General features: G+C 39.1%; 3 protein-coding genes across 6 annotated transcripts; 2 read left to right on the forward strand and 1 right to left on the reverse strand.

Moving 5' to 3' along the window:
* Positions 1-26,364: 26,364 nt before the first annotated feature.
* Positions 26,365-27,922, reverse strand: IL5 (interleukin 5). Its single transcript, XM_058548740.1, has 4 exons — positions 27,779-27,922; positions 27,546-27,578; positions 26,577-26,705; positions 26,365-26,469 (listed from the first exon to the last, which is right to left on the reverse strand). Exons 1-4 carry the CDS (start codon positions 27,920-27,922, stop codon positions 26,365-26,367), a joined length of 411 nt encoding a protein of 136 aa, XP_058404723.1.
* An 8,777-nt stretch (positions 27,923-36,699) lies between these two features.
* On the forward strand, positions 36,700-105,667 carry RAD50 (RAD50 double strand break repair protein). 4 transcript variants are annotated; one of them, XM_058540271.1, is made up of 25 exons: positions 36,700-37,118; positions 39,000-39,083; positions 48,240-48,391; positions 51,408-51,593; positions 51,941-52,145; positions 58,828-58,956; positions 59,196-59,361; positions 60,795-60,988; positions 61,386-61,592; positions 62,677-62,859; positions 63,328-63,485; positions 64,602-64,777; positions 65,287-65,524; positions 70,298-70,487; positions 71,224-71,350; positions 71,811-72,004; positions 73,876-73,986; positions 74,419-74,511; positions 74,582-74,695; positions 80,709-80,836; positions 82,769-82,993; positions 100,644-100,729; positions 101,277-101,419; positions 103,732-103,865; positions 105,317-105,667. In XM_058540271.1, the coding sequence occupies exons 1-25, from the start codon at positions 36,990-36,992 to the stop codon at positions 105,501-105,503; spliced, it is 3,939 nt and encodes a 1,312-aa protein (XP_058396254.1). In that variant the 5' UTR covers positions 36,700-36,989; the 3' UTR covers positions 105,504-105,667. The 4 variants fall into 4 exon arrangements, 3 of the variants coding, with proteins under 3 accessions (XP_058396254.1, XP_058396264.1, XP_058396277.1); XR_009219886.1 differs by lacking the exon at positions 101,277-101,419 and having other exon boundaries at positions 105,317-105,403; XM_058540281.1 differs by lacking the exon at positions 51,408-51,593.
* A 17,411-nt stretch (positions 105,668-123,078) lies between these two features.
* On the forward strand, positions 123,079-127,258 carry IL13 (interleukin 13). The gene is made up of 5 exons (XM_058548857.1): positions 123,079-123,313; positions 125,149-125,294; positions 126,367-126,420; positions 126,694-126,798; positions 127,151-127,258. Exons 1-5 carry the CDS (start codon positions 123,079-123,081, stop codon positions 127,256-127,258), a joined length of 648 nt encoding a protein of 215 aa, XP_058404840.1.
* The last annotated feature ends 34 nt before the right edge of the window (positions 127,259-127,292 follow it).

Raw genomic sequence — 127,292 nt, forward strand, 5'->3', positions numbered from 1 at the left:
GAAAATGAAAACTAGTCTGTAGTGACAGAAAATCGATCAGTGATTGCCTAGGGGTGGGGAGGTGAGGAGGAGTGGAGGAAGGGATTGTTAAGTGGTACGAGGAAACTTTTGGGGGTGATTGATCACCACTATCTGGATTGTGGTGGTGGTTTTGCAGGTGCATACAAATTCCAAACCTATTGAATTGTACACTTTATCTAAGTCCAGTTTCTCCTATGTTAATTATACCTCAGTAAAGCTGTAAAATAAAATACAGGGGCCAGCCCAGTGGTGCAAGTGGTTAGGTGCACGAGCTCCACTTCGGCAGCCCAGGGTTCACGGGTTCGGATCCCGGGCGCGCACCGATGCACTGCTTGTCACGCCATGCTGTGGCGGCGTCCCATATAAAGAGGAAGATGGGCACGGATGTTGGCTCAGGGCCAATGTTCCTCAGCAAAAAAGAGGAAGATCAGCATGGGATGTTAGCTTAGGGCTGATCTTCCTCACAAAAAAATAAAATAAAATAAAATACAGTGGCTGCCCTCAAGGAGCAGAAGATCCAGTGACAAAGAAATTGACAGTTTTGTAACCCAGAGTTACAGGAACAGAAGCTGTGGGAACCCAAAGCTGGAACAGTACCCACCCAGCCCCCACCCCCACCCAACTCAGAAATCGGCCTGTGGCTGGTTACAGCTAGCATTGTTTAACTTTGCATCCACAGCCTGAGTGACAGAAAACACAGGGCCAGCTCATGATAAAGCTGAGCATTTGAGGACCTTTTTGCTCTTTTCAGAATGTTCTCCTAGCACTTAGTCTTTTGTCCTCATTGCTGTATCCCAACCAACCATTCATAAGCTGTGTTACCTTGAGCAATTACTTGGCCTCTCTAATCCTCTCTAACCCTCACTTTCCTCATCTATGAAACATGGATAATCAAAGTGCCCACCTGGCAGGGTTGGCGTGAGGAGTGAATGACATCAAGGCTATAAAGTAACAACATATCCCCAACTGACAGGATCCTTCTGGAGGATTTTGTTTTATACCTCTAAGAATGTGTATGTGTGTATATATATACATACACATTGTATATAATGTATAAATATATATATACACATAATGGTAAATATATATATATTTACCGTTATGTATGTAACACTTTAGATGCTGAAAAGAGAGAGCAAGAGAACTGCAACTCTGTGTCAGGACACCACAGTCCTAAGCAAATGGTTGGGTACCTTCCTATCCACTTACTTCCTAAGGCCAAGATAGAGCCCATTCCAGTTTACAGATGGGGCCATGAGACTCAAAGAGCTCATTGGTGGCAGCGCTGGGACTCCTGACTCCTAGCCCAGAGCTCTGACAACAAGGGCATATTTTTGGGACCAAGGCCAGAGGGGAATCAGAAAAATTGTCACCTAGAGGCTAGAGGTGGGAGAGTAGGGGGGTAGCTGAATGGGAAACTATTTTAAGAGCCATAGCATGCAGCACTCTAGGGGCAGGATGAGAAGGCAAGAGGGAGTGAACTCTGCCATCTGATAGTTATGGATTGCCAGTACTGTGTAGATCTGGTGGATGAGTAAGACAGGCCCCTTCCCTCGACAGAGCTAACACTGATATGGGCCTAAGGGATGAGGAGATAAAACGTGATGTTTTGACACAATTCTAATTCTGTCAGTACATTTGGTCCCAACCCATTGGCCAGAGTCACCCTTGTCCCCTGGGTTTGTTTTTGCTGCCCACTGGGCCAGCGTTTGGGGTGGGGGAGCAAGAAGCTGTGAGGCGTGAAGTGGTGGAGAGAAGGACTTGAGACCAAGGGTGGGTGATCTCTAGATCCTCTAGGCCTTCCAAGCCCAGGGTCCCATCTGACTTCTCTCGTTGACTGGACTCAGGCCACTGCTGAGAGTCAACTGAGTAGACCCCCAGAAATCTAAGGGCTCTTGTGCAGAAGACGGAACTTGGTCCAAGGACTTGGCTCTGTCCGCGCTTGATGGTTGGACGGTTGTGGGGATGAGACTGGGAAGGCTGGTGCTTCGCCTCTGAGGTGGGGGCAGTCGGTTCTGGAATTAACATCTGTCAGCCACCAGAGGGCGATGTTGGGGCGTGTCAATGCCCCAGAAAACTGTGCGCCTCAGCCAGGGGAACAGTAAACAGAGTTTGGCCTCCTTCAGCCCAGGCTTGTGTGTCAGACAGGCTTCATTTGTTTTTCCCATATGTCTTAAGTACCCTAAACTCTTAGAACCACTGTGTGCAGGGGCTTCAATGGCAGCCTTGCAGCCAGTCCCGAATCCCACTTTAGTAGAAATTCTTGGGGAAATACCTGGATCAGCCAGTAGAGGGGGGTGGGGAGCTGAGGTCTTGGGTCCATGAGTGCGCAATGAGCCGAGGTCACAAAAGGGCTACAGAAATTGCTCTGTATTAGAAACGAACTGGAATTGGGTGAGGAGGGAAGGGATGAGGAGCTGGCAAGATGGCACAAGGTTGGAGACAAGGGGAATGAAGAAGGAGATGGAGAAGAAGAAAATCCACCATAGTGGGATGGCCACAGAACTTTGAAGAACAGGAACACTAGCACTCAGTTTGAGATTGCTTTCTGCCGCAGAGAGATCTGGGTGGTGGTCAGCTTTGCTGTGTGAACGGGATTCAATGAAAAGGGCTGCATTCTGTCGGGCTGCAGAACAGGAGCAGCACTCATAGAATGTCTGGATGAACCACACAGGAGCAGGGACCCAGTAGTGGTCATGAAAGCACAAGCCCCTGGGGCCTTATAGACACCTTGGCAAAAGCTTTGGACGTCCACGTGGGCAGATGGGAGTTTGTGCCCGAGAATCCAGGTCTCAGGAGCCGGGGAGAGCCCAGCATACATCTGAGTTACACAAGAGGGCTCCAGGGCCATGAGGCAGCAGGTCGGGGGGAAAAGAGCCTCCACCACTTGCAGAGAGAATAGAATTCAAAGAGGAGAGGGCTTTTCCAGCAGAAAATGGAATTCAAATCTGGATCCTGAAGGGAGAGAAGAACCTACAGAGGTAGGAGAAGATAGAGATCAGGCACCCACTACAAGCCCTGCACGATGGGATCCTGCCTCCTCCAGCCCATCCCACACCATTCACCCCCTATCGTACACAGACCTGAGTTCAAGCCACCAACTCGAGAGCAATAGCCTCCTATCTTATTTCCCTGATTAAACATTAACACTCTTGTCTGTTTCCACACAGACACAAGAGATATTTTAAGAACATAAGTCTGATAATGTCCATTCTCTGCTTTAAACCTTCAGTGACTTCCCATTACTAGAAGAAACACAAAGTCCTGTCTGGGGCCTGCATGGGCCCTCCCTTCCCCTTCCCAGCCTCATCTCCTACACTGAAACTAATGTGCTCCAGGCATCTCTGTCTTCCTGCTGTTCCTCAGCCACACCAAGTTCATTCCCACTTCAGGACTTGCACACTTGTTATTCCTTCTGTTTAACTATCTCTTCCCCCAAACTTTCACATAGCTGGCTCCTTTTCATCACTTAGCTCTCAAATGTCACCTCCTCAGAGAGGCCTTCACTGACATATAAGGTGGCCCTCGCTCCCAGCACCTCCCTAACCTCCCTCTGTCACATCAGTCCCTAGCCCTTGTCACTGTCTGAAATGGCCTTTGCTTATCCAGTGACTCTTCCTCCACTGTGGTGTGAGCACCTTGAGGGCAAGGCCTTGCCTGTCGTCTCCATTACTAATCCTGAGTGCCTGGCACATAGAGGTGCTCAATAAAAATTTTTGAAGGAATAAATGTTCCATCAACTCTATTCAGTAGGTTTGATTATCACTTCCAATTTCTAGAAAGGGAAACTGAGGCCTAGAAAGGTTGACTTGCTCAGTGTATAGGATGTAGAAGCAGAATTTGAACTCAGGCACCTGACTTGCGTACTTAACACTTGACATTGGGTTGTTTGACCTCTACCTTTGTTCTTTCCCGGACAGCGCTTACCACAATTCATGGTTGTTTTGTTTGTTTGTTGTCTGACCCCTCTGCTGGTGTAATGCTGCTAGAGCAGGGCTGTGTCCCACTCCCTGCCGTGTCGCCAATGCTTAGAACAGTGCCTGGCACATCTTAGGTGCTCGGTGTTGTCTGAATGGATGAATAGACAAGTGAACAGACAAGTGAGGGATGAGTGTGAAGGAATTTGAGTGCACCAGTGGTGCAGAGTTTCCCAGGCCCCGCCTGGGCAAAATACTCTGCTAAGAAATTGCCTCTCGCTGTTGAGGAAGGCATCTTTTGGAGCAGATGGCGGTGGCCTTGCTTGCTCTTACAGCAAGAGTCACCTGCTCCATGAATCTTCAAACTTGTCATTTCCTGACTAGGGGCCTGGGTTTGGCCTTTGCTCCCGACCATAGCTGAGAGTCCAGCCTGTCCACTGGGATGATACCCAGAGTTCTGTGTAGATCTGTGTAACAGCCTCACTTCCACTCATTACAGTATGTCAGCACCTTTTTCAGCTTCTGAGAAACAGGAAGCACCATGATGTGTGGTGGGGTTTGAAAGGATGATAAGAGACATAATCACATTTCTTTGGTTTGGGCATGGACAGCGGGGTTCCTGTTTGCTCTGGCTCTAACGCATCACCTTTTCCCTTAAGCCAGAATTCTGGAGGATGAGGACTATGTGGAAAATATGCTTTAGGGAGGAAAAAAAGACAAAGAGGATAGGAGCTTTTAAAATTATTATTATGAAACGTATCATACATACAAAAGAAAATATAACTACATGTACAGTTTAAAATATAACAAAATAAAAATCCATGTGCCCACCACCCCATCCCCAGGAACGTGTCTCTTCCATAGTAGCCCACTCCCTCCCCACCAGAGGTAGCCATTATCTTGATTTTTGTGGTTAATCATTTCTGTGCTATTCCTTATAGTTTTATCACATATGTAAATGTCCTCAAATTAGACATGAGTGTATTTTGCCTATTTTTGAGCCTTTTATAAATGGAATCCTATAGAATGTATTTAAGACCCGCCTTTTCTGCTCAACAAAATGTTTTCAGACTCACTCATGTTGACCCATATAGCTTTACATTCATTTACTCTACTGTATTTAGTTTACTGTAATTTGGTGAATGAAAAAACCATAATTTATTTATGTTATACTGATAGATATTTCAGTTTTTTCCAGTTTTACTTATTAAAAACAATGATGCAAAAAGGATGTTAGGTAAATACTAAGGAAATCTGAATAAGGTATAGATTTTAGTTACTAATAATGTATCAGTATTGGTTCCTTAATGTGACAAATGTAACATACTAATGTAAAGATGTTAATTAAAGGGGAAATTGGATGTGGAATACATGGGAACTTTCTGTACTCTGTTCATAATTTTTCTGTAAATCTAAAATTATGCTAAAATAAAAAGTTTATTTAAAAAGACCCAATGCTGTTATGAACATACTTGCTTATATCTCCTGATGCACATGTGCAAGAATTTCTTTGGAATATACACCGCATTGAAATTCTAGGTCATAGAGTATGTGCATCTTCAATTTTACTAGGCACTACATTTCAAAGTAACCAATTTACTGTCGCACAAACAATGTATAAGAATTCCTTTTACTTCACATCCTGGGCAAGACTTGTAATATCTGACTTTTTAATTTTTGTCAGTCTGGTGGGTGTGAAACGTTATCTCACTGTGGTTTAATTTTGCATTTCCCTGACTACTAACAAGGTTGAACATCTCTTTATATGTTTATTGCCCATCTGTGTTTCCTGTTCTGAGAAATGCTTATTCATGTCATTTACCTTTTTTTTTCCTAGTGGGTTATTCATCTTTTTCTTATTGATTAAGGGGACTTTGTTACACATTCTGGAAACTATTCCTTTTTCATTTATACGTGATACAAATATCTGTCCTAGCTTGTGGCTTGTCTTTTTTTTTTTTTTTGAGGAAGATTAGCCCTGAGCTAACATCTGTTGCCAATCCTCCTCTTTTTTGCTGAGGAAGATTGGCCCTGGGCTTACATCTGTGCCCATCTTCCTCTACTTTATATGGGATGCCGCCATAGCGTGGCCTGATAAACGATGCGTAGGTCCGCACCTGGGATCCTTGTGGCTTGTCTTTTTCATTCTCCTTATAGTAAATTTGATGAATGTTGAAAGTGTCAACCTTTTCCTTAATGATCTGTGCTTCGGGGATTTTATTTATGAAATCTTCCACTCGTGCTGGAGAGCTCCGTTTGCTCCTTCAGATGCACTCTCAACCCTTCTTAAGCCTTCTCTGTGTCCTGGGAGGCAGACCTATTTGGACTATATTCGTGACTTCTTTGCTCACGGCTCCCTATTGGGTTTGGCCACGAGGAGCATTGACGGCGATCAAGGGGTGGGAGCTAAGTAAAGTCATAGTATTTGTCCTCTCACTTCTCTCCTTGCAAGGTTGCTGCAGGCTGGCTTGTCCCTTGCCTGAAGGTCCCAGCTTCTACCAGTGGCCCTCTCCACACAGCCATCTGTATCTCTGAGTTTCAGTAACAATTCCCTCTCCTGTTACAGCTCCTGTTATTAGCCCCAGAGAACTTCGTTTTCCCTCATGGTTTTCCCACACCCTGTTCTCACTTTTATAATAGTCCCTTTGTTAAATAAACTCTCCTCAAGTTACCCGATATGAATATTCCAGCTGTTTCCTGCTGGATATGCCCACCCAAAGGTCATATTTTCTTTTTTTTTTAAATTAGTTATTTATCTCTATCCCAGGATTTCTCAACCTTGGCACTATTGACATGTTAAATGGGATAAGTCTTTGTTGCAGAAGCTGTCTTGTGCTTATTGTAGGATGTTTAGTAGCATCCCTGGCTTCTACCTATTATATGACGGTAGCATCCCCTCTGGCCTCTCCAGTTGTGAAAACCAAAAATTGCCAAATGTTTCCTAGGGTAAAAACTGCCCTCTGTAGAGAGCCACTTTTCTATGCCATGTCAATACCACACTGACCTAATTATTACAGCTTAATATCTCGTGGGGCAAGTTCCCCCATTTTGATCTCCTTCTTTAGGATTGTATTGGCTATTCTTGGACCCTTATTCTTCCACGTACATTTTAGAATCAGCTTAGTAAGTACCATGAAAAAAATGGTTGGGATTTTGATAGGAGTTGCATTGAATTTATAGATCAGGTTCCAAATTATGGTATCCATAGTAGGTCTTTGCATTTGTTAAGTTCCTTTTAAAATGTCTTTCAATAAAGTTTTAAATTTTTTTCCCAGATTTTGTTAGATTTATTTTTTGGCACCTTATATTTTTGTAAGTGTTATAAATGGTATCTTCTTTAAAATTACATTTCTATTTGTTGGTGATGTGTAACGATGTAATTGATTTTGTATATTGATCCAGCAATTTGTTAAACTCGTATTCCTTATAATCATTTGACTGACTCTACATTCTTTTGGGTTTTATTTTTGTCATATTGCATTATCTGCATATATATGCATATATATACATAATATATACACATACATATGTGTATATGTATATACACATATGTATGAATATATACGCATGTATGTATATATACACGTGTTTTGTTTCTTCTGTTACAATCTTCATGTTTATTAGTACTGTTTATAATCTTATTGTAAAGGCCAGGTCCTTCTATCACAATTTTTAATAGAAATGGAGTTAACATTATCTGGGGCCCATGTAAAAACTTTGTGCAAATTGGAAAAAGAAGCCTCTTCCTCAAGACACTTTACTTTCATCTGGTAGGAAATTGTCATGATACATATTCAAATCTGCAATGTCTATGATGTAAATGATAGTCCCTGGGATTGTACAATGCACATACAGTGGTCCTGAAGGTGTTCTTACATTGTTCCTATTTTTAAAAGTATACTTTCAACATATCACCATTGAGCACAGTATTTGCTGTAAGCTTATCAGGTTAAAGAAGTTCCCTTCTATTTCAACTTTGCTAAAAGTAGTTATAATAAGTGGATATTAAATTTCAGTAATGCTTTTTGTGCGTTGATATAATGTGATTTATCTCTTTAATAGGTTAATGTGGTAAATTACATTAATAGATTTTCTAATGTTGAGTCATGAATTCCTGGAATAAACTCAACTTTATTATGTAATATCTTTTTATACATGCTGGATTTAGATTGATAACGTTTTGTTTACAATTTTTGCATCCATGTACATGAGTGAGTATAGGATCATAATTTTCTTTTCTTATACTGTCCACCTCTGATTCTACTATAATATATATTAGCTTCACAAAATAAGCTGGGAAATATTTAGTTTTGTTTATTTTCTGTAAGAGTTTTTATGTGTTTGGAAATAGATGTGACTTGAAAATTTGGGAGGACTCACCTGTAAAACTGTCTGGCTTTTGTGTATTCTTCGTGGGAAGATTTTAAGTCATTAATTCAATTTCTTTAATGGTTATAGACCCCTTCAGATTTTCTTTGTCTTCTTGCAACAGCTTTTGGAATTTATATTTGTATTGGACACATTTTTGTGTGCCTTCTCCAATTTCCTCCACTTCCTCCTTTCTCACTCTTGGTCAGCACCCCACCCACACCAAGTCACCCCTTCACTTCCTGACATGGATGAAATGCCACACTCTGTAGAATGAGGTCTGGCTGCTTAAGTGGCTGCCAGTGACCAGACGATGCAGTTTGGAAGTCAGAGATGTAAGCTCCCATGGAGTAAACCTTGACCAATGGGATGTGAGAGACAAAAGGGAGCTGGGTATATACATTCCCCTCTCCTTTGCCCTTTCTCTGCCCTGTTCTAAGGTATGCTTTCTCCCTTAGACACTTCTGGAGGAATTCCATGGGATGAGCAAACATACCTGCTAAGAGACTTGCTTTGTTTCTTCATGCCTCAGTGTGAAGCTGTGGCCAGTTTGGTAATGCATCACATCACATTCTTGCACATCTTTCTTGCCTCACTTCCCTTTTTTTCCTCAACCTCACCAATCTAGGCTTAAACTCCCAAATGACATGTCAGCACTTTAATCTTTGCCTCAGGCTCTACTTTCTGAGGACACCTGGGCTATGACGGTTGTTATCAGATATAACAAACCCTTGGAATGAAATTTCGAAGTTGGATTGCTCACATCTTAAAATTATAGAAAGCTATTGCTGAGAATACGTGGGTTGGCAATACTTTCTCGCGTGTAGTGGCTTTTCAATTTCTTAAGCTTTTAACTCTGGTTAACTTGGATGAAAGACAGATGGAGAGCAAGGCAATGGAAGATAAAGTGGCTGAGATATATGGGAATCATGTTAATTACAAAGATTGCAGAGTACAATGACTCTTCTGACAGCACTGGAAACCTTACCAAAAGAGAATGATAGGCTCAGGGCAATCTAATTCCAATTTAAGGTATGCTCTGAATGCTAGAAGACTTCTATGGCAGCTTAAAAGGAGACCCTTATCTCTTGCATCCACAGGGCCAACTAAGCTGAAAATTAGGCTCAGGACCTGATTATTTGCAGGTCTTTGTAGAGCTTCAAAGGAGAATCGTTATGCACCGTTGGCGTTCTTCTATGTCAAAGTTGGGGCCCTCATAGGGAAATGGTGAGACCATGAGACCTGGGATAGAAACGTTTGAGTGGGAAAACCCCAGACTCTTGAAACCCAAAATTCTTCTGAGCCCTCCTTAACTAGCAGAAGCAGCCCTTTTGCCCTTGCCAGAGTAGAGTAGCTTCTCCTTACTTGGAGACAGAATAACTGTTTCTTTTGAAACATGTGCTTCACAAGATGACATTGTTCTCCTCATGACCCTCCCTCAACACCCCTCAATCCCTCCAGGCCAATAATCAGAGTCAGATTTTAGAACAGCCTGTATCAATTAGGGCCCAATCAGGAGATAGAAACTATACCAGTTACCTTAATAGAGAGAATTGAATATAAATAATTGTTAAGCAGGTATTGGAAAACTGGAAAGGCAACAATAAGGTATTATGAAGGTGGCAACTGTGGGGAGCAGCTACCACCCCTTAACTGGGGATCAAAGGGAAGAGGTTAGAATTATTAAAACTCAGAAACTTGGAGGAAGGAACTTGTGGACCTGGAACTCAAATCTCTGTGGAGGGAGCACCGCTCTGCTGGTGGTGGTGTTTCTGAGCTCAGAAAAGGGATTCTGTGGGAATGGAATCCAGACCTCTGAGAGGGTGCTAGTTGGCTGGGTGCTGGGGTCTCAGAGGGAAGTGAAGTGTGCTAAGGTTGGTTCTATGAATGTTGGAAAAACTGCAAACTGTAATCAATTGCTGCTACTGGAACAAACTGCTGCTGCCAGATTAACGTTAGGATTAGGAATAGGAATGCAAAAGAGAGGACTAGGAAACAAAAACAAGGAATGGGAAGAAAACAGGAAGGAGCAAGTCCCTTCTTCTTCCTCCAGCCTCCTGGTCTAGCACCCCTTATCAAGAGATCCTAATAGAGAATCAGCTGGCAAAGGAGAAATTGGTTTGCAGAGTCCCAGTTCCAGCAGAGTATAGAAGGTGAGTTTGAAGCTGAGACGCAGAAGCTTCACAACTGACACACAGTCTTGCAGGGAAGTATAAGGCCTGCAAGAGCACACTAATACATCCTGTCAGAATCCAGGGCAGAGTGAATCCTGAGGCTGTTAGTCCAGAAGAATACAGAGTTGGGTAGTCAATACATATTCATTGGTATGAGGGCTACTCACTATGACTCAGGATTTAATATTTTGGCAAGAACACCTAGAGCTGATTCTAACAATTTGCTGGAATGGCTCTTTGAAGCCTGACCTTGATGATGGCCTACAGAATATGAAATGGAGATGCCAGATATTCCTTTCCATAATGTTGAAGAAGAGAGCAGATAGCTCAGGGAAGTCGGAACACTAAATGTGTCTTGGAGGGCACAGAGAGTGCTCTTTCACTAACACAGCGAGGGATGCACTAGTGGAGAGGAACAGGCATCATTGCAAAGCTTGGTAGTGGATGTTCTTTGTAAGCTGTGTTGAAGGTGGGTGGGGGATGCTGCCACTGAGGCACTGATGCTCCCTAATATCAATGGGCAGGATGAGATCCCTAGGATGACAGAGGCCAGGTTGGGAGCACTTAACCATCAGAGGCAAGGTGGACATAATTACTACAATGAGCAGCAAGGCTATAGCGACAATCAGAGTGCCTTGATCTTTGACCCTCAGGGATTTATAGTGGTGGCTAATAAATTAAACTGTTCCTACAGGCAAGAGAGGTGGATAATCAATCAACCTTCTATTCAATGTATATGTAGTCAGATAAAATTAAGAGCTTGTGGGTAGAGGCCTGACATTAGCCACCACAATAGAAAATCAGGCTTTTCATCCATTTCACAGATCTAAGGCAGTTCATAAATCCAGTGTCCATTCATTAAACAGGAGGACACTGCAATCCCACTGCATGAATATGCAATAAACTTTCTTCAATCCTTTACCACAGAGACCTAGAGCCATTTGTCAGAATAACCGTACACTGGTAAAGGAAATACTCAGACTTTTCAAAGATTGATACATATGAGGTCTGAGCTGATACTGACACCTGGTAAACCAAATGCCATCATGATTTTCTGGTTAGAATGGAAGTTACATAGGACAAGTGATAAATGGAGCTTTGGCGTGAGTCTTTTTTACACCATGTTATTTTTTTGTCTAGTTCTTTACTGTATAAATTTGGGATAAATATTCTGAGCACCTGGGAGAACCTTCATATTGCTTTTCTGACCCGTGAAGTAATGCTCAAGTGGAAGGCCTTGGAACTATCCCGACCCTGATCAAGATAGTAAATCAAAGGCCATATTCCTGGATGATTGCCACCATGAAAGACTTGAAACATGCAAGTTGTGGTCCCTATCACATTCCCATTCAATTTGCTTTTCTGGCCTCTGCAAACACCAGAAGGACAGTTTCAATTCAGGATATGGCATACTAGCTGGTACAGACTAGCCCTCTAGCTAAGAACAATTAGGAAAGCTGCCCAGAGAGTTTTTAAAATCTGTTTAAAACAGAAAGCTAACAGGGCAATGAAGGCTTAAGAGACTAAAGTGCTAAAGAGAAGGAAGGCTTGGAAGTGAGCCTGACATTTGGCATAGAGTTTTGCCTTGAGGCATTTAGTGATTAGTAAGCAGTGGTCTAGAGGTCCAGAAGCTGAGCAACAGAGAAGCTGAGAGAAAAGCTGTGGCTGAAGGACTGAGGATAAAGCAGAATTTTAGGCAATCTCATGGATATGGAGGAACAAAAATTGGAGTTCAAGGGCCGCCAAATAAGAGGGGTTCCTGTAAATACTTCCAGGCTTTCCATTGAGACCCTTGAAGAATTATGCTTTAAGAATAAGAACTAACTTAAAATAGGCCAGTCTTTTAAAACCAAAACCCAGCTTTCAATCAGCTGTATTTCAAACTAAATTAAGATGATCTGTCCTTACCCTAATTGCTTGCTGGAAGTAAGGCAAATCATTTCTGGAAGAAGATAACATCATCCTGTGTAAAACAGTTATTGTGTAATTCCTTCTTGCGTTTCAGACCTTCCTTCCGAGATGATTTTTCTCCTTCCAGAGTATAATCTATCAAAGTCCTTCTAGTGAGAGTTTATTGGTAACACATTATCTTGGATTTTATTCCTCTTGAAATGTTTTTAGCTGATTTAAAAGTAGGCAAAAGACATGAACAGGCACCTCACCAAAGAGGATATACAAATAGCAAATGAGTGTATGAAAATGTTACTGCACAAAATTGGGGTTCTCCTACCTGATGCACATTAAAAAAGCCAATTTTTATGGCATCAGCTTTTGGAAAAAGAAAATAGCTTTATTGGTAGATTAATCTGCAAGGAGATAGGAGGCATATGCTCTCAAATCTGTCTCCCTGATCCAAGGCTTAGGGCAAAATTTGTGGGATGAAGGGCAGAGCAGTCTGTAGTGTGGAGATAGATGATGGGATGTAAGGAGAAGTGAGGTAATTGATGATCTGCACAAGCATAGTCAAGCTTCATGGCTCTTCATAGGACACATGTTCACAAAATGGTGGTGTTAGCATGATCTGAGGGTGGAGTTTTCAGCCCTCTGATGTCAAAAGGGTCACTTATCAGGCATTTGTGCAGGCCTAGTTGATGGGTTGGCAGTCTCAACTGACCTGAACTGGAGAAGAGAGGGACTCTCAGATCCTGAAAAACAACTCTTAATTACTCTATTGATAAGATGGGGTCATTTGAACTGACCCTAGTAGGCCCATGGTTACAAATCCCCCCTTTTGGTTGTTCATTCTTCAGTCTTGAAGGATGTAGGGTGATGACTGCTCTAGATTCTTCCTGCTGATAAGGGCCGTAGGTTGTTCCATCTCATTGAGCCAGTCTCTTAGTAAGGTGATGATGCATGTGGGCTCCCAAAGTTAGGCCTATATAGTGTAAGCAAGTAACAAGGTATTTAGTAAGAAGCATTTCTAGAGAAACAAAAAGAAAAACAAGGCTAATTGTTGGAACAAATTATAAACCAGTTCCTGAGCCCAGGAGATAGCCAGTCAAGATTTTTAGATGTCAGGATCGAAGCAACTTTTGCAGTTTGAAATATCTCTAATGATGACATCGGGCATTCAATTATCTTTCTGAGTGGCTTACACAACAACAGGCGTGAATCTTTCTTAAATTTCTATCAAGTTGTCCAGCTTCAGTTTGCAGGGCTTCAGGAAAAAAGGTAGTTTCAGTTCTCAATGATTCCAAATGGAAAAAATTCAAAATGTTAGTTTGGAGATTTGTAGCCAGAAATTTGAGGAGAACTAGAAGAATTCAGGATCCAGTCCAGTTTACAGATCGAAAACAAAAACCTCAAAGATAATTAGGAGAACTAGAATTTAATATCCGCAAATGTGTATTATAGTTTCTCTTGAAACATAATTTTTCTCTCTAAAGTCACCCTCATTTTTACCAAAGGCAGGCAAATTAAGACTAATTGGTTTGCAGAATAAGTCTAGCTTCAATAAACTTGGCCCAAATATTTACCTAAGTACAGTAAGAATAGCAATTGATTACATAGGCTCTTTCAAATCTGCTTTGCTGGAACTTTTTATAAGGAATCTCAGATTGAACTTTAAAGGCCTCTTGAAGCCGGGAAAGCCAAGCCAAGGACTTGTCATCAGACTCAGCCTGCAATACCTATAGATTTGGGTGAATTACTCTTTCCTCTTGAGGTTCCTCAAAATATTCTGAGGGAGTTGGCCCCGTGGCTTAGCGGTTAAGTGCACGCACTCCACTACTGGCAGCCCGGGTTCGGATCCTGGGCATGCACTGATGAACCGCTTGTCCTGCCATGCTGAGGCAGCGTCCCACATACAGCAACTAGCAGGATGTGCAACTATGACATACAACTATCTACTGGGGCTTTGGGGAGAAAAAGAGGAAAAAAGGAGGAGGATTGCCAATAGATGTTAGCTCAGGGCCGGTCTTCCTCAGCAAAAAAGAGGAGGATTGGCTTGGATGTTAGCTCAGGGCTGATCTTCCTCACAAAACAAACAAAAAAATATCCTGAGGGATATTTTGCACCTGCCAGGGAAGTGACCTTCTTTATTCACCTGATAAGGTTGATGAGAACCCTGTAAGCAAGGTACCAGGCACAGCTTTGTTTCATAAGGTCAATCTTTGTTCCTCAAAGCTGTCTGAGTCTATGCACGTTTTTCTCAAATATGACATTCCACTCAAAGCTTTGGTAATATAACCAATGTTTCCAATTGTGTCTTGTTATAAGATCAGACTCTTATTGAACTATGCAAATAACTGTATTGCCATGAAAATAAGAATACTCACTCATCAAGAGTTTCCAAATTGTGGAGGGATCAGGTAGGGAGAAAAAGATAGATGTTTCAATTCTGCTTACAAAGATGTAATTTACCAAATTGCTATAAGTCATAGTTAGCTTAAGAGAAAAGAGAAAAGCTTTCCTTAAGTCTGGAAAAACAAAACATTAAAAATCAGCAATATCTTGGGCTGGCCCTGTGGCTCAGCGGTTAAGTGCATGCACTCCGCTACTGGTGGCCCGGGTTCGGATCCCGGGTGTGCACCGACGCACCACTTCTCCGGCCATGCTGAGGCTGCGTCCCACATACAGCAACTAGAAGGATGTGCAACTATGACATACAACTATCTACTGGGGCTTTGGGGAAAAAAAAGGAGGAGGATTGGCAATAGATGTTAGCTCAGAGCCAGTCTTCCTCAGCAAAAAGAGGAGGATTATCATGGATGTTAGCTCAGGGCTGATCTTCCTCACAAAAAAAATAAATCGGCAATATCTCAAATGAAAAGTCATAAAAATTATAATCATCTTCATCAGCTCATTCAGTTCCATGTAATTGATTAAAAATTTACCAAATATATTATGTTAGCTTGAAAAACATTTGAGTTAGTTTCTATTACATTTAGAAATAATTCATATAAGCACTTACTTAAAGCCAGTTGAATAGAGCTCTTTTAGAAATTATATCATCCAGAGGTAAAATAATATACATATATAGCATACATATAGGCACACGTACACAAAGACTCCACAGCTCTTGTTTTAAAATTAACGCCATGAATCAGGTACAGTGATATAAGGCTCGCTAGTTATGAAAGAATAATTGAATCCAAATTTTGTTTTAAGCTTTTTCTACTAGTATTTGTGGAGAAGACACTCAAGATGCTAGATTTTGGGTGAGGGTACTCTTATGGCTGTTTTTCTTTGCTTTTTTTGTTTTGTTGCAAAAAGAAAAAATTAAGTTATAAAAGGTACGCAAAAGAAAAGCCTATTAGGTCACGGCTTTACAGACACCCCAGTAATCTACCTTTGAAGGAGGGCCCCAAATGAGCTCTTCCTAGAGTTAACGAGACTCAGAGATTTTCTGGAAAACTGCTACGTTAAAGATTACTGGAATTGTTCAATACTGCCAGGTATAATAACTGTTTGTCCCAGCTGAAACCTGACAAGATATTTGAAAGGTTTTAGCAACTTAAAATCAGAAATTTGGCCAAAATGGAAGCTGATATTCAGAGCCTTATAGGATTTTTTCCCAGGCTTTCTTCCCTAAGTTAAAATAAAACTAAGTGCCTAGAGGGAAAGAAGCAAATTAGGGATGATGTAGTTGGACAGGTAGATCAACCTATAATGTCATTTAAGTTACAACCCAATTTTTGAGGAATTAAGAGCAACTGTCCTTAGAAAAATCCTTGCAAGACTGGAAATGCAGCACTAGAGGCAGTTCAGATTCCACCCACTTCCCTTTTTTCAAAAAGCTTGTAACCTCTCTGGGAACTGTTATCTAGCTCATCATCAATTCCTAAGACTGAAGAAAAAAAAGAAACATCATATGTCATTATGTAATTGCAAAATAAAACACTGAGACCACACTACACACTTGTTAGAATAGCCCAAATCCAAAACACTGACAACACTAAATGCAAGGATGTAGAGCAACAGGAACTCTCATTCATTGCTGATGGGAATACAAAATAGTACAGCCACTATGGAAGACAGTTTGGCAATTTCTAATAAAAGCTAAACGTGCTCTTACCATTCAATCCATTCAGTTCAATCAATCCCACTCCTAGGTATTTACACAAATGAGTTGAAAACATGTCCACACAAAAACCTGCACACAGATGTTTATAGCAGCTTTATTCATAATTGCCAAAACTTGGAAACAACCAAGATGCCCTTCAGTAGGTGAATGGATAAATAAATTGTGGTACATCCAGACAATGGAATACAGTTGTCCCTCAGTATCCTTGGGGGATTGGTTCCAGGACCCCCTGTGGATACCAAAATCCATGGATGCTCAAGTCCCTTATATAAAATAGGGTAGTATTTGCATTTAACCTATGCACTTCCTCCTGTATACTTTAAGTCATCGCTAGGTTACTTATAATACCTAATACAATGCAAATGCTATGTAAATAGTTGTTATACTGCACTGTTTAGGGAATAATGACAAGAAAAAGGTCTGTACATGTTCAGGCCTTTTAATCCACGGTTGGTTGAATCCACAGATATGGAGGGCTGATTGTTTTATTCAGTGCTAAAAAGAAATGAGCTATCAAGCCGTGAAAAGACATGGAAGAACCTTAAATGGATATTACTAAGTGAAAGAAGCCAATCTAAAAAGGCTATATGCTAAATGATTCCAACGATATGACATTTGGAAAAGCAAAACTATGGAAACAATAAAGACATTAGTGGTTGCCGGGGGTGGGATGAGAGGGAGGGATGAAAAGGTGGAAAACAGAGGATTTTTAGGGCAGTGTAACTATTCTATACGATACTATAATGGTGGACACATGTCATTATACATTTGCCAAAACTCATAGAATGTACAACACAAAGAGTGAACCCTAATGTAAGCTACGGACTTTGGGTGATAATGACATGTCAATGTAGGTTCACAGATTATAACAAATGTACCACTCTGGTGGGAGATGTGGATAGTCAGTGGAGGCTGTGCATGTGTGGGGTCAGAGGGTGTATGGGAACCCTCTGTACTTTCTGCTCAATTTTGCTGTGAACCTAAACCTGCTCTAAAAAATAAAGTCTATTTTAGAAAGATGCTTTTAGTTCATCTTTATTTTTGAAGGAAATTTTCACTGATCATAGAATTCTAGGTTAACAGTTTTTTTCTGGCATTTTGAAAATACCATTCTGCTGTCACCAGGCTTCCATTTTTTGCTGTTGAGAAATCAGCTCTCAGTCTAATTGTATTTCCTTTGTAGGTAATCTATCTTTTCTCTCTGGCTACTCTTAAGATTTTTTTCTTTTTTGGTGTCCTAGGTTTCTACTAGGATGTATCCAGGTATGGGTTTTTTTAATTTATCCTACTTGGAATTACTAGATGTCCTGAATCCATGAATTGGTGTTTTCATCCATACCAGACAATTCTCAGCCCTTATCTCCTCAGATATTGCTTCTTCCCCATTCTCTTTGCTCTCTCTTTCTAGAACTCTGATTAGATACATGTTGGATGTTCTCGTTTTATCCTCCATATCTCCTATGGCTTCCTCATATGGGTATGGGGGAATCCAGGAAAGATTTTTGAGCAGAGGAATGGCCTGCTCAGCTCTGTTTTAGTAAGATCACACTGACAATAGCGTTGAGAATGGATTGGAGAGTAGAGGAATGGGAAGACCCATCAGGAAGCTGTCTGGCATTTCCCTTGGCCTTTGTATGGGGTCACCCAAAACAGGGAGATTTCTCAGTGAGATATATTCACCCAGGACTTGGGCCCTCCTCACAGGGCCCACAGAGGAGTGAAGCTGCTGGCTCTAGGGTTGGGCACACATCAGGGTGCCACAAGGTTCGCCAGAGGCTGTTTTGTGTGAATGTCCATGCTTCACTGTGTCAGGAAGGCGCCAGGGCCTCCTGAGTTGGTTTTTCTACACGTGTCAGCACTTTGTCAGATGTGCAGACTGCTGTTGCCATCTTCTGTGGGTTCCTAAAATAGAGGGGACATGTGATCTCTCTGCTCCTCATGGAGGTGCACCTCTGCATCAACCCAGATACCAAAGGAAAATATTTCCTTTCAGTGTGTATTATGGACTGAATTCTATTTTCCAAAAATTTGTATTTTGAAGCCTTAACCCCTAGTACCTCAGAATGTGACAGTATTTGGAGATAGGGCTTTAAAGAGGTAAGTTAAAAGGAGGCCATTAGCGTGAGCTTTAATCCAATATGCCTGGTGTCCTTATAAGAAGAGGAGATTAGTCCATATGGAGAGATACCAGGGATGCACACACACAAAGGGAGAGGACACAACAAGAAGGCAGCCGTCTGCAAGCCAAGGAGAGAGGCTTCAGAGGAAAGCAACCCTGCCGGTGCCTTGACCTTGGACATCCAGCCTCCAGAATTGTGAGAAAATAAATTTCTGTTGTTTAAGCCACCCAATCTGTGGTATTTTTGTCATGGCAGCCTTAGCAAATTAAAGGTGTACTTTGTTTCATTGCACTTCACAGATATTGAGTTTTTTACATGATGCTCCACCAGCAACAAGATTACGACTCACTGAAGGCTCAGATGATGGTTAACATTTTTTAGAAATATTTTTTAATTAAGGTATGTACATTGTTTTTTTAGACATAATGCTATTGCACACTTAATAGACTACAATATAGTGTAAACATAACTTTTATATGCACTGGAAAACTGAAAAAATTTGTGTGGCTCACTTTATTGCAATATTTGCTTATTGCAGTGGTATGGAAAAGAACACATAATATCTGCGAGGTATGACTGTAATACAGTGTGCACCTTACTTCAACTGTGTTACCACCTGGCTAGTTCATCAGCAGGACTGGACTGGGCTTGGGGAAATTGCTCTTTGAAGGCCCTGCAGGAAGTTTTGCAGTTATACAATAGTGGTGAGGGATGGGGTCTTCTCCGTGTGCAAGTGGCCAGATCAGATGGCTCCATCTCAGTGCTTTCTTTAGATTTCAGAGGCATCTAAGCCATTTCCTCCTGGTGCTCTGAGCATTGATTTCTCTGCTCAGAAGTGGCTAATCACATGGAAATTTTTGGCTTCGGTACTTGACTCTGTGCAAAAGTGTTTGAAGGAAGATTGCTTAACAAGCACCTGCCCAGGTTGCCTGAGTATCTGTGGTGTATCACTTGGTTCCTGGTTTGGGATGACTGAGATTTATGGGATGATATAAGAGTGGTCCAGTTTATTAGGGACCAGTTGTCAGTTTGCTGGCCACAGCCCTGAGCATTTCGCATTGAAGCTGTTGATTATGTTGGCTCTCACAGGCTTATTTCAGAAAGGGGCCGGGTCTGTTCTCAAGGAAAGCAAGTTTTCTTGGTTTCTGGTAACAACCATAGCACTGGCTACAGAGATAAGTAAAATATGGGTGCAGTGACTATGAGTGAATTGAATGAGTTTCCTGTCTCTGCATATCTAGTCTTATGGACCTGGATTAGCCTCCTCTACTTACTCACTGGGTCAGGTGGACAGATTGGAAGAAAACAGACCTCATGATCTAGTAAACTGATAGACAAGGTCAAAACCAAAGAAACATGCCTGTACCTCCTCTAACCCACAATGAAATGCAAAGACAGGCAGCAAAGATAGAATTCTATAAAGAAGTACATTCTGTCTTTACCATGCTTGCTTTCCACCCTTGCTCTCCCTCCTTTCTTCCTCTTGCAGACACTTAAGGGTGCCACTAACTGTGCTGAGCACCACAAATAGCCTGGTCAACCATCTTATCTACTTCATTTATTTCTTTTCTTTCTTTCTTTTGTGTGTGTATGTGTGTGTGTGAGAAGAAGATTGGCCCTGAGCTAATATCTGTTGCCAATCTTCCTCTTTTTGCTTGAGGAAGATTGTCCCTGAGCTAACATCTGTGCCAATCTTCCTCTACTTTGTATGTGGGTTGCCACCACAGCATGGCCTGATGGGTGGCACATAGGTCCATGCCTGGGATCCAAACCCATGAACCCCGGGCCACCAAAGCAGAGTGTGCAAACTTAACCACGTGACACCAGGCTGGCCCCTCACTGATTTCTTAAAGCAAAAAGAATAAGACTTCCTCAGAAATTATGGGAGGTTCTGGAATGAGACATACCAGGGTTTGAATTCCAGCTGTATCACGTTTTAGCTGTGTGACTTTGGTCAAAAATTTCAACTCTGAGCCTTTGATTCCATATCATAAAAAAGGAATAATACTATCTCACATTGGCTTGTGATGAGAATTAATTGAGATAGTGATATAAAGTGTCTAGGAAAGTCCTAGCCCATAGTAGGGAGTCAGTAAACAGTAGTTTGGTCCCCTCCCTCAGCAAAACACTGGAACATTGTGAACATTTGTTGAGGGCCTATTGTGTTAGATATTAGTGGTATTCTCCAATGTTTCTGATTCTCCTCTCTTTCTGGCTACATGGGAGAATTGTATTTCCTCTGCCTCTTGAAGTTATTCATGGCAGTATGACTTGCTCTAACCAATGTGATGTGAGAGGAAATATTTAAGAATTCATGTGTGACTGTCCATGACTCTTGTTCTCTGCCAAGGGAATTACAAAAGCAGTTGTTGACATGGAGGCACCATAAGACGGAAGCATCCTGGAATGCTGAGCCAACACATGGAGGACAGCTTCTCTGAAGGTTGCCCAGAATCACATCCACAGTAGACTCTATGTGATTAAGAAACAAACTCTTTTTTATGTCCTGCCACTGGGATTCAAGGATTATTTGTTACTGCAGCATCACCTAGACTATTCTGAGTAATACATATACAGAGATATATAAGATGGATCTGAAAACACGGCAATTTAAGAACAAGAGCTCTACATGAAAACATGTTCAACATCACTAGTTATTAGGGAAATGCAAATCAAAACTACAGTGAGATATCACCTCACACCTGTCAGAATGGTTCTAATTAACAAGACAAGAAATAACAAGTGTTGGAGAGGATGTGGAGAGAAGAGAACCCTCATACACTGCTGGTGGGAATATAAACTGGTGCAACCACTCTGGTAAACAGTATGATATTCCTCAAAAAATTAAAAATGGAAATACCATATGATCCAGCTATTCTACTACTGACTATTTATCCGAAGAACATGAAATCAATAATTTAAAAAGATATTTGCACCTCTTTGTTCATCGCAGCATTATTCACAATAGCCAAGACTTGGAAGCAACTCAAGTGCCCATCAACGGATGAATAGATAAAGAAGATGTGGTATATACAGTGGAAAACTACTCAGCCATAAAAAAGACAAAATTGTGCCCTTTGTGACAACATGGATGGACCTTGAGAGTATTGTGCTATGCAAAATAAGTCAGACAGAGAAAGACAAGCACCGTATGATTTCGCTCATATGTGGAAGATAAACAAACAAGCAAACACATAGGTAAGGAGAACAGATTGGTGGTTACCAGAGGGGAAGGGGGACGGGAGGAGGTGAAAGGTGTAAAGGGGCACATATGTATGGTGATGGATAAAAACTAGGCTATTCGTGGTGAATGCTATGCAGTCTACACAGAAACTGAAATATAATAATGTACACCTGAAATTTACACAACGTTATAAGCCAATATGACCTCAATAAAATAAAATGAAAATATAAACAAGAGCTCTGATAGAGGAATGTTCAAAGTAATGCAGGACACTGAGAATAGAGCAATTAATACTGCTGGGCTAGGCAGGGAAAGAATAAAGAGGAGATAGCATTTGAGCTGGACTGTGAGAGCCAAGAGAGAGGGATGAATGAAAACATCTCAAGGGTAGTTACATGTTCCCTGTCTGGGAAAAGACAGATGTACTGAGATAGGGTGGGCAAAGGCACAGAGGTGTGAATATTCATGTCGTATTCTGGGAGTAATAACAGCTAGCATTCCCTACAGAACATCTCTCTAGTTAATGTTTTCCAGGTAGAACATTTCTTCATAGAGCATATGTGTCTTTCAATACAATGCTTTTCTACCAATATTTACATAGGAAAAATATTATATTTATGTCTTTCAAACTCGATGCATTTTTTGTGCGTGTGTGAGGAAGATCAGCCTTGAGCTAATATCCATACCAATCCTCCTCTTTTTGCTGAGGAAGATTGGCCCTGGGCTAACATCCGTGCCCATCTTCCTCCACTTTATATGAGACGCTGCCACAGCATGGCCTGACAAGCAGTGCCTCGGTGCACGCCCAGGATCCGAATCCAGGCCGCCAACAGCAGAGTGTGCGCACTTAACCGCTATGCCATGGGGCCGGCGCCTCCATGCATTTTTAACACAGTGATGAGGGGAGCTCGACAGAGAAAGTCTAGATTCGCTCCGAATGTAATTAGTAGCAATCAAAGTCCACAAAAGACAATTGGAAAGGCTGTGAATGTCAACCAAGGGGACATGTAGCATGTTATACAGACAAAGCAGACATATTAATTGTTTATTGATCAAGAAGTACTGTTTTAAATATTTTACATCTTTATTTTACCACAATTTATTAAATAAATAAATACCAAAAAAAATTAAAAAATATTTTACAACCTAACATGTTAGCTTGTTGCTTATATACAGGCATTTTACTGTGTTTTATGTCTTGGAAAATTGGTTGAGGATTTTAGATTGAGATGTAATGCACTAAAAATTTTCACATTTAAAATAATGGGAATGAGGCTCCTGGTTAGTGTTTTCTTCCAAACAATGTTAAGTGAGAGGTGCTTGTATTTCTCTATGGCAGGGCTTGGAGGGGGCAGAGATATGACCTGTGAAAGAGACTGGACCTGAGATGGTAGTGAGCTAGAGGTTTTTATGCTCAGTAGTGACATGTGGACATGACTGTATTTTATGAGCAGTCCTGACTTGACAGGCAAAGGGAGGAGTCTGAAGTAGGGAGCTGGTGATGACTGAGTCTAGTTGAGAGGCAAGAGCCTCAACTGAGGCAGTGGGGATGGAGAGGGAGAATTGGAGAGACATTTCAGAGGCTAAATGGTGGATGGAAGGGCACAGAGGGTACAAATCAGGGAGTTGTCCCAAAAGGTGTTGCGGAGGTAGTCATGGTTATATTAGCCAAGATAGGGAACCTCAAAGGAAGAGGAGAAAGCAGGAGCAGCAGCAGCAGGTTTTGGGGGATACGGAGGGCTGACAGTGACTCTGGGTTTGGATGCATTATGTTGAGGTGTTCTCTTGGAAGGTTCCTCTGTGTTCCTCCAAAAACCAGCCTAATAGCTCACACTGGCTCCTTCCACTGGACAATAACAATGACATCACTAAGGTAGAGTGGAAATAGGTGCTCTGTTATCGGGATAAGATTTTGAGAGGAAAAGCAAGAGTCATGAAAGTATTCCTATGACCTGGAGCCTGCCAAATCTCTCTCTTCTGGTGCCCTGAGTTCTGGAGCCCCACAGTAGTCAGGTGTGGGTGAGGGGGCAGTTGATGTGACTTGCAGGAATCCCACTCCCTTTGGCCAGGGGCCATCAGGATGGCTTTGCTTCTATAGGGAAAGTAGAATCAGCTGCAGAATCATAGTTTCTGCCTTAAAAATCCTTGGTATGTCTAAGAAGTCCCATTTCAGTTAGTTGCATACAGCCCTGATTGCTTTTAGCTCCTCTGAGACTTGGTGGATTGGTAAGAGTTCATTAGAGGAACTTTAGATAGGATGTCCCAGTCTTTGGTTTGTTTTTGTTTGTTTGTTTTGTGGTGAGGAAGGTCAGCCCTGAGCTAACATCTGTTGCCAATCTTCCTCTATTTTGTATATGGGACGCCGCCACGACAGGGCTTGATGAGCAGTGCATACGTCCACGCCTGGGATCCGAACCTGCAAACTCTGGGCCGCCAAAGCGGAGTGCGCGATCTTAAGCACTACACCACTGGGCCAGCACCAGGATGTTCCAGTCTTAAATCCACATTAACTATATTGGAACTTGATAACGAAGTGGGAAAATGACCTTTTTTGAGAGAGAATATAAGTCTACATGGGCAGGGAATTTTGTCTGTTTTATTCACTGATGGATCCTAGTCCCTAAAATAGTCCTGGAACATATGAGAGCTCAATAAATATTTGCTGAACTGAGTTAAATTGATATTCAGCCTCTTCGCGGATTCAGTTTCCTGTTTACTGTCAGTTTCTAGAGCAGTCAGCATGGTGGTGTGCTGACCTATTTTCTTCTTCATTCGCTCAGCTCCAGCTCTTGGGGCATGGTGGGTGCCCTCATTAGGGGCCTGGGCCACGGCAGAGTGCTCACCACCATGCTGGGGTTTGTGCTGGAAGGAAAACACATCTTCTTACACAGAAGAAATTGCATTCTCCCACCTGGGATCCTGTGTCTGACTGCTCTGGCCCCACTCCTCTGCCCAGAAACAGTAGGAGCGGTTGCTTCACGCAAGCGGTTGAGCGCGATGCATGCAATCCATACAGACAATGCCCAGGGTAATGGCACCCATTTGTAAGGACTTCCAGCTCACACCCACGGCTGTATCCCAGCACACAGTGTAGGGCCTGTGATCAGTAAATGAAGGAAGGAATCAGTGGCATTGCTGAATAGTGTTACTAGGTCTCTCCTCCAGGTCTCAGTTTTTTGTTTCTGTGTTTTTTTGTGAGGAGATCAGCCCTGTGCTAACATCTGCCAATCCTCCTCTTTTTTTTGCCGAGGAAGACTGGCCCTGGGCTAACATCCGTGCCCATCTTCCTCCACTTTATATGGGACGCTGCCACAGCATGGCTTGCCAAGCAGTGCGTCGGTGCGCACCCGGGATCCGAACCAGTGAACCCTGGGCCGCCGCAGCAGAGCGCGCACACTTAACTGCTTGCGCAACCGAGCCGGCCCCAGGTCTCAGTTTTAAAATATAAAGAACATGTTTTATGGATCCTTGAAAATTTTTCTCTAGCAGAAGAACCTCCAATTGCGGTACTGAGAGTCATAAGCAGGCCTGATGCTGCTCTGCCCCTGGAAATACAGGATGGTGGGCACGTCTAGGACTCAGCCTTCCCAATACAACTGCCTACTAGCACTTCTCTGCTCCTTTTGTTATGCCACAATGTCCCGTGAGGTGAGAACTCCCCCAAATCACAGTGCTCTGGGCTCCGCAAAGAGGGTTCCTGGCTCCTTCCCTGAACTAACAGTGGGATTAGTCTGCCAAATTCTTCTCATAGGCTGTGAAGAGACTTAGTGACAGATACCTACACTGCCCTCCTCCGAGGGGAAGCCTTGAAATTCATTTTAATTCTATGATCAGTCCTAGAAGGCCCTTTCATTCATTCATACATTCATTCATTGATTTACTCATGCATTCATCACCTACCATTTAACTTGCACCATCCTAGGTTCTGGATATATCGTGGAGAGGAAACCAGGCTCAGCCCCTGCCCGTGTCCCTGCTGCCCACTAAGTCCGGCTGCATCACTTCCACCCATGGTATGCCAGGCAACCCTGTGACATCTGCCACCAGGGAGATGGCCATGCTCAGCTGGCACACATGCAGACCCTCCCTCCAAACTCGGCATGTTCTCACACAGCCTGTGCTCACTTCAAGAGTAAGAGACAAAGGTCAGCAACAAATTGAACCAGAATTGTCTATTTTAATTTTATTGTAACATAGCCTAACATGAAATAAATATTAAATTTCCAAATTCTTAATCATTTCATAAATAATAAGTTAACAGACATTTTACAGAATGTTACATTAAATAAGATAAAAGCATATATCTGTTTTGCCTTGAGCGAGCCGGAAGAAAATACTTAAAAATGATTCTGCTATCTGAAATATATCTCAAATATTTTATTTCTATGCTTTCTGCCTGTGTGAAGCGGGAAAGTAGCAGTATCCCTAAAATATTTACTTTGCCTCTGAAGTTTAATTACACTGAACATTAAGACTGCACCCTTGATTGGCCCTCATTCTCATTGCAATAAAACATCCTCTCCTCCTCCAACATCTTTGACTACAATAAGCCAGTTTAGTCTGAACTTTCCGTGGTCCACTCAGTGTTTATTACGCCAAGAAACACTTGCAGGTAGTCTAGGAATTGTTTTACTCTCCATCTTTCTCCTCCACACTTTTTCTGTGAAAAGAACAAAGAAAAGGTGCTATAGGAAACTGTCAATTCCTGTAAAAATACGGACAGCCAGACAAATATACTTAAGTTTCTGCTAAATGTTTTTAACTTACTTTTTGGAGGTCTATGTATTCTTTTATTAAAGACAAATTTTGGAATAGTTTTTCCACACCATCCGCTTGTGCAGTTTGATTCTTCAATGTGTCTATCCCCTGAAAGATTTCTTCAATGCATAGCTGGTGCTAAATGAGGAAGATTTTTAAAAATGTGAATAGTCAAAACAGGGCATAAAAATTTGGTCGAAAAAGTTAGACTTTGTTTTGTGGTATTTACATGAGTTCCCTTCTCCAAAGAGTATTTTGACTTGTTACTTTTCCAGGTGGTAAACCACCTCATGCTGAGATATAATTTCCAAAAGTAAATGAAGTTTATATAATTACTGAGGAGTTTTATAAATGATACAAATTAAGTACTTAACCAAAAATAAAATGTTTAGGAAGTGTAATGCAACTACGTTACTGATTGACCTCACATCAGAGTTTCCTTTTCTAGTTTTAGCTGGTATAATCTATTTAGGCTAATTAACTCATATGTTTTACATTTTAATATGACCATGACATACTACAAATGTATATAATTCCATTACATAGCCATAGTCATTTAAATATGTGGAAATGACTATTATGATAGGGCATTCATTGTATATTTTAATGTCTACTGACCATGATTCTAAAAATATCACTGTAAGTTGCTAATACTTTAAGAAAGACACTCAGGTGAGGAAAGCCATAGACAGAGTTGAATGGAGACTAGGAGGCATCTCTCACTCAGTGTGGAATTCTTCTGGAAAGAATGCCTGACACGAGATTCTTTGAGACGGAAAACTCACAACATCAACAAAGGGCATGATCTACTTGTTGTATAGTCATTCCTAATATTTATAAGTACATATATTCACATCCACACACATAAAAAGAAAATAGAGAAAATTAAATAGTTCCAATGATAACTAATGATTTGTAGTTTAAGTATGAAATTTAATTGTTCATGCAATCACTTTATTGAATCATAATTTAACTTACATTTTTATGTTCAGGAGTAGGAATCATCAGGTTCTGAAAAGGAAAGGAAATACATTCATTTTTAAAGCACTCTAGCACTCATAACTTTTAATAAAAAGCTTGCTAGTGATATGGTTATCAATTATATATACTAACATTCTTACAATTACATTAATAACAGATCTTTAAAAATTAATCACCACAAATGATTACCTATTCATTTTAAAGACTGTAGGAATCAAAAAGAAAATTACCCCATCGCCTATCAGCAGAGTTCGATGAGTGGAGAGCAGTGTCAAGGTCTCTGCCACCAGTCTATTCATGGGACTTTCTACAGCAATGACACAAACGTAGGCAGCTCCAAAAGCTAGCACACTCAAATGCAGAAGCATTCTCATGGTTCTGCAATGTTCAGCGTTTGCCTTGGGCAAAGTGCATAGTATGAGATTGCATCCCCAGACAATTTATTCTCTCTTTGAGGAAATGAATAATTTCTAACAATCAGATAGAGAATGCTTAATAATGGCATATCAGGAAAGTAAATGTTTCCAATGCCTTGTATCTTAACAAATAATTTTACTTTTATCTTTTAATAATAATAAAAATCTCTATTTTTCCCCCTTTAAAAACATTTCCTATTACAAAAGAAAATCTTAGGCTGACACATCATTGCCCCACATTTACATTTCTTAAAGTTCAGAAGATTGAATTTCCTCTTAAAAGATGTGTATAAAAAGGAGAAGTATAATATAAACCACTAAATAGGATTTTATGTTAAAATACGTAAATATTGGGAATGGTTTTTCTTTTCAGGTCGGTTAAATTCTATCATGGTTGTAGCTGGATTGATCTGTCTTTAAAGGAATTAAAAGTACTGGTGGGAAGATGGTGATTAGAGCAGAGACCATCAAAACTTAGCAGGGTCAAGTTGTGTTCATTGGGATCTCGATTAGGATCCTTTCTGTTGCCAGTGACCAAAAACCTAACCCAAACTGGTTGAAGCCAGACAGGGAATTTATTAGCTCATATAACCAAATGGTTGAGGGTGGAGGCTCCTTTATATCTTGCTTGCCTCAGTGACTCTTCCTTGGCTGCATTCTCAGGCAGCTCTCCCACTGTGGTCTCAAGGTGATGTCAAAACTCCTGGATCCATATGTATTCTGTTCATGAGCAGCAGGAGAAAGCAAATTGTGCTTTTCTGGTTGCTCAATCAGAAGTCCTAGAATTTGGCCTCCTTGTGACAAGGGATCACATGTTCATCCTTGAACTGTGGCCAGAGGTATGAGATATATTGATTGGCTCTCCCTGGAGCTGGAGGTGGGCTTCATCTCATCCAAACTGCATACCTGAAAAATTAGGAGTCCTAGGTAGTACTAAGAGGGACGTGGATGCTGGGAAGGCAACCAATAAATATCCATCACAGCCACATAACATATGTGCACGGCCTCTCCTTCACATCCCACAAAGGTGGAGGTGTCCTTTCGCACCCTGGGTGAACCACCTATGAATATGTGTAATCAGGGGAATCAGTATTCCTTAGGCTCAGACCTGTAATCCCAGAAGGGAGCAAATGAGACCCTCTTCTAGACCACACACTTCATTCTTCCCTGGCCTGAGCACACATAATAGAGATGTAAGCCATTGTTTTTGATGGAGGGTTTCAGTGAGCATCCCAAAGTGGTTCTGTGTTGGTGACCTGGAAGCCCAACTTTAGGATTATCTTGAGCATCTAGGACAGATGGTACCAAACACAAATTACTATCTAGAACCCCTTTCCAAAGCTGGATAGAGTTCTGTGTGAGAAGCAGAGGCAGCAGGGAAGTAGACATGCCCTTTACATGCATGTAATCACAGCTCTGCATGGGTAGGATAAAAATAGTGGCAGCCTTCCTGTTCCATGTCTGGTTTTGTTTGTGCTAAAGTTTTGGACTCTTGGTTAGACATGTCTGATTTGAACACTTGAAAGACCTTTTCCTTGAGACTGCAGGAGAGATACTGGCTCACTTCAGTAGTGAGGTAGGAATCACAATAGACTTGGATCAAGGTGATCTTAAAATGGTGCTCTCAGAACCAAAGCTGAGTTCTGGCAGGAGCCTTCTCTCCCAAGAGGATTTCATATGAGAGTTTGCTCTGGTTCTCCTTGGACTCCTTTGGGCTATACTGAGAAAGCGGGGGCTTAGATGAAAGTTTTAGAGAAATTGCCAAGTGACTTATTATTTTAGTACCTTAAATACACAATGTTCTGACTTTTTAACTTCTATTATAGGGCTGCACAGGCAATCTAGGTGGTGGAGAATTGAGATACCACTGTATTAGCTTTCATTAAGGAGGAGAAAACTCACCAACCACTTGCTGTTTTTAGGGGAGTCATACTGCCTGGCTATGAAAATGAGTGAAATGGGCGAGGCGTAACACAACGAAGATGGTGGGGCTACTGTAAACTGCATTAGGCACGACCTGTCTAAAGCTGGCAGGTGCTACTCAGTTCCAGCTGATTGTTGCCATGTGACACCCTGGGGCTTATGTTGCCAGATCATCCAATTTTTCAAAGAAGCCAGAAATCCTGATTATTATGTATAATCTCCTGATTTTTAAATGTTGGCAATTCATATTTTTAAAAACTGGTATAGGGTACCATTTTGCAGCCTTTGAGTTATAGTATAACTGTGGGTCCGTACTGGAGGGCTAGTTATTAAAAAAAGACCTCGTATTCAAAGTTACATTTCTTTTTAAAAATTTTAATGTGGTAAAATACACATAACATAAAATTTAACATCTTAACCATTTTTAAGTATACAGTTCAGTAGTGTTAAGTACATACACAATGTTGTGTAACCCATCTCCAGAATTCTTTTCATCTTGTAAAACTGAAACTCTATACCTATTAACAACTCCCCGTTGCCCCCCTTCCCCCAGCCCCTGGCAACCATACTTCTACTTTCTGTCTGTATGAATTTGACTACTCTAGGTAACTCATACAGTATTTGTATTTTTGTGACTAGTTTATTTCACTTAGCATAATATCTTCAAGTTTCTTCCATGTTGTAGCATGTGACAGAATTTCCTGTAATATTCCATTGTATGAATATACCACATTTTGTTTATCCATTCATCCATCATTGGACATTTGGGTTGCTTCCATCTTTTGGCTATTGTGAATAATGCTGCTATGAACACGGGTGTACAAAATTATATTTCTTGTAATATTATCATAAGTCATTAACTTTTCTTCTATGAGTCTGATCTCCCCAACCTGATTGCAAACTCTCTCAGAGCAGGGACCATAAAATAACGTATTTGAAAGAACTTTATTAATGTTAAACTCCAAACAAAAGTTAATGATTTTAATCTCCTGGGCAGGAGAATTCCAAGTAAGTATGTAGATATTCCACCCTCAAGGAAGTGGAGCATAATCCCACTTATGTGTGGGATACACAGTGAGAGTACAGTACAGTATAGAAAAGAGTACATTATAGAAAGGAGATTATAAGAGGAGTAACTTTGCAATGGAGAAACCTGCCAAACCTCAGCCAGGTGATCAAGGTCAGCATCTATCATGATGTCATGTTAATAGCATGTACCCTTAATATGATGTGATGAGAATGGCATTTTATCTCTGTCATCCTACTCCCCCAAATCCATAACCTCTATCCAACCATGAGGAAAACATCCCATATACCCCAATTAAGGATAAAATACCTGACTAGTACTCCTTAAAACTGTCAAGGCCATCAAAACCAGGCAAAGTCTGAGAAACTGTCACAACCCAGAGGAGTCTAAGGAGACATGATGACTAAATGGAATGTGGTATCCTGGATAAGATCCAGGACAGAAAAAGGACAGTAGGTAAAACTAAGGAATCCCCCTTCCCCAAAACGTGGAGTCTAGTAATATGCCAATGTTGGTTCCTCAGCTATGACAAATGTAACACAGTAACGTGAACAATAGAGGAAACTGGGTACAGGGTACACAGGAACTCTCTATAATATTCTTGTAACTTTTCTGCAAATCTAAAATTATTTAAAATAAAAAGTTTATTAAAAATAACATTACAAGTTGAAAAAAATAGTTTTTACTATTATTATTAAAAAGACTTGGTATCCCATAAATATCATGCACTTGGGACCTTTTTTGTTTCACACTAGATGGTGAGCTCCTTGAGAATAAGGATTTTATTTAACTGATCTCTTTATCCTTGAGGACCAGACTATTGTAGGCACTCAATTAATGTTTGCTAGAAAAAATAACTGAGTGAATAAGCAGGCACTTGGTTAGTTGAACAAATTAATGCTTATACTGTGGAAACTCAGGGAGTCTCTTCCTTGGGGCTGGGAGCCTGAAGTACATAATAGAAACAACTTTGGCAGGACTCCTGGAAAAAAAGATGGAGAAAAACTTTAAGGCTCAGCTACGGAGACCAAGCCAATGTAAACCACTATGGCATTTTTAAAAACCCACATTATTTTAGGAGAATAGAACAAAATTAGCAATCAGTATTCAGAATTTTTAAGAATTATTAGTAATTATATAATTTAGAAAAAGGACTTTGAATAGTGTTGAAAAGTTATATTAGTGGGTAACATCCATCCTTTTGCCCTAAAACCTTTATCTCTATAGTGGCTTCCAAATTGGCAACAAGTTTTTAAAAACTGATAACTGTGGTTTTTACTGTGTAGTCGTTCAAGGTCCAATGACTTTTCTATGAACTGATTCTAATCAATCAACTGGGCATGATGCCACAAATTTGTCACAGTGACCTAATGTAAAATGATAGCATCTCTTTCTTTTCTTGATCCTATTCTAACCTCTATCCTTTCAATTCCCAAGCACATCTTTAAAATATTGGTTTTTATTGAATAAATAACATTATAGGAAAATAAATACAGAACTTCTCCTCAGCATAGCACCTATCAGTTTTTTGATGACCTCTTCCAATCTTTACTAACACAGAGACAGCTTTACCGAATTATAATCAATGAATATATCCAATTTGTGTTTATCTTTTCACTTATTAATACTTCTCTTTTATATATCTACTTATTATTTTAAAGGTTACCTGCTACTAGATGCAATTGATGTGCCACAGTTTACTTTCCCATTTGGATTGTTTCTAGTATCCCACAGTTATAAACAATGCTACTAGAAAGCTCTTTGTATAATTTTTAAAAATATTTCCTTATGGTAAGGAACTCGTGTGGTCATTTTACCAGATCACCCCTCTGAAAATATTCAATGCACAAAAAAATAAATCTCATGTTTTTACAGTGTTTTATAACTTATAAAGCACTTTCACAAAAATAACTTTGTTTAATCCTGGCATGTGGGATAGATTTCTTTCCCTGAAGGTTCTTTAGCACTCAGGTTTAATGTTTTTGCTAATGTAATGAGTGAAATGAACCCCAAAGGAAGGCGTGATGCAAAAGGCAGCAGTAATCAAAGAGATTGATAAATATGATAATAAACCTAAATAAATAATGCTGGCTAAAAAAATATTTAGGGGATTTCAAAACAATGAGGAACAAAAATACTAAATAATAATGTGGGAGATGGAAGCGGGGATCAGAGTTGGTTGGTGATTTTACGGTTTTTATACTGTTTGGAAGGATGCTAAACATACTAACTTGAGACCTCAAAATAGGCATGTGAAAAAACTAAGAGTAACCATTAAAATAACAGAAATAGAATGTATAACTTCCAAACCAGTAGATAAAACAAGAGAATAAAGGAAGCTCAATCAATCCAGAACCAGGAAAGGAGAAAAAGAAGCAAAGAAAAAGCACAGAAAAAGATATGAGAAATACGTCAAAGTTTATCAGGAATCACAGTATAATTGAAAACATTAAACTCATCTATCAAAAGGAAGATATTATAAAATTGTATCAAAAATCATCTATTAGCTATTTTCAAGAATACACTTCATGCAAAATGACATGAAAGGGTTTAAAATCAAGGGATAGAAAGATATAGTGGACAAATACTATCAAAAGAAAGCTGATATACCAATATCAGTATCAGAAAAAGACAGAATTTATGTCAGAAAGTATTATAAGAATAAAGAGATTTACTAATAGGTATAAGATAGTATCTCATAGTAGTTTTATTTTCCATTTCATTAATTATGATATAAGCAAAAGCAAACATTTTTCAGTAGTAGTTTACTGAAAACTGGGAACTTGACTGATTTGCCTTTTTCGTTCTTTTTATTTTAGGAATTAATCATTTTTATTGCAAGTCTTTTCCACCCCCCTCCTAGAGTTGTTATCTTAGTTTTATAGTTTCCTATCGTTACAAAGTTGAAAATTTTTGTAATAGAATCTGGCTACCTTGTCATGTCCGTTTTTTCCCTTCAACTCGCTATTTTTTCCTGAAGTATTTTAAAGTAAATTGCAGAAAACATGACGTTCTATCACTAACACTTCTATATGCATCTCAAAAAAAGGATCATTTTCTTACAAATCAAAATATTATCTCACTCAATATAATGAAATTAACAATAATTTTTTTTTTTAGCATTTAATTTCCAGTCTACATTCAAATTTCCCCATGCATCCCCAAAATTCTCTTCACATCTCTATGTCCAAACCAGGATCCAATCCAGGACTATGTGTTGCATCTAGGTGACATGAAACTCAAATCTCTTTTAATTTGCAGCAGTCCTTTTCTAAAAAAAAAGTCTTTTAGAATCTACAACAGTCCTTGTTTTATATATATATATATTTTAGGAAGATTGGCCCTGAGCTAACATCTGTTGCCAATCTTCCTCTTTTTTTTTTTTCTTTTTTCTCCCCAAAGCCCCAGTACACAGTTGTATATCCTAGTTGTATGTCCTTCCAGTTCTTCTATGTGAGAGCCACCTCAGCATGGCTTCATGAGTGGTGAATAGGGCTGTGCCCAGGATCTGGACCAGAGAACCCCCGGCCACCCAAGGGGAGCACAAACTTAAATGCTCCGCCACCAGGCCAGCCCCTACAACAGTCCTTGTTTCAATGACACTGATCTGAGCGCTTTGGCCAGTGTCTTGTAACACATCCCACCTTCCAGATTTGCCTTTTCCATCCTTGTGGTATTATTAGCTTAATCCTTAATGCCTGTGAACTGGAAGTTAAATCTAAAGGTGTGATTAGATTCAAATTAAACTTTTTTCTTTTTTAAACCAAACTGCATAACAGATAATGTTGGGTATTCATAGTAAGATCACAGCAGGAGATATATAATGTCTGGTTGTCCCAGTCATTGGTAATTTCTTGTGTTACTTTGAGTCATAAAATTCTCCTTTAGAAGTGGGAGTAATTACATTTCTGGACTTTTCTTTTATTGCTTTCAGAAATATCTAGATCTTCCTCTACCCAGAACTTAGAATGATAAGTAAAATAGTGTATAGATTTGCATTTTTTTTCTACTGATATCAAGTATCCAAGCATTTATTTAAATGGTGGGGGATGGTCTTGGTGGTTACACAACTGTTTACATTTGTCAAAACTCATGGAACTGTACCCTGGAAAAGGGTGAATTTTACAGTATGCAAATTAAATAAACCTGACTTTACAAAATGGGCTTTAATCTTTTTCCATTGTTTTATTACATTTCATTTGTCACATAAAGCATTACTGTGTAAATTCAATGTTTTGCTCCATTGGTGATTTAAAATATGTATTGTAATAACTGACGCTTTCATGTTTTCATACTTGGTACAGCAAGAGACTACTCACTGGCCTTCCCTACTTGCATCTTTTGACATATAAAATTTTTTAGTTTATGTATTAAGTTCGGTAAATGATTGTCTTAGGATTGTATGATTGGAGAGCATTTCCTACATTTTTCTGTCTCAGTAACCCAAAGTTTTTGTTTGTTTTTATCTTAACGTCTTCCACTACTGTTTTGTAATTTTTCCTATAGGTATGTGATATCCCTCCATTAAGATGGCTTCCAAAAAGCAATATTCTCGGTCATTTTTGAGAAAGGTAATTTCTCTTTCCCTTATTTTACTTTTTTTTGACATGGAAAAGATGTACATAATGTACACAACTTGATGACTTTGGAGATGAGTATACACCAGTGAAACCATCATCACAATCAGTGCCATTGGCACATCCATCACCTCCAAAATTTTCCTCTCACCCTCTTTTTTGTACTTTTTTGTGATAAGAACAGTTAACACAAGATCTACTCTCAGCAGATTTTTTTTTTCCCCCCAAAGCCCCAGTAGATAGTTGTATGTCATAGCTGCACATCCTTCTAGTTGCTATATGTGGGACGCGGCCTCAGCATGGCCTGAGAAGCGGTGCATGGGTGCACGCCGGGGATCGGAACCCAGGCCGCCAGTAGCGGAGCGCGTGCACTTAACCGCTAAGCCACAGGGCCGGCCCTCTTAGCAGATTTTTAAGTACCCGATACCATATAGTATTGTTAACTATAGGCACTATGGTGTAGAGTGGACCTCTTATTATTCATTTTGCATAACCGAATCTTTCTCTTATTTTAAAGGTGTCTATTCCTATCTCGTGGCGGTACTTAAAGGAGTGGATTTTCTTCACATCATATTTGCATAACATTTTATAGTTTTATAACAGTATTTGGCTTTTGGTCTACAACAGCAGTTCCCAAACTTTTGGTCTTAAACATCTCTCTACTCTTAAAAATCACCGAGGACTCCAAAGAGCTTTTATATGAGTTATAACTATCAATACTTACTCAACTAGAAATTAAAATTGAGCTTTTTTTAAACCACTGGAATATACAAGCACACATTCCATTAGCCATCATTGCAATGGCGTCAACACACGTCATGCGATCACTGGAAAACACTACATTAGGGAGCGAATGAGTGAAAGGGGCAAGTAATTTCTTAGTATGGTTAGAAAAACAGTTTTGATATTAGTGGACACCGCACCCCCTTTCCATTCCAGAAGTCCCAGGATCACACTTTGAGAACTGCTGTCCGTCCCAAGTCTTTGTCCTTACAGTTAGTGCCTCTCGGTGCTGCCCGGCCCCCCAGCAAGGAGCCGGGAATCGGCACCCAACAACAAAAAGACCTGACAGCCGACTCTACAGGCACACTGCTCCCGGAAGCCAGAGCTGCGCGCGCACCGCGGGCCTCCGACTTCCCGGCGTGCCCCGGGCTTGCGGCGTAAATGCACGTAGGCCGTAGCGACCCATGTGACCTGCGGGGCAGCCGAGGCGGGAATCTGTGAGTGGGCAGGGTCGCGGGGTCCTTCGGCCTGTGTTCTCTGTTTCCCCGGGGCAGCCCCGGCTCACTCCCCGCCCCCACTCTCGCCCACCAGCCGGGAAGGAAGCCAGTGTGGGAGGAAGGGTTCCAGCCCGAGCCTTCGCTCCCACCGGGAGCCTCCCGACCCGGAACTCGCGAGTCTTCAGGCCCCGCGCTTGCCGTGCTCCGTCCTAACTGCTAAACCTTGCTGGGCCCCGGGCTCTAGGCCTCTGGTGTTGAGAAAAGAAACATTTGCAAACATGTCCCGGATCGAAAAGATGAGCATTCTGGGCGTGCGGAGTTTTGGAATAGAGGACAAAGATAAGCAAATTATCACTTTCTTCAGCCCCCTCACAATTTTGGTTGGACCCAATGGGGCGGGGAAGACGGTAAGTCCTGAGTAGCCGCCTTCAGTTTACGGGTCGCCACATCTAACGAATCTGGAAAATAAAATATCTGGAGAGGTCAGAACTCCCATTAGGAGGAGAGGCGTCCCTCTGGTTCCGCTCTTGGGGCCCAGGAAGTGCCTGGGCCTCCGGGAGATTCCGGGGCTCTCGCGGCGTGGCCTGATTTGGCTTTCAGGCCACAGCGACCTTAGGAGTAGACTAGACCCAGTCTCATACGGGTGTCCAGGCCTGTCTAGTGGACAGGATTTGGTTGAGACCTGGAGCTATCGCCGCGCCCGCTCAGCGAGCTCACAGTCCTCCAGGAAACCTTTTTGTCTGCGTTGCTGGTTTTTAACACTCCTTGCTCCCAAAGTATAGCACTTCCTGGTAGTTGTCCCAATACAGTACTTTCTTAAGTAGTTATAAAATATGATAAATATGTGACTGCCTAAGAAAAGTTTCTAAGTATGCAGACTGTCTAAGCGTAATAGATGGGAAATAAATGGCTTAATTTTAAAATGAAACTGATGCGGTAGGGCTTAAATTGGAACACTGTATTTTGTTGTTAGGATGCTCTTACTTCATCAAAATAAAAGATTGGAACACAACTTATAACTGACTTTTTAAAGCCCTGGGAACATTTAGAAATTTGAGTTGGGCCCTGGAATGGCATGCAGTTACGGGAAAAGTATAGTCAAGAGGATGTCTGGTCTGAAACGGTTCCTTGAGAAAAAGCAAGGCGCTATCAGTGTAACAGGGAGTAGAGTGAATGAAGCATCCAGAAAGAGATTAGGTTTAGTGTTGAGAGTTGAATGCCAGACTCCTAAGTACTTTTGTTTATGTAAAAATGTTATTTATTGAGTGCCTGTTATGTACCTAGCATTGTGTTCAGTGCTCTACTGGAAGGGAGATTAGTGCTTATGAGTACTAGCTGCCTGAATACAAATTTTTTGTGTGTGTGTGAGGAAGACCAGCCCTGAGCTAACATCTGCCAATCCTCTATTTGCTGAGGAAGACTGGCCCTGGGCTAACATCCGAGCCCATCTTCTTCTACTTTATATGGGCTGCTGCCACAGCATGGCTTGACAAGCGGTGCATTGGTGTGCTCCCGGGGTTCCGAACCTGCAAACCCCAGGCTGCCACAGCGGAGTGCCCTCACTTAACTGCTTGCGCCACTGGGCCGACCCCTGAATGCAAATTTTTTGCTTCACCATTTATTAGCTGTGTAACTGAACAAGAGCGACCTAAATGCTCTATGCCTTAGTTTTCCCATTTATAAAATGGAGATAAAAATAGTTTCTACAGCCTGGGATGAACTGAGAATTAAATGGTTATGTTTGTAAAAGTGGTTAGTACGATACCTGGCATATAGTTTCTGTGTAACTATTAGCCATTGGGTTTTGGTTTGTTTTTTTCTTTACTTTTTTAAAAATTTCAGCTTTATTGAGGTATAATTGACATATAAAATTGTAAGATATTTAAAGTATACATCGTGTGATTAGATATACGTATACATTGTGAAAGGATTCCCCCATCTAGTTAATTAACACATCCATCACCTCACATATTTATCTTTTTTTTTTGCTGAGAACATTTAAGTTCTACTTTCAGCAAGTTTCAGTTATACAGTACAGTGTTATCAACTATGGTTGCTGTTTTACATTAGCCAGCCATTGTTGTTAAGTTAGTTTAAAGGGTTTTAGTCGGAAGTGGAGAATTTTTTTAACACTTAATCATAACTACATTACAGGTTTTGTAATGTCACATTTTATCTGTATCGCTTATAGTCTCTATGGTAAATAATATTTTTTAATGAATTAACATTTTATGATAAACTTCTGTGGTTTTCTTGTAACTAAATAATATAATTTTCTATTTCTTTAGACCATCATTGAATGTCTAAAATATATTTGCACTGGAGATTTCCCTCCTGGAACCAAAGGAAATACATTTGTTCATGATCCCAAGGTAATGGTGCTAGTAAAATTTTGTATTTTTAAAATAAAATTTTTAAAATTATGGAAGTGATAATAGCTTATTGTAGAAAACCTGGCAATGGAAAAGTAGAAAGAAATATGAAAATCTTAGCACCCAGTGACAACCAATGTAGACTTTTTCATGTATTTTCTTCTCTTTTACATACTGTCTTACATAGCTGAAGTCATACTAATTTTGTATTCTGAGAGTTTTTTCCACTTAACATTATCATAAAGTCCCATGTCATTAAAAAACTATATTAAATTCTTAATCTGGGTGTTTGGTATGTGGGTGCTTCTTTTAATCTTTATAGTTTTTTGTATGTCTGAAATATTTCCCACTTAAAATATATAACCTTTTATGAACATTTTTAATAATTGCATAATTTTCTTACATTTAGATTGCTTTTAGTTTTTCATTAAAATCTACCATGTTTTTCATTATTATGTACCATGGTACATTAAAATGTACTGTGATGAAAGTCTTTGTGTATGAATCTTTGTTTGAATTATGGTGTTTATACTGTTAATGTGTGTGAAGTACATAGAATGTTCTATACATATTTTGGCCTATAGGTTTTTCTTCTTCCATATATCTATAGTGGGGTCATATGCCTTTCATAATTCAATACCCTCCCAGCCCCCACTTAAGAGTTCATACAATATTTCTTCCAGTTTTTTTCCTGTGTTTATAAAAACGTATCTGTGTGTGGATGTAAATACTCTCACATAAATATTTTAACACATCAATAGAATTTTATACCATTTTACAAATCAAGTATTTATTTAGTGACATACTGTAGGTATGTTAATACGTATATTTACACTTTTATTTCATTATTTTTAATTACTAGATGGTATTCCTTTGAGTTTATATTCTGTAGTTTATTTATCTGACTCCCTGTTGATGGTCATTTAAGTTGTTTCTACTTTTATGTGACTAAATATTACTCTGTGATTATGAAAATGTTTATTAATCTTCCTCTTAGAAAGAGTAAAGTCATTTAGTATGTTTACTGAGCCCTGTCTACAATGACTATTTCACACCTTCTCTCTCCTTAAACCTACGATCTACTCTACTTAATTGACGATCTTGCCTTGTACTTTATTGAGAAAATAGGAGGAATCAGATGAAAAGTCCCTCATTTTCCAATCATAAAATCTACCAAACTACCCTGCATATGTACCTATACTATCTGTTTTCTCTCCTGTATTAAGGGTACATTGTTTATTGTATCATCTAAAGGTCAACCAACTCCTCTTGGAGGCTGGATGCAGTCAGTCGCTTTTGTCAGCTCAAGCATTTTGCTTTTCAATTGGTTCTTCTTGCTCCTGCATTAGCAGTTTCTCTCTCTATAGAATCATTCACATAAGCATATAAAGATGCTCTAGTAGCTCCAATCTACAGACAAACAAACAAAAAACTCTCCTTTTACTCCATATCACCCTCTGGCTACTACCTCTTTGTTCCAGTTTATAGCAAAATTCACAAGAGTTATATGTACTCATTGTCTTCACTTCATTGCTTCCCATTTTTTCCTCAGCCTACTCTGTTCAGATTTTCTTTTTTTTCCTCATTAAAACGGTCCTTGCAAGGTCACCAGTAATCTCCATGTTGCTAGATAAAGTGGTCATTTTCTAATTCTCAGTTACTTCTCACCAGATTTGATATAGTTAGTTATTCCCTTTTTAAAAAACATTGCTCCCTTGGCTTCCATGACACTGTAATCTCATACCTCCTTTTTCACTGGCCACACCTTAGTCTCCTTTGCTGAGTCTACTTTTGTCCAACTTTTCTTGGGTAATCTCATTGAGTCTCATGGCTTTAATTACTGGTTATATGTTGATGACTCCCAAATTTGTATATTTAACCCTAACTTCTTTGCTAAACTCTAGACATATATGTCCAGCTGTTTGGATATTTAATGGCATCTCAAATTTAACATGTTCAAAACAGAACTCTTGGTTCCCTGTGCCTCCAACCGTCTCACATTCTCAAGCCTGTTAACTACTTCAGTACTCTCCAACTTAATAAATGATATCATCATCCAAACATTTGCTTATGCCAGAACATCCTTTGATTGATTCTTTCATCTCACCCTGTTTCTAATTCTTAAGTAATTCTTAGCTACTCTTCTAAAATATGTCCAGAATTTGTCCCTTCATTCCATCTTCACTGCTCTGTTCCTGGTCCAAGCCACCGCCCTCTTCCCTTTGAACTGTTGTAGTAGTCACAAAAGTTCTCTCTTTTTCACACAGCAGCCAGAGTTATCTTTTAAATATTCATTCATTCAAGAAGGAGTGAGTCATTCAAAATCTGGGGGAAGAACATTCCAGCCAGTATTAGTACTAAATGCAAAGTTCCTGAGGTAGGATGATGCTGGGTGTGTTCAAAGAACCACAAGGAGGAGCAAAACAGCAGGGGGAAGACTGGTAGAAAATTAAGTTGGAAAGATAGAATGGACTAGATCCTGTAGGACCTTGGGTGGTATTCTTATTTAAATAAGAATCTATTGGAAGAGTTTAAGCAGGAAAAGGGCATGATCTATATTTTAAGGCGATCAGTCTGGCTGCTGAGAGAAGACTGTTTGTAGATGGCAAGGGTAGAAGGGCAGAGACTAATAAAGGGGATTTTGTGATAATCCAGGTGAGAAATATTGGTGGTTTGATTAAGGTGGTAGTGGTAGAAATGGTGAGAAATGCTTATATTTGGGATGTAATTTAAAGGTAGAACCAACAGATTAGCTAATGGTTTGGATAATGGCATATGAGAGAAGTAGAAGCATCAAGCATAACTCCAAGTTTCTTGACTTGAGCAACTAGATAAAATAGTGTTGCTGTTTATTATCATGGAGAAACTGGAAAAGGAGATTTGGGTGGCTCTGGTTTAAACATATAAATTTGGGATGTGTGTTAGATACCCAAAGGAGATATCCAGTAGGCAAATAGAAGTATGTCCAGGGGAGAGTTTTGAGCTAGAGAAAGAAAATTAAGAATCATTGATGTTAGTTATAGATAGTTAGTTTTAAAGCCTGATGGGATCACACAAGGAGTGAACAAAGAGATGCAACACTTGAACCTAGAGCATATCAGCATTTAGAAATAGGAACATGGAGGAGGAGCCAGCAAAAGATGCTAAAAGAACAACTAATATAATAAGGAAAACTGGGAAAGTGGTGTCTTGGAAGACAAGAGAATAAAGTGTTACAAGAAGGAAGGGGTCATCAACTGTGTCAAATATGTTGACAGCTCAAGTAAGGGGAAGGCTTGGCTATGTGGAGGCCATCAGTGATCTTGACAAAACCAGTTTTAGTAATCTGAGAAAACAGGAGCTAAGAAAGTGAAATGCATAGAATTGTTTTACGAGTTTTGCCATAAAAGACACAGGGTGCAGTAGCTGAAAAGGTTTGCAGGATCAAGGAGAGTTTTGTTGGATATTGTTTTTGTTTTGTTGTGGTTTTATTATTTTTTTATTTTCTGGATGTTTCCATGTTAATTGATGCTCTAGTATCTCTGCCAAGCTCAATCTGTCACCCACTTGCTTTTCCAAATGCTTTTATCTTTTTAGAGCTGTTTTTCTCATCTGTCTGCTCATGTCCTCCCTGTGGTTCTTATGGCCTTGATGGTTTAGCTCTCTTCATTTACTACCCACTTTTCGGCTGCTCGCATTTCCCAGTTCTGAGCTCCCACTCACACTGTTTTATCAGCTCTTCTCTCCTGAGTCACTCACCTGCTTCTGTGGGTGGAGCCATTCCCCTCACCTGAATTGCCCACATCCCCTCAGTTTTCCCAATTTCCTATGTCTTCTCATCGTTTCAATTCCTCTCATCCTCATATCTTCAGCTTCTCTTGTCTTTCCTTTTCTCTGTTTTAATTTTTCCTTGCATCTAGTACTGTTTACCTTGTGTTCAACCCCTGAGTTTTTCTGGTGCTTCTCACCAATCTTTCTTACCTATCTTTTGTTGTTTCTGTCTTCTTAGGAACTTTGATTTCCATGTTGCTCCATTTGCCTAACTTCGCTCCCTTTCTCCTCTGTGTCTTTCAAACTTTTGCCTACCTCAGTCCTTCTCATCCTTCCTCTGACTTCATTTGTGTCTCCTCAATTAATCTGAACCCTCAGAAGCTCATTTCTCTGTTGTCTGCATCTCATCAGTTCTTTTTTTTTTTTTTTGCTTCTGGCTGATACTGTAAATTACCTGGATGCTTATTTCCTCTGCTGTTTCTTTATCCCATATTGCTCCCATATGTTGTGTTTTTGAAAGTGGGAGATACTAGAACATTTATAGACTGATAGGAATGACCCTGGATAGAAGGAAAAATTGATACAGGAGAGGGGATAATTGCAGAGCAAAATCCTTGAGTAGGCAAGAAGAGATAGGATTCATTGCTCAACTGAAGGAGTTAATAGGAACATGCACTGTTTATCCATTTTAAGAGGATGGCAGGCAGAGTATCTAATTGGTAAATTTAGCGGTGAGAGAATGACTAAGTTCTCTTTTGATTGTTTCTATTCTCAGTGGAAAAAAGAAGTGAAATCATTGGTTGAGGGTGGGAGAAGTGGTTGATTGAGGCTAGAAAAGTAGTTTTTATCTCAGAGAGTAAATTGATTAAGGAAGTGTTATAGGGTTACAAAACAGTGTCAGGGAGGTCACTTGAGGTTTTTGGGTGAAAATTTATAGGGAGAACAGTCACGGTTGTGTTTCTTCAGGCTTGTTCCGCCGTTCAATGGCAAGCACTGAGTAAGTTGGAAAGTTGGATTTAATCAAGGTTAGGGGTTTGCCTGGTAAATACAATGAAAGGATTGGGAAAGAAGGAATTGATTATATTCTTAATATATTTACCTATTTGATCAATCCTCCTGTATTTAATGAACCTCCCCTCACTGCACTAGGGCTCCAATACCCTATGCTGGACTGACTCCACCCTTATGTGCAATCCCTCCTCACCCTGCTTGGCTCTAATTCCTCGTACTGGCCCCCTCACATGGATGTTTTCCCATTCTGCTTGGGCTCTGAATTCCCATGCTGGATCACTTCCCCATTCCCCACCCATGGACACCTTACTCACCCTTCTCAGTCTCTAATACTCTTTTTTTTTTGGTGAGGAAGATTGGCCCTGAGCTACCATCTGTTGCCAAACTTCCTCCTTTTTGTTGAGGAAGATTGGCTCTGAGCTAACAGCTGTGCCCATCTTTCTCTATTTTGTATGTGGGATGCCGCCACAGCATGGGTTGATGAGCAATATGTCGGTCTACACCCAGGATTCGAACCTGGGAACCCCGGGACGCTCAAGCAGAGCGCACACACTTAACCACTACGTGACCAGGCCGGCCCCTTCGTTTCTTTTATATGGCTGAGTAATGTTCTATGTGTGTGTGTGTGTACACACACACCACATCTTCTTTGTTCATTCATCTACCCATGGACACTTAGGTTGCTCCCATATCTTGGCTTTTGTAAATAATGCTGCAGTGAACACAGAGGTGCATATATCTTTTCGAATTAGTGTTTATGTTTTCTTTGGATAAAAACCTAGAAGTGGAATTGCTGGATAATATAGTAGTTCTATTTTTAAGTTTTTGAGGAACCTCCATACTGTTTTCCATAGCGGCTGTACTAATTTACATTCCCACCAACATTACACAAGGGTTCCCTTTTCTCCACATACTCGCCAACCTTGTTGTTTGTTGTCTTTTTTTTTTTTTTTTCCTTTGGGCCAACTTGTCCAACTGCCCAGCTATCCTATTTTTTTTTAATTGATGTCATAATAGTTTATAACATTGTGAAATTTCAGTTGTACGTTATTATATATGTCAGTCACCACATAAATATGCCCTTTCACCCCTTGTGCCCACCCCTGACCCACTCCCCCTGGTAAGAACCAAACTGTTCTCTCTGTCTGTCTGTTAGTTTATCTTCCACATATGAGCAAAATTGTACAGTGTTTGTCTTTCTTTTTCTGGCTTATTTCACTTAACATAATACCCTCCAGGTCCATCCATGTTGTTGCAAATGGAATGATTTTGTCTTTTTTTATGGCTGAGTAGTATTCCATTGTGTACATATGTATATCTCACATCTTCTTTATTCAGTCATCAGTTGATGGACACTTGGGTTGCTTCCATGTCTTGGCTATAGTGAATAATGCTGCAATGAACATAGGCGTGCATAAACCTCTTTGGGTTGTTGATTTCAAGTTCTTTGGATAAATACCCAGTAGTGGGATAGCTGGATCATAAGGTATTTCTATTTTTAATATTTTGAGGAATCTCCATACTGTTTTCCATAGAGGCTGCACCAGTTGGCATTCCCACTAGCAATGGATGAGGGTTCCCTTTTCTCCACAACCTCTCCAACATTTGTTGTTTTTTCTCGTGGTGATTATAGCCATTCTAATGAGTGTAAGGTGATATCTTAGCGTAGTTTTGATTTGCATCTCCCTGACGAGTAGTGATGTTGAACATCTTTTCATGTGCCTATTGGCCATCTGTATATCTTCATTGGAAAAATGTCTGTTCCTATTTTCTGCCCATTTTTTGATCAGGTTGTTTGTTCAGTTGTGTGAGTTCTTTAAATATTATGGAAATTAACCCCTTGGTGGATATATGATTTGCAAATATTTTCTCTCAGCTGGTGGGTTGTCTTTTCATTTTGATCCTGATTTCCTTTGTCTTGCAGAAGCTCTTTAGTCTGATGAAGTCCCACTTGTTTATTTTTTCTTTTGTTGCCTTTGTCCCTCTAAGACCGATGTCAAAAGAGTGTACTGCCTATATTTTCTTCTAGGAGTTTTATAGTTTCAGGTCAAAGATACCTTCAAGTCTTTGATCCATTTTCAGTTAATTTTTGTGTATGGCAAAAGATAATAATAGTCTGCTTTCATTTTTTTTGCATGTGGCTGTCCAGTTTTCCCAGCACCATTTGTTGAAGAGACTTTCCTTTCTCCATTGTATGTTCTTAGCTCCTTTGTCAAAGATTAGCTATCCATAGATGTGTGGTTTTATTTCTGGGCTTTAAATTCTGTTCCATTGATCTGTGTGTCTGTTTTTGTACCAGTACCGTGCTGTTTTGATTATTATAGCTTTGTAGTATATTTTGAAGTCAGGGATTGTGATGCCTTTAGCTTTGTTCTTTTTTCTCAGGATTGCTTTAGCTATTGGGGGTCTTTTGTTGCCCCATATGAATTTTAGGATTCTTTGTTCTATTTCCGTGAAGAATGTCACTGGGATTCTGATTGGGATAGCAATGAATCTGTAGATTGATTTAGGTAGTATGGACATCTTAACTGTGTTTATTCTTCCAATCCATGTGCATGGGATATCTTTCCATTTCTTTATGTCATCATCGATTTCTTTCAATAATGTATTATAGTTTTCATTGTATAGGTCTTTCACTTCTTGATTAAATTTATTGCTAGATATTTTATTCTTTTTGTTGTGATTGTAAATGATCCGGATTGTATTCTTGAGTTCGCTTTGTGTTAGTTCGTTATTAGAGTACGGAAACGCAACTGATTTTTGTTAAGTTGATTTTGTACCCTGCAACTTTGCTGTAGTTGTCGATTGTTTCTAAAAGTTTTCCGATGGATTCTTTAGGGTTTTCTATGTATAAAATCAAGTCTTCTGCAAACAGGGAGAGTTTCACGTCTTCATTGCCTGTTTGGGTTCCTTTTATTCCTTTTTCTTTCCTAATTGCTCTGGCCAAAACCTCCATTAGTATGTTGAATAAGGGTGGCGAGAGTGGGTACCCTTGTCTTGTTCCTGTTCTCAGAGGGATGGCTTTCACTTTTTCCTTGTTGAGTATGATGTTGGCTGTGGGTTTGTCATATATGGCCTTTATTATGTTGAGGTACTTTCCTTCTATACCCATTTTGTTGAGAGTTTTTATCATAAATGGATGTTGGATCTTGTCAAATGCTTTCTTTGCATCTATTGAGATGATCATATGGTTTTTATTCCTCGTTCTGTTGATGTGGTGTATCACATTGACTGATTTGCGGATGTTGAACTGTTCCTGTGTTCCTGATATAAATCCCACTTGATCATGGTGCATGATCTTTTTAATGTAGTGCTATATTCAGTTTGCCAATATTTTGTTGAGGATTTTTGTATCTATGGTCATCAATGATATTGGCCTGTAATTTTCCTTCTTTGTATTGTCCTTGTCTGGCTCAATATATCTCTATTGTCTAATAGTCTCAATGTATCTCTCCCCCAAATATATGTTAAGAACAAAGTAGAAAAAATAACTTTATGATGGAGAAGCCTGGCAGGTACCACTTTTAGCAAGAGATTGAAGTTAACATCCCCAGTAATGAGACAAATTGAAATCATGTCCCATCTTATAAGATGCAATGAAAGGAGCCACATCATCGCTTCTGTAAGATTCTTGCCAAAGAGGCATAATCTTATTCTAGTCATGAGGAAATATTAGATAAACCCAAATTTTGAGAGACACTCTATAAAATAATGTTCTGTAATTTTCAAAATTATCAGTCACGAATGTCAAGGAAAATCTGAGGAACTGTTCCAGACTGAAAGAAACTAAAGAGACATGACCGCTGTGTGTAATTCTGTACAATGTGTAATTCTGAACTGGATCCTTTTGTTGTAAAGGACATATTAGAACAACTGGCAAAACTTGAATGGGTATCTGAAGACTATATGTTAGTAATATATCACTCTCAATTTACTGATTTTTATGGTGAAAATGTCCTTGTTTTGTAGGAAATACTGACAATGGGACATTAGATCAGTAAATGCTCTCAAGTGGTTTAGGGGGAAAAAGTTATGTATACTGTATTTCTACTTTTCTGTAAGCTTGTGATTGTTTTAAAAAGTATTTTAAAAAACACATTTGGTACTTAAGAAGATAAAATTCATTTATTTGTAAAATCCACATACCTGATCTCCTAATGATGCTGAATAACAGAGGTAGATAATATAATACAATTTTAGCAAATCAGTTAAACAGTATTCTTTTCGTCCTGTATTTTGAATAGCATGTAAAAATGTCACTTATTTTGGATGTTTAAGTTTTTCTTTTTTTTTGTTCTCTCATTTTTCGTAAGTAAGTTGCTTATATCTTTTCTTTCAGAACTAACATTCTGATGCTGTTAAAGTAGCATCATTTTTCCCTATTTACCTTCAAAGGTTGCTCAAGAAACAGATGTTAGAGCCCAGATTCGTCTGCAGTTTCGTGATGTCAATGGAGAACTTGTAGCTGTGCAGAGATCTATGGTGTGTACTCAGAAAAGCAAAAAGACGGAATTTAAAACCCTGGAAGGAGTCATTACTAGAACAAAGTAGGTGTTTATTTTATATTTGGATATCTGTTCATTTTCTGTCTTTTAGGTCTATAAGACTATGGTTTTTTCCTACTACTTTATTTTAGGGGAGTATATTAATTTTTTTTACCAGACTTTATTTTTTAGAGCAGTTTCAGGTTCTCAGCCAAACTGAACAAAATAGTAGAGTTCCTGTATACTCCCTGCCCCTACACATGCAAAGCCTCACCCACTGTCAACATTTAATTTTTTATTTGATACTATTTATCAGTTAAACAGAATGATCCTATTAAAGATTAAGTGATAATGCTTCATTCCTTTGAGTAATTTATGAACAGTTGATGAATTGAAGGTACATAATTCGTCAGACACAGATTGGATGAATGAAGAATGCTAGTATCATGTGTAGGGATGGGTGAGATGAGAAGTAAACAAGTAGGAAAGAGTAATAATTTGTCCCTTTCAACTGTTATCGTTCTGTTAGAGGCGGGTATCATCTTCTAATGGATGTGGATTTTGGAATTAGGCTGCCCTGGATTCAAGCTTTATCCTTTTTGGGCAAATTACTTAACTATCACCTTACCCCCTACCTTTCATTTATTTATTTATTTGTTAAACTAATTAAATAATTCCTTTATTTAACCTATAATGTTTAGCACCTATTATGTGCTCGAGGCACTATACTAGCTATTGGCTTCTTAAGTGGGTTCTTTTCATTGGCTTTTAAACACACTCACGTCTCTCCCACACCCTCAGATTTCATTCCACTCCAGTTACTGTCTATTTCCATCTTCCCCTTTACAGCCAATCTTCTCAAAAGAGTAGTTGATATTCACTGTCTCCATTTCTTCACTTCCTCCTCATTCCTCCTCTAGCCCCATTCCTCTACTGAAACAGCTCCAACTAAGGTCAGAAATAACCTCTGTATTAATTAGGATAATGCTATTGCTATACAAAATAGACCTCATAGCAAGCCTCTGTTTTTCTCATTTGTAAAATAGGGATTCATTATCACTGTTCATATCTTAGAAAGATGTTGGAAGGATTGAACTAATACATATAAAATGCTTAATATGTAGTAAGAGCTCCTGAAGTAGTTTTCAGTGACTGCTATAACAAACCACAAACTTAGTGGCTTAAAACAACACGAATTTATTGTCTTACAATTTTATAGTTTAGAAGTCCAAATTGGGTGTCACTGGCTTAAAATCAAGGTGTTGGCAGGGCTATGTTCCTTTCTGGAGGCTTCAGTGGAAAATCTGTTCCTTGCCCCTTCCATCTTTTAGAGCCACCCACATTCCTTGACTCATAGACCTCTTCCTTCATCTTCAAAGCCAACAACAGTGGGCAGAGTTCTCACATCTTATCACTCTCACCTCCTCTTCTGCCTCTCTCTCCCACATTTAAGGACCTTTGTAATTACCTTTGCCCAACCCAAATAATCTAGGATAATCTCTCTATTTAAATTCAGATGTTGAGCAACTTTAATTTCATCTGCAACCTTAATTCTCCTTTGCCATGTAACCTAACACATTCACAAATTCCAGGGATTAGAATGTAGATATCTTGGCAGGCTATTGTTCTATGTACTACAAGTCAATAAATGGTAGCTGTTAATCACTTCTTACTTGAAAATTTTTTTTGGACTTCCATGACCTGACACAACACTGTTCCCTCTTTCTCTCCCTTACAGCCACATCCTACCCAGCTAATAAACGCTGGAGTTCCACAGGCTCAGCCCTAGATCCTCTCCTGTTTTTGCTCTATTTTCTCTTCCTAGATAATCTCATTTATATCCATTGCTCGAATTGCTGTGTATTTGTAGGTGGCTCACAGATTTATGTCTCCAGACCAGATCTCTGTTTCCAGACCCGTGTACCCAACTGTCTCTCTCATATTCTACCAGTTGTTGCAAAGACACCTCAGATTCAGCAGGTTCAAAACCAATATCATGTACCTTTCCCCTTGACTCCCCTTAAAAAACCTTCTGCAACCTGATCCTTTTGCAGAGCTCCTCATCTCAATAAATGACACCCCCATCCATCCAGTGACATAAGCCAAGAATCTAAGTGTATCTTGACACCTTCCTTGAGTCTGTTTCTCTTCATCTCTATGACCGTTTTAATTCAGGCTACCATCATCTTTCCTTGGTCTAATGTGATAACGTCCTGGTCTGTCTGTGTCCATTCTATCCTCCTACGAAACGTTGTCAGTACATTTGGTGTAATATTTTCAGAATACATACTGCAATATATAAATGACAGTAAAGACAGACCACTGCCTCTGCCCACCTAATCTAGTTATTAACAGATACTGGACAGATTATAAGACAGAAAATGATGAATTTGTCCTTCTGATGAAAGAAACTGTGCGATCTCTTGGAATCCAAGGGCAAGGATGCTCCTGGCTCTTAATATAATCATGTAGGAAACTCAGTTAAAAAACCCTCAGGCAGTTCTCTCTATTGGATTGTTGTCATTGTGACCCTAGAACTTGAGGTCTACTGATTAAGAATCCTCCCTGGATTTGCTTAGATGAACACCATTAAGGTTTGCTTTTACTCTCCTTTTAGTGTGTATCTGTTACTGAACAACCCCTTGTCTAAACTACACAGTCTTAAATATTAGTTTAAGGCAGCTTTGCCTGTCTGCTATGGATCATCATGTTTTGTTTTATTCTTTTAAGTCTTTTATTTTCCTTATTTTTAAGTTCTGGGGATGGAAGATAGTTTATTTTCCTCTATGCATTGTCTATAAATATTTTAAATTATTATATTTAAAAGTCCAAATATGTAAAAAAAAAATTCTGACATCTTTTCCTGTACTACCTCATTTTACATACTTTTTCATCAGTGAACTGTTAAATTGTTTAAGAGTTATACTTTTTAGCATGAGGACGCTATTGTAACGGGATGGTTGAGGGGATTTTTTTTTTCTTTTTTTTTGTCAAGTACAGAGTGAAGGACTGATTAAGAAATAAAATAGGTATAGCTGGAGGTAATTTTACATAAATTCTTGATTTTCATTTTCTATAGGCATGGCGAAAAGGTCAGTCTCAGCTCTAAGTGTGCAGAAATTGACCGAGAGATGATAAGTTCTCTTGGGGTTTCCAAGTCTGTGCTAAATAATGTCATTTTCTGTCACCAAGAAGAGTCTAATTGGCCTTTAAGTGAAGGAAAGGCTTTGAAGCAAAAATTTGATGAAATTTTTTCAGCAACAAGGTTTGTAACCTTTAATTAGACTTTGTAGCCCATTAGGTTATTGAGCCATAGTTACAATTCAGATGCTTCTTTTTTTAAACAGAAAAAAATTTTAAAGCAAAAAAAGTCATCAAATACTACCTCTCATCCAGTGGCAACCAGTGGGTATACTTCCTTTCTATGCATCTTTATTTACCTGGTTGACAGTAAATATGTAAATTTTTCACTTACCATTATGTCATAAGCATTTTCTAAGTTATTAAACATTCTTTCTAAATGTAATCTTAATGACGGCATTCTATTCCATTGTTTGAATATACTATAATTTACTTAGCCAGAAACTTGATTTTTATTTAATATCTTCAAAGGTACATTAAAGCCTTGGAAACACTTCGGCAGGTACGTCAGACACAAGGTCAGAAAGTAAAAGAATGTCAAACCGAACTCAAATATCTGAAGCAAAATAAGGAAAAAGCTTGTGAGATTCGAGATCAGATTACTAGTAAAGAAGCCCAGTTAACATCTTCAAAGGAAATTGTCAAATCCTATGAAAATGAACTTGAGCCATTGAAGGTAATTTGATTTCTTGTTTGCCAAGGAGAAGGTCACCTTTTATCATGGTAGCACTCACCCCTAAATCACTTTATTTTTATGTAAATTTGAATGGTATATATATTTCTTGAAAAAATTATCAGAGACTATATCATATTATGGTTAATGTCTTAGGTCTCTATTAGATGGTTAGTCTTAAAGTTGCCCAAAGAGCTTGGATTTGCGAATAAATAAATTTGTAGCATCATAGTAAATTAGTAATGTAGATCACTACTTGTTAAATATTAGAGTAATGACCCAACCTTACAGTTCTGTATTCTTTAGGAGATTCTTTTTTTAATTGACAGATATTTCTGAAGAATTTTTATAATTTACAGGATGTTCTTGACATTGCACAAAATTTGGAATTGATGCATAACGTGTTGATATATTTGCAAATGAGTATAGCTTTCTGAACTTTGTGGTTTATAAGGAAGACCTTAAAGAAATCCCATTCATTCATTTCACAAGCATTTATTGAATGTTCCCTGTGTGCCAGGGTATACCATGCTTGGGGCTACAGGTACAAGGAGGACTACAACAGCATCCTTGCCCTTAATGTATTCCTAGTCTAAATAAGTAAGAACGTTCTTGAAAATGGCTATTTTCTAGGTTTCAGGTAGAAGATTTTTTTTTAAGCCTTTAAAAAGTATTAATTTGGTTTTTTAAAACCTATAAATACTGGTATAGATCTTTGAATTGTAAACTAGAAAAGCTTTGGTTTTATTTCTGTCCCAGTGTCCATTGATATTAATACATCCTTTAGTGGATGTTTATTGTTTTGTGCATAGCACTGTGCCAGGTGCTCTTGGGAATAAGGAAGCCGAAGATTTAGACCTTACTTTTAAAGAACTTAAAATCTAGTTGGAGAAACAAGGAAACTTGTAAAAGATAGGACAACAGAGAAGTAAATTGAAGAGCTACACAAATGATATAGTTTAGAATATAGGTTCTTTAGGAGCTAAAAGATGATGACTGTAGCACAAGTGAGAAAAGAAAAAATAGATAAATTGTACTTTCATCAAAATAAAAAACTTTGTTCTGCAAACTATACCATCAAGAAAGTGAAAAAACAACCCACAGAATGGGAGAAAATATTTGCAAGTCGTGTATCTGATAAGGGACTTTTATCGGGAATATATAAAGAACTCTTATGACTCAATAGTAAAAAATAAACAAACACCACAATTTGAAAATGGGCAAAGGATCTGAACAGCTTTTCTCCAAAGAAGATATGTGTGTGTTGAATAAGCACATGAAAAGATGCTCGACATCATTATTCATCAGGAAAATGCAAATCAAAACCACAATGAAATATCACTTCACCCTCACAAAAATGACTATAAAGCAAAAAGACAGTAAGTGTTGATGAGGATGTGGAGAAATTGGAACTCTCATGCATGCTGATGGGAATGTAAAATTGTGTAGCCACTTTGGTTTTTTTGTAGTTGTTGTTGTTTTTTGGTGAGGAAGATTGTCCCTGAGCTAACATCTGTTGCCAGTCTTCCTCTTTTTGCTTGAGGAAGATTGTCCTTGAGCTAACATCTGCGCCAGTCTTCCTCTGCTTTGTATGTGGGATGCTGCCACAGCATGGCTTGATGAGCTGTGTGTAGGTCTGCACTTGGGATCTGAACTTGCGAACCCCCGGGGCGCTGAAGCAGAGGGCACAAATTCAACCACTATGCCACCAGGCCGGCCCCAAGCCACTTTGGAAAACAGTTCAGCAGTTCCTCAAAATGTTAAGAATAGAGTTACCATATGACCCATTAATTTTACTCCTAAGTATCTTATACCCATGAGAGACGAAAACATACGGCTACACAAAAACTTGTATAGAAATGTTCACAGCAGTATTATTCATAATAGCTCCAAAATGGAAACACCTCAAATGTCCATTAACTAACTGATCAATAAAATGTGGCATAGCCATGCACTGAAATATTATTCAGCTGTAAAAAGAAATGAAGTTCTGATACATGCTACAACAGGCAAGAACCTTGAAAACATGTTAAGTGAAAGAAGCCAATCACAAAAGACAACATATTGTATGCTTCCATTTATTTGAAATGTCCAGGATAGGCAAATCTGTAGAGACAGAAAATAGATTAGTGATCACCTGTAGTAGGAGGGGTAGAGAGGAATGAATGCTAATGGGTATAGGGGTTCTTTTTGGAAGTTGAAAATGTCCTAAGAATAGATTATGGTGATGGTTGCACAACTCTGTGAGTATACTGTAAAAATGTTGAATTGTACACTTTAAACGGGTGAATTGTATGGTATGTGCATTATCTCTCAATAAAGCTGTTTAAAAAAGTGATGACCTTGAATAGAAATCTATCACAAGACCTTCAAGGGAGGAGGCCTTCAAGCTGAGCTGGGCCTTAAAGAATGGGGAAAAATCACATGGCGACTAGAAGGTATTTTATGTATGTTTATTTTGTTTTGTATTTTTTCTTTTAAACATAATATATGCTCACAATGAAAAAAATTATAGAAGAATATTAGTTGAAATGTAAGAGATGCTCTTCCCACTCCTCATCTCTAACCTCCCAGATATATCCTACAGCAGGGTTTTTTTGCATATATACAATACATATGTGTAAACAAACATTCATGTGTATATATGTATATATTCACACATACAAGCTTATCAAAACAGGAGTGTGAGGAGGAACCTGGGTTAAGTAAATCAGGGTAAACAGAGTGAGAGAGAAGAATTGCGGTCAGATTATGGGGAGCTAATGGGTTTAGAATTTAGTTCAGTAGACAAAAGAGTGACAAAGTATGTTATATTTTAGGACAAGTTGTCCTGATAACTATGTATAGATATTGTAATTACCAGTATTGGAACACATTTTATATTCTTCAAGAGCAGCCTGGTTGGAAAGATGACAAGCACACGTAAGGCAAAAAAAAAAAAAAAAAGACGAGCTGTAAGAACTCTGAGGAGGAAGGAAGAGAATTTCTATATGAAGTGGCCAGAGAGGATTTCATAGGACTGAATTTGGGGTATGATTTTGTTGACCATAAATGGGTAGGTAATTAGAGACATAAGGACAGTAAAATGCAAGCTGTCTTTGAACACGATCAAGGAAATCCATATAGTTGAAATGGAGCATATGTATAGGAAATAATGTCAAGGTAGGGCTAAGTGACAATACCTGGTATTTATTGAGTGGTGCCAGGATTCTAACCAAGGCTGTAGCAAACATTGAGGTGTTGTATATTTCTATATTTATCTTTAATTTTGACTAGTTCTCCAAGGGTTTAATCTTATTCTCTCTATCTTCCCAGCCTAGCCCAGTGCCTGGCACATAGCAGGTGGTTTAGTTATTAAGTGGATGATTTCCAAAGTCCTTTTTTAGCTCTGATATATGAGGATTCTTCTCTTCATGGAAGTCAACATAAAGTTTGGGTCAAATCACCTTCCCAGCAGCTGTTCAGAAGACAGCTTCATTTCAATACTGCACTATAATTCATGCTTTCCCGTTTTTACAAACTCCCTCCATCTTCAGGACCTCTTTTATAAACTACTTTATTCCCATCCCACCACATCCTGTCCTGACCTTGGCCCACTTAGGCCTGTTTTCGTTTCTTGCCTTCAGTGGAAATTGCTTGAGAAATATGTTTTCAAGTTCAAAAAACCCTCTGGCCCTCTTATTTACTCTCCCACACACAAGTTCACAGTCCTTGTATACTTGATAGCCCAATTGCCTTATTCTTTTGTCTCATTTTACACTAACACCTAAGCTTTAAACACTCTGCTATATTTTTTATTGTCTTTGTCTTAGCTCCTTTTACTAGGTTGTGTGGTCTGGGAATTGAGCCAAAACACAGATATCAAGGAAGGAATCCCCAGTATCTGATGACTGGCTGAATGTAAGGAATGAAGCAACTAGAGATGTCACAAAAGATCCAAGCCCAGATAATGTTAAAGCACCAAGAGTGTGTGGAAACAGTGATAGAAGCCAAGAAGTTGCTGAGAAGTAGAGTATCATAGCTGAGGTGTTAATATTCAGTGCTCTTAAGAATCAATCCAGTTCTCTTTGTTAGACTGTTCAAAAGATATTTTCTGAACACAGCATTTTTTTCACAAGTGATGTGAATGGTCCCATTCACTGAGGGCCTACTGTATGCCAGTCACTGATTAAAAGTGCCTTAAAATGTGTTGTGTAAGCCCCATAGTAACCCTATGAGCTTTTATAGGCAAGAAACTGAGGCACAGGTGTTCACATTGAAAGTAAGGGGTAAAGCCAGGCTTTGAGTGCAGGCCTCTGTGATTCCTAAGCCCATACTGTTTTTTTTTAACATCAGGTTTATTGAAGTATAACTTACATATAAAAAGCCACCCTTTTTAAAGTATATAGTTCAGTGAGTTTGGACAAATGCAGACAGCATAACCACCACTACAATCAAGATATAGAATACTTCCATCACCCCAAAAAGTTCTCTCAAGTCTTTTGTAGTCAATCCCCTCCCTCGCTGCCAGCTTTTGGTAACCACTAATTTGTTTTCTGTCATTACAATTTTGCCTTTCCCAGAATGTCACATAAATGGAATCGTACGTTACGTAACCTTTGTGTCTGGCTCTTTAGAATAATGCTTTTTATTTTATCTGTGTTGTTGCATGTGTGAGTAGTTCATTCTTGTTTATTGCTGAGGGTATTCTGTTGTTTTGATATATTGCAATTTGTTCATCCATTCCCTGGTTGATGGACATTAGGTTGTTTCCAGCTTTCAGCTATTACAAATAAAATTGCTGCTAACTTTTGTATACAGGTCTTTGTTTGAAGATATGTTTTCATCTCTCTTGGTTAACTCCCTAGAAGTGGAGTTGCTAGGTTGTATGGTAAGTGTATGTTTAACCTTATGAGCTGACGGACTATTTTTCAAAGTGGCCGTACCATTTCATAGTCCTACCAACAACGTATAAGAGTGCAGTTGCTCTGCATCTTCATTAACACTTAGTATTGTTAGTCTTTTTTATTTTAGCCATTGTGGTACATGTGTGGTAGTATCTATAAGTGTTTCTTTTTTTCATTGTGGTTTTAATTTGCATTTTCGTATTGTTTATGGATGTTGAGTGTCTTTTTATGTGTTTGCTGTCTGAATATCTTCTTTGCTAAAATGTCTATTCAAATCTTTTGCCTATTTTCAAGGGTTTTTTTTTTGTCTTCTCATTATTGAGGTGTAAGAGTTCTTTATATATCTGGATACAAGCCCTTATCAGATATGTGTTTTGCAAATATTTTCTTAACTGCTTTTCAAAGGGCAAGAGTTTTTAATTTTGGTGAAGTCCAGTTTATCAATTTTTTCTGTTATAGTTTGTGCTTTTTTTTTCCTATTTAGGAAATCTTTGCCTGGCCCAAGGTCACAAAGATTTTCTTCTGTGTTTTCTCCTTGAAGTTTTATAGTGTGAGTTCTTATATTTAAGTATATGCTCCATGTTAGGTTGATTTTTGAACACGGTGTGAGGTAATTTTGAGGTTTACTTTTTTGCATACAGAAGTCCAATTGTTCTAGCCCCCCAGAGCCTGCGGTCTTAAACATTATACCACCCTACCTACCGATCTTCTCTCTCATTGTTAAGTATGTGGCTTTTTACAAGTCTTCCAAGTCTCCTACTTAGCATGTAGTCTCAAGGATTAGAGAGAGTGTACAGCAGCACCTAGTACAGTGTCTGCAATATAGTAGGCAATCAATGAATGATAGCTATAAAACTGTTACTATTGGTAAAATTACTTTTGTCAGATCTCTCGTTCTTTCAGCTAACATACTGAACACGTATTACATGTGCTGGGGATACATTAGTGAACAAAGTAAACAAAATTCCTACTTTTATGGTGATTACATGCTGCTCATTAATGTACAAATCACGAGATAGAGTATTATAATTTTATTAGATGACATTAAAGTTGAGGATGCATTTTGGTGCAGCTATGAAAGCTTATAATTGATATCTAAGCACTCTAACAATGTGTTAGTTTAAAAATTAGGTTCTAAAAATGCCTTAGAAGAAGAATTGATCAGCCTTGGAATCATAGAGGCAAACACTGGAAGAGTATCTCCAGCATCATCCAAGAGGAGAATACTGTGAGCCAGGTCACACTCATTCCTAGGAGTAGAGACAACCAGCTGTCCCTGGAAGCAGGCCACTGAGATCTTTTGTCACACTTCACTTGTTCAGAGTCCTCTATGAGTGAGCAAACTTTGAATCAAAGTACATGTAAATTTGTCTGTAGGCTCAGAATGTGCTGATGACTCACCGTGAGTTTTTAGCCCACTCAGTAGTTCTGATTTTTTTTATTTATATACATTAAATAGTTAGCCTTTTAAAGATTAAGTTCTTAAAATGTGGTACTTTACGTAATGTGGCTCTAAGTACCCAATGAATGAATGACTTGTGGGAAGTGTTGAGGGCAGGGCATGGGCTTTGGAGTTAGAAGTGGAGTTTAATCCCTGCTTTTCTTTACTAGCTGTGAGGAGTTGGGCAAGTTACTTAATGTCTCTGATCCTCTGTTTCTCTGTGCCCTCTTTATAGTGTTGTTAGCATTAAATGAGATCACGTTTACTAAGTGCTTGGCCCTGGGACATCTTATTTTTCTTCATTCATCTGCAGTGAAAATTTTAGTGAATTTTATATATGTTGAGTGTTTATTTTCAGAATCGTCTAAAAGAAATTGATCAAAATCTCTCCAAAATAATGAGACTTGACAATGAAATTAAAGCCTTGGATAGCCGAAAGAAGCAAATGGAGAAAGATAATAGTGAACTGGAACAGAAAATGGAAAAGGTTTGTGGTGGTAGAATTTTGTTCTACTTCAAAGTTTTGAGGTGATTGTAATGAACCTCATTTGAATCCATTTTGCTACTCATATTTTGAAAAAAACATACAAATATTGATGTTTGTGTTACTTGCATATATATGTTAAAAGGAAGGACATTGAATAAGCTTTAGTTCATATTTTGTACCTCAGAGTGATACCTTCTGATAACTTCCTTATTAAAGCTCCTTATCTTGATTCTACACAGGTTTTTCAAGGGACTGATGAGCAACTAAATGATTTATATCACAATCACCAGAGAACAGTAAGGGAGAAAGAAAGGAGATTGGTAGACTGTCAGCGTGAAGTGGAAAAATTAAACAAAGAATGTAGGCTTCTCAATCAAGAAAAATCAGAACTACTTGTTGAACAGGGTAGGACAAAGTGTTTATTGTCTTTTTTCCTATTATAATAGTGTGCATTTTCTGCATGAGTGATGAATCTGCAGAGAATAATGCTGAATGAAAAAAGCCAATCTCAAAAGATTTTATACAGTGTGTTTCCATTTATTTAACAGTTTTGAAATGCCAAAATTTTAGGAATAGAAACCAACAGATAAGTGATTGCCAGGGTTACTGAGTAAGAGGAGGGGCAGAAGGAAAGTTAATGTGGTTATGGTAATAAAAGCAACAAGAGGGATTCTTGTGGTATTGGAACTGTTCAGTATCTTGACTGTCATGGTGGATATATGCACCTACACAGTTAATAAAATTAGATAGAGTCTAGTACACACACGGGTACAAGTAAAACTGGGGAAGTCTGAATAAGATAGATGGATTATGTCAATGTCAATATCCTGGTTATGGTATTACACTATAGTTTTGCAAAATGTTACTAAAAGAAAACACTGTTTTTCTACTCACAACTATTCTGACACCAGATGTGTGGGTTTTTTCACACCAAGAAGCAATTCTCCAATTCTCAATGGACACTGACTGGGTGTCCTGTAATTTATTTCACTTCCAACACTAACTGTCCAGAGTTAGTCAGACCCCACAGAGTAAGAGCTCAGTCCCACGAGACTGCCCCCTACTTCAGATGCCGATCGTAAGTCCTAGGTTATCTGTCACCTATACTTCTGACCCACTGGCTATAAATTCAGGGGTTCCCACAACCCCTTCTTCAGGTTCAATAGAACTCAGAGAAACACTTACTATAACCAGTTTATTATAAAGGATAAAGCTCAGGAATAGCCAGATGGAAGAGATGCATAGGGCAAGGTATGGGGAAGGGACATTGAGCTTCCATGCCCTCTCCATGTGAGGCACTCACCCAGCACCTTGATGTGTTCGTCAACTGAAAGTTCTCTGAACGCTGTCCTTTAGGGTTTTTATGGGAGTTCTGTTATATAGGCATGATTGATTAAATCACTGGCCATGGGTAGATTGAACTCAATCTTCAGCCCCTCCCCAGAGTTGGGCAGGTGGGGTATCGAAAGTTTCTACTCTCAATTCACATAGTTCGTTCCTCTGACAACCAGTTCCCATCCTCTAAGAGTCACCTCATTAGAATAAACTCAGGTATGGTTGAAAGGGACTTATAATGAATAACAAAAGACACTCCTCTCACCCCTGTCACTCAGAAATTCTAAGAGTTTTAGGAACTTTGTGCCAGGAACTGAGGACAAAAACCAAATATGTATTTCTTATTATATCACAATACCACAGTTATCATTAGAGGAAACTGGGCAAAGGATATAAGAGATCTTGGAGTATTATTTGTTACAATTGCATGTGAATGTTAAATTATCTCGATTTTTTAAAAAATCAGGGGAAAAAAGGAATTCTTATGTTTGTGTTTTTTAAAGGTCGTCTACAGCTACAAGCAGATCGCCATCAAGAACATATCAGAGCTAGAGATTCATTAATTCAATCTTTGGCAACACAATTAGAATTAGATGGCTTTGAGCGTGGACCATTCAGTGAAAGACAAATTAAAAATTTTCACAAACTTGTGAGAGAGAGGCAAGAAAGGGAAGCAGAAACTGCCAGGCAACTGACGGTAAATATTTTCTTTTGTTTGTGTGAGATTCTCTAGTTGAATTGTTTTAATTTTTGGATGGACCTTATTGTCATATTTTTGGATTAGTGTTAGGATAGAATCTGCTACAAGGTAGAAAAAAGGAAGGAAAACTGTAAAGTTTATAAGGATAAAAATAGGAAGAAAATACGGACCTATGTTTTTTATGTAAGTAAAATTCCTTTTTAAAGCTAATCATAAAGAAAAAGTTTGCTCAGAGTTAATAATGATTATCTCTGGGTGATGGTCATTACATTTTTTTATACTTTTCCATATTTTCCTCAGTGTGCATGTGTTACTTTTGCAATGAAGAAACTTTTTCTTAATGAATTGTCTAATGAAAAAATTGTTAATGCTCATTCTTCTCATATGCATTTAGAATGACTTTGCAGAAAAAGAGACTCTGAAACAAAAACAGATAGATGAGATAAGGGATAAGAAGACTGGACTGGGAAGAATAATTGAACTAAAATCAGAAATCCTAAGTAAGAAGCAGAATGAGCTGAAAAATGTGAAGTATGAATTACAGCAATTGGAAGGATCCTCAGACAGGATTCTTGAACTGGACCAGGAGCTCACAAAAGCTGTAAGATATTGTTTGAGTAATCTAATAATTTTAAGTTGTAAGACATTTGGAATCTTGCATTCTAAAGTATTTTATCTGTTGCAAATCCTAAGATTATGGCATTTTAATAAAAATGTTAATGTTGTCTATCAATCTCATGTAAAATGAATTCATCCGAATATCTTAATCACCCAACTCTTTGGTTCTGGAACCTGGTGGATTGAAAATTAGAATTACTGAGGAAGCTCTTTAAAAATACTTAGACTTAGATCTTACCTCAGACCTTCCAAATCAAAATCTCTTAAGAGTAGGGCATGGAAATGTGTGTTCAAAACAGAAGTAGGTGATTATGAGTACCCTTGGTTAAGAACCACTTACCTAAGTTAAAAAAAAACAAAACAAGTATTTTCCCTCTAAGTTCCACACACTGCAGATTTTATATGATTATTGCCATGTCATCACTTTTTTTGTGGTAGAAACTTTCTTAGCCCATATCTTCTTTTCATGAAGTTCCAAATTTTCTTCCATATTTCTAATCTGTCCCCTTCTTTCACCTCTCCACCGCCAAAGTAAGCATCTGAAAGCTTGGCAAATCCCCCTCTCAAATCCCATCGTGATAATTTAAGTAAACATTTGTTTTTGCTAACCCCCCACCTAGGGTACATTTTTGTCAGTTTAGCACTTTGTCACACTATTGCCTTGTTGTGATGGGGAGGCACCAGTCAAGGACCACATCACACTATTTTTGTAGGTTCTACATGTCAGGCAATGTAGCGAGTTACATGGGTACTTGATAAATACTTAATTATTGACTGAAGAGTCACTAAACTGTACACTTAGACATATTTCTCTTAATTCACACTAATTCCCATTTTTCCCTCCTGTTTGACTCTTTTAGATTTATTTACTAATTCTCTTACATTATAACATAATAAGGTAACTTCATAAGATTTTCTTTAAAAATCTTACTCCTTATGTTTTTTTCTCCTGTTGGTTGAAAGGAAAGAGTGATATTTTGCCCATTCTGAGGAGTAGTTGATTGCTATTACACTTTGTCATGACACACAGTATATAAACCTGTACATTTGTTTGAATTATTGATAAGGAACGTGAGCTAAGCAAGGCTGAGAAAAACTGCAGTGTAGAAACTCTAAAAACAGAAGTGATAAGCCTTCAAAATGAGAAAGCAGACCTAGACAGGATCCTGCGTAAATTGGACCAGGAGATGGAGCAGTTAAACCATCATACAACAACACGCACCCAGATGGAGATGCTCACCAAAGACAAAGTAAGACCTGTCTTTTTCTTCTAGTTATACTTTCTGGTATTTAAAATAGCTTATCTTACATTTATAATTGATACACTATGAAGTATTTAGTTGATATTGGCTTTGTATTTTAGGGGTTAAAGGAGCTTAATCACTATAAAATAGACTTTCAAGCTTAAAAACTATTTTCTAATTACAAAAAATTAATCATACAGAAGTAATACACACAAACACATATATGCACACTGATGTTGATTTTATCATATATCATACAGAAGTTTTAATTTTTATATCGTCAGACTTGTTACTCTTTTATGGCTTAGAAAGGCCATCCTCACTCTCTAAGACTTTAAGAAATTTTTTTCTTCTGGCATTTTTATAGTTTTATTTTTTAAGCCTATAACTTTAATCAGTCTAGAATTTATTTTTGTTCTTGATATAATGTGGAGATACTGAGCTTTATTTTTAAAAGATTTTTTTTTCCTATAGGCTGACAAAGATGAACAAATCAGAAAAATAAAATCTAGGCACAGTGATGAATTAACTTCATTGTTAGGGTATTTTCCCAACAAAAAACAGCTTGAAGACTGGCTTCATAGTAAATCAAAAGAAATTAATCAGACCAGAGACAGACTTGCCAAATTGAAGTAAGTAGTTGCAACATTTGGAGATGCAGTAGAAATCTCCTATTTCATGCTTTCATTTTTAATTATTTTAAAATGCTTTATCTTCATGAAATGGTATAAATGATTTAAAATCCTGGAAAACACCGGCATTTAAACTGTTGGCAGGCAAAAGAAGAGGAGCAAGTGAGGGAAACTGGGACATGCCCAGTGAGGCAGACAGGAGTGGTGTCTAGGTTACCTTAAGAAAGTATTACTTCAAGGAGGATGTGTTTGGTGCTGCTAAGATGGTGACCTTGATGAGCAGTGCTCAGTGGCTAGGATGGTGAAAGCATCATCTACATCAGTTATGTTTTTCCAAATTTTTACTGTGATTCACAGTGGGAAGTATCAAGATGAAGCATGCGTGTGCTCATACACACTTATCTGAAACAAATTTCTCAAAATAGTACCTTCCCTAACTCTGCACAGGCCACTCCAATCTATTCTGTTGTTTCAATTTTTAAAATAATATGCTGAATGTAGTGCATTAAATTGATTACATGACTTGCCTAGTGCATCATAACCTGCAAATTGAAAAACCCTCATCTATGTGGGCATGGCTAGGATGATCTTTAAGAGTTGGAGTGGAGATAACTTGTAGTAGTGAGCAAAGTCTTTGATGAATAAGAGGGAATGAATGATTAGGATGTAAGTAGATGACAGCAACAAGGAGGGGACAAAGGAGAAGTTTTTACAAGAGGGAAGGGAAGTAATATTGTGAAAGAGTCCAAAGGGAATTAGGAGAATGTTCTCCTTTTCTCTTCTTTCCTTCGAGTACATCCAGCAAGCATCTTCTCCTTGCTGAGGCTCTTAACCCAACATCTAAGACCATGAACCCCCAGAAACCAGGCAGAATTTTGCCCATACCCATTTTTCTGGGAGCAGGCCCATGACCAGGGTTGGCAGGTGAGTCATTGTCCTAGGGAGAGAGTTCAGGCAGAAGTGAACTATTGCCATGACTTCTAAAAAAAAAAATACTTGGTCATAACAAATCTTTGTAATATTTTTTGGCAGAATTTGTCTTGTATCTACCTACTCCAACTTTCAGACTCATTTCTCATGTTTTTAAATTGTAATCCATATTTGTTCTTATTTTAGCAAGGAACTAGCTTCAGCTGAGCAAAATAAAAATCATATAAATAACGAGCTAAAAAGGAAGGAAGAGCAATTGTCCAGTTATGAAGACAAGCTGTTTGATGTTTGTGGTAGCCAGGATTTTGAAAGTGATTTAGACAGGCTTAAAGAAGAAATTGAAAAATCCTCAAAACAACGAGGTAAGGTGCCTACTTTATATAGGGTGCTTTGACACTTTTGAATTTTCATTCACTGGTAACTAACACAGATGGGAGATTTTAAAACTTGGTTCTGGAGCCAGATGGCTTAAGTTTCAGTCCTCGTTCTACAACTTACTGTGTGACTTTGGACAAATTATTGAAACCTTCCTATACGTCAGATTTATCATCTGAGGACATAATTATCTACCACCTGGGATGTTAGGGAGGAGTAAATGAGATTATAGGTGTAAAGCTTTTAGAACAGTGTCTAGCACATAATGAGTTCTAAAATATTGTTATACTTTTTTGTGTGTTACCAGAAAATTTATACAAATCTGAATGTATTGTGCCCTTTGGAAGATTTAAATATCGAGAATTTTGATTTCTTTCATAATGTGTTTATTAAGCAAGAAGAGTAATCCTGTGTTTACAGAAAAGGATGTAACCATATTGACAAAACTATATTTTGTATTCTTCTCACTGGGAATATATTTATTTTCTTAAAATAGCCATGCTGGCTGGAGCCACAGCAGTTTACTCCCAGTTCATTACTCAGCTAACGGATGAAAACCAGTCATGTTGCCCTGTCTGTCAGAGAGTTTTTCAGACAGAAGCTGAATTGCAAGAAGTCATCAGTGATTTGCAGTCTAAGCTGCGACTTGCTCCAGATAAACTCAAGTCAACAGAATCAGAGCTGAAGAAAAAAGAAAAGCGGCGAGATGAAATGCTGGGGCTTGTGCCCATGAGGTGAGAATAGGGATTTACCATTACTGTACATGTAGCAGCAGCACTAAAAGGTACCCATCCAATGCCTGGCAGGTGGTCAGTACTCAGTAACCATGTGTTGAATGAATAAAAGTTAAAGTCAGGATTCTGAGCCAGTATGCCCCATCTCATGTTATTTATATGATAAGAAGAAACAATTATTTAAAGGTAAGCTTGCTTCTTAAACTCATCATAGGGCAGATATAATCTTTGACTTTTTTTGGTTGTGTGTGTGTATGTTTATTTAACTCCTGAGACTTGACTTGAGGGCAGAAATTTTGACAGGTTTTGAACTCTTTGCTGATGTGTCACTTTCTAAACCCAGCAAAAGAATTAAAGCACTAAAAAGCTCTCCCAAGAGACAAATTTTAAACTATATTTTTATGTCTTTCCCACTTTCAAAAAGAATGAATCATAGATGATTTCTTCTGTTTATTTTTCCCTCGCTTGTACAAGAAATTCAGATGATGGTCTGTTTGCAAATAAAATCAAGTCAGAAAGTATGTGATGATTGCCTTGGTGTCTCCTAGAGCATAGAGCACAAAGCTGGTCACAGAGCCCTATAAAACATGACCCTCAAGGAGCTGATGGTCTAAGTCTAAGTAAGGAGATAAGCTCTCAGAATTAGACATGTAGAAAGTTGGGCTTAATAAAGTAATTAATTGGTTCCAACAAATGCATTAGTTAAGAGAAAAGCCAGTGGACTACAGGAAGAGAATAGAGTTTTAGAACAAGGTAGGAGTGGGAATGTAAAGCATGGAGAAGTTGATTCCACTCAGAGAAGGAAAGGGGAGAGGGAAATTAGAACAGTGTATATAAAGGGAAGGAGAGTGTGACTAACCTGCAATAGAAACGTTATCTGGAGTTTGGGGAATTATTTCTAAGGATTAATTCCCATAAATTGGGAAGATAGGGCTGCACTAGTAAAGGCTTAGTTACAACTCTCTGATAGGTGATGAGGAGGCATCCCGTGGGATTTAATGAAAGATGTGTTTTAGGAAAATTAATCTAATGTTAATATATTGAATGGATGAGAGTGAGAAAAACTCTGGAAGCCAAAAATTCAAGAGGGTATGTTGTCCTGGAAAACCAAAGAGGAGTTTCAGGAAAAGAAGAAGGAAAAGTCTAAGATGTGCTTCGTGGTAGCCAGCCTCCAAGATAGTCCCCAATGGTCCTGATCCCTGCCTCCTGGTATTCACACCCTTGTATAGTCTCCCCTCATGATCCAGGATTGGTCTGTGTAACCCATAAAATACGGCAGAAGTGATAGCTCGTCCCTTCCAGGATTAGGTTATATAAGGTACTACAGCTTCCTGCTCTCCTTTCTCTCTCTTCGATCTGGGGGAAGCCAGCTGCCATGTTGTGAGCACCCCTGTGGAGGGACCCACTTGGCGAAGACCTGAGGCCTTCGAACACCGTTTGAGTGAGTGTACTATTTGGAAGTTGACTCCCCAGCAGTCAAGCCTTGAGATGACTTCAGCTCTGGCTGACAGCTTGATTGCAACTTCAGTGAGACGCCGAGTCAGAAGTACCCAGAGAGCTGCTCATGATCCTCATATCTGTGAGAAATAAATGCTGTTGTTTTAAGCTGCTAAGGTTTGAGAGATTTTTGTATGCAACAATAGATAACTAAGATAGTCATCAAGGGGTGAAAACCAGATTATTGAGGGCTACAGAGAGAATGTGATAAGGAGACAAAAATCAATAGTTTGAGAATGGAAAGGAAGGAGAGTAATAAGGTAGTATCTTGAAAAAGATCAAGTAAAAAATAAAATTTAAAGTTAGTAGAAAGTACATGTAGAGGAAATGTGAGCTTAGTTCAGTGTCATACTGATATATTATAATATAGCAGAAATCAACATTGTATTTTATTTTAGGACCCTTGCCATCACAGCTCCCCTTCTCAGAGTAAGATACATACCTTATTCATGGTTTTACTTCCATAATTCTTTGTGTATTATAACTTTGGTAACTATTTGCTGAATGAACGAGAACAGTATTATCTGTTCCAGTTATTTATTGCTGCATAACAAACCTCCTCAAAACTTAGTGCCTCACAACAACAATTTGTGGTGATTTTTCATGATTCTGTGGGATGATTGGGCTTAGGTGATTCTCACTTGGGGTCTTCCGTGCAGTTGCAGTCAGATGCTGGCTGCAGTCATTTCAAGGCTCTACTGGGCTAGACATTCAAGATGGCTCACTCACATGGCTGGTGGTGATGCTGATGGTGGCTGGCAGCTCAGCTGGGGCTGTCAAACAGAATGCATTCACAAGGCCTCCATGTGTGTCTTGGGCTTTTGGCAGCATAGTGGCTAGATTACCAAAGGAAGTATCCTAAGAGCAAGTATTCCACGAGACAGGAAGTAGAAGCTGCAAGTTTCTTAAGGCCTGCACCCAGAAACTGGAACAGTGTTACTTCTGCTGTTTTCTATTGGTCAGAGTAGTCACAGAGTCTGCCAAGATTCAATGAGAGGACACAGGCTCCACTTCTCAATGGAAAGAGTGTCAAAGTATTTGTGGCCAACGTTAATCCACATGGTACACCAACATCTAGAGTGGCACCCATGTGCCATTCTGATCACCAAACATAAAGTAAGATAACCTGAAGCTAGAAAAGTAAATATATAGTCTGTCAGATGAGTATCAGGCCGTGGAGCAGAATACAGCAGGGTAAGGAATAGAGAGTCCCTGAGGGGTGATGGGAGGAGAGTTGCTGAGAAAGGTGGCATTTGAGCAGAGATCTGAAACAAGTGAGGGAGCTAGCCATGCAGTTGTCTAGGTGAAGAGCATTCCAGGTGGTACAAAATCTCTGAAACATGTTTGACCTAAAGGCCAAGGGGAAAAGTGGTTGAAGATGAGCTCAGAGAGGTAGTAAGGAGCCAGATCTTTCTTATCCTCTTTGAGAAAAATAATATTTTCATTTAAAGCCCCAAATTCACCAACACTTAATGTAAGACTGCCATCATGAATGAAATCTTCGATGAAAATATACCTGTTTATCATTTTGCTTAGTACTGCTTCAGGTTCAGTTATTATAACACTAATTTAAATAAAAACTCAATAGTTTTCCCCATTTCTACCAAAGGTTTTTTTCAGTACCATATTTGTGTTGGTCCCTTTTATATAAAGTCCCCTTAGAAAAGGAATGCTGTCACAAAAATAGTTGAATTGAGTTTCTGAACATTTTAAATAACAAAACAGCAAAGCTTAATAGATCTCAGTAGCCCATTCTCTTGGTAAATATCTTTACTTTTCTTAGAATACTTATTTTAGCATCTTAGGTAATTGTCAAAAAAGAAGGCACCAAAACCTGGACTACATCAGTAAGGGTTTTTTGTGTGCATGTGGAAACATAAAAATAGGGTTAAAATTAAATGGATTATAGTTCTTCATAAAGATATCCCCAGTCAAGTGAATGCTTGACTATCGTTAGGCTATCGTAGCTGTGTCACTTTTTAGGTACCGGGCACATGATTTAAGACCAACTTCTGGTCTGTAACGACAACTTTCAGGAATTAATGTGAGCATGGAATTATGCATAATCTGCATACCTTCATATTTACTCAGGGAACTTTTTCTTTTCTGTGGTATAAAAAATTATAGGTCTTCTGTTGCCACAAATCAGTTCAGGTTGGCATTTCTTGGTTATAGTGTGGACTTTTAAAAAAAAATCATTAAGTAATAGCAGTATGCAAGAGCTAACCCTTGAGTTTCTAGTTTTTCCTTCAATTTATTGTAAGACTCACATTAGAAGCCAATTTAATTTATTGTACTAATTTAATTTTAATTAAGAATTTGGAATTTTTCCAAAATAAGCTTGATTGCTTTTTTTTTAAGATTATATAAAGTTTTACTCTTCCAGAGGTGTCAACAAAAATAGGTATGGGGCCAGTAACCTGCAGCAGGGGTGATACTCATTAGCTAGAGTAGCAGCAGTAAACTGGATTAACAGCTTTTGTACCATAAACCCATGTAGCATTTGGCTAAGTGGTTTCCTTCCTTCTTTCCATCATTTTTTTAACTTTTTATTTTGAAGTAATTTTAGGCTTACAGAAAAATTACAAAAATAATACAGAGAATTCACATATACCTTTCACCCAGCTTCTGATGTTAACAATTTATATAACCATAATACAGTTATCAAAACCAAGAGTTAATATTGGTATAATGCTATGAACTACAAACCATATTGGAATTTCAGCAGTCTTTCCATTAATGTCCTTTTTCTGTTTCAGGTACCAACCCAGCATCTCATATTATATCTAGTTGTTATTTCTCTTTAGGCTTCTGCAGTATGTAGCAGTTCTTCAGTCTTTCTTTGTCTTTCATGATCTTGACACTTTTGATGAGTATGGTCAGTTAATTTTTATAGACTTAGTCTGGCAAACAATTGTTGCAAGCAAGATCTACCAATGGATACTACAATCAGTGGGCAGAAATTTGAGAAGAAACAGGATATATATATATATATATATATATAGTCTCAGTGTATCTCTCCTAAGATATTTATTAATTACAAAGAGAAAAATAGTACCTTTACAATGGATAAATCTGGCTGACACCATCTTAACCAGGTGAATCAAGCTAACATCTCCAGTAATAAGACGTACTGACATCATGTACCCACTGATAAATGATGCCCTGAGAAGGATACAACATAGCTTCTATGACGTTCTTGCCAAAAATACGTAACCTCAATCTCATTATAAGAAAACATTAAATAGCTTATTTTTATTTGTGTTTTCTGTTAAGGCAAAGCATAATTGATTTGAAGGAGAAGGAAATACCAGAATTAAGAAACAAACTGCAGAATGTCAATAGAGACATACAGCGCCTAAAAAATGACATAGAAGAACAGGAAACACTCTTGGGTGTACTGATGCCTGAAGAAGAAAGTGCTAAAGTGTGTCTGACAGATGTTTCAATTATGGAGAGATTCCAGGTAAGCTTATTGTAGTTTCAGGCATAATAAAACTCGTTTCATGGTGGTTTGAATGTGAAGTGTGAGAGAGTTAAAAACAGTAGCTAATGTTCAGGTACAGATTGTGTTTAGAGTTCCACATCCTCAATTTCTGGTAGTCTCAGGGAATAACTGCTTATTTATATTCTTGGGTTTAGATTTTTTTTATTCATAAATTATGAGAATTAAGTAGTTTTATTTGTTTTTTTAGTCATCTTCCTTTTGTTTACATCATTTAAATTATTAAAAATTAATTTAATTTTTATTCTATTAAATTTTGTTAAAATTATATCTGAAAGCAGTTACAAACTTAGATTTAAAAAGTAATTAATAGCAATTTTTAAAGATTTTGAGGGCTGGCCCCGTGGCTTAGCGGTTAAGTGTGCGCCCTCTGCTACTGGTGGCCCAGGTTCGGATCCTGGGCGCACACCCATGCACTGCTTCTCCGGCCATGCTGAGGCCACGTCCCACATACAGCAACTAGCAGGATGTGCAACTATGACATACAACTATCTACTGGGGCTTTGGGGAAAAAAAAAAAAGGAGGAGGATTGATTGGCAATAGATGGTAGCTCAGAGCCTGTCTTCCTCAGCAAAAAGAGGAGGATTAGCATGGATATTAGCTTAGGGCTGATCTTCCTCAAAAAAAAAAAAATTTTTTTGAATAATGATAATGCAGTAAGTTTCTTAAAGGAAATAATTTTGTTCTATTCTTAAGATGGAACTTAAAGATGTTGAAAGAAAAATTGCACAGCAAGCAGCTAAGCTGCAAGGACTAGACTTGGATAGAACTGTTCAACAAGTAAACCAGGAAAAGCAAGAAAAACAACACAAATTAGATACAGGTAATATAGTCTGTTTCCTCATGTACCCATAAAGACTTCAAATTCCCAGCATATGCTTTTTACTGTAAATTTTATACTTATTATGTGGACAAGGAACTGTCTTTCTCCCTTCCAGTCCATAGTGGATTCACTCTATTTTCTCAAAAGCATCACTCCTCCTCTGTTTCCTTGCTTTGCACAACAGATTTTGAATAATGGGAGATTTCGAATGATGGGTATCAGATGAGCTGTACTCTTTCTCAATTATACCTGCCCTGTGAGCCTCACCTGTGGGTGGCCAGGAGGGAACAGCATGCGGAGACGGGGGCTTGCGGGGTTCTTGTGCCACGTCTGTTATAGTGGGTGGGACCTACAGACACAGCCTTTGTGAATTCCATAGACCTATAAAACTGGAAGGATGGTGCTCATAGTATTTTCCGTACCTTTACATTAATCACTGTGTCAATACGTTCTTGTGCAGTTTCCAGTAAAATTGAATTGAATCGTAAGCTTATACAGGACCAGCAGGAACAGATTCAGCACCTAAAATGTACAACAAATGAACTTAAATCAGAGAAACTTCAGATATCCACTAATTTACAACGTCGTCAGCAACTGGAGGAGCAGACTGTGGAATTGTCCACTGAAGTTCAGTCCTTATACAGAGAGATAAAGGTAAGAACATTCATACATATTTGTTTTTTAAATTATTTCAAATATATGAAATGCTCTTTATTGATGTAGTGGGCTAGAACTATGGTTATTGTGAGGATCAAACGAAAATGGTATAATAATTCTTTGTGTGACTCCTGGGTGACAGAACTTGTACTAACAGGTAAAGATTTCTGGGAGAAGAATTTTGGTCATAATAAGGAAGAACTGGCTGCCTGGTTAAATAGTGAACTTCCTGTTATGGAAGGTGGTCAGGTGGTAGAATCCTCTATATAAGGATTTTTGCTTGTATGGGAGGTTTGTTTTATGTACAAATGCTATATCCGTGGCAGAACTGCCTCTCAGTCATAACACTTCTTCTATTTGATTCCTGATGTAGTCTCAGAATTCTTCCCAATACATTGAGCAGGCACTGAGTTGCCACATGGAATGGAACCCATTTGGCATCCCTCATCTAGATTAATCAACTCTAGGACCCAACCAATTAAATTTTTGAACAGTTTTGGAAATAGTCTTATCTAAGTTTTCATGATTATACTCATTCAGTAAGTACTAAATATAATACTGAATCTATCATTAATTACTATAAATGTTTCTTTCTTAAATATTTTTGGATTACAAATTATTAGAGGCTTAGAGTATGATATAAAATTACATATCTTACATTTCTGTAATTTTGTATTATTTATAAAGCACTTTGACATTAAACCATTCAGTGTCTCAGTAACTGTTGAAATATGTGATTAAATCCCCTTTTTATAGAAAAAGAACTTGAGACTTACAGATATCCCATAACTTGCCCAAGTTTATGCAGCTAGTAGAAGGCAGGGTTAATTTTCAGGTAGGTCTTCTACGTCTAAGACATTTGATTTCCCACCACACCATACCAGTTCACAATATGATAAAATACACCTACATTGAAGTAATACTAAATAATTGTTTCTACCTTTATGGATTTGTTAGATATTTCCAGATCTTGAAGTGTTTGAGGATCATTATTTTGAACAACGGTTATCACTTAATCATGCTGTAGAGATGTTGCAAGGCCAAATAATGTGGAATTCTGATTAGTATAATAATTTGTTACTTGAAAGCCCCTTTCCTTCCAAAATAGGTGTGGACACACCAACATCAATGTACTAGTATGCTTTTATTACCTTAAAATAACTACTTAGCCTTAGCAAACTAAGCTTAAGAACAAAAGTGTCCTTTATAATCATATTTCCATCTGTAAAAGAGAGGCCTGGACTGAATGAGCTTTCTTATTCTTTGGTCACACGGAGCTGACAGGAGAGCTACAAACTCATAAAACCTTATACCTGGGGGCCGGTCTGGTGGTGCAAGCGGTTAAGTGCGTGCACTCCGCTGCGGCGGCCCGGGGTTCGCCAGTTCAGATCCCAGGCACGCACTGATGCACTGCTTGGTAAGCCACGCTGTGGCGGCGTCCCATATAAAGTGGAGGAAGATGGGCACGGATGTTAGCACAGGGCTGATCTTCCTCACAAAAAAAAGAAAAAAAAACTTATACCTGAAGCCTATGATTGGGAGCACATGGAGTAGATTAAGAATCAAGTCAGTGACTAAGGCAGTATAGCATAGTGGTAAGACAGAGAATCTGGAGCTGGATGGGATTTGAATCCTGGCTTCTTCATTTACTGGCTATTGTGACCCTGGACAAATCATTTCTGTGCCTGTTTATTCATCTGAAATATGGGATGAAAATAGTGGTACTATCCTCATAGGGTTGTTGGAAGGAGCGAATGAGTTGATTCTTAAAGCCTGGCACATAAAAGGTGCTTTTATTATGACTGTAAAGTCTGACACCTGTAATAAGATAATGGAATGTTATATAAGACTTTTTAAAATATTTTTAGGATGCTAAAGAGCAGGTAAGCCCTTTGGAAACAATATTGGAAAAGTTCCAGCAGGAAAAAGAAGAATTAATCAACAAAAAAAATTCAAGCGACAAAATAGCACAGGATAAAGTAAGATTTCATTTATATATTTACTTATCAAATATATATGTTAAACTTACTACTATGTTCAGAGCACCATGTTGGACACTAGTATTTCACATGAAGTTAAATACATGATAAGTAGTATTTTCAGGTTTGTGACATAATCTTGACATTAAAAATTCTTGTTGGATTAAACTTAAATCATTTTGCTTCTTGATCTAAAATAGAAGTTGAGAACTGAGACTATTTATTCCAACCCCAGAAATAATGAAGAGAATTGTCTGAGATCATAAAATTTGCTGGATGGAAACTGGAACCCAAGGCTCCTAACTTCCAAGCCAATGTTTCACTGCACTCTTCTATTACGTTTTTGTTACCTTAGTCTAAGATATTTCCTTGGAAATAAATTTAAATGCCCTGGTCCCAACCAGTGTATATGTAATAAATGTCTTTCCACAGATGAATGATATCAAAGAGAAGAGTAAAAATATTCATGGTTATGTGAAAGACATTGAAAATTATATTCAAGATGGGAAAGATGACTATAAGAAGGTAATTTAAAACTTAACATTATTTGTTTATATTTTCATTTCTTGTGCTTAAAGAATTTTCTTTTTTGTAGCAAAAAGAAGATGAACTTAATAAAGTAATAGCTCAACTAAGTGAATGCGAGAAACAGAAAGAAAGGATAAACAAGGAAATGGGTAGCATGAGACAAGATATTGATACACAGAAGGTAGGTCTTTTTTGCTAATGGCTTATGGTGACTTATTGTATCACTTATACGAATAACATTCTTTTCTTTATTTTTTATTTTTTACTTTTTTTTTTTTTTTTCTTTTTTTTTTTGTGAGGAGATCAGCCCTGTGCTAACATCCGCCAATCCTCCTCTTTTTTTTGCTGAGGAAGACGGCCCTGGGCTAACATCCGTGCCCATCTTCCTCCACTTTATATGGGACGCCGCCACAGCATGGCTTGCCAAGCAGTGCGTCGGTGCGCGCCCAGGATCGGAACCAGCGAACCCCGGGCCGCCGCAGCGGAGCGCGCGCACTTAACCGCTTGCGCCACCGGGCCGGCCCCTTATTTTTTACTTTTATTTTCAATAGATCCACTGAATAGAAATGCAAACAGTAGAGAAAAGCAATTCCAATAATACGGTCTTTTCTTCTTTCCTTTTTTCATTTTTATTTTTAATAAAAGACCCACTTGTTAAAAGTTTAAACATAAAAGCATAAAATTATAGCATAATTAAAATTAAAGCATAAAAGTCTTCCTCTCCTGCCAATTCTCAGTCTCACTCCTAGATGTTATTACTGTGAACAGTTTTTTGTTTGTTCGTTAAGAAGTTTCTTATTCATATATCAGTAGATAAATAGATAATATTATCTGTATGTGTGTGTGTGTGTGTTTACTTTTACAGATGGGATCATACCATTGATACTCTGCACCTTGCTTTTTTCATTTAATGCAGTTTGATCTTACATATCAACTCAACTCTCAGATCCACCAGATTCTTTTTAATGATTATAAAATATTCCTTTTTGTGTATATACCATAACTTAAGTTGATTACTTTTTTTCCTTATTGCAGACTATGGCAGTGAATAGCCTACATATATCTGTATTTTTTTCTTACTTATTCTAACATATCTTTATGTAGGATAAATTCACACAAAACAGGGATTGAAGTGTAATGATATATTCTTAAAAGTTGTCTGTAAGTAAAATATAAAGGCATTTTCCAGTTGATTCCTATATCATTTGTTTTCTCTTTTAAGGAAATTAATTTCCACAATATAATTAAAATCACATTGAGAAACATCTTCAACATGCCTCATGCAAGCATGATAGTTAATGCCTTTAAAAACTACACCATTTCTCTGTTCCTGCTGTTTTAAATAAAATTTGTTATTTGAATGCATTAAATCACTAGTTATAAGTGATGGTTAAAAAAATCTCTTTGATGGGCCGGCCCCATGGCATAGTGGTTAAGTGCGCACACTCCACTACTGGTGGCCTGGGTTTGGATCCTGGGCGTGCACCGATGCACTGCTTGTTAAGCCATGCTGTGGCGGCGTCCCAGATAAAGTGGAGGGAGATGGGCAAGGATGTTAGCCTAGGGCCAGTCTTCCTAGGCAAAAAGAGGAGGATTGGCATGGATGTCAGCTCAGCGCTGATCTTCCTCACAAAAAAAAAAAAAAAATCTCTTTGAAGATTAGCCATATCAGCTTTCTGCAGGGTCTCTGGTCATAGCACCGGGAATTTCAAATATATGAATATCAGTCAAAGGTAAATTGGATCTGTGCCATCTAATAAATGCTGAATAACTATAAATTTATGATGCATATGTAACAAAATTGTTATCACTAGCTTATATATGGGTTGCCTATTTAAAATCACAATCTAAATCAGTAATGTCCCTCTACATACAAAGATCATTAAGATTTACCAATCTGTGACCTTTTTCAAGTTGATGGTCTAAACTTAGTGGATCTGACTGTATTAGCTTACTTTTGTAACCTACCTTGTTCCAGAAATTATTTACTAAGTTATATACATAAAGCAATGCCAAATAACATTTTAAATTAATGGAAAAATGAGACAATGTGGAAATAAGGACAAGAAAGTAATGAAACTAGGAGAGTAGTAAGTATATAAAATGTACGCTATGAAATCTGATATGCTTGCTAAAGATGCTAGTAGTCACATGAAAAGAGGAAGTCACAATTACTTAAGATTCACTTTGTCTCAAAGCTAAAAGGAAACCAGTTCCCTGTACTGAGACCAGAGAAAAATGTCTCCATAGGCATTCATGGAAAAGAGGATACTGTATAGATTAATAAAAACCATGTCTTCAACAAACTTCCTGGGGCTTTTTTTTTTCTTTTTCTTTTTGTGAGGAAGCTAACATCTGCCAATCATCCTCTTTTTTTTTTTGCTGAGGAAGACTGGCCCTGGACTAACATCCATGCCCATCTTCCTCTACTTTATATGGGACACCGCCACAGCATGGCTTAACAAGCGATGCGACGGTGCGTGCCAGGATCCGAACCAGCGAACCCCAGACCGCCGCAACGGAGCACACACACTTAACCACTTGCACCTCCAGGCCGGCATGGGGTTTTTTTTAACAGTGTATTTCAGCATTTTTATCATCCTTTGATGAAGTTCCTTAGAAGGTGGTATGATTGAAGACTAAAAATGTTAGGGTGTTTAGAGAGCAAAGGTTAGCTAGGGGCACCCATCAAAATCACCTGGATTTTTCCACTCCTAGGTATATAACCAAGAAAATTTAAAACATGTTCACATAAAAACTTGTACAAGAATATTCATAGCAGCATTATTCATAATAGTCAAAATATAGAAACAACCCAACGGCCATCAGCTGATGAATAGATAAATAAAATGTGGTATATCCTTATGTATTAGTCAGGGTTTTCCAGAGAAACAGAACCAACAGGAGATAGATAAATAGGTAGACAGACAGACACACACACGTGCACACACAAATATATATAAAGTAATTTATTAATTTATTATAAGAAATTGGCTCACGTGATTGTGGAGGCTGAGAAGTCCCAAGATCTGCAGTTGGCAAATTGGAGAGCCAGGAGAGCTGATGGTATTGTTTTGGTCTGAGTCTGAAGCTGGGAACTAGCAGAGCTGATAGGCTCAGGATCCAAGAAGAGAGAGATTTCAGTTGGAGTTCAGGAAAAGACCAATGTCCCAGCTCTTACAGTCAAGCAGGAGGAGTTACCTCTTACTCAGCCTTTTTGTTCTATTCAGGTCTTCAACTGATTGGATGAGGCCCACACACATTAAGCAGGGCAGTCTGCTTTACCCAGTCTACCAATTCATATTTTAATCTCATCCAGAAACACCCTCAAAAACAGACTCAGAATAATGTTTGACCAAATATCTAGGCATCCTGTGGCCCAGTCAAGTTGACACATAAAATTAACCATCACATCATACAATGGAAAATTATTCAGCCATAAAAAGGAATGAAATATTGATATACACTATAACATGGAAAGCCTTGAAAACATGCTAAGTGAAATAAGCCAATCACAAAAGACCACATATTATATGATTCCATTTATATGAAATGTACAGAATAAGCAAATCCATAGAGATAGAAAGCAGATTAGTGTTCCCAGGGGCTGGGGGGAAGGAGAGAGAAGGGAATAGAGTAACTAATGGGTATGGGGTTGGGGTGATAAAATGTTCTGGAATTAGGTGATGGTTGCACAACCTTGTGAATATACTAAAAACTGAATTGTACACTAAAATGGTGAATTTTTTGGTATATGAGTTACATCTCAATGTTTTAAAAAATCACTTGGGTTATTAAACATATACATGTTTATGTCTCCATTCCAGACCAATAAATCAGAATCTCTGGTGCATGGGCAGAGGCATGTATATTTTGTTCAAGTTCCCCAGGGTTCTGATGTATCCCCCATAACCATCACTCACTGAGCCAGAGCACTGCATAGCTTTCAGGCAATTCTCTATAAATGGCATTTTTCCCAACCAGACTTTGGTGGATATTGGACTGCGATCTACTCGGTGTATTACTTTGTCACAGGGACCTAGAATGCAGCTAATTTTTATGTTTCCTTTACGTGGCCAGCTGCATGCATTAACTGTCATCTGAGCTGAGTGATTGGGGTTTATATCTAAGAGTTGAGGAGCCTAACAGTAGCTTATTTACATGCTTATGCCCTATTAAATTTAGTCCACAGAATAAAATATTCTGGAAGTTTAATAATCTGCTTCCCTCATTTTTCAGATGAAGGGAACTGGAGGTGATGTGACTTGCCCAAGGTCACAAAAGTAGAGAGTAACAGAGGTAGAACTTGACCCTACATTGTCAAATTGCTAGTATAATAGAAAAATTATTCTGGTGTACTATATATAACTGCATCTATAGTATGCATCTAGTTTTCTGCATATAGTATAGCATCTAGTTTTCTCTCCTCCCTTTCTTTTGTACTTTATATTTTGTAGACAGACTATAATTGGAATTCTTACTGCTTAAAGTACAAGGACAAGTTTGACCCAAAAGGCATTTCACTAGATTTATTGATCCAGGCACTGTGCTGATTACTTTACATACAGGAACTCATTTAATCTTTACAACAGCTCTATGTGATGGGTGGTATTATTATCACCATGTTGCAAATAAACTCAGGCTCAAAGGACTTAAACTAATTTGCCCAAAGTCATCCAATTCGAATGTTGTAATGCCAAAATTTGAGCCTAGGTGTACCTGACTTCAAAGCCTATACTATTTAACTACTGTGCTCTATACTGTCTTTCAAAATGAAAGAACACCTAAAAGAAGGAAATGCCTAGCTTTCTAGTGACCATGCAGGCAAACAGACCAGGAACAATATTTCGTGCCAGAAATCAATCTCACCTAAAAATGTGATAGCCCTTTAAAGAGTCCTTTCATGTGGTCATGAAAGCAAATTCCAGTGTTATATAATATTAGATGAAAGCAAGCAAGGACACATTCTCTTGTTCCTAGTAAGAAAAAAGTACAAGCATAGTCCCCCATGCAGGAATCTTGGAGAGTCACAGCAGCTGTAGGTGGTACATCAGGTTGCCTCAGCAACAAAGAGACATGTACAACCATATCATTTTAGACACCTTTAACTGCTTATAATAATACCTTCAATAGATATGTATATTTTTATATTATTAAACTGAAGGTAGCCTTAATGACAGTTTTAAAAAAACTCAAAATAGTGATTCAGAGATGGGCAGGGTTAGATATGAACATTAAGCATATGAGAGAAGTCCTTGGCTTCCCTTCTCTCTCACCTCCCAAATCCTTTTTCCCTGGTGACTCCTGTACTGTTACTGTGAGCAACAAGATATTGCCAAAGATCTGCCCATCCCTCCCACTTCTCACATCACTGAGTTTACTCAGCTATAAGGGTTACTGCAGGAGGGTCCTAATTGAGAAGTCCTGACGCCCAACTTGGGATGAGTTTTCTGTGTTCAGGCTTTTATGAGCCAAACCACCATTGTTTCTGCAGGAAAATTTTTTTTCCAAATTCCAAAGAGTCAACTTATAAATCGTTTCCTGTTTGTCTCTTGGCAACATAGTCCATTATAATCACCAGGAAAACTACTGATAATTGTGTTGGTGTTGCTGCTGCCACTAAGTGATTGGGTCTCTTTTTAAGGACAAAACTACTCAATAAAAACACCCAACTTTTTAAATTTTCAATTCAATGGCCAGGAAAGTGTCATTAAGTGTCATAGATATATACTATTTTTGTGAAACTTCTTACTGCCTTGTATGATTTGTGAGCTTGAAGGTAAAGATCTTATCTGACATACTTAACAGTATCTAACAGTCTTGGGACATGTTAGGAGACAAATACAACTAGGAAAAAAAATTCGAGGGAGACTCATAGTATTGCTCTTTTATGCTCTTTTAGATCAGTAGGCTCTATTGTGGGGTTCCTATGCAATATCCCATGGGGTGCAAGTATATTAAAACATCTAGTTATATTTTTTATTTCATCATCTAAATTTCTGTTTTGTATGTATATGGGTCATCCAGATTAGTCCAGGCCTGGAGACTCCTTACACTGGCTTATTCTCCCTCTGTTGAGTTTAACATGATTCTAAGTAAGGCAGAATTAGTACTACCTGTCAGCAGTTGCCTGTTAGGAATCAAATGTTGGTAACTTGATTATTTTTGTTAACCGATTTAATACTTACATTTAGATACAAGAAAGATGGCTACAGGATAACCTTACTTTAAGAAAAAGAAATGAGGAACTAAAAGAAGTTGAAGAAGAAAGAAAACAACATTTGAAGGAAATGGGTCAAATGCAAGTTTTACAAATGAAAAAGTATGTTTTTAAAAATAGTCTTTAAATAAAGGTCTTTATTATTGAAACGTGAAGAATATTCAATGTATGTTTTTTAAAAAGAATGTAATCCTTTAGCCTAAGTGTCCCTTGAGATTTACAGGAAGGTGGACAGAGTTTTTATATGGGTACTTTTCATGGCCTTACAAATTGAGTGACTGAAGTAGTGATATAGAATTTATAGTCATACTGCAGTGATGGGCAGGGTTAAAAATGCCAATCCCCAGATTTCTGCTAGCCTGCTCCACAAGATAATGGTACTGAACATAAAGAATATATGGCCTATGGAGCCTGCCCGGGTCAGAGCTTGTGCAGTCTATAATATTGCCAGTAGAGTTATTGCCAAAGTGATTTTCATTGGAGACCCATTCTAGATGGTCCCACTTGTAATTAGGGCCAACCAGAGCTTTTTTTTTTCCAAAGATTAATCTGATTCTTCTTTCATCTGGTTTTATTGTTACACACAGTTTTGCTACCTTCCTGCTGCAGCAGAAAATGATTTTGTTTTTGCCTTATCTGCCTTAGAGTTGCCTTAGGAATTCTGTAAGAACCTGGTTGATGCTAAGGCACTAGACTGGTATAAAAGATTGTACTAGTCGAACAGATTTTTGAACCACCGCAACTGGTTAAATATAGACCTCTCATTCATTTAGCCATTCTTTGTAGATTTTTAATTTGTCTTTTTGACTTTATACAGAAATCTGAACCAAAAAAATGCTTAAGTTTTTCTAAAGAATATAGTAAATTGAAATTTTAATTTAGTTTATAAGACCTAACATGGTTAATCCTATGTTACTGTAAGTACTCTTGATTTAGCTATTTAAAATCTCTTTCATATATCGAGGAAATCAGACTTCATAACTGTAAGAGCTCTTCATCTTCAGCCTCTTCATTTTTTATGCATTAGGACACTGAGACCCAGAAAAAAATCACAGGAAATTATGATGAAAGCCAGGAATGTGACCCAGATATCACAGCTCCCAAGCCTCAGCTCTTTAACACTGTAATGTTAGTACTCCTGGTGGCAAATTGGAAAAGAAAAGCTTTTAGAAGAAACTTAAATGAAACAGTTTATTCTTTGCTACTAAAGACCAAAACCAGATATTTTTATAATTCCTTCTGTGATTGGCCCATAACAATGCTTTTTACATTTATGCAGACTACTAAGTACAGATGCTCTTTTTCAAACCTTTCTTTAACCAAGAAGCATCAGAAATGTCAACAAAACAGATAAAATCAGGCCAATTCAGTAAGGATGTCCATAAACTTGAGAGCAGTGCTTGGCACGTTAATAGAGTACTTAATAAGTAATTGTTAAATGAATGAAGATTTTTAAAGCATACATTGAAATCTGTATTATCTACCAAGTTATCAGAAAAGTTTGGGTATTTTACTCTTTTTGGTCAGTATTATGCTTTTTTATACTGGTATAAGAGAAATTTTGTTTTCATGAGGAGTACAAACTTTTAGTAAGGATTACTGCAGAAATTAATAGTTTAATTGAGGTAAAATTATATTTTGTCTTTGACATATTATGAACAAAAGTATGACACCTATTCTTCAATAACTCTCGGTATTGGTAACTGTATTCTCAGTTCACAGTCAGAAGTTTGTGAATTTGTAATATTAATCACCAAGAGTACTTTACTTAGGTTAGTCAGTGTCTAAAAGTCAGGAACTTTCTCAGTGCTCACATGTTATGAGAGTTCTTTATTCAGCACTCAAAAATCAGCTGTTTAGAAACCTGGATGCTTCAGAGGTTTGGAAGGAAGAAAATTTTCTTTAGTACTGAAGCCTTAAGTAAAAAGCAAAGAGAGAGTCTATTATCATATGCTGATTGCTAAGGAGAATGATAAATGATATTTATCTATCTAAAGAGATCTGATTTTTCCACTTCATTTTTCCCTTTTATAGTGAACATCAGAAGTTGGAAGAAAAAATAGAAAATATAAAAAGAAATCACAGTTTGGCAATAGGGCGACAGAAAGGTTATGAGGAAGAAATTATTCATTTTAAGAAAGAACTTCGAGAACCTCAGTTTCGCGATGCTGAGGAAAAGTACAGGGAAATGATGATTGTTATGAGAACAACAGAGCTTGTGAACAAGGATCTGGACATTTATTATAAGACCCTTGACCAGTAAGTATTGGACCGGGGATTTGGTTCCCATTGCTGTCATTATCAACTAGCATGTTTTAGTCATATTTTCCCCCTTTTTTGCTTTTTAAATTTATTTCATACATACCAAATAATGGAAAATTATATGTATGTATGTGTTTACACACACACACACTTATGAAGTTAAGTAATAAAGCATATTAATATTAAGGAGTACCCATAATACCACCTGCCACACCCAGTCCAAGAACTGTACCATTACCACTAACTGGCATCCACTTAGATGCTCCTCCTTATCTCAGCCTTCTGTCATCCCCACTCCGAGTAACTGCTGACACAGATTTTTGCTCTCTCTGCTTTTTTAAAAAATAATTTTGTCATAGGTGGTTTTTTGAAAAATATATTCTGTGTACTCTTCTAGGATTTGCTTTGTTTTATTTTGTTTTGTTTTTATTCATGTTGCTTATAGCTGTGGTTCATTCATTTTCACTGATGTACGGAATTCTATTGTGGGAATATACCACAAGGTATCCCTTCTCCCATAGATGGGAAACAACCCCTTTGGGTTGTTTCTAGGTCTTTATATTTCCTTTATGTTTCCAGGTTACTAATATAACCCCTGCTGCTGGGAACATTCTTGTCATGTCTTCTGGAGCAAAGGTGTAAGAGATTCTCTTGGGTATATGTGGGAGCAAAATTTCTGGGTTGCAGGGTATGCCCCAATTTTATAAAATAATGTTAAATTGTTTTCCGAAGTAGTTTTTTAATTTACACCACTAGTAGAATATAAGGGTTTTCTTTGATGCATCCTCTGACATTCATTTTGTCAATTTTTTAATGTTTGCCAGTCTCATGAGTTTAAAATTGTAAATCACTGTGGTCTTCATTTGCGGTCCCCTGATTTCTAATGATGCTGAACATCTTTTCATGTTTGATCATGTTGTTTCCTCTTTGAAATGTTTGTGTCTTTTACCCATGTTTAATGTATTGTTGGTAGTCTTATTGATTTGCAGTCTTTATCTCTTCTGCATTTTAATTCCTTTTCAGTTATATGTATTATAAATAGCTTCTCAAGCTTTTTATGTTTATCTTTTCACTTTCTTATAGTATCTTTTAACCAACAGATTTGATTTTAATGTAGTTGAATTTGCCAGTCTTTTCTGGTTAGCTCTTTTTATGTCTTGTTTAAGAAATCCTGGGCCAGGGCCAGCCCCGTGGCTTAGCAGTTAAGTGCACGTTCTCCGCTACTGGCGGCCCGGGTTTGGATCCTGGGCGCGCGCCGACACACCACTCCTCCAGCCATGCTGAGGCTACGTCCCACATACAGCAACTAGAAGGATGTGCAACTATGACATACAACTATCTACTGGGGCTTTGGGGGGAAAAAAAAAAAAGGAGGAGGATTGGCAATAGATGTTAGCTCAGAGCCGGTCTTCCTCAGCAAAAAGAGGAGGATTGGCATGGATGTTAGCTCAGGGCTGATCTTCCTCACAAAAAAAAAAAAAAAGAAAGAAAGAAATCCTGGGCCAACCTTGGTGGCCTAGTGGTTAAGTTCAGCGCACTCTGCCTCAGTGGCCCAGGTTCAGTTCCTGGGCACAGACCCACACCACTCATGTGTCAGTGACCATGCTCTGGTGGTGGCTCACATTACAAAAAGAGGAAGACTGGCAGCAGATGTTAGCTCAGGGCAAATCTTCCTCAGCAAAAAAAAGAAAAAAGGAAAGACCCTACTCCTACATTTTCTTCTGAAAGTTTTAGTTTTGCTTTTCACATTTAAGTACATTTAAGTATTTAATCCTAAATTGAATTTTCTGTATAGTGTGAGAGAGGAATCCAATTTCATTTTTTCCCTTATGGATAACCAATTGTCCTGGCTTTATTTATTGAGTAGTCTATCCTTAATGATCTGCAGTGTCACTTCTGTCATATTTCAGAATTCCATAGGTGCATGTGTTGGTTCTGGGTTTTCTGTTCTGTTTCATTGGTCACTTTGTCTGTGTCTGTGCCATTACCAAAACTGTCTTAATAACTATAACTTTATAATATATACAGCATACAGTAGAATTTTGTTTTTTATTCAGTCTGACCATCGTTGCCTTTTACCTAGTGAATTTAGTCCTTTCAAATCATTGTGATTGATTACTTAATAGAATTGTTTTATCTTTTTTTTCTTACTTTCCTGCCTTCTATGGGATTGATTTATTTTTCTTTATTCCTTCTTTTTCCCTTCTTTGGATTGTAAATGATATATTCTACTTTAACTATTTAGGTGTTTACCTTTGGATTTTTAACATGCATATTTGACTTAAAATCAAATGCATTGATTCTCAAAGGGGTCCTGGAGCAGCATTATCACCTTGGGACCCGTTAGAAATGCAAATTCTCAGCTTTCACTCCACACCTGTTGGATAAGAAACGCTGGGGACAAGGCCCAGCAGTCTGTTTTAACAAGCCTTCCAGGTGATTCTGATGCACATCACAGTTGAAGAACCATAGCCCTAATGTGAATTGCTTTATCATCTTCCTGAATGAATACTAATTATCTTCTCCTAGCTACAGTGTTTCTGTTGTCTAGTATTTTAATTTCACCTTTTTTTTTTTTTTTTTTTTTTTTTTTTTTTTTTTTTTTTTGTGAGGAGATCAGCCCTGAGCTAACACCTGCCAATCCTCCTCTTTTTTTTGCTGAGGAAGACGGCCCTGGGCTAACATCTGTGCCCATCTTCCTCCACTTTATATGGGACGCCGCCACAGCATGGCTTACCAAGCAGTGCGTCGGTGCGCGCCCGGGATCCGAACCAGCGAACCCCGGGCCGCCGCAGCGGAGCGCGCGCACTTAACCGCTTGCGCCACCGGGCCGGCCCCTCACCTTTTTTTATATCATCCCAAATCAGTAATAATTATTATTGCTGTGGTTTCATAGTCAGTGCTTATTTGGGTAAACCCACATGTTTACCCATTTCTTACAAATCTCACTCCTTCCTTCTTTAGGTTCAGTTTCCTTTTTTTTTTTTTTTTTTTTGAAGTACATCCTTTAATAGTTGTTTCAGTGAAGGATTGTTAGTAGTAAATTCTCTCTCAGTCTTTGAAAAGTCTTTACTCTCAATGTTGATAGTTTAGCTGAGCAAACAGTTCTAGATTGACAATTTTTTTCTGTTAGCACTTTGAAAATATTCCTTCTGGCCTCTATGTTTGCTGTTGAGAAGTCATTCCAATTATTCCTCTGGAGGTAATCTGCCTTTTTTTCTCTGGTTCTTTTAAGAATTTTCCTTTGTCTCTACTGTTCTGCATTTTTCGGGGGGTACCTCTAGATATAGGTTTAGTTCTAGTTCATCTGTTCAAGAACTGTGCTTATTGACCTGAAGACTGAAAGCTTTCATCAGTTTTAGAAAATTCTCATATATTATCTTGTCAAATATTATCCTTTCCCCATTTCTCACTATTCTCCCCTTCTTAATTTCTCATTAAACATAAATAAACCTCATTCTTTCCTCCACATTGCTTAACCCCTCTTGCGTATATTGGTAATATACTGGATGACTTCTTCATAAATATCTTCCAGTTCACAGATTCTTTAGCTGCTGCTTATACTGCCTATTGAGTTCTTTTTTTTTTCACTTTTCATTTCTGTATTTTAGTGTATTTTTCATTTCTATAAGTTCTATTTTGTTTTACTTTTCAGAAATTCTTGTTCTTTTTTCATAATGTATTTTTTCCTTAGTGTTTTGATTCCTTCTTGTATGTCTTTACTCATTTTAAATATACATATTTTATATTCTCTTTCACATTGTCGTTTTTTTATTTCACATTTTTAGGAGTCTATTTCTGCTATTTTGTGTGCTAATTCTAGCCACTAGTAAAGTATTTTTTGTGTTTTATATAATGTTACATTGTAAGCTTATCTTTAGTAGTGCTTTTTTTTCCCTGTGAAACTCCCTTGTGACCTTTTTGTGTGGATGTCCCTCCACACAACAATTTTGGTTTTATATCTACTAGGAGCTCCGGGGATAACACTGGCCTGAGTCTAGTTTTTATATTAATTTTTAGTTTGGAGTTGCTGATCTACACTGGTAGTATAACATTGAACCTTAACCCCATGTAAGGCATTTGCCCAGGACTTTGAACTCTCAACTTATAATTTTACACTCTTTCATTGAAGGTTGATACAGCTCTTTAAGAGTCTCAGTCTTTATCTTGGGAGTCACTTCTAACTCTCTCCCTCACTTGGGCCCTATACCTCATCTTTTGTTCTGGGTGATAATACCCAATCCCTAGGTTATAAAATAATAACCAAGTTCACCTGCAGTGTCAGATCACATACTGACCATTCTGGTTTTCAGTTCCATCTTTGTTTGCATCACATAGGGATTTCCCTTTCTTTCTTGTGAACTCAATTATGAACGTAAAATAATTTTTGTTATAAATCTAATGTTTCTAGGTATTTGTAGCAGGAGAATTATCAGTTACATTAGATTTTGTTTGTTTTTGTTTTCTGAAAAGGAAAATCTCCTCAATGCTTAGAGAACTACACAGACAGGGTCTCCTCTTTTAAGGCTTCTCCTGGTCAGAAAGAGCATAGTCAACAAACCTGCCTCAGCAATGGCATTCAGACCACAGGGTTCGGGAGGACAGGAGGACCCTGGTTTCAGTGTGAGGGTTCTCTTAATGATGATAATATAGGGAAAGAAAACTTTTGCCTTCTAGGTTCTTTGGCTGGTCTAATAATTAAATTGACATAAGACAGATTAACAGGAGAAAAACAAATTGAATTTTGTATGTATGGGAGCTCATAAAACTGTGAGACTCAAAGAAGTGACCAAAGCAGGCAGCTTTTAGACAAACAATACATTTGTGAGGAATTGACAAGACAAAGAAGTTTGGGCTTAGGATAATAAATTTGTGAAGAAGTAACAAGGTTTGTTTTTATAGCTTTCTTGGCCTTGAATTCCCTATCTCTGGTGATAAGGATGCCTTCTGCCCTTCTGGTACAGGGAGGGTTCCTTTCACATCGGAGATTTATTTCCTGCTTTCAGGGGGACAAAGGACAGTCAGAGTGTCCTTCCTTCACCTGCTGTTTCTTAAGTAACTTTAATTGAAAATAATCCACATACCAAAATGGCACATTTAGGCATGGCATATTTTGTTCCCCTTCAATAACAAAGGTGGCTCTGGAATCACCTAGCCATAACTTTGGCATGTACAAGTTTGGGGAAGTACATAATCTTTTAAGACAAGTCAGATTCATTTACTGTGAAAATTGGGAATGAGCCAATTATGTTAGTCATTTTTAAAAATAAATAGTACTAAAATTTTTGTTGGAATAAGTTTGACTTCTAAAATGGCTCTTGGAAGATTATTCCATGGACACATCTATTGTCCTCTTTCATTGTGAGTGAATAGGTTAACAGTATAATGCTCCCTGGTTCCAGAAAGGCTCATGGAAATGTATGCCTTCACCAAGTGGAAACTTTTGTTTTTTAACCTCTTTGAATGTTGAAATCTCCCCCAGATTTTAGATATAACAGTTTAAAGTGTTGAAATTTGAGATTTTGAAACAAGAGCATATGCAAGACATTATTAAAGAATCCTTGCCCAGTAGACTATACCTACACACATTTGTCTTTTTTTCTTCCTTCCATAATATTTAGTCTTTCCAGCTACCTCACATGTGCCTTTAGGAGGCTTTTTAGTTCTTTAGCAGTAAATGCTGCGTACCCAGTAAACTTACCAAACATTTGTTGAGCATTAAGGAATAGGAGACCCAGTCTTTACTAGCAAGTTTATTTGAAGAGACAAGAATCAAAACAGATTTGTATCAATAAAAAGCTACTGTATAGAATAGGATAACAGATTGGTTGTGATGAAAAAATTAAACTGAGTCTTATAAAACAGGAAATGATAAATTTTACCTTTTTGAGGTCTCAAAATCCATAATACATGGTTAAAAGTATTGTCTCTGGAGACTACCTGAATTCAAATCCTGACTGTTGACATTAAGCAAGTTATTTAAATGCCCTGAGCTTCAATTTCCTTATCCACAAAATGGAAATCTTTTTTAAAAAGTCCATTATAGCATTCAACATAGACTCAGTTATAAGGGAAACTCAGGCCATTTAGTCCAGCTTTCTTTCTGATATTCCATTCTTGAAATTCTTAAATTCTCTATTCCGTAACAGCACAAAGGAAGTTAACTTTACTAAGAAAATGTAGGTTTCTGTTGTTTCTATTTAAACATTCTTTGAGACTAAATTTCTCAAGGGTAGGGACTGTGCAGAAGACATGCTAGTATTAATTGAATACTTAATATGTATTAGCCATGATCATTGAATTCTTAGGTCTACCCTGTAAAGGGCAAGAATTTATCAGAGATTAAGAAAACTGTCCAAGATTACCCAGCTAAATGGTGGAGATAAATTAGATCTCAGAACCAAAGCCTTGGGCTGGCCCCGTGACTTAGCGGTTAAGTGCACACGCGCCGCTGCTGGCAGCCTGGGTTCGGATCCCGGGCGCGCACCGATGCGCCGCTTCTCTGGCCATGCTGGGGCCGCGTCCCACATGCAGCAGCTGGAAGGCTGTGCAACTATGACATGCAACTATCTACTGGGGCTTTGGGGGAAAAAAATAAATAAATAAAAATTAAAAAAATATATATCATTTAAAAAAAAAAAAAAACCAAGGCCTTTCTATTCCCACTGTGCTGTGCTGCTACCAATAGTGTCCCCCCACCCTGCATTTCTTAACCTTTAAAAAACTAATGTTTATATAAAAGTTTTTTCTTTCTTTTTTTTTTTTTGAGGAAGATTGGCCCTGAGCTTACATCTGTTGCCAGTCTTCCTCTTTTTCTTCCCAAAGCCCCAGCACATAGCTGTAGGTCCTTCTAGTTCTCTGTGGGACGCCGCCTCAGCATGTCTTGATGAGCAGTGAGTAGGTCCGCGCCCAGGATCCGAACCAGTGAACCCGGGGCCGCCAAAGCAGAACGCGCTAACTTAATCGCTACGCCGCCAGGCTAGCCCCATATAAAAGTTTCCTTAATTGTTACTTAACTCATACTTCCTGATTTAGAGCCACTATAATCAACTTATTTATATACATTTTATACCTCCTCAGTGAGGTCTGTGTGTGTGTGCATGACATATATTGTTATATAAGGATTTTATTCAGTTAAGATTGGAGTGCTTATATGCTTGATACTGTTCTAGGTACTAAGTATACAGGAATGAAGAAACAGAAAATTAAAAAATTAATAAACAATGAAAATTAACTATGGTGATGGGAGTAATTGAGGGGCTACTTTAGGCTTTTTCTAAAGCAGGATCTTTTCTGAGAATGTGACATTTAAGCTGGGACCTGATTGATGAGAGGGAGCAGGATATGCAAAAAGCAGAGACGCAAGCATTCCAGGTAGAGAGAATAGCTGATGCAGAGACCCCAAGACCAGTATGAACAGAAGGAGTTCAAGGTAGGAAGAAGGAAAGCACAGCTGGAATACAGTGAGGAAAGGAATGAGGTCAGAGATAGATGGTTCCCAGAGTATGTCGTGCCTTGTAGCCTTGGTAAACAGTTTGATTTTATTCTAAGTGCAATAGGAAGTCACTGGAGGGTTTGAAGAAGGGAAATAATATAATCTGATTCATAGTTTGAAGAAATTGCACTGGCTGCTGTATAGAGAATGGCTTGTAGGGGGACAAGAATAGAAGGAGACCAGAGAGGATACTGTTGTAGTAACCCAGCAGATGGTGGTAGACTGGACTAGGGCTGTAGCAGTGGAAATGGAGAGAAGTGGATGGACTCGAGATTTATTTGTTTTGGAGATAGAGTTGACAGGCCTTGCTTCTGAATTGAATGTAGGGGAGGAAAAGGAAAGAAAAGAATCAAAGATTGCTCCTACATATTGTTACTTGAGAACCAGGATGTTGGGGAAGCAAAGTGCCATTCCCTAAAATGGGCAGGATTTGGGAGGGGAGAATCTAGAGTTCTATTTTGGACACTTTAATTTTGAGGTACCTGTAGACTTCTAAGTAGAGATGTCAGGCAGACAGTTGGATGTATAATCTAGAGTCTAGAGTTCAGGGGAAACGTATAAATTTGGGAATCATCAGCATATATGTAGTATTGAAAGCCTTGGAATGCGATTGCATATGGCATAACTGTACAGAGAGAAAGGAAGGGCCCCAAGACTCATGTATACAAATCCAGCGAAGAAACAGCTGATGAAGTAGGAGAAAAATTTAAAAGGTGTAGTATCTTAAAAACCAAGTGAAGAAAGTATTTCAAAAATCTGATGTTACTGAGAGATCAAATGAGATGAGGACTAAGAGGTGCCCCTTGAATCTGACAAAATGGGGTTGTTAATGACTTTGAGGAGGAATTTCAAGTGGCATGATTGGACCTGAAGCCTTGGAGTTGGAGGAGGAGAGAATGGGTGGTAAGAAATGGAGACTCAATATAGATAATTCTTATGAAAAGTTCTGCTGTGAAGGGGAACAGAAAAATGGGGTGATAGCTAGAGGGGACTGAGGGGCCAAATTAGGTAGGTAGGTAGCTTGGTTTTGTTTTAAATTTTAATTGCACATATTCTGCTACAAGTAGCTCTTCCTCTTACTTCATACATTGACCTGCAGACCTGGGGTTTCATATGTATTAACTGAATAGAAAACTACACCTAGGAGACCTCCAGCTATCCTTACAGACCCTAAAAGCCAGTGACAGCAGGAAGAAGAGGAATTCCCTCAATAAGGCACATGTGCCTTGAGAAATCTCTGTTCTGTCCTCTTTTGTCAGGCTCTGGGAAGACAGGAATATCATACCCGTCTCTCCTGCAAACTGCTAACAGTCCAGGAGGGGAGACCCCGTAGGTACTCCATAGTCTGTATTTGACCTGGGCCTTGAATAATGTAGGAAGGGCATTTCAGTAGAGAAAAGTGCCTCAATCACAGAGGCATCACACTGAGAAGAGTGAGGGGGCTTGATGGGGCCAGTTAGGAGTTTGGCGGGGTACGGAGGTGCAGGGGTGCTTTCCAGCAATTTAGGTTTGCTGAAGGAACACAGCCAGGCTGTTGACTAAGTTCTTTTATCTGGCAATCAGATGGATTCTTCTAAATGAGAAGAAAATAAATGGTACAGATTTCCCCAAAATTGAGTCTTTGTGGGCTTGTGCTTACAAACAGTGGTCTTCTTAAAGTTTATGCTGTGAGCCTTCAATTTGCCTTCTCACCTAGAAGAAAGTAAGGCCCAAAATTTCCCTCATTGTTTCACCTCTTAGAATGAAGCATGCAGTCAGTGTAATTTTGCATTCAGCTGTCTATTTAAGGTAACACAGGAAATTAGCAGTGCATTTTCAAGAAAAGCCGATTACTATCTGTTATTAGTAATCATCTAAGAACATCACTGATTATAAGCATTGCCAGTGGTCAGAGACACTTAGGCTAGATGAGAAGGGGGGAAACATCCATCATTTAAAGTGTTTTACTCCTTACCCCCCTAATAGAATACATCAATTAAAATTAAATGATTGTGGAAGATATCACTCAAAGTACAGTGTTCTACCCTATGCTTAATGTTCCACTCTCATTCTTCCCCAAATACGGAATGTTGCATATTAAGTTACACTTCTTCTGAGACTCAGAGGAAACATGTAACTTGTATAGTTTTGCGTCCAAGGCAGCCAGCTCTTGGTGAGTCTGTTCAGAGCGTGGCTCCTTGCACTCCAGGAGAGCTTGGGGATGAGGGCTTTATCCAGGGCTCACCTCATGGCCACCATTCTCATCCTCACCATGGATATAGTGCAGTTTCACATCAGCAGCCCCTAGAGTATCAAGCAGGTAGATTACAAAAACAAAACATAGCCAGTGAGATTTCAAACTCCAGGTTTTTTTAGCCAAATATTTATCTTGTGATAATGGTTAAACCATTGCCTGAATTTTAAAAGCTAATTTTTGGGAGTCTGGCTAAAGGAATTTAGTTCAATAGTTTTAAGAGTTTTAGGAAATTAGTTTAATAGTCTTAAGGATTTTACCTAGAAAAAGAGGTCATTTTTCTTTTAAATGTGTAACTTAAGTTTGGCAAATTAGGTCTTTTGAGTTCTGCTAAGTAATGAAAATCACTGTTAGTTTGGAATGTGATACGCATGATACCATTTGCGTTATATGAGAGGGCTTCCACTGACCTAAATAGAGGGAGGCAGAAAGTTCTCACAGTGATAAGTACCAGGGTAGTAGGGAAGAGTATCCCTTCTAATAAGGAATAACAATGGTCACAGCCAAATTTTTAGCAACCTATATATCTCAAAGTTTGGTACAGTTTTAAATACAAGTATGAGGATAATATTGTCGGAAAATGTCTTGTGTAAGTATAATCTTTTCTACTGCTTTTTGCTAACTTGGTTAATTTTCGTTAACTTATTTTTATCATACTTCTGAATTAATATTTTTTATTAGTAAGGTACATGTGTATTTGGCCTTTTTAATTAATATTTTATTCAGTGAAGTAGCTTGAGACTATGGGGAAATCCAGTTCAAGATTTCCCATTTTATGTGCACTTCTGATTTTGAGCATCAGTCAAATTTTGCAAAATGGTAGGTAACCTTCCTCAGTAGCTTGAGTCCTGGAGATGGTTTAAATAATGGAAGAAGTAAGATCTGGAAAGGTCTTTTCCTGGCAGGTAAGCGTCTGGTCTATTGAGGTGATATTTTTCCAGCCCCTTAGATAACTGCTCTCTAATGACTCCATCTCAGGTGTTCAGTTCTCTGTTAATGGCTAAGTCCTGAAATGATTAAAAAAGTAGCCTCGTAGCAGCAGCAAAAACCCTGAACTACTGCCCTAGGGAAGCCTAATATGCTTCATTTGTGACATCAAGCTAGAACACATGTATTCTTAGAAAGATAATTAACTCAGAGGCTTATGGAAGCTTTTCATTAAAGGTCCAAGTGTGGGAGCAGTTGGACAGCTTAGAACAAAAAGGAAAATCATCTCATTGTTAAGGCAGAAGCCATGGTGCAAAGATGTGCTAAAGGACAGTACAGTCAGCCTGACATTTAAAGAAGGTGTCTGTGAGCGGCCGGCCCGGTGGCACAGTGGTTAAGTTCAGTGCACTCTGCTTCAGCAGCCCGGGGTTCATGGGTTTGAATCCTAGGCGTGGACCTACACCACTCATCAAGCCATGCTGTGGCAGCGTTCCACATACAAAATAGAGGAAGATGGGCATAGATGTTAGCTCAGGGCCACTCTTCCTCACCAAAAAAAATTAATTAATTTAAAAAAAGGAGGTGGCTGTGTAAAGAAGGAAGGTGAACATGGATGGAAACAGCTCCACATGCTACACTGGCACGTATCTCTTTCTCTCTCTCTCTCTCTCTTTTTTAATAGACTATTTTTTAGAGCAGTTTTAGGTTGACAACAAAATTGAGCAGAAAGTACAGAGATTTCCCTATATACCTCTGCCCCCCACGTCAACAGAAGTAGCCTCCCTCACTATCAACATCCCTCACCAGAGTGGTACATTTGATGACCCTACATTTGACACATCATAATCACCCAAAGTCTGTAGTTTACATCAGGGTTCACTCTTGGTATCGTACATTCTTTTTTTTTTTTTTTTTTTTGTGAGGAAGATCCACCCTGGGCTAACATCCATGCTAATCCTCCTCTTTTTGCTGAGGAAGACCGGCTCTGAGCTAACATCTATTGCCAATCTTCCTCCTTTTTTTTCCCCAAAGCCCCAGTAGATAGTTGTACGTCATAGTTGCACATCCTTCTAGTTGCTGTATGTGGGACGCGGCCTCAGCATGGCCAGAGAAGCGGTGCGTCGGTGCGCGCCCGGGATCCGAACTCGGGCCGCCAGTAGCGGAGTGTGCGCACTTAACCACTAAGCCACGGGGCTGGCCTGGTATCGTACATTCTATGGGTTTGGACAAATGTATAATGACATGTATCTACCATTATAGAATTATATAGAATAGTTTCACTGGCACATCTCTTTTATTTCTTTCTGGCCTCATACTTTCAAACAGGAAATTGTTAAGCCCTTGTCATTTGTGAGGATCACATCCTAAGCCTTTCATGGATCACCAAAATTATAAATAGCACTGAAGTCATCATTTGTCCTCATAAAATACAATAGCTTGTTATTGAAATTTTTAAGGAAATCTTTCAGATTCTTAAGAACATTTAAATATAAGACTAAATAATTTGTAAATCACTGTTTTCTTAGATCTTAGACCTTTTCACTTTCTTTTGGGAATCAGTTTTCACAAAACATACCACTTCATATGAGTTAGTATATGCATTTAACTGAGCAACATGCACACTTCAGACACATGGTGGGGCTGATACAACTAGCCAGATGACCACTTACCCACAACAGTTTCCAGCCCATGAAATTCATGTCTTTGCCTCAGCAGAATGATAGTTTACTAGAGTTCCTGGACCTTCAAAGTCATTCTTAAATACTAATTACCTGTAAAGTCTGGGTGCTAAAAGGTGTGTAAGTTAACCTCTGGGCCTGTATCTGTCAGTCAGCAGTCAGCTCCCACAGGGTTCCTGCACAGTACTGTTTGAGAGCTGCGTTTCTTCCACAGCCCTCATCTAAGTCAGACTCTCCTTACTCTTACCTGTATTACTGTGGTAGCTTCCCCCACCTCTTTATCCCTCCCACCTCTGTTATACTTCTACCACCTTAATTTTCCTAAAGGTGGTGATCCCTGTTCCCTTGTAATTTTAGGAAAGACTTCCACACACCTGGCCTTTCACATTTCACCTTTCACTACTTACTATGTTGTAACCAAACTGAACAATTTTGTTCCCTTAAGACACCTCACATTTTCTTATGCTATTTTTCCTCCTTTGGAATGTTACCTTGATGAAGCCCTTCCCACACATATGTAATTTTTCCTTCCTTTGTACTCCATAATATTTTATACCACTTAACCCATTCAGCTTTGTGTTACAGATATTTATGCTTCTCTGTACTTCATTTTTATACAAATCACAGAACATGGTTCAAGTTGGACTTAAGTTTATTTCCATGACAATGTCTAACATTTATTCAGCACTTAAGTATTATTACATTGATGATGTATTTTCATTTCTCCCAGTGCTTTTGCATGTATGTACACACAAATATATCTTATTTGTTTTTATGTGAATAGTATCACACTGCAGGTATTCTTCTGTTGTCTTTTTTTCACTTGTGTGATGAAAATCTTTTATGTTTGTGTATATAAGTACCTCATTATTTTTAATGATTGCATAATATTCTATAAAATTTAACAACTGATGGACATATTAGTAAATTTTTAAATGTTTGCTGCCATATGTCTTTGCACACTTGTGTAGATACATCAGAAAGATAGCTTCTTAGAAATAGAGTTACTGGATCAGGGGATATGTACATTTTTAACTTGTTAGTGCCAAATTGCCGTCTAAGCACACTTACAAAATTTGTTTCTACCAGTAATGTATGAAAGTGCCCATTTCTCCATTTCTGCATTTCATATTATCAACCTTTTTAATTTTTGCCATTCTCTTGCACAAAAAAATGCTCTCACTTTAGTTTACATTTCCCTGTTTACTAGTGAGGTTAAACATCTTTTCATATGTTGGCTATTTGAATTTCTTCTCTGAGAATTGCCTATTCGTATCTCTTTGCCAATATTTCTATTAGGTTGTCTTTTTCTTAATGATTTGTATCACTTGTTTATAGATTCTGGATATTAATCCTTTTCACATGCATTACAAGTAGTTATTCCCAGTTTGTCATTTGTCCTTTAACTTTCTTTATGGTGTGTGACTTAATTTTTAGCTAATTTTTCATTTATGGCTTCTTAATGAGAAGGGCCTTCCCAATCCTAATCCCAAAACATTATAAAAATGTTTTTTTATGGGAGTTTTAACTTTGAATCATTTAATTCATTTGGATTTTATTTGAAGTTTGGTAAAGGATAGTGATACAATTTTAATTTTTTTCCTCTTTCCAACACCCTTAAAACCTTTCCCATTGATTTGAAATGTCAGTTATAAACTAAGGTTCTGTATGTATTTGGGTTTATTTCATTTTTATTCCTGTCTTAGTACTATGATTTTATTCTTTTGTATTATCTCTGAAATATGAACTTAAAGTCACCTTGTGGATTCCATTTAAGATTTTATTTTAAATCCTGTTGGGAGTCTTGTTTGAATTGCATTTACTTTATGGATTACGTGGGAAGAGTGGACATCTTTGCAGTATTGAATGTCTCATTTTGGATCCTATAGTTTGTTTCTTCTATATAATCAGTTCTTTTTGTCCTATTGTAAAGTTTTACAGGTTTTTCCTCTAGATGCTATACTTTTTTGTTAGATTTTATCCTAGGTATTTCATAGATTTATTGCCACTGTGAATAGGATCCTTTTTTCTATTATGTTTTCTCTTAGGTTTTGCTACTAGATAATAAAACTATAGTCAAGCATAATGACTTTTGGTCAACAACTGGCCACATCCACGACGGTGGTCCCATAAGATTAGTATCGTATAGCCTAGGTGTGTAGTAGGCTATACCATCTAGGTTTGTGTAAGTACACTTTGTGATGTTCACACAAGGATGAAATTGCCTAACGACGCATTTCTCAGAACATATCTTCGTCATTAAGTGATGAATAACTGTATTAATTTTTGTATGTTTATTTTATTTCTGACTACCTTATTAGTCTTAATACTTTTTCAGCTGATTTCTTAGATTTTCTAAGTGTACAATTATATCACCTGCAGAAACAGTGACAAGTTCCCGCCTCCTCATTTATTCTTCAATTCTTTTTATTGTTCTACTGACTTGTTAGGGAATCTCTAAAACATTATTTTAGAATAGCATAATAAGAGGCATCTTTCTCTTGTTCTTAGCTTTAGGAGGAACACTTCTGTATATTTTAACATTAAATTTGATGCTTGCTGTGGATATCTGATAGAGTCATATTGTCAAATTAAGAAAATTTTCTTCTGTTTTTCGCTGAGGATTTTATCAAAACTCAGTGTTATATCAAATACTTTTCTGTCATCTATTGAGATAATCATTTTTTTGTTTTAATCTGTTAATGCAATGAATTATCTTAATTTTTTTTCCTGTTGTACTATTCTTGCTTTCTTAGGATAAATACTTCTTGGTCATGATATATTATTTTTAATACCCTCACTACTAAATTTGACTTTATTTAGAATGTTTGTATCTATATTCATAAACAAAATAGGCCTATACTTTTTTTTTTTTTTTACTTGTGTTTCTCCTTGTTGTGTAATACTTTATGTACTTTGGAGCTAGGTTTACCTTGAAGATTTGATAACATTCACTCCTAGAACTATCTGAGCCTGGTAGCTTTAAAGATGGCCTTTTGATGCCTTTTTAAATTTTAATTATTATCTTCAAGGGCCTTTTTAAATTTTAATTATTATCTTCAAGGGCTGTTAATATCCTAACCACTTTTCTCTGATCTTGAGCAAGTTAACTAACTTCATTGAATCTCAGTTTTCTTAACGGTAAAATGAGGATAACCAAACCTAACTCCCAGTATCGTTGTAAGGATTAAATGAGATAATATATGATTGTTCAGCATAATTGTGCCTCACGTACGGTAAATGCTTACCAATAGTAGCCACTATTATCATTGTTACTCCCTCAAGTGTGTTAAGATAGTTTACCTTAATCATCCCCTACTGTTGCACAGTGGGGTTGTAAACTCCATAGTAGAGAGAGAGGATATAAAGATAAGCTAATGTTCCAGTCAACAGTGGTGGGCATCAACTCTGTCTGGCACACCCTTTGGCAAGTCTAGATTTTTCTCAGGACTAGAGCTTTTTCCTGCAGTGCTGTGTCTCAGCAGACCTACCCACAGGCTGGGAGGTACCACTTCTGTGGTACAGGGGAGCCACGGTGGAGGCTGTGTGTGTGCACCTTGGACACCACCCCCCCACCTGGACCTTGTTCTCCACACTGGGTATGCTTATTTATGTTAGTTATGGAAGATTTTTTTTGGTGAGGAAGATCAGCCCTTAGCTAACATCCAATGCCAACCCTCCTCTTTGTTTTTGCTGAGGAAGATTGGCCCTGGGCTAACATCCGTGCCCATCTTCCTCTACTTTATATGAGACGCCGCCACAGCATGGCCTGACAAGTGGTGCGTCGGTGCGTGCCTGGGATCCGAACCCGTGAACCTTGGGCTGCCGAAGCGGAGCGTGCGCACTTAACCGCTGCGCCTCCAGGCCGGCCCTAGTTATGGGAGATTTTTAATTTGAATGGGAAGATAATTTCTTTAAAAAGTCATTTGAAAAATCAGGATCATAATATATAAAGTTATGGATTATGCGATTGGTCCCAAGAACATTCTCTGAGGTGTTGTTTTCTTGTTGGGGTTTTTTGTGTTTTTTTGTTTGTTTGTTGTTTTTTTTTTTTGACCAAATACTTAGAAGTTTTGTCTCTGTCATTTTGAAAGGAGTATAAAATGTTAGGCTGAGATAGATGTATAAAGTAGGAAATGGAGACTTATTGCATTCTCATCAATAAGCAGAATATGGTTTTTTCCGGTCTTTATTACTTCAGAATCCTTCATCTGATATTTAAAATGTATTTATGTTGAGTCATTTCTTTCTCTTTTGCTGGTGAACCAGAAGATCATGAAATGATTCTGCAGAGGCAGTAGCATTACGTTCAGTTTCTTTTTTTGTATATATCAGATAAGAGGCTTGCAAATGGAAGTAAGTCCGCCTCACATCCTTTGTATGGTAATGGCAGTGATGTTTGCCTTTTTTGTCACTGATGTAACATTTACTAGTTCATAAACCTGCTTCCAAAGAACCTAAGGGCTTTTTGATGAAAGGTGACTGTAGTAAGAACGTTAGATTTTGACAGGCTACTTTTGTTTTTACAAATATTTCTTTCCTTCTTTTCAGTGTTTAGAAACTACTAGTTTAAGAGTGTTGGGGGCACGGGGGGGGTGGTACCATGACCAAATGGAAGTTAATGCACATATTGGGAGTTAGGATTTCTGAATCTTTGACTAGAAAGGGAAAATAAAAGCTTTGAGGCTCAGCTCAGCTTAAGCCTCTCAATCACCCTCTCTAAACCAAAGCTTCTGGTTGATAAAAAGCTCACAGATCTGAGGAATAAAAGCAGCTTAAGAGGCTGACTTTTAGTAAAGCTTAATAGTAATAGAAGAGGAAAAAGCCAGCAGCTCCAGAGATTGGCCTATTTGCCCACAGACTAAAGGACCCTCTGTACCTCCCCTCCCTTCCTTAACTCACTGTCATCCATTCAGCAGGTCTTCCTATACCCAGTGGGCATCAATGGAAACAGTCCTTCCAATAAGACTAAGAAAAAGTCTACTAAAAAATTGTTTTCTGAAATTTCCACAGCATTTATTTAAGAAAGTATTTGTCATATCATAGAGTGTGAAAATAGAGAAGGGTAAGGATCTGGAGCACTAGAAATGCCTGGTGGTTTCCAGTACTAGCCAAGCAGCAAGGTTTTGGTCCTGTTTTTTTTTTCCTAGCTCTTACTATATCCTACTTTTATCATTTAATCGGGGAAGTTATTCCATGATGTTACTTATATTATTATATATTTCATAGATTTTTAATATATGCTATTACATACAATAATATATTATCATTATATTATTTTTCTTTTAAAATATCAATGGCTTCTTTTTCCAGAGCAATAATGAAATTTCATAGTATGAAGATGGAAGAAATCAATAAAATTATTCGTGACCTTTGGCGAAGTACCTATCGTGGACAAGGTAATTAACAGTGCACCACAAATGCTCTTTACAAAGCCTTGTTCCCAGCTCTTGCCCCATATGACCTCTCATCATGCCAGTATTACCTCCTGGACCCCTTTCTGACCATCTCTTTGAGATTTTCTAAGAATGCTTACCTTAATAGCATCTTGTAGCAAGAAAAAAAGGCAAACTTTTCTATTCCAAAGCCTGACAGGACTTACATATTTGGCTCTGATGCACATTATAATTATATTTAGCTGATGACATAACAGGTTCTGTTGAAGTTTAGATAGGAATAGGCCAAAATGCAGTAAGAAGAAAGCCATCAGGAGGAAACTCTTAATAGGGGAACTAAGAAACGCAGAGCTGAGACTGAGGGTTGGGGTATCTGGGTTGCTTCTGGCCAGGAATCTTCTCAGCCAGAGAAAAAGGTTCCAAACCAGCGAGTGTTTCCTTTGGTAATGTCAGCCTCAAACGTTGCTGCTAGGTTTACTTGGTAATGTTTGTAACTAACAAAAGGCTATGGAATGTAGGTTCCTCTGAAATCTTCTTCTTTCTGGGTCAGATATTGAATACATAGAAATTCGGTCCGATGCTGATGAAAATGTATCAGCTGCTGATAAAAGGCGGAATTACAATTACCGAGTGGTGATGCTCAAGGGAGACACAGCCTTGGATATGCGAGGACGATGCAGTGCCGGACAAAAGGCAGGTATCTCAAGAGCCTAGGGAGCCACCTTTACACAGACAATTGACTGTGAGTGCAGCAGAAGCACCCAAGGCTGCCCTTGAATGGTGGGAAGCTCCTTACAGCACTCCTTGCAGCCATGTAAAGTGATCAAGCTCAGCTACCCTCAGTTCTAACCAGCATTTCCTGCAACGTTATGTAAAGTAGGCTTTTAGGAGAAGGGCTGACACATTCCCATGGAATAGGCTAGATGCAGAATAAGGAGCTGAAGACTATTCATTGTTTTACAGTACTCCTTATGAAAATAAGATTACTGTGTCATCAGTGATAAGACACATCACTATTTTATGTGCCACCAAGAAAGGAAAAATGCAGTTGTAATTGTAAGATGCATCCTGATTTCGGAGAAGTCGGAGGGCGGGGGGTATGTTTTAGAATCAATGACATACAGTGTTAGCAAACCAGATCCTAGGTTGAGCCAGATAAGGCATTATAATATATAAGAAAGGCTCACTGAGAAAGCAGCCCCATCATAGGACTGAGTCCCCACCACCACCCCCAGCCAAGCCTGTGGGCCTGCAGACCATCTAAAAGAAGGGTCTGCTAGAGCCAAAGGCCATGCATGATACCCACATGTGTCTCTGCCCCCACTACCACACACGCAGAGACTCAGCGCCTGGGCCAGGCTACCTACCTCTGTCTGAGGCTCTGGGAGGACAGCATAGGTGGGATATGGAGTAAATCAGCAAGAGGAGCGAGTTTTTATTAAAAAGTTGGGAAAGTGGGACCTGCATCCTTGGGGAACTAGGCAGGTCCTTTCACTGTGCACAGGTTTGGACTTAAGATCTCACAGATTCTTGAGCTTCCTCCTTTCAGATTAGAAGCAGAAGACGATACTTGATAACACCTCTGGACCCTTGATTTTCTTAACAAAATTTTAAGATTCTAGAAATGGACACTCACTGAGTTATATTCCTAAACAATTTTCAATTTTTGCTTCAAGACACTCTATGCATGTATGTATTTTGTTGTCAGCCCAGACAGCTGATACCAATTTAAGGCATCTGCAGATTATTATCTTAATCATAGTCTGCAAAAATGACAAATTTGTGATCTATAATCAGTATCCCCTACTTGCTTTGGTGATTTTTAGTGGTAATTATGAATGAGAAAATATTATAGAGTTTGAAACATGTCTCTTTGGATTAAAAATACTTTCAAAAATATTTTCTGAACAAAAGTAGATTTCCTGTAGCTAGTCTTAAATTATAAAAATTAATTAGCAATAATTGCCTCCTTAGTGTTAGGGGAGAAGACAGACAAATGGTTTGGTAGAGGTGGGCAAGGAGGTCCACTCTGAGACTCTACTCTGGATGGTGGTGGAAGCCGTGGGATTCAAATACAGGAAGGAAGTGCCTGTCTCAAAGGCCAAGCTATGGCCCCAGGTTCTGCAATCTGCCAGCCTGCCCTGGACATCAAAGAGAAGCTGTAAATTGCTCTAAAATCACTAACTTGCTCACTGATGCTCCTTCACTCACAAATTCAGGGGGAGGGGGAATTTATAGCTCACCCAAAGGTAGTTTATACTTCCTAGAATAGTCCTACACTCTTAATTGTGTCCCTTCTACCCTCAGGTGATTTCAGCTAGGTCTGAGGGTTTTAGTATTAGGTTTCTATTAAACATGAAAGTGCCTCATAGTCTCTGTTGCTTGGATTTCCTATAGCTAAGCTTAAATAAAACCATACTTCTATACTGATATTTGACCCAGGAATTCATTCTCTCTCTTTTTTTTCTCTCTCTCCCAAGATTATATACACATACATGTAAGTGTGGGTTAGAGAATGATACCTGGTTCTCACAGAACATAGAGATTTAAAGAAGACTCTAAGAAAAGGTCTCTGGAAAATGTCATGTGTCCAAGTTTTCTAACAAATCTCATCATGAGGAAAATAGCCAGGCCATGAATTTTTAAGGTTAATCTTATACCATTAAAATTACATTTCTGATTCAAGCTTGTGATTTCAAGTTTTGTTATAGCTGATATGATGGGGGGGGCGGGGATCAGCATTGCTTTTAGCATTTTATTTCATTGCAAATGATAGGCTGAGATAATACACCTGATGGTTCATGAACCTTCTAGAACAGCATAAGAGTCTGTCCAGTTCCAGTTCTGCCAAACAAAAGAGCAGTGATTTACCTAAGGTCAGTGACCCTGTGACATTGCCCCGCCTTTCCCCTCTAAAAGAGAGATTAAGCCAGGTCTACATGCTTTCCTAAATTGAACGAGAAAAAGGTCTGTGCAGCACGCTCAGCTTTGGTGCTTTTTTCCAGGTATTAGCGTCACTCATTATTCGCCTGGCCCTGGCCGAAACGTTCTGCTTGAACTGTGGCATCCTTGCCTTGGATGAGCCAACAACAAATCTTGACCGAGAAAACATTGAATCTCTTGCACATGCTCTGGTTGAGTAAGTTTCTCAAATTTGGGAGCAGGTTATGATAGTTTTTAAAGTAAGATTAAGCGAGTTCTATGGTGAAAACTCTCTCTAGAAGTATCTTCCTTAGGAAAGCTGGTTGGTGCCAGACCTTAGGCTTTACCTTTAGACAGTAATTTCTCAGAGTCTTAAAAAAAACTAGACGATGAACAGTAGCCCCAGACACATCTGGCATCTCCCCAGGTGTGTTCACAGAGAAACAAATGGTGAGGGTTTCCTGGCTTGGTTTGGTTTTCCCACCAGAGCTACCCACATATCATGTACAGGAGTTAGCATGCCCTGCTAAAACATTTCTGAGTGGTGATAGTGGGTTTTGGACTGTCTCCCCAGCTTTTCACATGTGTCAGACAACATCTATGAGGAATGAGAGCTCTTATTCAAAAAGTGTATTAGTGGTTAAGTAGAATCCAGAGGGGGTGAAATTGCACACACCATTTCCACATTCACCTGTGGTAGGTGCAGGCTCCAGGGATCGGCAGCCCTCAAGGACTGTGCTGGCAGAGGAAAGGCACTTTCCCTGAAATAGAGAAGCTATTTTGGGTACTCCTGGCTCCAGGTAGACCTTTTCTGGCAGAAGTAATGTTTCCTGTCTGATAGCAGGGATTGGGCCAGAAGGAGAATTGAGCAACCACAGAGCCACCGTTCTCCAGCCATCTCTCAGCAGTCCTGCGTGACCAGCAAGTAAGGGCTGGTGCTTTTGAAACCTAAGTGCATCTAGCTCCAGGCAAGGGATAAATAAGTGGTTAGTTAAAAGAAAAAAAGTCTTTCAGGTCTCAGTCTCATAGCTGGTTACCTCAGCATATAGATAATGAGCAATAATGCTCTCCGTACACCCACTCAGGCCCTGTGTGTCATACTAATGATGCATCTAGTGACGGTGGTGGCAGAATTCTAAGTAGACCCAGCTCCTAAGAAGGCAGTGGGGCTTGAGTATGTTATTTCCCTCGCCTGTAGTCTGTCTTTTTGTTTTTTTGATTTATTTTCTTCCAGAGAAAACTAGTTAACAGGTCAAGAAAACCCCAGACAAAGGAATAAGTCAGACTCCTAAAGTTGAGCAGCATAGATATTAAGGAAAACTCAGTAAAACATTTCTACCTGCTTTAGTAAGAACTTTATGTTCTGGAAGAAACTAGATCATATATTCTTACCAGTCCCTAAGCCAGACTAGGTGAAGATGCATCCCCACTGTCTGGAGAGAAGATGGGACTCCTACCTGGCAGGGCTGAAGGTTGGGGTCCACCGCACCCCTCCCCTATTTCCTGCGGGGCTGGCAGAGGCCCTGACACTCAGATGGCACAGGAAAAGCCTGGTCGTCACACATAGCACATGGTCATGTCTGACAAGGTTCTCAGTGGCTTTTTCAAATAAAGGAAAGAGTTATTTATGCTTATTAGTAATAAAATGTTCTAAATATATTGTTTCAGGATAATAAAAAGTCGCTCACAGCAGCGCAACTTCCAGCTTCTGGTAATCACTCATGATGAAGATTTTGTGGAGCTCTTAGGGCGTTCTGAATATGTGGAGAAATTCTACAGGATTAAGAAGAACATTGATCAGTGCTCAGAGATTGTAAAATGCAGTGGTAGCTCCCTGGGATCTTATGGTCATTAAAAATATTCAAGATTTAAATGCCTTACAAACACAGGTCTTCATGCAGCTGTTTATTTCTGGTATCAACTGAGTCAGCAAGAAAATATATTCTTTAAAGGAGCTTTGTGTCTAGCATTTTGAAAGCCTGAGAGGTTCTAAAATGATTAAAGTTGTTTCACATGAAATTTGGCCTGATTCCTGAACTTCATCCCCCTCGAGGCAGCCTCTGACAGGCCTGCGGGGCTCAACAGCAGCACACTTGGACTCAGCTTCTCTTCTTTCCTCCCCAGCACAAATGAATGATTCCCTGGGACCTGAAGCTAACTTACCTTTCACTTCTCAAAGCACTGTTGAGATGTAGCTTCTCACTGCCTTGACAATTTATGGTTTTGGCATTTAAAAAAAAATTCAGTGTTAAGTGTTACCTCTGAATTTATTTCCTTGGATGTGGTTTTAAAAAACTCAGTTATCAGTATTAATATCTGAAGATGACCATAAATGATGAGATTTTAATATTTGGCTCTGCTCTTTATAACTCTGAGCAAATGATCTTCCTCTCTGTGCCTCAGTTTCCCCAACCAAAATTTCAAGTAGTTGTTTTAATGGGCTTCAGGGTTTGACAGGAACCATAAGTAATAATCATCTAATGCAGTAGCCACCATCTTCCCTCCCCAAATATCCCTGTAGGTAGTCGTCCAGACTTGGGGTCTCTTCTAGAGAGGAAGTGTCCCACTGAGCACATCAGCTTTGGAAAGCTCTGACCAAGAGCAAGGTCTCCCTTCAGTGAGGCTTGCTCTGCCATCATGAAGAAGTCTGTAACTCTCCTGTATGTCTATCTTGTGACTCATCTTAGCCTCACCATCAATCCTGATTGCTCTCCAAGTGTGCATTCCAGTGTGGAAGGCAAGAAAGGCTCACTCACAAAGTCATGACCTGCTCCCAGTGGGGTCCAACCAGCCCTGGAAGAGCAGGCCTCTCATTTTGACTCCAGATGTCACTTTTCATAAATGATATAAATAAATCGCGCTTTTTCCTGGAATTACCAACTGATGTCTTGAAGCCTTTCACAAGCATTCCACCACAGAATGCTACCAAGTCATGCACTTTTGAATTAGAGTTTTATCATTCAGAGTCTGTCAGTCGTGGCACAATCAGTTTTGTGCCATCTACAGATCTAATCCGCATATGGTCCAGACAGCCTTTCTCAACCAGAGTCAAGAAGAGAATTAATTAAGCCCTAAGGTCCTGAGGTATCTGTGGTAGGCTGAATAATGGCCTCCAAAGATATCAAGGTCCTAATCCCTGGAACCTGTGAATGATATCACATGTGGCAAAAGGGACTTTGCAGATATGATTAAAGCTAAAGATTTTGAGATGAGATTACCCTAGTGGGCCCTAAATGTAATCATGAGTATCCTAACAAGGACAAGGCAGAGCGAGACTGGTCTGCAGAAGAGGGAAAAGCAATGTGTTGGATGCAGAGATTGGAGTGATGCATTTTGAAGATGGAGAAAGGGCTAGAAGCTAAGGAATATAGGTGACCACTAGAAGCTGAAAAAGGCAAAGAAACAGACTCCTGTCAGAGCCTCCTAAAGGAACCAGCCCTGCTGACACCTTGACTTTTAGCCCACTTAAACTGATTTTCGACTTCTGACCTCCAGAACTATAAGAGAATAAATTTGTGTTGTTTTAAGCTGCTGAGTTTGTGGTAATTTGTTATAGCAGCAATAGGAAACTAATACAGTATCCATTGTATGTAATCAATTTCTCTGCACCTGAAAGGATACTAGTTATGTACTGTCCTTAAGAGAACTTAAAAAAGAGTTACTCAAATCATTTTCTGTGTTCTGTGGTTCACATAAAGAACCCTGATTGAGAACTGCTGCTCCAGACCCTCATCCAATCCCTGGATGAAACGGCCAGGCAGCATAGCCACCTGCTTCCTGTCCAAGGCCCTTTCTCATGACAATGTTCAGTCATCCTAATTAGCTTTGAAAAACTAAAATCACCCATAGTTACCAAACTAGCATGATCTTGACAAATGTACCATGAGAAAAAAACAGCAGACCAATTCTCACTCAGAGCAGACATCCAGGAATTCATAAGTTAAGAGCAAATCAACTCCAGTCATAGTAAAATAAACAAACACAAGAACCAAGGGTATTTTTATCCCAAGAATGCAAGAATATTTCAGAAAATGATAAATCTGTTCATAAGTCATCACCATAATCAAAGGGGAAAAAATTCAGACACCTATCACTGGCCATTAATTAATAAAATTCAACTTCTAGCTTTAGCAAACTCATAATTTTGCAAAGAATAAAAGAATATTTTCTTAGTGTTTGCCATCAAATAAAACTAATAGTCATCTGTTCCCTATTCCCTGAATAGGGAAAGATGAAACATTTCCCATTAAATAATAAAACCAAGTACCTTCTATCAACAGGTTTCTGAAAGCTCTAGCCACTGCAGTAAGGAATGACCAAAAAAAAAAGGCAATATGAAATAAATATAAAACAACATATATATAAAAACAAAAGTTATTTATAAATTAAAACAGACTTCCCAATGTCAAGTCTGATTTTCCCCTGAGGATGTGGCTTCCCCTTGTAGCCCTTTTGAGAGTGGCTACTCTGTCTCCCATTCCCCTTGTATCAGTGGGCTTGGAAGTGAAGTAGATGCCCTTGCTTTTCATTGCTGCTTCTAGATCATTCTTCTCCCTCTTACCCTCCATTTAATACCTCCTTCCTTCACACTTGGAATGAATAGGCATCACAGTATGGAGGTTAAGAATGTGAGCCAGACTACTTGGGCTTAAATCCTAGCACCACCACTCACAAGCTTTGGGACCTTGGGCAAGTCATTTATCCTCTTCCTTCTGTTTCCTTATATGGAAAAGTAGGTAAAACGGTACATATCTTGTAGGGTTGTTATGAGCATTAAATGACTTTATAAACTGCTTAGAACTGCCTGGCACATAGTAAGTACTGTGTGTGTGTTCAAAAAACCTTATATCTTCAGTTTACTTTTTTGTTGCAGTTATCTTTAGCCCCCCGCGTGGTCACTTCCCTTTATTCATTGACAGTTTTAGTTCCCCGTTCACTGTCATTCTCCAATACTAATTTCATAGTCATTAGGGATTTCAGTATCCAGATGATGATCTAATACAACCCCCTGACCTCTCAACCGCTTGTTCTCCTCCAGTGAGAAGGCACTCACTCCATAGACTTACTCCAGAGTCCAGTCCTTTTAATAGTAACTGCAACCCTCCACAATCTCAATTTTAAGCATCTCACTCTCCAACAATTCCCTGCTATCTTTACAATTCACTCCTGGAGTCGCCAACCCCTACAATTCTTTGAGCCCACCAGGATTTCAGTCCATTGATTCTACTACTTTTTCAGTTCTTCCCCTCCCTCATGCCTTCTCACCTTTTACAACTTCAATTCCATGGTCTATCACTACATCACGGTCTTTCAACTGTCTTGCCCCTCGTCTAGTTTCAAACTGTTCTGACAACGCCCAACGCTGGTTAAATGTAACTCTGCCTTCTCCCTGCCCATGCAGTTTCCTTTGCTGGCTCCTCATTTCTCTGAGTTTTTGATGTAGTGCTTTAGGGCTCAGTCTGAGTCTGCGCCTCTTTTCTTCTCTACACTCGCTTGTTTGGTGATCTCATCCAGTCTCATGGCTTTAAAATTATCTTAGTTTGGGTTCTCCCAGAAGCAAAACCTGAAACAATGATTCAAGCAAAAGTAAACAGTAAGAGACTGGGAGAATTATATAGAGAAGAGAAGGCAGCCAATGAAGAGTGTGTTCTTAAGCCAGCTACCATGGTAGGCAATTGAAGCTTAATTCCATAGGGAGACACTGAGAAATTTGGCAAAATATATACTTCAGAATTATCCCCCCTCGGGGGTGAAAGAGCTGGAGTATTTATATACCAACTCCTGAGAGTCACTAACAGAGAGCTATTCCAGAGTGTGTTAGCTACTGGCTTCCCATGTCGGCCAGCAGAGCTGCCTTCCATAGTTTAAAAAAAAAAAAGCCTTTTGACAGAGATGCAGATGGCAGCAGACAGAAGTGGGCTGGAACACACTACAAGTTCTTAGGATAGAGGGAGGACACTGACAGCAACTTTAACAATCATCTAGATACTGACTCCTCAAGTAAGTCTCTAGTCCAGATCTCTTCTAAGCTCATATTCAGCTGCCTAGTTGCACTTTAATAGACATCTGAAACTTAAAATGACCAAAACCAATCTTTGCCCCAGAATGTGAACCTCCCATAGGCTTTCGATTAATGATAATTCCATTCTTCTAATTGCCCAGGCAAAAATCTTGGCATCCTCCTTCATTCTATTTATCTCACATACCACATCCAATCCATCAGTTTAATACTATGGGTTCAATTTTCAAAATATATCCAGAATCTGACCATGCCTCACTATCTAAACCACCACTGCTCTGGTCCAAGCCACCATCATCTCTATCCTGAATTATCTGTGTAACCACTTAACTGCTCTCAGTGATATGGTCCTGCCCCACCCCACCCCCTACCCCCATTTTGTTCTCAACAGAGCAGCCAGTCATATTGTTAAATCAAGTAAATGTGTTCATCATAGGGGTGTAGGTTAGCAATTCTGAAACCACTCTTTATATACTAAGATCAAACACATACATATATTGTAGATTATGAGAACTAAATTTCTCACTGTTGGAGGAAGATGTTTACATATCAGGAAAGGGGGAAGACTATAAAAATAACCCTGTGGTGTTGGATTGAATCCAAAGCATCAGTGTAAATTACTGGTTTTAGTATATAAAGAATTTCTACTTCCATAAAGGAAGAGTAAGAACTTCCGAAAATCTGCTTCTCCATAAAAGCAGTGAGAACACTGGCAAAAACTGTCAAAATAAACTTTTTCGGAACTTTGGAAATTAACTAAAGGCTTGCAACAAGCCAAGGAGTGTTTATTCAAGGAAAACAGCTGATCTCAGTGGGAAAAGCCAATAATGGCATTTTAATTTACTCTAATGCCACTCCCCTCTCCCTGTCTCTGTGGTAGCTTTGAAAACCAACAATTCCATAACTACCACCTGTGAAAACCAGCAGCCACTGGAAGGAGCAGAATGGATTTGACACTCCCCAAAATCTTGAGCCCCAGAGAACTGCCACTATTTGAACTGTCTGGCAGCTCACTGAAACTCTCTATCCTCAGGGCCTATCTTTATTTGACCTGATGCAGGCTCACTCTGCAAACAGCCCTACCTGCTGTAGGCTATCAGTGGTAATTGGTTAACATTGCAGCTGCCTGAGGCAGCATGACTAGTTGGGGCCAATAAGAGGGTAACCAAAAAACTTAAAAGGAAAAATTGGGGAAGGATATGTCCATGGGGGCTTTGACAAGCTTGAAAATATTCCTGAGAATCTAGAAATTCATGTGTGTGTCAGAGCTTTGTGCATACTCAGGCAAGACCTGAGAAGACCCTAAGCCCTCACCTCTGTCTGACCTTGAAATTCTACTCATACAAGAAGCAAAAGCTAAGGCACAGTTGTAAATTGTCTGCTGGAGCATTGAAAACATGACCCAAAAAGCGTCCCCCCCGCCCCGTCACACACACACACAAACACACACACAGCCCTTCAACAAAGGCTTATATTGTATAAATTGAGCTATATAGGAACAGAGCTATATAGGAGCGTTTGAAATAGAAATTAAGTTGATATTATCTAAGATGTTAATTTGTAATTCCCAGGGCAACCACTAAGAAAATAACTCCAAAAAAACCTATGGTAAAAGAAACAAAGGAGTTAAAATAGTGTACTAGAAAATATATACCTAACACAAAAGAAAGCAATAATGGAGGACTAACAACAACAACAACAAAAAGGCATGAGACAGAAAACAAATAGCAAAATGGCAGACGTAAATCCTATTTTATTGGTAATTACACTAAATGTAAATGGCCTAAACACTCCAATCAGAAAGCAGAGGTTAGCAGAATGGATTTCAAAAAACAAGAGCCAACTATATGTTGTCTACAAGAGACACACTTTAAATTCAAAGACACAAATAAAATAAAAGGATGAAAAAATTAATACTATGCAAACAGTACCCAGAAGAGCTGGAGTGGCTGTACTATATCAGACAACATATATTTTAAGACAAAAAGTGTTACTAAAGATAGAGAAGGGCATTCTATAATGATGAAGAGGTCAATCCATCAGGAAGACACAACAATTATAAACATTTATGTACCTAACAATAGATATATGAATGCAAAATATATGAAGCAAAAACTGACAGAATTGAAAGAATAAATAGATCATTTCAACAATAACAGTTGGAGACTTCAATACCCCACTTTCAATAATGGATAGAAGAAACAGAACATCATCAAGGAAACAGAAGACTTACACAACATTATAAACCAACTAGACCTAACAGACTCCACATAACAAAATCAAGATATACTTTCTTCTCAAGTGCGCATAGAACATTCCCCAGGATAGACCATATGTTATGCCATAAAACAAGTCTCAATAAATTTAAAAAGATTGAAATCATTAAAAGTATGCTCTCCAACCACAATGGAGTGAGATTAGAAATCAATAACATTCCTCAAAAAATCAAGGACAGAACTACCATATGATCCAGCTATTCCACTGCTGGGTATTTATCCAAAAAACTTGAAAACACCACTGCATAAAGATACATGCACCCCTGTGTTCATTGCAGCGTTATTCACAATAGCCAAGACTTGGAAGCAACCTAAGTGCCCATCAAGGGACGAATGGATAAAGAAGATGTGGTATATATACACAATGGAATACTACTCAGCCATAAGAAACGATGAAATCCAGCCATTTGTGACAACATGGATGGACATTTCGGGTATTATGCAAAGCAAAATAAGTCAGAGGGAGAAGGTCAAATACCGTATGATTTCCTTCATTAAGTAGTAGATAATAACAACAATAAACAAACACATAGAGACAGAGATTGGATTGGTGGTTACCAGAAGGGAAGGGGGGAGGGGGGAGGGCGAAAGGGATAATTCGGCACACGTGTGTGGTGATGGGTTGTAATTAGTATTTGGGTGGTGAACATGATGTAATCTATGCAGGAATAGAAGTATAATGATGTACACCTGAAATTTATACAATATTATAAACCAATGTTACTACAATAAATAAAAATTTAAAAAATAAATAAATAAAACTGTTTAAAAAAATAAAAAAAAAAAAAGAAATCAGTAACAGAAAGCCATTTGGGAAAGTCACAAATACATGGAAATTAAACAACACACTATGAAATAACTAATGAGTCAAAGAAGAAATTACAAGGGAAATAAGAAAAGATTTTGAGATGAATGAAAATGAAAACACAACACCCAAAACTTATGGGATGCAATGAAAATAGTACTTAAGAGGAAAATTAATAGCTGTAAATGCCTACATTTAAAAGGAAAAAAGATCTCAAATCAATAACCTAACCTTCCTACTGGATCATATAGTAATCCTGTTTTAAATTTTTTGAGGAACTGTTATAGCAGCTACACCATTTTACATTCCCACTAAGTACAGAAGGGTTTCAGTTTCTCCACATCTTTGTCAACACATTTTCTGTTTTTTTGAGATTCTATACTATACAGATTCCTACTATAGATTGAATGTTTGTGTCCCCCCAAATTCATATGTGGAAACCTAATCACTAATCGGATGGTATTTGGAGGTGGGGCCATTGGGAGGTGATTAGGTCATGAGGGTAGAGCCCTCATGAACAGGGTTAGTGCTTTTATAAAAGAAACCCCTTAGAACTTCCCTCGCCCCTTTCACCGTATAAGAACACAGCAAGAAGATGGCCATCTATGAACCAGGAAGCTAGCCCTCACCACACACCAAATCTGCCAATGCCTTGATCTTGGATTTCCCAGACTCCAGAACTGTGAGAAATAAATGCTTGCTGTTTAAGCCACCCACTGGTATTAAAATTACCAGTCTATGGTATTTTTTTATAGCAGCCCAAACTGAATAAGACAGAAATTGGTACTGAGAGTAGGAGGCTGCTATAACAACCCATAGAATATACAAATGGCCAATCAGCGCATTAAAAGATGTTCAACATCACTAATCTTTAGGGAAATGCAAAGCAAAACCACAGTGAGCTACCACCTCACATCCATTAGGATGGCTATCAAAAAAACAGAAAATGTGCTGACAAAGATGTAGAGAAACTGAAACCCTTGTGCACTGTTAGTGGGAAAGTAAAATGGTGTAGCTGCTATAACAGTTCCTCAAAATCTTTAAAACAGGATTACTATATGATCCAGCAATTCCACTTCATGGTATATATCCAAAAGAATTGAAGTCATGAGGTCATATTGATATAAACTAGTACTTAATTAGATAATGAAAGAGGGACAAAGGACAGCTCTTCTTTAGAGTAGAATTACAAATGACAGATGTAGAAGAAAAGAGGGAAATAGAAAAATCACCATTAGGCAAATGCCACAGTAAAAATTATGTCAGACAAGATCCACTGATGGGTGCTAATATTAGTGGGCACAATTTGAGGAGAAATAGAATTTATATAGTCTCAAACTATCTCCTCCAATATATTTATTAATTTAAAAAGAAAAAGATAGTAACTTTACAGTGGAGAAACCTGGTAGAAACCATTTTAACCAAATGGTGAAGGTCAACATCACCATAGTAAGACATATTGGCATTATGAACCCTGTGACATGCACTGAGGACATAATTTCATTTCTGTGATTAACTTGCCAAAAATGCATACCTTCAGTCCAATTATGAGAAAACATCAGGAAGACTGGAATTGAGGAACATCTGACAGCATAACTGATCAATACTCTTGAAAAGTGTCAAGGTTATGAAAGACAAGAAAAGACTGAAGAATTGTTACAGACTGCAGAAGACTGAGGAGAATTAACAACTGAAAGCAATGTGGGATCCTGGGTTAGATCTGGGAACAGGATGTTAGTAGCAACACTGTTGAAATTAGAATAAGGTCTGTAGTCTACTTAATAATAGTAAACCAATGTTAATTTTTCTGTTTTTGATAACTGCACTACGATTATGTAAGATGTTACCATTAGAGGTAGCTGGGTATGGGGGAATATGGAAACTCTCTGTACTATTTTTGTAACTTTTCTATAAATCTAAAACTACTTCAAAATAAAAAGTTTTTTTTGAAAAAGAAAAAAGCAAATCAAGTCATGTAACTCCTCTGCTCAAAACCTCCATTGCCGCCTAGTTCACTCATCATGAAAGCCCCGTCCTCACAATGGCTTATGAGGTGCCATCTGCTCTGGTCCTGTTGGCCTCTCTGATGGTATTTTATCATGCCCCCCTCACTCCTTCCAGCTATGCCAGCTTCGTTGCTAATTCTCAACACAGGGGGCATTCTCCTGCTGTGGGGCCTTTGCACTTGCTGTTCCTTCAGCAAGAAACCTCTTTCCCCAAATATCTGCAGGGTCACTCCCTCATGTGCTTCAGGTCTCTGCTCAAATAACACCTTCTTGGCAAGGACTTACCTCACCATTCTGTATATAATCATATATAGTCATATCCATTCTGCCTGTCCCCCTGCCTTTTTTTTCCTGTCCATTGCACTTGTCACCATCTGACATTATATATATATATATAATTATAAATGGTTCTCTGTCTCCACCTACTAGAACGTATCTCCAAGAGATAAGGACTGTGCTGTTTTGTTTAGTGCCTGGCATACAGTAAGCACTTAATAAACATTTATGTAATAAATTAACTTATGTGAGTTATTTGTTTAAAATATGCCTTCCACACTAGGCTGAATATTTACAAAGACAAAGATTTCACTTTTAAAAATACCAACTATCAGTAAAATTCTCAGATTGATAAGAAAAGATATCCCATCAATGAAATAAGACCACAGTGCTATTAGACACACACACATATTCAGAGAAGAGTATAGGACCTTGGGATGGAAGATAATGTTATGGAAACATCTCAGAGAAGAGAAAATTTTTAAATGGAAAATAAGAGAAACAAGATAAAATTAGAAGACCAGTCCAGGAGGTATATAATCAAAAAATAGTAGTTCTGATAAGAGAGACGAGAGAGAATGGAGAGAAAAAAGTCATAAAATAATTCAAGAAAATGTCCCAAGCTCTCCAAGTGTGGATACAGAAATATCTTCTTATAAAGATAACAAGAAAAAGCAAGGTGGAAAATGTGTATAGGATGCTACTTCATATGTAGGAACAAGAGAAAAATAAGATCATATATTCATATGCTTATATTTACATAAACTCAGATAGGATACATCAAAAACTAATAAAAATAGTTATTTGTGATGGAGGTTGAGGCACTCCGCTGATTTTTTTCATATATATAGATTTGATTTTTGAGCCATGTGAATGAAATACCTATTCAAAATTAGAAGTAAAAATAAAAGTATTCTGCGGGAACCAGCATTGAGGTAGAGAATCTTGAACTATAACTGATGAATTGCTGGAGGCTTAGCATGGACAGGTCTGAGAGGTTAAAAACTCCTCAGGTATCCAGTCACTGGAAGGCCCCTACACTTTGTTAGTTTTGCCTCTGGGAGCTCACCAGCTCCTCACAGTGAATAATATCAGAGAAAAATCCCCTCATGCCTCGGGCAGGGGGAAAGGAAATGAAACGAAACATTTTGAAATATGCCAGAGCATTCTGTTCTTAACAAGGCCTGCCCTCAGGAGAAACTATTTAACCAGAGCCTAACTTGCTGGGGTTTTATTAGAACCTGACAGGCCTGGGAAAAGAGAAATACCCAGTTCCAGCTGGCTGTAGCCTTCTAAGCCTCCAAGTGGAGGAAGGGAAATACCCAACTCGAGCTCCCCCTAGTCTTCCATACTGAAAAGGGATACACTCAACTCCAGCCCACTCTAGCCATCCTGTCCTACCAAAGGGCAAGGGGCACTGAGAAGCACGTGTGAAGTTCATAGTTCAGAGGTACAAGCTAACTAAAAGACTAAGACCTACTCCTAGGACTACAGAACACTTCCCCTCCCCGCACACCTTACCACCATATTACTAAAGGCCTATTTACAGCAGTTCCTTTTACCTAGTACGTCATGTCTGGCTATCAAGAAAAAATTACAAGATATAGTAAAAGGCAAAAAACACAGTTGGAAGAGACAGAGCAAGCATGAGAACCAGACTCATATATGGCAGGGATGTTGGGATTATCAGACCAGGAATTTAAAACAACTATGATTAAGATGCTGAGGGCTCTGAAGGATAAAGTAGACAGCATGCAAGAACGGATGGCAATGTAAGCAGAGAGATGGAAATCCTAAGAACCAAAAAGAAATGCTGGAGAGCGGCCCCATGGCTTAGCGGTTAAGTGCCCGCGCTCCGCTACTGGTGGCCCGGCTTAGGATCCCAGGCACGCACCAATGCACTGCTTCTCTGGCCATGCTGAGGCCACGTCCCACATACAGCAACTAGAAGGATGTGCAACTATGACATACAACTATCTACTGGGGCTTTGGGGGAAAAAAAAGGGGAGGAGGATTGGCAATAGATGTTAGCTCAGAGCCGGTCTTCCTCAGCAAAAAGAGGAGGATTAGCATGGATGATAGCTCACGGCTGATCTTCCTCACAAAAAAAAAAAAAAAAGAAAGAAAGAAATGCTGGAGATCAAAAACACTGTCAGAAATGAAGAATGCCTTTAATGGGCTTATTGGTAGACTGGATACAGCTGAGGAAAGAATCTCTGAGCTTAAGGATATCTCAATAGAAACCACCAAAACTGAAAAGCAAAGAGAAAAAAAGGCTGAAAAGAAAAAAAAGAACAAAATTATCCAAGAACTGTGGGACAACTACCAAAGGTGTAAGCAGAATTCCAGAAGGAGAATAAAGAGAAAAAGGAACAGAAGAAATATTTGAAACAATAATTATTGAAAATATCCCCAAATTAATGTCAGACAACAAACCACAGATCCAGGAAGTTCAGAGAACACCAAGCAGGATAAATGCCTCCTGCCCAATACACCTAGGCATATCATATTCAAACTACAGAATATCAAAGATAAAGAAAAACAACTAAGAACCCAGAGGAAAAAGAAATGCCTTACCTATAGAAGAGCAAAGATAAGAATTACACCTACTTCTCAGAAACTAGGAAAGCAAGAAGAGAGTAGAGTAAAATATTTTAAATGTTGAGAGAGAGAAAAAAAAAACCCTAAAATTCTGTACCCTGTGAAATTATCCTTCAAAACTGAAGGAGAAATACTTTCTCAGACAAACAAAAATTGAGGGAATCCATTGCTAGTAGACCTGCCTTGGAAGAAATGTTAAAAGAAACTCTTTAGAGAGAAGGAAAATGATAAAACTCAGATCTACATAGAGAGAGGAAGAGCATCAGAGAAGGAATAAGTGAAGGTAAAATAAAAACATTTTTCTTATTCTTAATTGATCTAACACAATAATTTATTCAAAATAATAGCAACTATGTATTTGATTATATATGCTTATATATATATATATATATATATACACACACACACACACACAGACATAGCATACATGCTTATGTATAAGTGAAATGAATGACAACAATGAAACAAGGGATGGAAGGGAGGAATTAGGATTATTTTGTTATTATAAGCTACTTGCACTACCCATGAAGTGGTATAGTGTTATTTGAAAGTGAACTTGGATCAGTTGTAGATGTATATTGCCAACTCTAGGGCAACCACTAAAAAAAGTAAAAAAGAAGTATAAAATACTAATAAAGGAGAGAAAACTGAATCTCATAAAATGCTTAGTTAGAACCACAAAAGGCAGAGAAAGAGAGGAAGACAAAAATAGGAACAAAGAACAAGGGCAACAAATAGAAAACAGTAACAATTATGGTAGATTTTAATTCAACTATATTAATAATCACTTTGAACATCAATGGCCTAAATACATCCATTATTTACAGATTGTCAGTGTGGGTCAAGAAATGAGACCCAACTGTAAACCCAAAGACATATATGGAATAAAAGTAAATGGATGGAGAAAGATCATGTACCATGGTAACACTAATCAAAAGAAAGCAGAGTAGCTATATTAATAGTAATATATTAATTTCAGATAGAGCATACTTCAGACCAAGGAAAGTTATCAGGGATAAAAAGGGGCATTATGTAATGATAAAGGAGCCAATTTTCCAAAGATTTATGTCCAAAGACAATAACAATCCTTAATATGCATGCTTCCAACAACAGAGTGTCAAAATGTGTGAGGTAGAAACTGATAGAACTGCAAACAGAAATAGATGAATCCAGTATTATAATTGGAGACTTCAACACCCCTCTATCAGAAATGGATAGATCCAGTAGGCAGAAAATCAGTAAGGACATAGTTGAATTCAACAGCACCATCAGTCAACTGGATATAATCAACATCTATAGACTATTTCATCCAACAACAACAGAATGCACATTCTTCTCAAGCTCACGCAGAAAGTTCACCAAGATAGACCACCATTTGGGCCATAAAATACACCTTAACAAATTTGGAAGAATAGAAATCATACGATGTCTGCTCTCAGACCACAATGGAATTAAACTAGAAACCAATAAAAGAAAGATAGCTGGAAAATCCCAAAATATGTGAACATTAAACAAAACACTTCTAAATAACATATGGGGCAAAGAAGAAACCTCAAGAGAAATTAAACAATATTTTGAACTAAATGAAAATGAAAACACAACTTATCAAAATTTGTGGGATGTGCTGAAGCAGTGCTTAGATTGAAATTTATAGCATTGAATGCATATATTAGAAAAGAAGAAACATCTAAAATCAATCATCTAAGCATCTACCTTAGGAAACTAGAAAAAGAAGAGCAAATTAAATCCAAAGTAAGCAGAAGAAAAGAAATAAGAATTAAAGCAGAAATCAATAAAATTAAAAACAGGAAAGCAATAGAGAAAATCCATGAAACTAACAGATGATTCTTTGAAAAGATCAATAAAATCCATAAGCCTCTAACCAGGCTAACTAAGAAAAAAAGAGGGAGGAAGTAAATTACTAATAACATAAATGAAAGAAGGACATCACTACAGATCCCACGGACATTAAAAGGATAATAAAGAAATACTATGAACAACTCTATGCCCACAAATTTGATAAGCTGGATGAAATGGACCAATTCCTTGAAAGACACGATCTGCCAAAACTCACACAAGAAGAAAAGACTATCTGAATAGGCCTATATCTATTAAAGAAATTGAATAATCATTACTAACCTTCCAAGACAGAAAGCACCAGGCCCAGATGGGTTCACTGGTGAATTCTACCAAACATTTATGGAAAAAATTATACCAATTCTTTACAATCTCTTACAGAAGAAAGAAGTAGAGAGAATACTTTTTAACTTATTCTATGAGGCCAGCATTTCCCTAATACCAAAAGACAAAGACATTACAAGAAAACTACAGATCAGTATCTCACATGAACATAGATGTAAAAATCCTCAACAAAATATTAGCAAATGAAATCCAACAATGTTTAAAAAGAATTATACACCATGACCAAGTAGGATTTATCCCAGATTTGCAAGGCAGGTTCAACATTCAAAAAATCAAGCCTGTGATTACATCAACAGGCTAAAGAAGAAAAATCATATGATTATATTGATACAGAAAAAGCATTTGACAAAATCCATCACCCATTCATGATAAAAACTCTCAATAAACTAAGAATAGAGGGGAGCTTCCTCAACTTGATAAAGAATATCTACAAAAAACCTATAGCTAACATAATACTTCTTGGTGAGAAACTGAAGCTTTCCCACAAAGATCAAGAACAAGGCAAGGATATCCCCTCACCACTGCTTTTCAACATTGTATTGGAAGTCTAAGCTAATGCAATAAAACAAGAAAAGAAAAGGCATACAGATTAGTAAGGAAGAAATAAACTGTCTTTGTTCACAGATGACAATCATCCAAGTAAAAAATCCAAAAGAATCAATAAAAAACTCCTGGAACTAACAAGCAATTATAGCAGGGTTGCAGGATACAATATTAATACACAAAAGTTGATCTCTTTCCTATATACCAGCAATGAACAAGTGGAATTTGAAATTAAAAACACAACACTTTACATTAGCACCCCCAAAATGAAATACTTAGGTATAAACCTAACAAAATATGTACAAGATCCACATGAGGAAAACTACAAAACTCCGATGATAGAAATCAAAGAACTAAATAAATAGAGAGAGAGTCCATGTTCATACATAGGAAGACTCAAAATTCTCAAGATGTCAGTTCTTCCCAACTTGATCTATAGATTTAATGCAATCCCAATAAAATTCCCAGCAAGTTACTTTGTGGATATCAACAAACTGATTCTAAAGTTTATATGGAAAGGCAAAAGACTCAGAATAGCCAACACAATATTGAAGAAGAACAAAGTTGGAGAACTAACACCATTTGACATCAAGACTTATTATAAAGCTACATCAAGACAGTGTGGTATTGGCAAAAGAACAGACAAATAGACCAATGGAACAGAACAGAGAGCCCAGAAATAGACCCACATAAATACAGTCAATTGATCTTTGACAGAGGTGCAAAGGCAATACAATGGAGCAAAAATAATCTTTTCAACAAATGGTGCTGGAACAACTGGACATCCACAAGCAAAAAAATAAATCTAGACACAGACCTTATACCCTTCACAAAAAGTAACTCAAAGTGGATCACAGACCTAAACGTAAAACACAAAACTATAAAACTCCTAGAAGATAATACAGGAGAGAATGCAGATGACTTTGGGTTGGCAATGATGTTTACATGCAACACCAGGGGTACAATCCATGAAAGAAATAATTGATAAGCTGGACTTCATTAAAATTAAATGTGTTCCCCCAAGAAAGAGGAAGACCTGGGATGCAAGGAATAGGAGAGTCACAAAAGACAGAGGCAAAGGGAATTCTCAGGGCAGTGGTGACAGGAGACCACAGGGTGACAGCTGTGTAGAAGGGTCAGAGGGCAGTTGTCCACGTAAGAGCAGGTCAGCAGGCTCCAGGGAAGACTTTCTTAGGAAGATGAAATTGTGAGAATAACTCATTTACCCAAATTTCTTCAGAGGAGACATATAAGTGGCTGAGAATTTAGGGTTAAATCACTGAGAGGAACATAGAAAACCAAGCAAATGGAAAAACAACACAATTTATTAATTCCAGAGGAAAAAAGTTTTGAGGGAAAATAAAAATAATCATAGTTAACCATGTTTCAGCTGTGAATATATTAGTATAATTATATAAACGGCATGCAAGGCTTTTGACTGACCCAAATTATGATCTATGTACATTGGCAGGATGAGGAAAAAGGGAGGATGCAAGTGGAAGAAGATGGCAAGGAGAAAAGAGAAGCAAATATTCATTGTGGACCACAGATAACGCCTGGACCTGAGAATCAAGAAATTGAGAGACAGGGAGGAGGTAAATACCAAAAGAAACAGTTAAAACTCTGGTTCCTCTAGAGAAGAGGCTAAGGGGTTGTGGGGAGGGCTGTTTGTCAACAACCCAAGGCTCTGAGATTTTTCGTACTTGCATGCTAACAAGTTAGCTTGCCCCAGTTTCATGGAGGCTGGCAGAAGATACAAGACTCTTGGATCAGAGACAAAGAACAGTCTATTATGCACAACAGTAATATTACAGTATTTTTTTATTTCAAAATTTTGTTTCCTGAATCCCAATTCTCATAGAATGACACCTGTACACACAGTGGGATGCATTACAGGAGAGGAAGCCTGAGCTTAGGGAACCTGAATTTTTAATAACAGACAGTAAGACTGCCTGCCTTTTGCTTCAGAGGAAGATGCTATCTCTTCCAAGGCTATGTGCTATACAAACATCCTTTAAAAGATAGTAGGGAACAAAGCAGGGCAATCAATGCCTCACTCACAAGACGTGCAGAAATGCAAGAGACGCATAAAGAACTGATTCCCCAAACTGCCGTTTTTTATAATCAACCTCCTTGAATTATTTGATGTTTAAAAATTACATGCACGTATAACTTTCATAAGTTATCATAAGAATAAATAAGTTTTCATAAGAATAAAAATCTAATAAGTTAGATATTTTAAATTATTAAACCAACTCGCCTAACCCTTACTCCTACTGACTGGGCATCTTTTCTTTCCAACGGAGACCCAAGGTTGGAGAAAATTGGAAGACGAAGTGTTCTGAACCGTGCCGCAGGGAGGACTCGTTCAGAGGAGGATGGGCAGTCCCAACCTCAGCGATCCCATCCGTGGCGAGAGCAAGGCGGTGAGGCCACGCACCCCGCCCTTCCCTGGCCCTGGCCGCGCAGCCGGGGCAGGCTCCTCCACGGCCCTGAGTGCCCGGTTCTGCCCCTGTAACCCGGACTGGGGGGCCTACGCAGGGGGTTGTAGGATAATTACAAGCCACGTGTGTCAAGTGCCCGGAGCAGCCCTTTTGTAGTTTCTGTTGATTACATTATCTGGGGTGTGAACGGAGCCCCGCTGAAAATCAAAAACAGCAACACAGACCAGCTGAAGTAGCCAGCGGGGGCTCGTCCCGGGGATGAGCGCCAAGGCGGGTCTCCTGAGCCACGGCCGGACGGCGCAGCCCCGACGCCCTCCGAGGCAGGGCAGCGAAGAGGCGGGCAGCTCGGCCGCGTCCCCCGGAGGATGCGCGCCACGGGACATGCGCGCCACCCCTCGCCGGTGCGCACAGCTGCTCGGGGCGCTGGAGGGCCCGCGTGTCCAGCCCGGCCCCTGCCCTGCCTGGCCCTCGCACCCACTACTTCCACCTTTGCCACTCCCTTGTCCGGCCTTCGCACTGCGCGGACCGGGCGGGGGTGGGCGCCTCGCGGCTTCGCTGAGACGCCGGTCTGCGCCCTTACCCCTCCTTCGGACACAAGCCACCTCCCGAGGCCGCGGAGGCAGGCCTGGCTGCGCAGATCCCGTTTATCGGCCCCATCTCCCATTACATAAGGCGGCGCCCCTATCTCCGCGGGGCATCGCCACGACCGCCGGCCCAGCGCGCCTTCTCCCACGCGCGGGGGCGCGGCTCCCCACCGCTCCCGCATCGGTTTTGCTGGTCCTGTGGGGTAGGGGGCGTTGACTCATCCGGGCGCAGGGATCCGGGACTTGCCCTACGGTTGTTCCCCGCTCCTTCCCTCCTCAAAGAGACCCCAGGAGAGATGTCATTGGCCCTATTTTACAGACGAGGAAACTGAGGCCCACAGAGGGGTCACACAGCCAGATGGCAGCACTTCAGGCACTGGGGGGCCACGAGGGGCAGGGGCTGGCTTCCGGCTGTCAAGGCCTGCAATTGGGCTGGGAAGCTTGAGGTTTGGACAGAAGATAGGGTGGGAATCATGTGTGGGAGGAGAAGGTCGGCAAGGCTGAGTGACTTCCGAGCAGGAGTGGCAGCTCCAGCATCCCTTGGAAGACCCTTGTGAGGATACTGAGCCCCACTAGAGGGAGGGCAGTGGTTGCCTGAGCAGGCAGAAGGGGCCTGGAGGGGCAGGCGCTGGCTTAGGGGAGGAAGTGGGTGAGGGGGAGAGCTTGACATCAGCACCCGATAGGCAAATGCTGTGGCCTCTGTTGCAGGGGTTTCTGGAGGACTCCTAGAGAAATGAGGGAAGAGCAGGAAAATATCTACATGCTAGTGTTCTTGCAGGAGGTAGGCTGCTCACAGGGGACCCAGGAGTGGAGGCAGGCCCAGGAGCTGCGCTCCACAGCCTTCATTATGCAGAAGGAAAACTTGAGGCCCCCAGAGGGCAGGGGTTGGTCCCATAGAGACTGGTGGACAAAGGTGGTCATCCGAGGTCTCAGGGGCACTGGAAACAGTTACACTCTCCAACCTGGGCTAAGGCTAGGTCCACCTCCTGCTGGCCTGGCACATTAAAGGCTTCCCAGCAAGATGGGGCCACACTGAAGGCTTGGGTGAGGCGCCTAGTGTCCAGGGTACCTGTGCTCAGAGTTATCATCAAAGCAACTTTAAAAAGGAAAGGTCCCAGGGGGTTCCCTGAATCTGACTGGATCTTTCAATGGAGACCTGGGAATCTAAACTTTTATCGTCCTTCCCACGGTGGGGGCAACGGGGAATCAAGAAAGAAGTGACCCTCACTCTTCTCCTTTTACCCTGTTTGAATTGTGGATCCAAAGCAAGTGTTACTCTGGTAATATAGGAGACCAGTTCATTGAAAAAACAGAACCTCCAAATTCCCACATCTGATAAGACTCTAGTCTGGTGAACCAAACGGTCTGAGGACAGGAGCTGGGCAGGCCACTCAGGTGGTCACCAAGCTAAAGTGCTGGAGCTCCGGCTGGCAGGGCTGGCACCAGGCCCCCCTCAGGGCCTTCTTGCTTACCCCTGGAGTAAGCCCATCCAGATCTTGGGAACTGCCCCGGACCCCTCCCAATATTGTCCACAAGAAATCAAACTCTTTCCTTTATGCGACACTGGATTTTCCACAAAGTAAAATCAAGATGAGTAAAGATGTGGTTTCTAGATAGTGCCTGACAAAGCGGAGACCAGAGTGTGAAGCGTCACCACTTGGGCCTATAAAAGCTGCCTCAAGAGGCCAAGGTCACAAGCCGCTCAGCTTAGGCCAGCCTACGTGTCTGCTCCCGGCTCCTCCTGTGTTGGCTCTGAGCTCCATGGCGCTCTGGTTGACCGTGGTCATTGCTCTCACCTGCCTTGGCGGCCTTGCCTCCCCGGGACCCGTGCCTTCCTCCAAAGGCCTCACGGAGCTCATTAATGAGCTGGTCAACATTACCCAGAACCAGGTGAGTGCCCACTGGCCAGGGTCCCAGCTCTGAGGGTGCTGGGTGGGTGATTCTCAGGAAGGGTACTGGTGGTCATGGTCTGGGCCATGAAGGCTGGGCCTGGTTCTAAGATGCCTGTGGGGCAGGAAGAAGCCCTATGGACCAGGGGACAGGCCCAGCCATGGGGGAGAGATGAGCCAGGCTAGGGGGTGCAGCAATATGGATGGACCTATGAAGGGATTTGGCAGAGCTCCCATGGACCACCTGCTCCCCTGGCCTGGCCCTGCCTGCCACTGCCAGCTCCTACTCAGCCCTTTCTGAACAGAAGCAAGCAGAGAAGGGCCAAAACCCTCCTAGAACCATTTGGCATTTGCCAACTGTATTTGAACGCAATAATGGGGCTATTCTTCACAGCATCTAAGTTAAGCCCATTCTTAGGGAAGGGTTCATTAGGGTTCTCCTCAGCAGTGACAGCTCACACTGTCTGAGCACGGATTATGTGCCAGGCCTGGTGCTGGGTGCTTTATACCTCTTTTCTTCGCTGCCAACCACCTTAATAAGGAGGTACAATGACCCCATTTTACTGACTAAGCTTCAGTGAGGTTAACTGACAAAAGCCAGATGCAAACCAGGCCTGGCCAACACCCGAGTGCCCTTGCTCTGAACTGCGGTATCCTCCAATTCAGAAGGCAGAGTGTTTATACACTAGACCCCACTGCTCCCCATCTGACTGGCCTGGCCACTCCCTCCCTCACCCTACCGTGCCTGGCCCTCCCCAGCAGGCCCCTTCTTGACCCGCCTGGTGTCTTCTGTCCTCCTGCCCTGGCTATGGCGAGCTTTGCACAAGGCTTATCCCTTACTGGTTGTGTCACTCAATTTTTCTCTCTCAGCTCCAAGATCCTATACAATGGGACTCCCTTACTGTGCAGAGCAGGAAATGAAACTGAGGAACATTGAGGGGGCCCAGGCCTCCCTCTGTGCTTTACCAGGGATGCTTGTGGGGCCTGATCCCCATGGAGACCTGGCCTGGGCTGGCCAGGGCAGGCCTGGGGCCCCTGCCAGCACTCAGCTCACTGTCTTTTTGCTCCCTCAGGCCTCCCTCTGCAATGGCAGCATGGTGTGGAGCGTCAACCTGACAGCTGAGACGGTAAGGACCCTTGGGTGCTGGGAGGGAGGTAGCTGAGGCTGTAGGCCTTGGGCTTGTCTTCCCTGAACCTCACTCACATGGCTGGGGGGTTCCAAGCAAGCTTCAAGAGCCACCCTCTCTCCCCTCATAATCTGGGCCCCTCCCACCACCCAGACCCACCTCCACCAGGCCTCTCAGTCCCCCTTCTCCTGTGAACTCACTGAAGGTACCACCCGAGCCATGTACCTGGGGGCGCCCAGCAGGGCCTGACACCAGGTGTTTTCCTCCCCTCAGTACTGTGCAGCCCTGGAATCCCTGAACGACATCTCCAACTGCAGCGCCATCGTAAGGACCCGGAGGATGCTGACTGCACTCTGCCGTCACAAGCCCTCAGCCGGGGTAAGGCCCCCTGCCCTGCACCCCCCACCCTGTACCCACTCCTGCCAGCTCTGGGTCCACCCTGGGAGCTCCAGAGGAACCTGGCTGAGCATCTGAGGCATGCGTCCACCCAGAGGTGGGTCCACTGTGGCAGCAGGGTCATGGCCTTTGGGATTTCTGGACCTGGGCTTGAGGGCTCCTGACTCCTACCTGAGCTTCAGTTTCCACATCTGTAAAATGTGGGTAGTAACAGTACCCACCTCATGGGGGCTTTTATGAGGATTAAACAAGCCAGTCCCTGGAAAACGCCTGGTGGACGCTGGTCGTCCTTGCTCTGGCGCCCCACTAACGCACTGGCCTCTTTGTCCTGCAGCAGGTTTCCCGTGAGCGCATCCGAGACACCAAAATTGAAGTGATCGAGTTGGCAAAAGACCTGCTCAACAATGTGAGGAAAACTTATCGCCACGGAGAGTTCAACTGAAGCATGAAAAGCTAGCAGCATCATTTGCAGAGGC

Source organism: Diceros bicornis, chromosome 1 (assembly GCF_020826845.1).
Source record: "Diceros bicornis minor isolate mBicDic1 chromosome 1, mDicBic1.mat.cur, whole genome shotgun sequence".
Lineage (NCBI taxonomy): Eukaryota > Metazoa > Chordata > Mammalia > Perissodactyla > Rhinocerotidae > Diceros > Diceros bicornis.

Coding starts and splice junctions, on each gene's coding strand:
- IL5 (XM_058548740.1), bottom strand. CDS start 27,922: ATGAGAATGCTTCTGCATTTGAGTGTGCTAGCTTTTGGAGCTGCCTAC. Junction 27,579..27,778: donor CTCTGCTGATAGGCGATGGG/GTAATTTTCTTT, acceptor TTTCCTTTTCAG/AACCTGATGATTCCTACTCC. Junction 26,470..26,576: donor AATACATAGACCTCCAAAAA/GTAAGTTAAAAA, acceptor TTCTTTTCACAG/AAAAAGTGTGGAGGAGAAAG.
- RAD50 (XM_058540271.1), top strand. CDS start 36,990: ATGTCCCGGATCGAAAAGATGAGCATTCTGGGCGTGCGGAGTTTTGGA. Junction 61,593..62,676: donor ACCAGGAGCTCACAAAAGCT/GTAAGATATTGT, acceptor ATTATTGATAAG/GAACGTGAGCTAAGCAAGGC. Junction 103,866..105,316: donor CTTGCACATGCTCTGGTTGA/GTAAGTTTCTCA, acceptor ATATTGTTTCAG/GATAATAAAAAGTCGCTCAC.
- IL13 (XM_058548857.1), top strand. CDS start 123,079: ATGAGCGCCAAGGCGGGTCTCCTGAGCCACGGCCGGACGGCGCAGCCC. Junction 123,314..125,148: donor CCCACTACTTCCACCTTTGC/CACTCCCTTGTC, acceptor CGGCTCCTCCTG/TGTTGGCTCTGAGCTCCATG. Junction 126,799..127,150: donor GTCACAAGCCCTCAGCCGGG/GTAAGGCCCCCT, acceptor TTTGTCCTGCAG/CAGGTTTCCCGTGAGCGCAT.